A 132,292-nucleotide genomic window follows, 5' to 3' on the forward strand; every position below is an offset into this window, starting at 1 on the left:
CCCCACACTGCCTAAGACACTAAGGCATATCTTGATGCTATATTGCACTATATTGCAGTATATTTGTATATGTATATTCCATATCATCAAGCTGATCAATCCATAGACTGGTGGGTTGTGTCCATCTACCAGCAGGTGGAGATAGAGAGCAAACTTTTGCCTCCCTATATGTGGTCATGTGCTGCCGGAAACTCCCCAGTATGTTCTCTATCTCAGCAGGTGGTGGTCACACACAGCAGCAGCTCTGGCTAGGCCTCCAAGCCTAATCCTTAGGTTTTGTTGAGGCCTGGGGTTGAGGGCTCTTTTGAGCAAGTGCAAACCTGGTGGTGCCAGGTCCCTCCTTTTCTCCCCCCTCCCGCTGGCTCCGTTTAAAAAAAAAAAAAAAAAAAAAATTTTGAACGTCTTTAAAGGCGTTTATTTCGACGTTTATTTAAGCGTCTATTGCAGCTACTCACTGGGACACCAGGTCGTTACAACTCGGAGCGGACAGCAGGTAATTTTTACCTTTTTATTGCGGGCAGGGGGTTCCCCGATTCTTCTCCTCGTGGCAATGGCGTCGGAGGGCGAGGGCGCAAAGGGTCGCTCCCCGGGTCGCTCGAGCGCTTCTAGAGGGGATGCGGGGGTTTTTAAGTCTGATTCGCCCTGCTTGGGTGACAGTTTCGTGACCGATGAATGTCCCGGTCCTTCCTCCGGCGTGGCGGTTTTTCCCGCCATAAACGCCCATCCCCCGCTCCTCGCCTCCGCCATCTTGGCCGGCCACGCGGCTCGGACGGCTTCTTCTTGGGCCGCCCTTGAGGTTGGAGACATTAATGCCATGAACGCCCTTAATTTGGGCGACGGCTCAGAAGCGGCTAATATCAAGAGCCGTTCTTCCCGCGCGGCTCCTTCGCGGAGTTTCGCGCCGGACGCCATCTTGGATGCGCAGCATGTCTCTCCCCCGCTATTGCGGGCGCCGGTTGAGAGTGCGCCTAGGGCTGTTGCCCAGGCTGCGGAAGTGCACAGTATGGGGGGTTTCTCCCCCGAGTTTGTTTTGCTGTTGCATCAGGCCTTCCTCATGCACAACGCTGCCCCTGCTCCCTCGTCTGGTAAAGAGGTTGAGGTTCCCAGAGGTAAACGCCCTCGGGTTGATTCCCAGGCCTTGGAGGAATTTGTCTCCTCCGATGTAGATGAGGGCAGCGTGTCTGAGGTCTCCCAACGGTCCTTTGCGGATTCCTTGGAGGAGACGGATCCCCGCTCGGATGGAGCGGATGACCCCTCTGCGGCGCGGCTTTTTCGCCCAGAGGATTTGCCCAACCTGTTGTTACAGGCCATGGACACTTTGAAGATTTCCTCTCCGGAGGACGTCTCTCCCTCAGCCCCTGTTGGCTCTGCCATTATGCTGGGGACGAAGCGCCCGCCTAGAACCTTCCACGTGCATGATGCCATGCACACCTTAATTTCGGCTCAATGGGATGTCCCAGAAGCGAGCCTTAAAGTGGCTAGGGCTATGTCCCGCCTCTATCCTTTGGCTGTGAATGAACGTGAGGCCTATCTGTGGCCTACCGTGGATTCTTTAATCACTGCGGTGACTAAGAAAACGGCTTTGCCGGTGGAAGGTGGCACGGCCCTAAAGGACGCCCAAGACAGGAGATTGGAGGCGGCCTTAAGGTCGTCCTTTGAGGCGGCTGCTTTATGTTTGCAGGCCTCAGTTTGTGGCTCCTATGTGGCCAGGGCGTGCCTGACTATGGTGCAGCGGGCTTTCCCCTCGGATCATTCCTTGAGGGCTGATTGGCCGGCCCTGGAATCGGGCTTAGCCTATTTGGCAGACTTGCTGTATGATGTCTTGAGAGCCTCAGCTAAAGGCATGGCTCAGACAGTCTCTGCGCGGCGGTGGCTTTGGCTGAAACATTGGTCTGCTGACCACGCCTCTAAATCCCGCCTGGCTAGATTGCCTTTTCAAGGCAAGCTGCTTTTTGGGGTCGAGCTGGACAAAATCGTGACCGATCTCGGCACGTCTAAGGGCAAGAAGTTACCAGAGGTCAGGGCTCGGGCTAGTGCTCGTCCCGGTTCCTCCAGAGGACGGTTTCAGGAAGCCCGTCGGTACCGCCCGGGCAAGTCGGGTTCCTCTGCCCCCTCTTACTTCAAGAGAAATTTCTCCCCCAAGCAGCGTTCCTTTCGCAGAGACCGCCGTCCCGGAGGTGCTCCCTCCGGTCCTCCCCCAGGGGCTCGTACCCAATGACGGGGTATTGGTCCACGCCCCAGTGCAGATTGGAGGACGGCTGTCCTCGTTTCTGGGCGAGTGGACCACAATAACTTCAGACGCTTGGGTGCTGGAAGTCATCAGAGACGGCTACAAGCTAGAGTTCTGCCGACCCTTAAGAGACGGGTTTGTACTCTCTCCCTGCAAGTCTCCGGTCAAAGCTGTGGCAGTGCAGCAGACTTTGGACAATCTGATCCGCCTGGGTGCGGTCGTTCCGGTGCCAGAAAGTCAGCTTGGCAAGGGGCGTTACTCCATTTACTTTGTGGTACCAAAGAAAGGAGGTTCTGTCCGGCCTATCCTCGACCTCAAAGGGGTCAATCGGGCCTTGAAAGTGAGGCACTTTCGCATGGAGACTCTCCGCTCTGTTCTAGCGGCAGTGAAGGCAGGGGAGTACCTGGCATCCTTGGACATCAAGGAAGCATATTTGCACATTCCCATCTGGCCTCCTCATCAACGCTTTCTGCGTTTCGCAGTCCTGGGACGACACTTCCAGTTCAGAGCCCTCCCGTTCGGGTTGGCTACTGCTCCGCGGACCTTTTCCAAAGTAATGGTGGTCATAGCGGCTTTCCTGCGGAAGGAAGGAGTACAAGTCCATCCTTATCTGGACGACTGGTTGATCCGAGCCCCCTCTTATGCAGAGTGCGGCAAAGCTGTGGACCGGGTAGTTGCTCTTTTGAGCTCCCTGGGATGGATCATCAACTGGGAGAAGAGCCAGCTGCGCCCGACTCAGTCCCTGGAGTATCTGGGAGTTCGATTCGACACCCAAGTGGGCAGAGTGTTCCTGCCAGACAATCGGATTGTCAAACTTCAGGCTCAAGTGAACCAGTTCCTAGTAGCCTCTCCTCTTCGGGCTTGGGACTATGTGCAGCTGTTGGGCTCTATGACGGCCACGATGGAAGTAGTGCCCTGGGCCAGGGCTCATATGAGACCACTTCAACACTCCCTGCTGCAGCGCTGGACTCCGATCTCGGAGGATTATGCTGTGCGCCTTCCCTTGGATCCAGCAGTGCGCAAGGCGCTGAGCTGGTGGATGCAGACAGACAAGTTGTCTGCGGGAATGCCTCTGGTGACCCCAGAGTGGATTGTCGTCACGACGGACGCCTCGTTGTTGGGCTGGGGAGCCCACTGCTTGGGAAGGACAGCGCAGGGTCTTTGGTCTCCGGCAGAAGCAAAGTGGTCTATCAACCTCCTGGAACTCAGAGCCATTCGGTTGGCGCTTTTGGAGTTCATCCCGGTACTGGTGTGGAAGCCGGTACGGGTCCTGTCGGACAATGCCACGGCTGTGGCCTATGTCAACCGCCAGGGAGGTCCCAAGAGCGCCCCTCTAGCCAAGGAGGCCATGGCTCTATGCCAGTGGGCGGAAGCGAACCTGGAACAGCTGTCAGCGGCCCACATTGCTGGAGTCATGAATGTCAAGGCGGACTTTCTCAGTCGCCATACCTTGGAGCCCGGAGAGTGGCAACTATCGGCTCAGGCGTTCTTGGACATCACGAAGCGCTGGGGCCAGCCGAGCCTAGATCTGATGGCGTCATCGGCCAATTGCCAAGTGCCGCGCTTTTTCAGCAGAGGACGGGACCCTCGATCTCTGGGAGTAGATGCTCTTCTCCAACAGTGGCCGACTCAAGAGCTCCTCTATGTGTTCCCGCCCTGGCCCATGTTGGGCAGGGTGCTAGACCGGGTGGCAAAGCATCCCGGCAGGATCATCCTGGTGGGTCCGGATTGGCCCAGACGTCCCTGGTATGCGGACTTGATAAGGCTCTCAGTCGACGATCCTCTGCGGCTGTCAGTGGAGCAGGGCCTGTTACATCAGGGTCCCGTGGTGATGGAGGATCCCTCCCCCTTTGGTCTTACGGCCTGGCTATTGAGCGGCAGCGTCTGAGGAAGAAGGGCTTCTCAGACAAAGTCATCGCCACTATGCTGAGAGCGAGCAAGCGCTCTACTTCTACGGCTTACGCCAGGGTTTGGCGTACCTTTGCAGCGTGGTGTGAAGCAGGCTCACTTTCTCCCTTCACTGCTCCAATTTCTTCAGTGTTGGCGTTCCTGCAAGAAGGTCTGGAGAAAGGCCTGTCGCTCAGTTCCCTTAAAGTCCAGGTAGCGGCTCTGGCTTGCTTCAGGGGCCGCCTGAAGGGTGCTTCCCTGGCTTCACAGCCAGATGTGGTGCGCTTTCTCAAGGGAGTTAATCACCTGCGCCCTCCTCTGCACTCAGTGGTGCCTGCGTGGAATCTCAACCTGGTGCTGAGAGCATTGCAGAAGCCGCCGTTTGAACCCTTGTCGAGGGCATCTCTGAAAGACCTGACGTTGAAAGCAGTCTTTTTGGTGGCTATCACTTCAGCCAGAAGAGTTTCCGAGCTCCAGGCGCTCTAGTGTCGAGAGTCTTTTCTGCAGTTCACTGAGGCAGGAGTGACTATTCGCACAGTGCCTTCCTTTCTGCCCAAGATTGTTTCTCGCTTCCATGTGAATCAGCAGCTCTGTCTCCCTTCCTTTCGTAGGGAGGACTACCCAGAGGAGTACTCTGCTCTTAAATATCTAGATGTGAGACGAGTCATCATCAGATACTTGGAAGTGACCAATGATTTCCGGAAATCGGATCATCTGTTTGTCCTGTTTACAGGTCCTCGTAAGGGTCTGCAGGCTGCTAAGCCTACAGTGGCAAGATGGGTCAAGGAAGCCATTGCAGCGGCTTATGTGGCCGCGGGGAAGGTGCCGCCTGTCCAGCTGAAGGCTCACTCCACAAGAGCTCAGGCGGCCTCGATGGCAGAGGCCGGTTCCGTCTCCTTGGAAGAGATATGCAAGGCGGCAACTTGGGCTTCGGCCCATACATTCTCCAAGCATTACCGCTTGACTGTGGCTGCTCGGGCGGAGGCCCGGTTTGGAGCTTCAGTGTTGCGGTCAGGGATTTCTATGTCCCGCCCTGGGTGAGTACTGCTTCGGTACATCCCACCAGTCTATGGATTGATCAGCTTGATGATATGGAAGGTAAAATTATGTATAATCATACCTGATAATTTTCTTTCCATTAATCATAGCTGATCAATCCATAGCCCCTCCCAGATATCTGTATTGTTTTTATTCTGGTTGCATTTCAGGTTCAAGTTTAGTCTTCAGTTACTTCAGAGGACTTCGTGTTCAAGTTTTTTCACTTGGATTCTTCAAGAGTTAAGACGAGTTTGTGTTACAGTGAGCTGCTGCATTCCTCTCCCCTCCGTTTTACGGGGCTGGATTGAGACTTAAAATTCTGCCGGCACTCCCTCCCGCTTCGTGCGGCTGTAGGGCAGTTTTGTACCCTTCCCGCTTCGGCGGTGTTAGGGTCAGTCAGCTCCTCCCGCGGTTGCGGTTGCAGGATAAGCCAGATCCCCCCGCATCGGCGGGTGTGGTGTCCCTCCCCCGCTCCGCGGGGATGAGCTGGACGGATTCCCTCCCCCACTTGTGTGGGGATGAGCTGGGTTAATTCCCCTCCCCCGTTTCGGCGGTGGTGAGCTGGGCAGAGTGTCCCTTCGTGGGTGTAATTCTCTAAGTGCTGAGTCCTGCGGATGGTGCTTTGATATCGACATACTGAGGAGTTTCCGGCAGCACATGACCACATATAGGGAGGCAAAAGTTTGCTCTCTATCTCCACCTGCTGGTAGATGGACACAACCCACCAGTCTATGGATTGATCAGCTATGATTAATGGAAAGAAAATTATCAGGTATGATTATACATAATTTTACCTTCTGATGCTATATTGCACGGCTAAATGTTTCTATATATGCTGTAATGTGTATATTTTGATACTATACTGCACTGCTGAATGGTCATTTACTCTATACTTGCTGCTCAATGTTTATATCTTGACACGGTCCCTAGCTCTAAATCCCAATTCTGACAAATGTGTATATTTGATGCTACATACTGTACTACATCTTGACACGGTTTCTAGTTCTGTTTCCCAATTATATAACTCCGCCACTTAATCTACTGCCCTCCTGTCTCCCTCTAACTCACATATCCCCCAAACAACCAGTACATCTCAACCAACATGTTCTTCCTAAAAATACTTATCATCCACTCATTCACGATCACCCACGCAACATTCACCGCCCCCCCCCCTCGGAATTCAATGTTATACCAGTTCTCCATCACCACAAAAGAACAACCAAGCTAACCACATCCTCATGTACTGACAACAACCAAAGAAACCAATCTCCCCGCAATCATTGCTTAAAACAGAAACAATCTCACCTAAACCTAAAACATATATAACAAGACAACTCACCAATATCCACCCATCAACCCTGATTGATGAGTCATACCTAACCATCCGCGTGGGATACATAAATGCAAGATCAGCAGTTAATAAAACTGAAATTCTTACAGACTGGATTAAGTCAGACAATCTTAACCTTTTATTCATCACAGAAACCTGGGTCCGTGACCAAAAGACCCCATCATACTCGATCTATGCCCCCCTGGCTATAAAATCTCACACTGGGCCAGAAAAAAGGAGGCGGCATAGCGCTCATCTACAAATCAAGTTTCTCTGCTGAGACCATTTCTGAAACCATTATACCACAACTTGAAATTGCTTCAATCAAACTTTATAGTTCCGCACTATATGACCATCTAACTTGTATCCTATTTTACGGACCTTCCACTAACTGGAACAACCACCAATCCACCTTCATGGACTTTATATCAAACGCCTGCATCAATAATTCCAATGTACTATTAATTGGGGACTTAAACACACATTTAGAGAATTCCAACTCTACCTATACCCGCGAACTTAAGGATCTCCTTCACCTCTGTCACCTCGACCTCCCTCCTATACAGCCTACCCACTGCAAAGGTCACTCGCTCGACACCATCTCTTACAAATTCTCTACGGACCAAAACATCTACATATCCAATATCAACTGGTCTGCCCCCCCCCGTGGTCGGGTCATCATAAATCAACACTATCCCTACACTGGCGAAAAAAAGGCCAGTCTAAAGCACAAGACCCTACAAAAATCATCACTAGGGGACAGATTGACAAGGAAAGGTTCTGGCTACAAATTTACAACAACACCTGGTCTGCACAACCAGAATCAAATCACTTCCTCACAAAATGGGACAACAGGTGCAAAATTATATTGGATGAAATAGCCCCACTACGCACTAAAATTCTGCGTAGACGCAACCCATCACCATGGTTTAACAACCTATTAAAAAACCTAAAATCACAAACCAGGAAACTAGAAAAAACATGGAGTAGAAAAAAAAAATAACCTCACCTACAATGCATGGAAGCAGTCACACAGGAATTACAAAAATACATTAAGCGAGCCAAAAGATCCTACTATACACAAACAATTACAACCAGCGGCACAGACATAAAAAAACAATACCAACTTATAAAGAATCTTCTTAACACCAACCCTATCACATCCTCACCCTCAAACTACCCATCTGCTTACCAGCTGGCCAAACGCTTCAGTGACAAAAGTACCAATCTTTGCAGCACGATTCCCCAGGACTGTGCAAATATAGACACCTTTCTTGACGAACTGGACCCCTACATAGACGAGATTCCAGCTGACCGCTCATGGACAAATTTCACCCTCCTCACCACTAATGAAGTTTTTATGGCGATTACCAAGATCTCCAAATCTCACTGCTATCTTGACCCATGTCCAAACTACCTAATGAAAGATGCCCCAGAACGCTTTATTACATATCTCACCTCCCACCCAAACTTCCTGCTACAGCAAGGTTTATTCCCTACTGAACATGGCAATATACTACTTACACCAATACCTAAAAACCCCAAGAAACCTGTGAGTGATGTGACCCTGTCGCCTCCATCCCTTTGCTAATTAAAGTGATGGAAAACAGTGTGACCTCTCAACTCAACGAATTTATACAAAAATTCTTCATTCTACATGAATTGCAATCGGGTTTCCGTTCAGCCCACCGTACAGAAACTGTCCTACTCTCTCTAATATCCAAATTCAAACAGGAAATCTCATTTGGAAACAATATCCTCCTTCTACAATTTGATTTATCCAGTGCATTTGACATGATAAATCATAATATTCTAACCAAACTACTGGATAAACTTGGGATCGGCAGAAATATCATTAAAAGGCTTCATCACCTGAAGATCTTACCAAGTTAAATCAACCTCAACTATTTCATCTCTTTGGTCACCAAACTGCGGTGTACCTCAAGGATCCCCTTTATCCCCGATCCTCTTCATTCTTATGATGATACCCCTAGCCAAAGCTCTATTCAGGCATGGTCTCAACCCTTTCATATACGCCGATGACGTCACCATATTCATTCCCTTCAAATCTAATCTAACAGAAATCTCCGACAAAATATCCTTCAGCATGAATATTTTAACTTCTTGGGCCAACGCCTTTATGATGAAAATGAACAAAGAGAAAACGCAATGCCTAATCCTCTCTTTCCAACACTCCGCGCTCCTCCCTACTAATCTTAACATCTCTGGCATCACAATCCCCAATCTGACAATCTAAAAATCCTTGGAGTGATATTAGACATCCATCTCTCGCTCGAAAGTCATTAAAAATCCACTACAAAGAAAATGTTCAACATGATGTGGATACTGAAACGCGTAAAACCATATCTCCCCCTGAAAACATTCCGGAACTTGGTGCAATCCACAGTACTTACCCATGCTGACTACTGTAATAGTATTTTCTTAGGCTGCAAGACCAATAGCCTAAAAAAACTTCAGACTGCCCAAAATACAGCAGCAAGACTCATTTTTGGCAAATCAAGATTTGAATGTGTAACACCTCTTCGTAAAAAACTTCACCGGCTCCATATCAGAGAACGAATCAACTTCAAGGTTCACACATTAATCTACAAGATTATCCATGGTGAATCTCCGGACTATATGCTCAATCTGATTGACCTTCCCTCCAGAAACATGTCTGTAATTTCGCGAACTTACCTCAACCTACATTACCCTAATTGCAAAGGACTTAGGTACAAAACCTACTATGGATCCAACTTCTCCTTCTTAGGTAGCCAACTCTGGAATGCACTCCCCAGACCTATCCGATCAATCAGTAACTATCTACCCTTCCAGAAATCACTAAAAACCCATCTGTCCAAACAAGCCTACCCAAATGACCCAGACTAATCCTATGTACCCATCTACCCAACATATATCCAGGAAACAACGACAATGACCTAGACTACATATCCCACTAAATTTCCATTTGCTTATCCCGTGTCCCATCCCCCTCCCACCTCCTCTACCCCTCTTCCAATGCTCACCTACCCTTGCTCATACCTCTCCTACTCCCTTCACCCTTGCCCATTTCTACCTAACTCTTATTATTCTGCTATACTTACTTATATTTTTTCTATCAATACTTTGTAATCCCTATTACTATGAAAGCCGCATTGAACCTGCTTTAAGTGGGAAAGCATGGGGTACAAATGTAATAATAAATAGTCTCCACAGACTTATTATCCAAATCTTGAAGAACTGTAGCTGACGGGACAAGGATTATAATTTCATAGGAGGGACTGGTCCAGCCGAAACACTGTATCTCACTAAGGGGCATGTTTACTAAAGTGGGGAGATAAGAACATAAAGTTAACCTGCTACATTGTTAATTTTCTTGGTTGAGCTGGGTTCTCATTTCTTGATGAATAACTGATCTATTTTATTGGCAATGGTGCTAGAAATGATCCTTGTTTGTCCACAATTTTAATATTTCATGGGGTGAAACTTAATGTTAGACCATTTATTTGTAGTCTTGGAGTCTGGATGAATGAAAGCTTAACCATGCAAAAGTAAATGGATCAAGTCATCTCTACAGCTTTTTTCCAACTTTGGTTGCTGAGCAAATTAAAAGGGGTAGTGTCACCGTCAGATTTCAGGGCGATTGTGCAGAGCCTGGTTATTACAAAAATTGATTATTTTTAATTCTTTATATTTAGGCACGTCACCTTTTAGATTCCAGGCTCTGCAGGTCGTCCAGAATGCAGAGGAACAGCTTATTACTGGAACTTCAAGATTAGCACATACTACTCCTGTATTAAAAAAGCTCCATTGGCTTCCTGTTCATGTATCGAGTTACATGAACAGGAAGCCAATGAAACTTTAATGTTTAAAGTTCTTGTCCTGATACATCAACATGTCTATGGTAAAATACCTGTATACTGATATTTAAAAAATCTATTGTCCAGGGTGTTCTCCGAGGTCTGAAAGATCGATGCAATTGTGTTAACGCAGGCACTCGGCACATGCTCAGTCAGTCATACTTCTTGTAGTAGCCATTAAAACACTGGAGTCTACTTTGGATATAATTTGGAGTTTATTTGGCTGCAGCCAGGTACAACTATATTTAAATTTCTAATCTTTACACACAAATATTCCAATACTTGACATCATAGCTATTAACCTTCCGTCTGTATGTATGGGTACACAGCTTCTTTTGTTCCACAGGCTATGCCGTTGAAGCAGCCTGTTCTCCCGCTGTGCTGCCTCTTGCAGCGCCCTTTGTCTCGCTGATGTATCCCGTTAAAGGATACACCTCCGCTTGTCTTTCTCCGGTGTTTCCCGTTGAAGGATGCACCCCGCTCTTTCCTGCTCTGATGATCTGGGCTTCCTGGCTGTCAAAGCCAGGAGACAAGCTGTGAGTCGGCTATTATGAAAGGCATGACTCTTACTTACATTTCCATTTCAGAATCGGCTGTTTCACCCAACGCTTTTCCACATCCCTTATCAGTTTCTCTGTCCGTCTGCTGTGTACCCGTCGCTGTTACTATATACCTGCTGTAACCTGACGCCTAGCTGTGACAGCTGCTTGTTAAGATGGGTGGGTGGGTTGGGTCAGCACTGCTTCCCGTGCTGGCTAGCTCAAAAGGACTGTCCTTTTTCTCACCTGTACCTTTTATGTCCACCCTGCCCCTTCTTCCCTCCTCTGTCCTTCCATTTTAACTCTTTCCTTACCTTCTCTCAGCAACTATCCTCTGTCCTTAGCTCCTACTTGACCCCCGTCCCCTCCTCCCTCCCTTCCCTTTTGCCCTAGCTGGCCTTCCGCCCATTTGTGGGCGGCATCCCCCTAGTGGGGTCTGCCTCTTTCTTTACATTCACCTTTGACTTATTATGCAGAAACTAGAGCGCATGCCTTTTCTGTTGCAGGTGAGTTGGTTGATGTAGTGTATCTATATTTTCAGAAAGCTTTTGACAAAGTTCCTCATGAGAGACTCCTGAAAAAATTTAGAGAGTCCTGGGATAGGAGGCAATATTCTGTTGTAGATTAGGAATTGGTTATTGGATAGAAAACAGAAGGAAGGGTTAAATGGCCATTTCTCTCAATGGAGGAGGGTGAATCGTGGAGTGCTGCAGGGATCTGTACTGGGATCGGTGCTATTTAACAATTATAAATTATCTGGAAATCGGAACCAGTGAGGTGCTTCACCATCTTCTTTAATCCACACCCATCTTCCTTTTCCTTGACTTCCATGCTTAATTAGTAGAGGAGGAGGCTGATCCAATTCAACAGAAATAAGCAACTGCTCTGTCTCTGGTCCATAAATATTCATCTTCGATTTCATCAGGGTGACCTTGCTCCAACCACCTGTACTGGACATAGGGTCAAACAGTGATTTGTCATATTTTTCTGGACTTAAAAGATAAATGCCAACAAATATTGTTGTTTTTTTTAATGCTGACTTCATGAAGTAGCAGAGCCTCATGTAGGTAACCATGTTTGGTTTCTGTGGCCCTGTTCCAAAGATGATATGTTTGGACCAATATTATGGTTTGTATTTCACTGACCAGCATATTCTGCAGCAAGGCAGAATATTTGTTTAGGTGTGGCTGCATATTCCTTGATAACTGCTGCCAGTTTATTTTCCTGATTAACTGCTAGCATGTTCTTGCAACCTGTAACAAAATGCTTCAACTTTAGTTATGTTCGGTACAAAGTTTATGTATTTTAAGTGTATGTTATATAATGAATGAAAATAAATAATTTAAAAAATATATAATCGTATAAATGACTTATCTGAATGAGTTAACATAAATGAAGCAAACTAATATAGTGGATCTCCATTTCCTCATAACCCATTAATGCATGAACTTGCTTAATGCATGGTCAGACCTTGGCCTTCAACATCCAAATCTTAACACGTGTTCATTAATACACTTGGAGGCATATTTTCAAAGCACTTAGCCTTCCAAAGTTCCATAGGCCTGATGGAGAAGCAGATTTATGTGAAGAGACTGCCTAATTTTTGAAGCTTCTTCCAACTTCCAAACACCTGCTATGAGAAATAAGGAACAAAAAACAAGCTTAAAGTCCATTACCTTTCTGTGCTAATAACAATGGCAGCCATAAACTTCCTCTGCTTCTGATTCGTTGATTCAACAACCCTCACTGTTTATGTAACATCAACAAAGCTAACCTCCTGGCTGTACACATCAACACAAGACGTTCCTGGATGACCAAGATCGACATCAAAGCCATTCTTTAATTACGATATTGCCCTGCTTATCCACCTGCTGAGTCATGTATATGATGAATACCACATCAAAAGCCAACCCTTTGATCAGGGAATTTGGAATTTTAAAGCGAAATTACCACTGGGAGTGAATCACTGCATTAATTTTGCGTGAACTTGCGGTAATATGGTAAAATTATGTATAATCATACCTGATAATTTTCTTTCCATTAATCATAGCTGATCAATCCATAGACTGGTGGGTTGTGTCCATCTACCAGCAGGTGGAGATAGAGAGCAAACTTTTGCCTCCCTATATGTGGTCATGTGCTGCCGGAAACTCCTCAGTATGTCGATATCAAAGCTCCATCCGCAGGACTCAGCACTTAGAGAATTACACCCACGAAGGGACACTCTGCCCAGCTCACCACCGCCGAAACGGGGGAGGGGAATTAACCCAGCTCATCCCCACACAAGTGGGGGAGGGGAATCCGTCCAGCTCATCCCCGCGGAGCGGGGGAGGGACACCACACCCGCCGATGCGGGGGGATCTGGCTTATCCTGCAACCGCAACCGCGGGAGGAGCTGACTGACCCTAACACCGCCGAAGCGGGAGGGGTACAAAACTGCCCTACAGCCGCACGAAGCGGGAGGGAGTGCCGGCAGAATTTTAAGTCTCAATCCAGCCCCGTAAAACGGAGGGGAGAGGAATGCAGCAGCTCACTGTAACACAAACTCGTCTTAACTCTTGAAGAATCCAAGTGAAAAAACTTGAACACGAAGTCTTTCTGAAGTAACTGAAGACTAAACTTGAACCTGAAATGCAACCAGAATAAAAACAATACAGATATCTGGGAGGGGCTATGGATTGATCAGCTATGATTAATGGAAAGAAAATTATCAGGTATGATTATACATAATTTTACCTTCCATATCATCAAGCTGATCAATCCATAGACTGGTGGGATGTACCGAAGCAGTACTCACCCAGGGCGGGACATAGAAATCCCTGACCGCAACACTGAAGCTCCAAACCGGGCCTCCGCCCGAGCAGCCACAGTCAAGCGGTAATGCTTGGAGAATGTATGGGCCGAAGCCCAAGTTGCCGCCTTGCATATCTCTTCCAAGGAGACGGAACCGGCCTCTGCCATCGAGGCCGCCTGAGCTCTTGTAGAGTGAGCCTTCAGCTGGATAGGCGGCACCTTCCCCGCGGCCACATAAGCCGCTGCAATGGCTTCCTTGACCCATCTTGCCACTGTAGGCTTAGCAGCCTGCAGACCCCTACGAGGACCTGAATACAGGACAAACAGATGATCCGATTTCCGGAAATCATTGGTCACTTCCAAGTATCTGATGATGACTCGTCTCACATCCAGATATTTAAGAGCAGAGTACTCCTCTGGGTAGTCCTCCCTACGAAAGGAAGGGAGACATAGCTGCTGATTCACATGGAAGCGAGAAACAATCTTGGGCAGGAAGGAAGGCACTGTGCGAATAGTCACTCCTGCCTCAGTGAACTGTAGAAAAGGCTCTCGACATGAGAGCGCCTGGAGCTCGGAAACTCTTCTGGCTGAAGTGATAGCCACCAAAAAGACTGCTTTCAACGTCAGGTCTTTCAGAGATGCCCTTGACAAGGGTTCAAACGGCGGCTTCTGCAATGCTCTCAGCACCAGGTTGAGATTCCACGCAGGCACCACTGAGTGCAGAGGAGGGCGCAGGTGATTAACTCCCTTGAGAAAGCGCACCACAGCTGGCTGAGAAGCCAGGGAAACACCCTTCAGGCGGCCCCTGAAGCAAGCCAGAGCCGCTACCTGGACCTTAAGGGAACTGAGCGACAGGCCTTTGTCCAGACCTTCTTGCAGGAACGCCAACACTGAAGAAATTGGAGCAGTGAAAGGAGAAAGAGAGCCTGCTTCACACCACGCTGCAAAGATACGCCAAACCCTGGCGTAAGCAGTAGAAGTAGAGCGTTTCCTCGCTCTCAGCATAGTGGCGATGACCTTGTCTGAGAAGCCCTTCTTCCTCAGACGCTGCCGCTCAATAGCCAGGCCGTAAGACCAAAGGGGGAGGGATCCTCCATCACCACGGGACCCTGATGTAACAGGCCCTGCTCCACTGGCAGCCGCAGAGGATCGTCGACTGAGAGCCTGATTAAGTCCGCATACCAGGGACGCCTGGGCCAATCCGGACCCACCAGGATTATCCTGCCGGGATGCTTTGCCACCCGGTCTAGTACCCTGCCCAACATGGGCCAGGGCGGGAACACATAGAGAAGCTCTTGTGTCGGCCATTGTTGGAGAAGAGCATCTACTCCCAGGGATCGAGGGTCCCGTCCTCTGCTGAAGAAGCGCGGCACTTGGCAATTGGCCGATGACGCCATCAGATCTAGGCTCGGCTGGCCCCAGCGCTTCGTGATGTCCAAGAACGCCTGAGCAGATAGCTGCCACTCTCCGGGCTCCAAGGTATGGCGACTGAGAAAGTCCGCCTTGACATTCATGACTCCGGCAATGTGGGCCGCTGACAGCTGTTCCAGGTTCGCTTCCGCCCACTGGCATAGACTCATAGCTTCCTTGGCTAGAGGGGCGCTCTTGGTACCTCCCTGGCGGTTGACATAGGCCACAGCCGTGGCATTGTCCGACAGGACCCGTACAGGCTTCAACACCAGTACCGGGATGAACTCCAAAAGCGCCAACCGAATGGCCCTGAGTTCCAGGAGGTTGATAGACCACTTTGCCTCTGCAGGAGACCAGAGCCCCTGCGCTGTCCTTCCCAAGCAGTGGGCTCCCCAGCCCGACAACGAGGCGTCCGTCGTGACGACAATCCACTCTGGGGACACCAGAGGCATTCCCGCAGACAACTTGTCTGTCTGCATCCACCAGCTCAGCGCCTTGCGCACTGCTGGATCCAAGGGAAGACGCACCGCATAATCCTCCGACATCGGAGTCCAGCGCTGCAGCAGAGAGTGTTGTAGTGGTCTCATATGAGCCCTGGCCCAGGGCACTACTTCCATCGTGGCCGTCATAGAGCCCAACAGCTGCACATAGTCCCAAGCCCGAAGAGGAGAGGCTACTAGGAACTGGTCCACCTGAGCCTGAAGCTTGACAATCCGATTGTCTGGCAGGAACACTCTGCCCACTTGGGTGTCGAATCGAACTCCCAGATACTCCAGGGACTGAGTCGGGCGCAGCTGGCTCTTCTCCCAGTTGATGATCCATCCCAGGGAGCTCAAAAGAGCAACTACCCGGTCCACAGCTCTGCCGCACTCTGCATAAGAGGGGGCTCGGATCAACCAGTCGTCCAGATAAGGATGGACTTGTACTCCTTCCTTTCGCAGGAAGGCCGCTATGACCACCATTACCTTGGAAAAGGTCCGCGGAGCAGTAGCCAACCCGAACGGGAGGGCTCTGAACTGGAAGTGTCGGCCCAGGACTGCAAAACGCAGAAAGCGTTGATGAGGAGGCCAGATGGGAATATGCAGGTACGCTTCCTTGATGTCCAAGGATGCCAGGTACTCCCCTGCCTTCACTGCCGCTATAACAGAGCGGAGAGTCTCCATTCGAAAGTGCCGCACTTTCAAGGCCCGATTGACCCCTTTGAGGTCGAGGATAGGCCGGACAGAACCTCCTTTCTTTGGTACCACAAAGTAAATGGAGTAACGCCCCTTGCCAAGCTGACTTTCTGGCACCGGAACGACCGCACCCAGGCGGATCAGATTGTCCAAAGTCTGCTGCACTGCCACAGCTTTGACCGGAGACTTGCAGGGAGAGAGTACAAACCCGTCTCTTAAGGGTCGGCAGAACTCTAGCTTGTAGCCGTCTCTGATGACTTCCAGCACCCAAGCGTCTGAAGTTATTGTGGTCCACTCGCCCAGAAACGAGGACAGCCGTCCTCCAATCTGCACTGGGGCGTGGACCAATACCCCGTCATTGGGTACGAGACCCTGGGGGAGGACCGGAGGGAGCACCTCCGGGACGGCGGTCTCTGCGAAAGGAATGCTGCTTGGGGGAGAACTTCCTCTTAAAGGAAGAGGGGGCAGAAGCACCCGACCTGCCCGGGCGGTACCGACGGGCTTCCTGAAACCGTCCTCTGGAGGTACCGGGACGAGCACTAGCCCGAGCCCTGACCTCCGGTAACTTCTTGCCCTTAGACGTGCCGAGATCAGTCACGATTTTGTCCAGCTCGACCCCAAAGAGCAGCTTGCCTTTAAAAGGCAATCTAGCCAGGCGGGATTTTGAGGCGTGGTCAGCAGACCAATGTTTCAGCCAAAGCCACCGCCGCGCAGAGACAGTCTGAGCCATGCCTTTAGCTGAGGCTCTCAAGACATCATACAGCAAGTCTGCCAAATAGGCCAGGCCCGATTCCAGGGCTGGCCAATCATCCCTCAAGGAATGATCCGAGGGGAAAGCCCGCTGTACCATAGTCAGGCACGCCCTGGCCACATAGGAGCCGCAAACTGAGGCCTGCAAACTTAAAGCAGCCGCCTCAAAGGACGACCTTAAGGCCGCCTCCAATCTCCTGTCTTGGGCGTCCTTTAGGGCCGTGCCACCTTCCACCGGCAATGCCGTTTTCTTAGTCACCGCAGTGATTAAAGAATCCACGGTAGGCCACAGATAGGCCTCACGTTCACTCACAGCCAAAGGATAGAGGCGGGACATAGCCCTAGCCACTTTAAGGCTCGCTTCTGGGACATCCCATTGAGCCGAAATTAAGGTGTGCATGGCATCATGCACGTGGAAGGTTCTAGGCGGGCGCTTCGTCCCCAGCATAATGGCAGAGCCAACAGGGGCTGAGGGAGAGACGTCCTCCGGAGAGGAAATCTTCAAAGTGTCCATGGCCTGTAACAACAGGTTGGGCAAATCCTCCGGGTGAAAAAGCCGCGCTGCAGAGGGGTCATCCGCTCCATCCGAGCGGGGATCCGTCTCCTCCAAGGAATCCGCAAAGGACCGTTGGGAGACCCCAGACACGCTGCCCTCATCTACATCGGAGGAGACAAATTCCTCCAAGGCCTGGGAATCAACCCGAGGGCGTTTACCTCTGGGAACCTCAACCTCTTTACCAGACGAGGGAGCGGGGGCAGCGTTGTGCATGAGGAAGGCCCGATGCAGCAGCAAAACAAACTCGGGGGAGAAACCCCCCAGACTGTGCACTTCCGCAGCCTGGGCAACAGCCCTAGGCGCTCTCTCAACCGGCGCTCGCAACAGCGGGGGAGAGACATGCTGCGCATCCAAAATGGCGTCCGGCGCGAAACTCCGCGAAGGAGCCGCGCGGGAAGAACGGCTCTTAACTTTAGCCGCTTCTGTGCCGTCGCCCAAATTAAGGGCGTTCATGGCATTAATGTCTCCAACCTCAAGGGCGGCCCAAGAAGAAGCTGTCCGAGCCGCGTGGCCGGCCAAGATGGCGGAGGCGAGGAGCGGGGGATGGGCGTTTATGGCGGGAAAAACCGCCACGCCGGAGGAAGGACCGGGACATGCATCGGTCGCGAAACTGTCACCCACCAAGGGCGAATCCGGCTTGAAGACCCCCGCATCCCCTCTAGAAGCGCTCGGGCGACCCGGGGAGCGACCCTTTGCGCCCTCGCCCTCCGACGCCATGTGCCACGAGGAGAAGAATCGGGGAACCCCCGCCCGCTATAAAAAGGTAAAAATTACCTGCTGTCCGCTCCGAGTCGTAACGACCTGGTGTCTCAGTGAGTAGCTGCAATAGACGCTTAAATAAACGTCGAAATAAACGCCTTTAAGGCCGTTCAAAATTTTTTTTTTTTTTTTTAACGGAGCCAGCGGGAGGGGGGAGAAAAGGAGGGACCTGGCACCACCAGGTTTGCACTTGCTCAAAAGAGCCCTCAACCCCAGGCACTCAACAAAACCTAAAAATTAGGCTTGGAGGCCTAGCCAGAGCTGCTGCTGTGTGTGACCACCACCTGCTGAGATAGAGAACATACTGAGGAGTTTCCGGCAGCACATGACCACATATAGGGAGGCAAAAGTTTGCTCTCTATCTCCACCTGCTGGTAGATGGACACAACCCACCAGTCTATGGATTGATCAGCTTGATGATATGGAAAAATTATTCAGTTTCTTTAAGAAATTTTATCAAGAGAAAAGCATGGGATACCAAAACTGAATAATTTATATAATGAGAAAAGCACAGGATACCATAAGAAGCACATCATCAAAACCTGCTGGATGAGAGGATTTACTAGACAGCCTAACTAGAAACTTCACCTGATCTTTTGCCAAGATGGCTAGAATTTGAAAAGTCATGCCCATGCTTTCTTCTTCATTTTGATAAATTTTAAACAAGTTTGGAAATATATGTTTTTTTAGGTCAGATTTTCATGTGCTACTGTAGGTCTGTGGATGTATGCATAAGTGAACTACTTTCTTTCTGCAAAAAAGTGGTAGCTATGTCCCGTTGTGGTACAGCGTTAACCTAAAAACCTGAAAAAATAGTTTTAGTAGTGACAAAAATTCTCAATGTTTTCCTTCTGCAAGCTAGTAACTTGTAGTGAAAATAAAGAGAACAAAGATAAAATTCAGGTTTCCCGCCTTTGTTTCTTTTTAATATTTTGCCAGCCACCAGTTTTTCCATGGCTCACCCTCAGCCCAGAAATAGAAGCAAAGTCTGCTGGTCACAGAGAATGTGGAGCCATATTTAGTTCTTGAGTGGACTCCTGCATCTGTATCCTCCCTGGTAATGATATGCCTGGAAGCTTGGGTAGACCACCTGACTGAGCACTGGCCATTTGGGTGAGAGGTTAGACAATCTCCTTTAGGTGCAAAGGGGTTGTGCATAGACCAGCTGCACTGATAATGGAGTCTCTTTGGGATTCAGTGTAGTCATAGGCCTTTAGCATTCAACCTAAGGACCAAGGTAAGCAGCACTTTTTAATAGCTGAAAATGGTTTGCATATTTTCTTCTTTTAAATAGTTTGAACAGATAAACTTATGAAAGGGTTATTCTGTGGATGCTTTACATGACCAGACCAATAACAAGCAAGGCTCTGGCAAATACATTTTAACACATTAGTAAATTCAGTTTTATTGCTGTATTAACCCAGGTTTTTTAAAGCCTTTATTTATAAGCTTATTAGTTAAAAGAGCATCAACATGCTTCATAAGGTGGTTTACTGTATACTTGTATCTGATATACCGCCATTCCTGACAGCAAAACAGTTCACCATCAAATTTTATAGAAAAGAATACAATTTTCATTGTAGGATTGGTACAGTGGTGTTTATAAGCCCTGCATCACTTGCTGACCAAAATCTCTTCCATTTGAAACTAGATTTTTAGTGAAGACCCATGCTGTAACTAGCTACTTTACTAGTAAAAAGAGGAAAATGAAGAACAGATGTACAGGAACTGCAAAATGCAACACACTAATCACAACGTACATTTTTGTCACATTTTATATCTGGCCCAAAGTCTTTCTTTGCAACTGATCAACCATCTTTTGTACCAACCATGTGGCATAAATGAAATAAAACAAAGCTTTTCTTTTATTTGGGAGAGCAGTCTGGTAACAGCAGAAACAGCTAAAGAAAAAGTCCTGACATGTAATCTTAACCAGACGAGAACGTGATTTAGGGGATTCCTCCTCCTCCCCCCACCCAATCTCCTTCCTACAGCTTTGGAAGTTAATTTTCAGATCCACTCATTTGTTTCCCAAATTTTTCATCCGATTTCTTTTTTTCTACTTAAAATCAGATAGCGATGTGCTTGCTTACATAAAGGAATCTGTAGTCTGGAATTTTTTATTTATTGCATTTGTATCCCACATTTTCCCACCTTAAAGATCTGGATATCACTACGAGCCGTTTACAAAGCGGTAGCATGTCCTGTACCAATTTTAAATGTGCACAGCTGTTGGGCTTAATGTTTAAGCAATTTGAATAACTACTTTTCGTGACAAGTACTTCACTCACAATTGACTGGAACATTTCTCCTGTCCCATTTCGTTATAAATAATACGAAAGGCACTAATTTAGAACGATATACTGCATTTTATCATGTCCATAAACACTAAACCGCATTCAATTTTGGACGCATGAACACTGCTCCCACTTAGTTGCGACACTGAAATCTAGCAAGCCTCGGCACCGCACCACCATTTGGCGTCCTACAACACTGGAGCCGCGAGTAGAGGAGGCCGTAGCGTACCCTTCTCTCCCTGTGTATAAAGAAAAATATTTATCCTTTTTACCTGAAGGCAGGACCACCTTTCCAAATATCTCTAGTCTAGTTTAATACATTTATTGAACAAATAAAACCACCAGAATAAAACCAACTATTCCACACCTTTTCTATACTCGTCCACACCAGGCCGGCCGGCTTTCACGACGTAGCAATGTCACTACGCATGCGCTGTTATCTCCTTCTTCCTCATAGCAAAATAGCAAATCCGGGAATCGAAGAATGCCGAAGCTAACGCTTGATACCCCGGATGAGCGAAGAAGCGACGCCAGGAAACCAGCTGACTGCGCAGTTAGGCGGTGCGAGAGCGTGGTGGGGGGAGAGAGACAGTGAGCGCGCTTCGGGGGCGCGCTCTACGCAGTTGGCACGCAAGCGTCGTGCTGGCTCCCGTTCGCTCGCCTGGCTCCGTCGGCCGCTGTTGTGCAGTTGGCTGTGTGTGCGGGTGGGAGATGGACTGTGAGCGCTCGTCTCACTAGTCAGCCTCAGACTCAGTACCGAAACTCCTCTCTCTCAAATCTTGCTAAAAGGCCAGTGCCTCGCCCCTCGCCTCTCTCCCTCCCTCACGTCCACCCCACACACACACGGCATTGATGGTAATGTATGCAAGGAAACAACCGAGACTCAGTGATGGGTAAAAGTCAAGATTATATTTATTCTTTTTCTTCCTCTTGGTTCGTTCCGTCTCTGACAAATCCGCCATTTTTGTTGGAAACCAAAATAAGTGGCAAGTGTTTTGAGGGGCGTTTCACTGAGGTTCGCGAGGTGTCTTAACCTCTCTTTTTTCTGCTTTTGTTTTCCAGCTGTCACGACCGCAGGGACTCCCAGCCTTACCAGGTAGAGTAACGGCGGGGCGGAGCGGGCCGGGGCCGGGCGCAGGCCTCGGGGGCAGCTGTAGGCCTCAGTACCGCAGTCTCCGCTGGAGCCGGCCTGGCTGAGGCCTGCTCTCCGCCCGATCTAAGACGACTTTTGTATTGCTTCTGAACTCCCAGTTATCACCAATAATAATAGTTTTGCATCTTGTAGCACAATTTATGGCACTGTGCCTTGCAAGACCTAATTTCACGTCCAGGTTTATTTTCTTCTAATTTTCTTGAAAATTTGCTTTCACCGTAATCGAATTCACATACCTTTTTTCTAAATTTAATTTTAAAGAGCTTAATGTAATATTTTATCTCAGTTCAATTAACCCAGAATCCAGTGGTCCAGTTCAGAGTTCCAGTAAGCCTTGCTTACGTTTAAAAATTCTTGCCCATATTATATATATATATTTTATTTTTGCTGTGGCATGAATGATCTTTTCATGCACTTTAAGGTGTTTATGAGAGGTATTTCAAATTGTTAAAAAACTTGATTGAAAATTGAGTTGCAGTGCCATAAAATAAGCTTATTTTCTAAACGTAGACATTGCAAATACTACAGTAGAACTATCACACAAGTAAAAACAGAGCTATGAGAGAACCTGAGGATAGTACTTTTGAAATATGAACACTTCAAATAACAGAGCATAATTCATATATGATTTTTAGAAAAATGTTAAACCAAATCTAGAGGTTCCTAGATTGTCTCTAGTAATGAAGGTATTCAAATATATACATATTTATTTGTAGTGTTTTGTTTTCTGCAGAATGTAGTTCATTGCTGCACACAATCTGTTGCATGGGAATTCAATGTTTTATGCACAGACCAGTGTTTGTATTCTTTTGTTTAACTTGTTTAAACAGTTCTGAACCAAAACTGGGGGAATGCTTGAAGTATAAAACTGGTCAACTTTGCCACAATGTGATGAGTTAAGGCCATCAAATATGAACATGGAATAAGGCCATCAAATATGAACATGGAATATGTAACAAGTTCATGTTTTAAAAGTTGGACTTGCAGAATATCAAATCAGTTCACTTCTGTAGGGACAGTAGGTTTATGCATAGTATTCATGAATTGGTTTATTACACTTGATTATTGATACACAGTAGGGGTTGTGAATTAGTCCTGACAGTGTCTAGGTAAGCTGCAGAAGAAAAGCTTTTTTTTTAATAGGTGTAGTTATTGATTTAAATGGTAATCTCTCTCATTTGCAGGCTCTTAAGTACTCATCAAAGAGTCATCCTAGTGGTGTTGACCACCGTCATGACAAGATGCGGGATGCTACAGACCCTTCACCACCAAATAAAATGCGCCGATCTGATAGTCCAGAAAACAAATATGGTGATAGCACAGGACACAGTAAGACGAAGAGTATGCATGCTCACAGAGTTAGAGAGAGGGATGGAGGTAAGTTGTATTTTATTTAAGATTGTATCAAGGTCTCTTCAGTGCTGCCGCCTTATACTAAGAAATGAAACATTCACTGACCACTTGTGATGAGCAGTCAAAATTGATAGATCCTTGGTTGCACGCTTTTACCAGCAGACTGAATAGTAGAGAAACTGTACAAAACAATTCTGCTTGTTCTGTATGTATATGTGTGTGTGTGTATATATGTTCTTTTTTTTATATATATATTACATATGAGCCATTTATTCTAACCTTTAATTTTCAAATTTTTTCGAGTTCTCTCCACAGGTATAATCTCCACCTTTCAGGGACTCTCAGCACATTTAATCTCAGAATAAGCTATGTGATGTTTCATGTTTAGCTAGATAGCTCAAAATATGATCTTGCCTGTTTCATTTTTAGCTTCCTCTTTTGGTTGTATTTTTTTTTAATAGTGTTGAGAGAGTCTGTACTGTATGTTACGGGATAAATCAAGTAATACCAAAGTGAGATTAAGTGTTAACACTTAGAGTAGCCAGAGAGGGAAACATATGAAAAAGGAGGATTGTAGTAAGGGAGGAAATGTCATGATGTGGAGAAACATTTTATTAATTTTCCTGAAACCTACATCTTTTTTTTGCTCTAAGTGCATTTTTAGGTGGAGAGAAGGAAACCCAAGTTTATAGACAGGGGAAGAATATTGAGTTGTTAAGCTGAAGATAGAGCTAAGAGAAAACAGTTTTGTTTGGTGAAAAGGTAGCGACAAGATGAGTATAAAATTTAGGGAGGGCAGGAACTCTAAAGAGAGTTGCTTTAATTTGTTAAATTTCTGTTCTGCCTAAGAACTAAGCGGAGTACAAAATTACATACAGAAATACATTAAAAATAGAGCAAGCGCTCATCAACATACTGTAGTATCATTGTCCCAGGTTTCTAATGGTAATATCGCTCCTCAGTAGAATGCCTTCACAAAAGTCAGTTTTCAAAAGCTTCTTCAACAGTTGCACAGAATGACAGTCTCAATGTTTCCAGTAGTGTATTCCTAAAACGTGGGCCAGATAACTGAGAAAGCAGTCATGCCAGTTTCTGCATATCTTGTAACCATCAGACTCTCGGTCGTTAATCTCGTTGCTGTCTTGGACCTTAACTGCTCACTGGTAGGTAGACTATCAGTGTTTGCGAGAAGTACCATGGTACTTTGGCATACAAACCTTTGTGAATTATTGACAAGATTTTATACTGCACTTTCAATACATTATTGGTAGCCAATGCAGTTGTTTTAATAGGGATGTCACATTTTCAAATCCAAAAGCTCCCAGTATCCTGGCTGCCACATTCTGGACTACTTGTAGTGCATGTACTCTAGAATTAGCTATTTCCAAGATATCGAGGCTTGATTATTTTGATGCTTTATAACACCAAACTTTGTAGCACAGTTCTAAAGTCAATCACAGATAACATTGGTCTCAATTTAGAAAGCAAAAGCAACTGAGAAAATGAGGACTTCACCACCTGTAAAATGTGATACTTCATTATCAACTGTGAATCTAATATTACTCCCACTAGCCATATCTGTGATTTAATTGGCAGCCTTGTTTCCCCTACCAGCACGCTCTAAAACTGCAATAATTCCTGTTTTTTTTTTGTACTAAGCCTGAGCTCTGTCTTACATAGGTTCAAAGCCCGTCACTACCGTCTGAACCTACTTCTTTCATATAAAACGTCAGCTTGCCAGGTAACCATTCCAACCCAACTTTTACCAGAAAAAATAACTGCACATCATCAGTATACATATGATAATGTACTCCCAATCACTCAAAGATCTGCCCGAAGGATACCATATAGATGTTAAACAGCAATGCTGAAAGGGAAGATCCTTTTTGGACTCCCATTTTCACCGTAACAATAGGTGATGGTATTTCCCCCACTCTGCACTTGCAAACTGCGACTTTTTAATAATGATGCAAACCAGTGCCATACAGTGCCACTCATACCATACTCGTGCAACTTATGTATCAACACATCTCCATCCCTGAACAGGCTCTCCATCCTTATATTGAAGGGGCCAAAATATTGTTTTTTGGGGGGGAAGGAAAATAATTATTGTATGTTGTATAGTTTAAGGTAATTGCCAAAGATTGTAAGGTAAAAGAGAAAATAGTTGATAAGATGAAAGATAAATTTTGTTGTAGAGGGGGAGTAGAAGGTCATATATTTTTCTTCCTCCTGAAGCTCTTGTACAATGGGTGACCTTGCCATTGGCACTTAGCTCCTAAATACATTGTCATGATCTGGAGAGAGAGTGACAAGATGGGGTGGGGGTGGGGGGTTAAAGTACAAAGGAAGTGTATATGAATCCTATTGCAACAGGCTTGGCATGGTAGTCTGTCTATGAGAAGGGCTGAGGGAGGTATGCAGGAGATGTTGTTTAAGATGGTAAGTGGACAACTCATCTTGCCCCATCTGTGTAGGGACAGCAGAGACTGTACAGGGTATTTAGTCAACTTTTCTTAAGGCATCTCTTTCCAGTAGGATAACCACAGTGATAATGTATGTGAGAGATTTACTGAACTAGAAATGTGCATACATTTATTTTGAAATTGTTATACTGCCTTTGCTGATGAGCAGTTTAAAGCGGTGTACAATAATCATTAAAAAAAACAACGAAGAAAAAAGGAACTACAATGGTGGTTAGGAAAGTACTGTAAGGCCATACACACAAACAGTAGAGAAGGACTAAAACATTGACAAAGGGGAGGGAAGAGAGAGGGGGAAAAGGGCGGGGGGGGGGGGGGGGGGAGAGGATAGGGCTAATCAAACATGAAAGACCAACTGCAGTTAATCTGAAGAAGAGGGGAAGGCTTGTTGAAAGAGCCAAGTTTTAACCATTAAAAATTATTTTTTTCAATATAATTGAGATTGAATACATATTGAGGACCCTGTTTACTAAGGTGTGCTAGCACGCTAAATGCTAGAGACACCCATATATTCCTGTGGGTGTCTTTAGTGTTTAGCATATACTACAAATGCTAGCACGCCTTGGGAAAGTGCGGGATACAAATTTAATATATAATAATAATTCACCAAAGGCAGTGCACAGCAAGTACAGTTTAATATAAAGCTTACAATTTGTTTTCAGGTTAACAATAGTGAAATGACCAAATATAAACATAAATACAATAAACATAAGTAAAATAAATGATGTAAACTTGAGAACAGCAAATTAAAACGTAATAAAGGGCTACCATGACACAGTATCAAAAATTTACACATTTAGCAGCACTAAAATTCAAATACATATGTATGTGTAAGCTTTTTTACCGAGGTTTAAGCAACGTGAATAAAAGAGGAGGGGGAGGACAGAGCAGGGAGCCAAAATTAACATCTCATGCATAGACGAGAAAAAGTCAAGAGTAAGGAAACATTAAAAACCTTTGAAAGTGTATCTTCTTAGATTGCTATGTGTATATGTACATATGTATATGTGTGTGATATATATGTAGATATAGATATATATGTAGGTATAGATTTTTATTTTTAATAATACTAGCTTTGTGGTTGCATTTCAAAGCAGCAACTAACATATTTAGATGTACAACTACTGTATTTCACCAGTTATTTGTACTCAATGTGGTACTTTCTTTTTAACGAACATGGCATGATAGAAAATAGTATCTGGCAGTTTTTGCTGGCTAGGACTTAAAATATCTGTAGAGAGTGGATTTTAAGATAATAATTTTGAAGTTCAAGCATCGTTCAAAAGTAATATCTTTAATACAGTCTTATGTAGATTTATCTCATTCATGTTGATTGTGGCCTTCCTGAAAACCAGACATGTTTTAGATGATTTAGATCACACTTTTTTTTTTCATTGGTAAATGAGGTGAGTTACATAAGAACATAAGCATTGTCATTCTGGGACAGACTGAAGGTCCATTGAGCCCAGCATCCAGTTTCCAACAGTGGCCAGTCCAGGTTACAAGTACCTGACACGATCCCAAAACAGCACGATGCATTTTAGGCTGCTTATCCTAGAAATAGGAGGGTGGTTGTCAATGATTAAATTTGTCACCATTTAAAAAGAATACACACTGATTGGTGTTATTATGGTGACTGTATGAGACTCTCCCTTGAACAACCAAGAGTATCTTATGGCACATTAAGACACTATATATATACTTCGGAGATCCTCTCTACTGGTTGTAGTATTGAATATTGTATAGTTACAGTAGAGCATTGCCAGAACTAATTGACAGTATCCTAGAAATAAGCAGTGGATTTTCCCCAAGTCCATCTTAGTAATGGCTTATGTGCTTATTGGAAGTTACTCCTTTAAAACTCGTTGAACTCTACCACTTATCAAATACAATATTAATTCAAATCCAAGGTGGTAATCTAGCTAGTACTGTGCAACGTATCCTGAAGGGAAGAGTAACATAGTAACATAGCAACATAGTAGATGACCACAGAAAAAGACCTGCACGGTCCATCCAGTCTGCCCAACAAGATAACTCATATGTGCTACTTTTTGTGTATACCCTACTTTGATTTGTACCTGTGCTCTTCAGGGCACAGACTGTATATGTCTGCCCAGCACTATCCCCACCTCCCAACCACCGGCTCTGGCACAGACTGTATAAGTCTGCCCAGCACTATCCCCGCCTCCCAACCACCAGCCCCGCCTCCCGCCACTGGCTCTGGCACAGACCGTATAAGTCTGCCCAGCACTATCCATGCCTCCCACCACCGGCTGTGGCACAGACCGTATAAGTCTGCCCAGCACTATCCCTGCCTCCCAACCACCAGCCCCGCCTCCCACCACCGGCTCTGCCACCCGATCTCGACTAAGCTCCTGAGGATCCATGCCTTCTGCACAGGATTCCTTTATGCTTATCCCACGCATGTTTGAATTCCGTTACCGTTTTCATTTCCACCACCTCCCGCGGGAGGGCATTCCAAGCATCCACTACTCTCTCCGTGAAAAAATACTTCCTGACATTTTTCTAGAGTCTGCCCCCCTTCAATCTCATTTCATGTCCTCTCGTTCTACCGCCTTCGCATCTCCGGAAAAAAAGGTTCGTTTGCGGATTAATACCTTTCAAGAGAGGGAGAGTGATTTCCGAGAGATGAGATCACTTGCCGTGGGAAAATGCCTCTGTATGTCAGCGGTCTGAGTGTTTTTTTACTTTACAGACTCGCTGAGCTGACTCTTCATAGGCATAAAAACTCACGTATTTATGGTAACTCCCTTCTCATTACCCTTTCTCCACTCAATTTTTCTGTTTTAAATTTTTGTTTTCTATTAATTTTAAACTTATTTAATTTTTTGAGATGCTTTTGTACTACTGAAAGCAACAGTGATCTTGTCTCTTCGAAATTACTCTTTCTCCCTCTCTTCCCTTATTGGAAGTTATGCAAAATGCTTTTACCACATTCTCTGGCAGAGTTTACGTGTTGAATGAAGAAATATTTTCTCTGATTTTAAATTTACTACTTTGTATCTTCATTGCGTGCCCACCTAGTCCTAATATTTTTGGAAAGCCAGAACAAGCGATTCACGTCTACCCGTTCCACTCCACTTATTATTTTATAGATCTCTATCATATCTCCCCTCAGCTGTCTTTTCTCCAAGCTAAAGAGCCCTAGCCGCTTTAGCTTTTCCTCATAGGGAAGTCGTCCCATCCCCTTTATCATTTTTGTCGCCCTTCTCTGTACCTTTTACTAATTCCTTTGTATCTTTTTTGAGATGCACCAGAACTGCACACAGTATTCGAGATGTGGTCGCACCGTGAAGTGATACAAAGGCATAACGTCCTTGTTTTTGTTTTCCATTCCTTTCATAATTCCTAGCATTCTGTTTGCATCCCCTTCCTGGTCGGTGACTTAATGTGGAACCTTGCATCACGTAGCTGTATTTCGGGTTCCTCTTTCCCACATGCATCAATTTACACTTGCTCAGATTAAACGTCATCTGCCATTTGGATGCCCATTCTGGTATGATCCTCTTATTTTTATAACCCTCTTGTGATTTAATAACTTTGTGTCATCAGCATATTTAATTACCTCACTAGTTACTCCCATCTCTAGATCATTTATAAATGTTAAAAACAAGGAGTCTCAGCACGAACCCCTGGGGCACCCCACTATCTACCCTTCATTGAGAATATTGAACATTTAATCCTACTCTCTGTTTTCTATCTTTTAACCAGTTTTTAATCCACAATAGAATACTACCTACTATCCCATGACTCTCCAATCTCCTCTGGAGTCTTTCATAAAGTGCTTTGTCAAATGTCTTTTGAAAATCCAGGTATACAATATCGACATGTTTGTTCATCTCTTCCAAGGCAATATAGTAGATTGGTGAGGCAAGATTTCCCTTGGCTAAATCCATGTTGGCTTTGTTTCATTAATACACGCTTTTGAATATGTGCTGTAATTTTGTTCTTTTTAATAGTCTCTACCATTGTGCCTGGCACTGAAGTCAGGCTCACCGGTCTATAATTTTCCGGATCACCTCTTGAACCTTTTGTAAAAATCGGCGTTACATTTGCCACCCTCTAATCTTTTGATACAATGCTTGATTTTAAAGATAAATTACTTATTACTAACAATAGTTCTACAAGTTAATTTTTCAATTTCATCAGTACTCTGGGATAATACCATCCGGTCCAAGCGATTTGCTACTCTTCAATTTGTCAAATTGCACCATTACATCTTCCAGGTTTACAGAGATTTTATTCAGTTTCTTTGACTCGTCAGCTTTGAATACCATTTCTGGCACCTGTATCTCTCCCAAATTTTCCTCCACTATGGCTTTGTCTTCCCTGAGTGCCTCTTTCTTCCTCTCTGTCATCTAGCAGTTCAACTGATTCTTTTGCTGGCTTTTTGCTTCTAATATACCTAGAAAAAAAGGTTTCACTGTGTTTTCCAATTCAATCTTCTTTTTTTTTTTTTTTTCAAAATCTCCCTTTGCCTTCCTTATCAGCGTGTTGCATTTGACTTGCCATTCCTTATGCTGTTTTCAGTCGGATCCTTCTTCCATTTTCTGAAGGTTTTTGTTGTAGTTCTAATAGCTTCCTTTACCTCACTTTTTAACCATGCCGGCTGTCGTTTGCCCTTTCTTCCTCCCTTTTTAATACATGGAATGTAACTTACCTGGGCTTCTAGGATGATGTTTTTGAACAGCATGCCTGATGTAAATTTTTGACCTTCGCAGCTGCTCTTCTGTTTCTTTTTTTGTTCTATCCCCCCCCCCCCCCCCACCATTCTCATTTCATTTTATTTATTTATTTTATTTTTGTTACATTTGTACCCCGCGCTTTCCCACTCATGGCAGGCTCAATGAGGCTTACATATTATATACAGGTACTTATTTGTACCTGGGGCAATGGAGGGTTAAGTGACTTGCCCAGAGTCACAAGGAGCTGCCTGTGCTTGAAGTGGGAATGGAGGGTTAAGTGACTTGCCCAGAGTCACAAGGAGCTGCCTGTGCTTGAAGTGGGAATCGAACTCAGTTCCCCAGGACCAGAGTCCACCACCCTAACCACTAGGCCACTCCTCCACTCCATTATAGTCTCCTTTTTGAAAGTTAAATGCGTATTGGATTTCCTGTTTGTACTTACCCTGAGCTGATATCAAATCTGATTATGTTATGATCACTGTTTTCAAGTGGCCTCCAGCACCATCATCTCCTGCACCAGATCATGAGCTCCACTATGGACTAGGTCTGTAGTTTTTCCTCCTCTTGTTGGCTGTTGTACCATCTGCTCCATAAAGCATTCCTTCATTTCGTCAAGGGATTTTACCGAAGTAGCATCCCCTGTTATGTTTACACAGTCAATATCAGGGTAATTGAAATTGCCCATTATTATTGGTTGCCCAGTTTGTTAGCCTCCCTAATTTGTGGTAACATTTCTACATCTGTCTGTTCATCCTGGCCAGGTGGACAGTAGTACACTTCTGTCACTATCCTTTCCCCCTTTAGACATGGAATTTCAATCCATAGGGATTCCAAGATGTTTGATTCAAAGCCCTTCTTAACATACAATGCTACCCCTCCACCAATTTGATTCACTCTATCACTGCGATTATAATTTGTACCCTTTTATAACAGTGTCCCACTGGTTATCCTCCTTCCACCAGGCCTATTATATCTAATTTTTTGTTTAGTGCAATATATTCTTAGGCTTCTAGCATTTGCATATAGACATTTCAAACTGTTTCTTGTTTCTATTTACATTTTGTTCAGCAGTTGACAGTGATAATTTGCAGTCTTGAAAATCTGTCTGCTTTTTATTTAAAGACACCTGGTCTACTGTGGTCTCTTTTTTTTTTTTTTTTTTTTGCAACCTCATTATTGGGATACCCTATCTTCCGTGTTTTGGTGATATCTTTGAAAGATACCTTGTTCAAAATCATGCGCTTTTGAATGACTGCCTTCACCCAGTTTCTAGTTTAAAAGCTGCTCTATCTCCTTTTTAAATGCTGATGTCAGCAGCTTAGTCCCACCCTGGTTAAGGTGGTGCCCATCATTCCAGAATAGGCTCCCCCTTTCCCATAATGTTGCCCAGTTCCTTACAAATGTAAAACTTCCTCCTTGCACCTTCGCTTCATCCACATGTTGTGACTCCAGAGCTCTGCCTGTCTCTTGGATTGGGGGGGAGGGGGGGGGAGAGGAGCCCTTGTGCAGTTATTTCCCTGTTTCCAGAGGGCTTACAATCTAAGGGCTAGATTTGTGACTGTGCATTACTGTGTTTTTGGTAAATGCAGTGCTTGTTAGAGTTAAATAGGTCCTATTTAATAATTTGGGACATTTTAGTAAATAACATATGCTAGTTCATGTTTAAGGCTACACTTAATAAAGTGATTACCATGTGGAGAGTGACATGTCTTGCCCATGCTCACAAGGGACTGTCCTTGGTATTTGATCACTGGTTCTCTGCCTGCTGCTCTAACTTCAGGCTATTTCTCCACTTCTAGTTGTGACTCCAGAACTAGGTTGGTAAATATCGTCCTCTGGGGAGAAAGCTGAGTTTTGTCTAGTGAGACATTTGAAACTCGAAAACTAGATGAAATCACACCAGATTCTGCAGAGTAAAACGGAAGTGTTCCTGAATAAAACTGGGGGTAATGCTGTTTATGGTGGTTGGATGAGGAGGACACAACAAGGGAAATACTAAAGGAACATCTGGAAATGTACCCAGTCAGATTAAAGCAGCTGAGAAATTCAAAGGGCTGATAGTGAAGCTCTGTTGGTTTATTAATTTCTTTTTTGGTTTCTTTTAACTAATATTGTTTAATTTTATATGTAACCTCTGAGTGAGTTCTTAAAAAAAAAAAGTTCTTTAATTTTAGTTTTAAAGAACATTTCCCTTCTAAAGAGATTCTGACTTGCATAAGTTTGGACAGCTCCATGACCATCAGTATAAACTGACAGTGTGCTCTGCTAACATATCAGAACATCAGGCCAAGAAACATGCCAAGTATGAATTGAAAACAAACTGCTACTCTGTGGACTTGTATTTGTTTTAATATTTTAAAAGGGGTTGTAATGCTAATGAAAGAAGCATTTCTTTCACTCCCTAGAGGTTACATGCTCTGGAATTTGACTAATCCTTGTGGATGAACTGAATATGGAGAAAGATTGATAATTTCATTGCAGAATGCATTTCACATTTTAATAGCAGCAAACAATTTATTTTGGTAAGTTAATGGAGATAGAACTCAGGTTTCTGTGATTTTTATACATCTTTGGTTTCCATCTGTTAAATAAATTACTACACTTTACAAATGTGCTCTTTCCCTAAGGATCATTCAGTTTGAATTCTCAGATGCTTAAATGAGGACTAGATTTTCCAGTGAAAGGAAATTACTTAGATGTTTTGATCAAATTTTTACTATTATGTAGAGCTCGCTAACACAGAAGAGAGTGAACATTGATCCTTGTGAAGTATTGAACATTTTTAAAATATCTTAATAAATATTGCTTCCCACTATTTTCTCATCTCAACATTTCAAGGTTGAACTTCTACAGGTGTTAAAATTTAGCAAAATATGTATTCTGAGACTAATAAAGATAACTGCTGTATTGCTGATCTGGTCTCGCAGATTAAGCTTCAGAAGTCTCTCTCAAAGAGTTCTGTAATAGTGGTGGCTTGCATTTGAGTCAGTCAAATTTATCCACTCTCTTCTAAGAGTGTGCATAACCATGTGCATAGCTTAAGAAAGGAAAGGTGATACCACAACTTAAAATCCTGATCAATTTTTATGTCATTGCTGTCATGTTCTGCATCACTCATCCTCAAGTTGATGTAGTTTATACCTTCTAGTTTATTCTTGAACCTACAACTGTATGGATATAAAACATTTATAGTATTATCAACTGTAAGAAACAAATTGATTGGTTTTCACTGAGTTGCTATTAAAGGTTTTGTTTGAAAACCTTTGGATTCATGTTTGAGATTTCACAGGTGTTTTTGATGCTCTTATGGTTTGCAGTTAGTTTGACATTACATCTTAGGTGATTTCTGAAGCAAACTTACTAATGGAATTTATACAAGTGGATTAATTGACCAACAGCAGTGGAAAAAGCAGGTTGTGCTAGTTGCCCAATTTGTTCTAACCTGCAGAAGGCATTCTTTACAGTAGAGATTTTGTGTGGGGTGCAATCCTAGATTATGCAGTTAAGGAAACTATTTGAATGTCTCAAGTTAGAGCATTTCAGAGCCATAAATGATGATTGTGCAAGACAGCCAGTATTATAAGATACTAGTAAAAAAGGCCCGTTTCTGACACAAATGAAACGGGCGCTAGCAAGGTTTTCCTCGGAGTGTGTATGTTTTAGAGTGTGTGTGTGAGAGTGACTGTGTGAGAGAGAGAGTGACTGTGCGAGTGTGTGTGTGTGACAGAGAGAGAGAGTGAGACTGGGTGAGAGTGTGTGCGAGAATGACAGTGTGTGCGAGTGCGTATGTGAGACACAGTGAGAGAGAGTGTTTCGCACAGATACAGTGTGTGTGAGAGAGAGAGCAAGTGTGAGAGTGTGTGCGATACACAGACTCTTTGTGAAACCGAGAGTGTATGAGACAGAGTTTGCAGAACCCCCTCTCCGAGTTCCAGGACCCGCCCCTCCCCTTCCAGTGGCTTTCCAGTAATCCCCTCCCCCCCTTTGTAGTTTCAGGACCTCCCCCCCCGTGTCGTTCTTGACCCCCCCCCTTTCGTAGAGCTGTCTGCTTAAAAGTTTTTATCTCCTGCAAGCAGGGATGCCGCTTCCGACAGCTTTTTTTTTTTTTGCTTGTGTTTCAGCTGTTCCTGTGGTCCCGCCCTCAAGGGCAGGACCACAGGAACAGCTGAAACACAAGCGAAAGAAAAGGCTGACGGAAGTGGCGTGCAGGAGGTAAAAACTTTTAAGCAGCCAGCTCTTACGAAGGGGTGGAGTGGGAGGGGGTCCTGAAACGACAGAAGGGGGGGGTGTTTGCGGCGCCATTATCGTCGACGGAGCTCCTTCAGCAGCACTACCAGTAATTCTCACCTCCAGCGTGCTTTCTTGCCTTGGACCGTAACTCCCTCGGAGTTGGTCTGCTAGGGTCACGTCATAATGCGGCCAGTGACGTCAGTCTGATCTACGGAGCCTACCTGACCAACTCCGAGGGAGCCACGGTCCCAGGCAGGTCAGAACGTTGGAGGTGAAAATTATTATATAGGATTTAAGTAGCTTTGGCCATTTATGTTTAAATGAACCTTCTGTGAACAGATGCTGACTCAACTGCCTGGTACAAAGTCACACATCTTTCTGAAAATTGTAATGCATAATGTTTATTTGCTAGTTTTAACAGATTGAATATGGCAGCTAAGTTTAGATACTCTTCCAGTTGGTTCATAATTTTTTTTTAATGTTAATAAAGCCCCCAGAGTTGATTTTGAGAGGCCTTTGGTTAGGTTCAAGTAAACTAAGACCTTTTAACATTCTGACCTTTTAGCTTGCAATTGTTCTATCTATTTTAACAACCATGGAATGCTCTATGAATTTGAAAATGAAGATAATTTAAAAAGTAGGGAAAGAGATAGGAAAGTGCACCGTCTTTCTGTGGTTACAGTCAAAATAGTTTACATTTTATGTACAGATACTTAATTAATTTGTACCTTGGGCAGTGGAGGGTTAAGTGACTTGTCCAAAGTCAAAAAAAGTTGCAGTGGGAATTCAGTCTGGTTCCCAGATTATTGCACAAACCATTAGGCTACTCCTCCACTCTTAAATGCTTCCAACAGTTTCAGGTATCTAAAACATTGTTTTGAAAAGGAAGCTAAATGAAACTGAGGTCAAAGTAAGATCTGGAAGAGCAAGAAAATCTGATAGAACTGCCTGAAAAATGGTCGTATTTGCAACACTGAACCTACAGATCTTTGTAAATGACCTGCTGAAAAGTTTAGCAGACACAGGAGTAATTGTCCACAGTACAGTGATCTATGTATTAGAGTTAACAAAAGTAAACCTCCCCTGTGACTACCTCATAAAGTTTTGTCAAAAGCGGTGCTTCTCAATCCAGTACTTGGGGACACATTTAGCCAGTAATGTTTTCAGGCTATCTACAAAGAACATGGATTTGCATTGAGTGTCCCTGATCTTTGTACTTTTTGAAAGATTGAAAAAATCTCACTTTTACCTGTACTACACTAGTCAGGATTTTAAAAACCTCTATCATATGTCCCCTCAGCCTTCTCTTTTCAGAGCTGAAGAGCCCTAACATCTTTAGCCTTTCCTCATATGGGAGGAGTTCATCGCCTTTATCATTTTGATTGCTCTGCTTTGAAATTTTAATTCTGCTAAATCTTTTTTTTTTTTTTTTTGAGATACAGCGACCAGAATTGAGTGCAATACTCAAGGTGAGGTTGCACTATGGAGTGATACAGAGGCATTATAATATTCTTGATCTTATGTTGCATCCCTTTCCTAATAATTCCTAGCATCCTGTTTGCTTTTCTGGCTGCTGCCGCACACTGGGCAAAAGATTTCAGCATATTATCTAAATTGACACCTAGGTCTTTTTCTTGAGTGCTGACTTCTAAGGTGGACCCTAGCATCAGGTAACTATGATTTGGATTATTCTTCCCAAACTTTGCATTTGTCCACATGAAACTTCATCTGCCATTTGGATGTTCAGCCTTTCAGTTTCCTAAGGTCTTTCTTCAATTTTTCAAAATTCACACAAGTTTTGACAACTTTGAATAGTTGTCATCTGTAAATTTAATCACCTCACCTATCGTTATGTTTTCTAGATCATTTATAAGTATGTTAAATAGCACTGGTCCCAATACAGATCTCTGTGGCACTCCACTGTTCACCCTCCTCCATTGAGAAAAATGGCCATTTCACCCTACTCTCTGTTTTCTGTCCTATAACCAGTTCCCAATTCACAGAAAGACAATGCCTCCTATTCCATGACTTTTTAAAATTTTCTCAGGAGTCTTTCACGAGGAACTTGGTCAAAAGATTTTTCTAAATCTAGTTAAACTACATCAACCGGGTCATCTCTATCTACAAGTTTATTCACTCCTTCAAAGAAATGAAGCACACTGGTGAGGCAAGACTTCCCTTGGCTGAACCCATGACAACTCTGTCCTACTAAACCATGTTTGTCTATATGTTCTGCAATTTTATTCTTTATAATAGTTTCCACTGTTTTGCCGGCACTGATGTCAGACTTACTAGTGTGTAATTTCCCTGATCACCCCTGGAACCCTTTTTAAAAATCGTCGTTACGCTGGCCACCCTCCAATCTTCAGGCATTACTGACAATTTTAACGACATATTACAGATCACTAATAGCAGATCAGCAGTTTCATGTTTGAATTTTTTCAGTACCCTGGGGTATATACCATCCGGTCCAGGTGATTTATCACTCTTTAACTTGCCTATTTGCTCGTTATGTCTTCCAGGTTTACATTTTTATAGAACCTTATTTGGTGCCATGTTTTGAATATACTGGAGCCTCAGGAACTCAGGATCTAATACCATTGTAAACAACATTGGTACCTTTTCTTGTTCATTTGTCATGTAAATCTGAAATTTTCAGGCGATCAGGAGGATATGCCATTACCTGTGTTGACAGGGCGTGAATGGCCTATTTGTGCTACAGAGCGATTCTACGTTTCTGTACTGAAAGGATTTTTAACTCTGTGACCAATTTTTAGTTCACCTTTCACTTTTCCCTCACTTATCCTCTTAGCTACTCTTACTGTTTTTCGTGTCCTCTGCATAGATTTTCCCGCCTAGTTCTCTTGTAACTTTGTTAATGAAAATATACTGAAAAGTACTGACCCAAGCCTTGAAACACTCCATTTCAGTAGAATGGCTCCAGTGACTTCCACTCGTTGCTGCCAGAGTTGTTGCTTTGTCTTGTTCCATATTTGGTTAGTTTACATATTCTTTATGAAGCAGATTGTCATTCACCATAATAAAGTTGAGAGAGGCAGCATCTGCACTCAAGTGATCCACTGTTCTGATTTCCTTATCAAAGAACTGTTATATGTAGGGTTTTTTTTTTGTTTTTGTTTTTTTTTTGTAATGTAACCTCAGTTTTATGTTAGTACTGTTGCCCCCGAGACATTTGGATTGCAGGCCTATAATTAAGCGGAAGTTTGTTTGTTTTTTTCAAATCTTTATATGTAGTGTTGAGGGTCAGTCCCAGTGATAGTAGTCAGTGTTTTTTCTAAAATGATTGTAAGTCCTACACTCAACACAGATTACTTTTTTTGGATGGAGTGCAGGCGTTAGCTAAAGATTAAGAGAGCTCAAACACCCACAAAACTAGCTCCTGTTCGTGTATTTTGTTCTTTCCTTTATTCTTTTTTACAGTCTATTCTTTCATTTTGTTTTTCTCTTCTACAATACCACCTCTCATTAAACACTCTTTCTTCTCCCCCCTCCTCCACTTGCCTCTGATCTCATTTCTGCTTTATTCCTTCTGCTATTTTTCTTCCCTCTTATGCCTTCTTCCCTTATTTTCTTAACAGTGCAGTATAGCTCCTTTTGCTGTTCTTTGCCTTGACAGCAGCTTGTCAGTTTTAAGCATAGAACTTCTTCCAGATAGCAGCAAACTACAGGGGGTTGATGAACTGGAAGATATGTGGTAGGGTGATTCCAAAATATAACTTGTGTTTTACAGGGTTGTCAGCAGTTATCTTATGTACATGATTTCCAACATTTTAATCTGAATAAATCCTGATGAGTTTCTCTGTACTAGATTAATTCCATTGCCTGAAAATTATAGGTGTATTTTTATATTCAGAATTGTTTTTGAGCTTGCATATAAAAAAAAAAAAAAAGACCCCAGCTATCATCCAAAATAGGTACATGTTACTACTTGAAAATGGGTGTCTCCCAGCAGCATTACATCCATAATGCAAACATGCATGTTGCTTAGGCCAGTTTGGTTCAGATTTGCCCCAGCACAATAAAATGTTAGCATACTGATATAAGGAGTGGATAGTAGATGCAACCAATCATATTAGGTTTTTCAGTATATAAATTGGCAAATCCCACATTCCTTTTTCCATCTTTCAAAACAGCTATATAGTTTAGAGTATTCATATAACGGCTTATGAAGAACTGTTTGTTGTGCCTTCCCCTTTATTTATATATATATATATATATATTTTTTTTTTTGTTTTGTTTTTTTTTGTTTGTTTCATTTGTATCCCACATATTCACACCTATTTGCAGGCTCAATGTGGCTTACATATTATCGGAAAGGCGATTGCCGATTCCGGTAAGAAAAAAAATACAAAGTAGTGTCCGGTAAGAAGACAAATCTGGTGAGAAAAACAAATAACAAGGTAATGTTGGATAGTATAGATTGGAGTGGAACAAACACAGTTATGGCATCTTTGAGCGGAAGAGTTATGTTATGTCCATTTCATGCTTTGGGTTCATTGTGTTGCAGAGTCTGGGCAGTTAGGTTGGGTCGGTAGGGTAGGCCTTTTTGAACAGGTTGGTTTTTAGTGATTTCCGGAAATTTATAATATAAAATTAGTGCAACAAATGAAAGGAATGCGTAGCATATATGCTGCCTTTCAGTCTTTCTCTTCATATATATGTAAAGTCATATGTTTGTATTTGTCTTGAAGGAGTTGCTAGGCATTCCATTCATTGGTTTAGAAATAATAAAGTGAAACCAAATGTTACGATACATATAAGTATTAGATGCTATGTCAAGATGTCAGAAGGATGGGTTTTTTACCATTCAATGACATGGTGCAACTGACCCATACAAACAAGTAATATACTGTACTATGCTTTTCAGCCATTAGTACATATAACAATTAGTAATAAACATAACAGCCATACTGATTCAGACCAAAGGTCCATTCATGCTAGTATCCTGCAAGTCTTCATTTGCTTCCCATCTATTACAGGGCCAAATACAAGATTTTATGCTTCAACATTTAAAGCTTTGCTTGATTATTTATGGCATTTGTGCCTCACATTATCCCAAACAAGTTCGGGTTTAGTGTGGCTTACATCAAACTTTTTAAGCAAATTATAATGAGAGCTATAATGAAAATAGAAAACAATAATAGGTGGTAACATGCAAAGCAGTAAGATAACTCATTTTGAAATTAACTAAAAGAAACACCAGCAGTGGCGAGGAATTCACTAAATAAGAATGCTTTCAACAGTTTATAAATTTAAAGTAGTAACATATCTGAGTGCCTTTGGTAGGGAAATCAAAAGATTTTTACAACACATAAAATGGAGGAGAAGATAGTCTCATGACTTCTGATGAGCATTACATAAAGGTAATTCTAAGAAGTACTACATATAGTCAGGTAAAAGACCAAATACAATTTGCTAAACTATACGTAGTTTTTTTTATATTTCAACAGTTTTTATTGATGACAGAACAAAATATACAACTCTTTTCCTTTACAATAATACTGTGTAGCATTACAACATGTACAATGGCAATACAACCAATTACAACCGTTTTCCCAGTCATCAAACTTTTATAACATTCCCCCTCCCTCCCCCTCCCCAAAAAAAGGAAAAACTATGCTGTTCATAATTGTAACCCCTCCCCCTCCCCCCCTTCTCCCAATCTCCCACCACAAGGATCAATACCTTTATTGAAAGGGATTAAATGCCATCCATGTAGAATAAGGTCAAGCTCCTATTTATGTAAGGGGGCCCTCTAATTGATTAAGAACAGTACTACGGGCCCTTGGAGAAAGGACATGTATATAGCATTTCCAAATTAAATAGAATTCTCTTTGTCTCTTAGATTTTTTACGCACATCTCCCAATTCCATCAAGAGTAACACATGTAGTCTATTACGCCACTGCCAATATGAAGGAGCTTCTGTTTGGACCCAGTTGACTAAAATGCATTTTTTCCCCATAAGGAATGCTCTATATAGTAGCAAGTTATGATGAACAACACCTGTTCCTCTCAGAGTCTCCACACCCAGTAAGGCATTGTCGGGACCTACCCGAATGTGCTTGTTCAATATACTTACCATGAAATTACTCACTTTTGTCCAAAAGTTCTTTATCTCTGGACACTCCCACAAGGCATGAAAGTAGGAGCATTCTGAACCTCCACATTTCCCACACTTCGGCAAATCTATTCTCCCCATTTTATATAGCCGCAGTGTCGAAGTGTATGCTCTAAACAGCATTCTGCCCTGACATTCTCTAAGATCAGCATTGTAGATTTTCTTTGGAATTTGTCTCATGCTCTGTAATATCAATTGTGTTGTAACTTCTTTATGCAGATCTAGTGACCACTTTTCCGTAATGTGTGTCAGTACTCTCTGTTTGCTATTCTGCATTATTCTTTTATGAAGTAATATCGATATTGCTTCCTCAGTGGGTGTATCAAAAAGTTGATCTAATACACTAGATACATCAACAGCAAGTGAGTGATCGGGAATACTCTCAACATAATGGGAGATCTGTTGATATGCAAATTGGTCCCCCCACGTTATGTCTCCAAAACCCAGAGAATCTATTTTCTTAATATGCCCTTCACCATCTACTATATCCTGTAGGTGTGTAAGCCCCATTTGTTGCCATGTGTGGGCTTTCTATACCTGGAAGAAACTCCCCATTCCCTATAATGGGTAATAATCTGCTATGGTGTGCGTCAAAATGCCAAATCCTGCTCAAATCTTTCCATGCCAGTCGAAGGGGTCGAATTACTATGTTGTTTCTTAAATGTGCTGGCAGTGTAGTGTGCTGTGCCTGTAACACATAATGCAAACTCAAAGGACACACCCAATCCTCTTCCACCACCCTCGGGGTATAATGTGAAGTGCCTCTCAGCCAGTCCCCTATATGTCTCATCAGGCAAGCTTTATTATATTGATAGAGGTCTAAGACCCCAACCCCCCCCCCCCCCCCCCAAGGATCTAGCATGTGTCGCCAGCTTATCTGTGGTCGCTTCTTATTCCAAAAGAATTTAGAGAGTAGGCTCATCAATCTTTTCCAGTCCACTTTAGTTAAGTAAAGTGGCAAGGTTTGAAAGCAGTAGAGCCACTTTGGGAAAATTATCATATTAAATAGAGACCCTCCCTAATAGTGAGACCGGCAAACTGGACCACCTGCTCAACATATGTTTTGTATATTCAAATAGGCTGGTTATATTCAGTTTATATGTGTGCGGGATCGCCCGGTAACTGGATGCCTAGATATGTAAAGGTATTATCAGTTTTCCTGAAAGGACAGGTTGAACTCGCCCATTCCTCTTCCTGCATATACAATGGTTGTATCTCAGATTTCTCTAAATTAAGACAAAACCCCGAGAAGTCACCAAATTCTTTAAAAATTTCCAGAGTAGCTGCTAATGACTCCTTTGGGTTTTGAAGAACAACCAAAAGATCATCCGCAAACGCAGAAATCTTAAATTGCTCCACTCCCAAGGAAACTCCCTTTATGTCTGTTGAATTTATAAGGTCTCGAATTAAAGGGTCCAACACCATTACAAATAGGAGTGGAGAGAGTGGACATCCCTGGCAATTTCAATTGGCCTTGAAGTCATCCCATTTACCAATACTTCTGCCCTCAGGTTGGTATATAACGTTTTTATAGCTTCCTTGAAGAATCCCTGGACTCCATAAGCATCTAAGACAGCAAACATAAAATCCCACTGCCTTATGCATCAAATGCCTTATGGGCATAAAAGCTGACGAGAATTGAGGGGGTTTGTTCATGTTTAAGCTGTTCCAGTGCCAGCAATATCTTTCTCAAGTTCTTAGCCACAGACCGTGTTCGAACGAACCCATCTTGTGGGTCCAGTACCAAAGAAGGGAGAAACCTGGCCAGCCTATTGGCCAATATCTTAGCTAGTAATTTGGCTTCAAAAGATAACGATATGGGCCTATATGATTCTGCCTTGCTTGGATCTTTCCCAGGCTTTAGCAGCACAATTATCTGCGCTGTTCTCAATAAATTTGGTAGTTCTCCCTTACAGATATGTTAATTAAACACTGTGGCCAGACAAGGTGCAATATCCTGTACTAAGAGTTTATACAACTCCGAGGAAAATCAGTCCGCTCTCGGCGCCTTATAGAGGGAGCTGATGCGGATATTCCAGCTAACTTCTTCCTCCACTATCTCCGCCTCAAGAACATCTCGCTGTCTTTCCGTAAGCTGTGGGAGTTCTTGCCCCTCTAGATATGATGCCGCCTCCAACCCCTCATCTTCCGGCGAGGAATACAATTGGGTATAAAAAGTCTCAAAAACCCGACAGATATCTTCATTTTTATGGTGACTTATTCCTTGTGTGTCCTTAACCTGTGTCACCCATCTCCTACCCCCCACTTGATGGACCAATCTCGCTAATAGTTTCCCTTGTTAATTAGCATGTTTATACAACTGGTATTTGTAATAAACTAAAGAGTGTTGTGTGCGCAAGTGAATCAGTTGATTTAACTCTATTTGCGCTTCCATGTATAACTTTTTGTGAGTATCAGATCGTATCTGTCCATATATCTGTCTAAGCCTCTGTACTCAGGCTTCTAACCTTAACATCTCAGCCTCCCTTGCTTTCTTCTTATGGGCAGAATAGGAAATATGTCCCCGCAACATTGCCTTGGCTGCCTCCCAAAAGAGTACGGGGTTCGACTGATAACTATCTTGGTTTAGTTCTGCATAATCTTTCCATTTATCTCGTATAAATGTGTGAAATACTGGGTCAGTGTATAAAGCTCTCGGGAATTTCCATTGATATGGACCCTTCGGTGTACAATCCCAGTCTATCTTCATCCAAATCAATGCATGATCAGACACTTGTGTGGGACCTACCTCTGCTTGTGTCAGTAGGGTTGCTATATTCTGAGATATTAACAGATAATCTATTCGGGACTGTGTCCCATGGGCCCTGGAAAGATGGGTATAGTCCCGCTCTCCCAGGTGCAGCAAACGCCAAGAGTCCAGCACTTCTAAGGTGGAGCCAAACCCATTGCACACCCCTAGAGTAATTCTCCGGTCCAAACTGCGAAGGGCCAGTGCTGTCCCACCAGTGTGTCAAAAACCATGTTAAAATCTCCTCCTATTATTATTGGGATCTACTCAAACTTTTGCACCTGCCTAATAATATTCTGGAAAAACTGTTTGTCATATTGATTTGGAGCGTAGATGTTAACCAATAAAAGCGGTTTGTTATTAAGTGTAATGTGTTGTATTATATAACGGCCTTGTGAGTCTATGATCTTACTGTGTAGGATATATTGCACCCCCTTACGAATCAGGATTATCACCCCTGCCTTTTTGTTGACTGCTGGGCTGTCCACCATCTCTCCAACCCACCAGCGACACAATTTCCTATGTTCTGCACCATCTAGGTGCGTCTCCTGAAGCATAGCTATGCGTGCCTTATGTCTGTTCAGTGTCTGCATGATCTTAGAGCGCTTAATTGGAGAATTAACCCCCCCCCCCCACATTCCGTGATATAATTTTTACCATATCTCTCCCTTATTCTTTCCCTTGTTAAATCTCTCGCTCTGTGTATTCATTTGAACTGGGGAGAGGTATCCCAGCTTACCCCTCACCACAATCCTCTGCAGCCAAACAATCCCTCTATTTATAACCAAAAGCTTCTTCCTCTGGTCCTTGTTGTGTCCCAATCCCTCCCCTTTCCCCCCTACTCCCTCCCAGTTCCTTCATAATCCCTTCCCCCCCTCCTCCGCCCAACCCCCCCCCCCCCCCCCCCATTCTCTTAAGTTCTCTATGAGAACTCATCACGTATAGGAGCTCTCCAGTTCCCATAGCAACATACCCAAACTTATAACATGGTCCTACAAGAGCCTCAACTGGTCTTTCTCCCCCTTTCTCCCCTCCACGTAAACACTTCCATGCATCCCAATTCCCAAACAGTTCTTATTACACCATTTACCTCTATAGCCCCCCCCCCCCCCCCATCATCAAACATACTTAGATACCACTTTTACTTCTAACTTCCAGGTGCTGGGACTGAACCAAACTCCTACAGAAAGGACAGGTTTATTCTGACCCCTAAATCCCATACTTCTCAAATTGACTGGCGTTAGGTGAGAAACCTACCTGATATTGTCTTAAATTAAGGCTTGTTGCTTAATCAATTTAATTAGCACTGGGAAACCTCTCTTTCTGTCTTTCTTTCTGTTCTTGCCAAACTCTGATAGAGGGGAGGGGCATTTTTACATAGCTGCTACACTGCTATAATTATTGGCAATATCTAGATTTATTTAAAAGGAAAGTTATTAATATCTAGGGCAGTTTTAAAAAGTAAAATAAAGTGTAAAGTCCTGGATCAGACACTACCATGTTGGTCCATTCAGCTAAAGAATTCCCTTGATAGCAGCACTTAGCTGACCCATTGGGACTTAAGCACCCTCACAGCTGGGGGCAAGCAGGGTTGGACTCAAACTAAAGGACATACCACTTTTACTTCTAACTTCCAGGTGCTGGGACTGAACCAAGCTCCTACAAAAAGGACAGGTTTATTCTGACCCCTAAGTCCCATACTTCTCAAATTGACTGGTGTTAGGTGAGAAACCTACCTGATATTTTTGCGGATGACACCAAGATTTGCAACAGAGTGGATACCCCGGAGGGAGTGGAAAACATGAAAAAAGATCTGAAGAAGCTGGAAGAATGGTCTAACATTTGGCAATTAAAATTCAATGCGAAGAAATGCAAAGTGATGCACTTAGGGAGTAGAAATCCAAGAGAGGCGTATGTGTTAGGTGGGGAGAGCCTGATAGACACGGACGGGGAGAGGGATCTTGGGGTAATAGTATCTGAGGACCTGAAGGCGATGAAACAGTGCGACAAGGCGGTGGCCGTAGCGAGAAGGTTGCTAGGCTGTATAGAGAGAGGTGTGACCAGCAGAAGAAAGGAGGTTTTAATGCCCCTGTATAAGACGTTGGTGAGGCCCCACCTGGAGTATTGTGTTCAGTTTTGGAGGCCGTACCTTGCGAAGGATGTTAAAAAAATGGAAGCGGTACAAAGAAAAGCTACGAGGATGGTATGGGAGTTGCGTTCCAAGACGTATGAAGAGAGACTTGCTGACCTGAACATGTATACTCTGGAGGAACAGGGGTGATATGATACAGACGTTCAAATATTTGAAAGGTATTAATCCGCAAACTAATCTTTTCCGGAGATGGGAAGGCGGTAGAACGAGAGGACATGAAATGAGATTGAAGGGGGGCAGACTCAGGAAAGATGTCAGGAAGTATTTCTTCACGGAGAGGGTGGTGAACGCTTGGAATGCCCTCCCGCGGGAGGTGGTGGACATGAAAACGGTAACGGAATTCAATCATGCGTGGGATAGGCATAAAGGAATCCTGTGCAGAAGGAATGGATCCACAGAAGCTTAGCTGAAATTGGGTGGCGGGGGGAATGAGGGGTTGGTGGTTGAGAGGCTAGGATAGGGGAGGGCAGACTTATACGGGGTCTGTGCCAGAGCCGGTGATGGGAGGCGGGACTGGTGGTTGGGAGGCGGGAATACTGCTGGACAGACTTATACGGTCTGTGCCCTGAAAAAGACAGGTACAAATCAAGGTAAGGTATACACATGTGAGTTTATCGTGGGCAGACTAGATGGACCGTGCAGGTCTTTTTCTGCCATCATCTACTATGTTACTATGTATAGACACTGAGGTAGCTAAAATTGAGATGGGCTTTTCCTTTTTAGCAGATGCTGTGTATGATTTGCTTAGGGCTTTTTCGAAATCCATAGTCCTAGATGTGGCTGTCCGGTCTCTTTGGATGAGGGGTTAGTCCGTAGATGCGGTGTCTGAGTTGAGTAAATTTCCTTTTGGGGGTGCCTTTTTGTTTGGGGACGAATTGGACAAGCTGGCCTGTAGTTTGGGAGATACTAAGGTTCCTCGCCTCCCAGACGATTGCCCTAGTGCCCTACTGCAGGTTTCTGTTTTTGGCTGTGGACGAATCTTCCGCCATTTTCGTTCGCGTAGAGGTGTTCAGACACAAGTCTCATTATTTCCAGAGGAACCAGTCCTTTCAAGTGTCCTGTCGAGCGGTTACAGACAACTCCTCTTCTTTCCAGTCTCCAGCCTGTCCAGCCCAATGAAGGTGTGAGCTCGTTTAGCACAATTTTATCACAGACCAGTGGGTGTTGGAGACAGGTATGCCTTAGAATTTGCTCGGCCCATCTCCGTCTTTCTAGAGTCTCCCTGCCGGTTTCGTCTCAAGGCGGGAGAGGTCTGGGACACTATATTAAGACTTCAGCTTCAGGCTATTTGTTCGGGTCCTCTGTCAGTAATCAGACAAGGCCGTTACTCCATTGACTTTGTAGTTCCAAAGAAGGAAAGTTCTTTTCGCTCAATTTTGGATCTCAAGGTGGTCAAGCACTTGCTCAAGGTCTTCAGTTTTTGGATGGACACCCTTCGCTCAGTGATTGTGTTAGTCCGGCCGGGAGAATTTTTTTAATGGCACTGGATTTGACGGAGGCATACCTGCACATTCTTGGTTCACCCTTATTTGGATAACTGGTTGATACGAGCAAAGTCGTACCAAGAGAGAGTTCAGGTCATGGAGCGAGTGGTTCAGTTCCTGCTGTCCTTGGTTGGGTGGTCAACTCAGCCAAGAGTCGTCTAGTGCCTTTCCAAACCCTGGAGTACTTGGGGGTGTTGTTTGACACTACCCAAGGTCAGATTTTTCTTCCTTGAAACAGAATCCACAAGCTACAGACTCAGATTCAAACCTTATTGCGAAGTCATATTTCCTGCGCCAGAGATTATCTGCAGGTTTTGGGCTCCATTTCAGCGGCAATAGAGGCGGTCCCTTGGGCCAGGGCACACATGAGGTGTTTTCAGTCGTCTCTTCTGTTCCGGTGGTCTCCTCAGACAGACTCGTTGCAGGTGAGGTTGCCTCTGCAGATGCCAGAGCGCAGCAGCTTGTTTTGGTGGCTGACATTCAATTTGACCAAGGGCTTGCTGCTGGATCCGCCCCAGCGGATCATAATATGGATGCCAACCTCAAGGGCTGGGGTGCTCACTACCTGGGACGGTTTGCACAGGGCCTTTGGTCTCCTCTGGAGGCGTCCTTATCGATCAATCTCTTACAGACCAGGACGATTCGTCTAGCACTGGAGGCATTTTCTTCCATGATGCAAGGCAAGTCGATACGCATTCTTTCGGACAGTGCAACAGCTGTGGTGTTTGTCAATCAGCAGGGAGGAACAAGGAGTCAACTGTTATATCTAGAGGTGTTGAGACTCATGACTTGGGTGGATGCTCATCTGGTTGCTCTCTCGGCGTCACATGTGGCAGGGACGGAGAACGTCCAGGAAGATTTTCTCAGTCACACCCTAGATTCGGGAGAATGGGCTCTTGGACCGAAGGCCTTTCAAGCGATAGTGGGTTGGTGGGGGTTGCCAGTCATGGACCTCCTTTGCCACTCATCTCAACGCCAAGGTACCTCGCTTCTTCAGTCGCAGGAAGAACCCACAAGTGGAAGGAGTGGATGCTGTTCCTCAGCCTTGGCTGGCGTGACTTCTCACTGCGTTTCCTCGATGTCCTCTTCTAGGAAGGCTTATCCAGCGAATCGAGGCACTCGGAGGCCTAATGATACTGGTAGCTCCTGATTGGTCTTGCAGACCGTGGTAAGCGGATCTCATGCATCTTCAGGCTGCCCCTCCCCTCCGGCTGCTGGTGAATTCTGGCCTTCTCATTCAGGGGCTGATTCTCCATCCAGATCCGGCTTTTGTCTTACTGCCTGGCTCTTGAGCGGGCGCAGTTGACAAAGAGGGGTTACTCTTCAAAAGTCGTTTCCACCATGCTTCGTTCTTATCATCATTCAAAGTCTCTGAATTATATTTGTATTTGACAAATTTTTGAGGCATGGTTCGCTGATCGGGACATTTCTCCTTTGCGGGCCTCAGTACCGGATTTGTTAGACTTTTTGCAGTATGGCTATGATAAGGGTTTGGCTCTTGCTTCCCTTAAGGTTCAAGTCACGGCTTTGTCTTGCTTTCGGGGCGAATTCAGGGCAGGTCCTTGGCTAGCCTTCCAGATGTTTCTTGGTTTTTGAAGGGAGTAGGTCTCCTGCAGCCTCCTTCTAGAGCTGTATTTCTGGCTTGGGACATTAATATGGTTTTGTCAGTCCTTACTAGGTCTCCCTTTGAGCCTTTATGATCTTGCTGTCTTTAGGACTTGATGCTCAAGACTGTGTTTTTGCTAGCTGTTCTGTCGGCTAGATGCGTGTCAGAGTTGCAGGCCTTTTCCTTTAGGTCACTGTTTTTGGAGTTTTTTAAGGAGCTTGTGGTGTTGCGTCCCGTTTCTTCCTTCCTTCCTAAGGTTGTCTCCCATTTTCATGTGTCTGTCTGTGGTTTTGCTGGTCTTAGGTTGTTCCTCGGGTTCTGAAGACCAACGCAGGCTCCGGACTCTTGATGTCAGGAGAGTCCTTAAGCACTCTCTAAAGGTCATGGAAGAATTCAGGCATTCAGACTGTCTTTTTTTTTTTTTTTTTTTTTCTCTCCTTATTGGAGGATCCCGTAAAGGGTTAGCAGCTTCTAAACCAAACTTATCTAGGTGGCTGAAGGAGATGATAGTGTCTGCTTACCTTTTATCTAACAAGCAAGTTCCGAATGGAACCAAGGCCCATTCTACTAGGGGACAGGCAGCCTCTTGAGCAGAACGCTTTTTGGTTCCGCCTTTGGACATTTGTAAGGCAGCTAGATGGCCTTCTTTGCATTTGTTCTCGAAGCATTACAGATTGGATGTACAGTGTTGTCAGGATGTAATTTTTGGGCCGAGGGTTCTTGTGGCAGTATTGTTGTGGTTCCTTCCTTAAGATCACTGCTTTGTTACTTTCCATCAGTCAGTTCCTGGACCGGATGCTAAGGAAGGAGAAATTAGATCTTACCTGCTAATTTGTTTTCCTTTAGTCCCTCCGGACTGGTCCGGTTTCTACCTGTTTCATTGTATATAGTATGGAAGAATGTGTTCTCATTGTCTAAGTTTAGTTGCTTACGGTTTTGGTTTGCGCGTGGAGCTGCTTTGCGCGTTGTGGTATTGCAAGAACAAAATAACGAATTAAATAAACGACAAAGTAAAAGAAATGAGAAAGAGGCGTACTTGGTTGAATGTATCTTTGGCTGAACGACACGGTGGTGTCAATGTCTCGCCTTGCACATTATGATTCTCATTGAATGGCTGCTCAGATACCCGGTGTCACAGAGGGGGTTTCTTTCTTTCTTCTTCTTTTCCTGCTTTGTTACTTATATACTGAATCTAGGGCTAGATGGCCAGGGCTCTTATTGGCTCTCTGGAATCAGAGTTCTCTGTCTCCACCTGCTGGAAGGAGTGCATAACCCATGTCAGTTCCTGGAGTGGTCCGGAGGGACTAAAGGAAAGCAGATTAGCAGGTAAGATCTAATTTCTCCTTTTGCACCAATTGAGAAATGGACCAGGGCCATTTTTGCCAATTTAAACTGGATTTATTTAGTTTGATAGAAGGGTTTTTCCATAGCAATATATCTATGGCATGTTTGTCTTTCAGTTTGATTTTGTTTGTATCATCTGCTGTTGATTTTATAATGAGTGCCATTTCGAAAATGAACATTTCCCATGGAAGGGGTGAGATGTATTGGCTATGGTTTCAATTTATTTGCTTTAAATGTGACTCACCTTGGAAGGTCAGATGAATGTGTGGGTGCGAACCATTTGATAGCTTGTGACATTTGAAAAACCTGATGGCACAATTTAATATCTGGAAAGTTGATACCGCCTGTTTCGGTAGTTTGGCGAGAGCTATCTTTGGGCTCTTGTTTTTCCATATAAATTTATTTATTTTTGCATGGAGGCAGGCAATTTATTGCTTTTATATAAGTCAAGCATTGTTTGTACATATTCTGTGCCTGTATCTTTAAGAAAGACTGAAGGTTGCCCTTGGACTACAATCCCTTTAATCCTGTAGTTCCATGGCTGTTACAGATTACATGTCCCAGATCCCTGTGTCTTATGGGACACTTCCTATTGGTTTGCTTGGATCTCTGTGCATGTTGGGCTAGTTGTTCTCCCTTCCATAGGGTCAGAGAGGGTCTTTCTGCATTGTTCACTTTCTGTCTGAACTGTAATCTGCCTACTACTAATCACTTCTATGATGTACCTTGCTGCATGACCCCCTTCAAAATTACTGTGATGCCATCAAGATTTTTACCAGTCTAAAAGTATATACATCTCTTATCATGTGTTACTGAATTACTCCCAGCTTCTCTTCTGTATGTAGAGAGAGCTGGTTGAGAACAGACTCGCAGTTGCAAGGCAAAACTCTTGTCCAGCTCATCTGAACTGTAAGTCATTTCTTCCTTTATTCGATCACTGCATTAAAGATTATTTTGTTTCAAGAGTTCTGGGTCTCTTCATGGTGATCTATAATATTCTGGTTTAAGTTTAATCCAATCACAGCCAGGGAGAGGGCTTTATAGTTTTGCTTTCTAATGTTTTGTAAAAGCTTGCTGGGAATTTAATTGGAATCATACTAAATATATAATTAAGTTTTGGAGCAAATATCATTTTTATAGCTTCTGTCTTCCCTACCAGTTTAGAAATAAAGGAGACCATTTATCTAAAGTATTGATGATCAGTTGGTTAATAACATATATTTTTTTGTTCGGGGGAGTTGCTGTATCATATCCCCAGGTATTTAATTTTGTTGGGCTTCCACTTAAAAGGAAATTTGTCTAGATGGTGTTTTCTTTTCTTTTTTTTTTTGTCTGAATTTTTTTTATTTTAAATTTTGGTTACAAGTGAAGTACATAGGAAGTATAAAATAAAAATAACACCACACAACTAGGCTTGAAGAAGAACAGATTTTTGTTCTTCAAGTAAAGCTAGTAAAGCTAGAAGTGAACTGATATTGGTGTATAATAGGTCATCAGCATATATAGATTATTTGAATGAGTCATCTTGGAGTTTTAACACCTTGTATTTTGGGATTGGCTCTTATAGCTAGGGTGAGGAGTTCCAGGGTTAAATTGAAAAATAATGGTGAAAGTGGGCATCCTTGATTTTTATATGTTTAAGTTCAGATGTTTTTGAAGGTGAACCATTTATCATTATAGAGTCAACCGTTGATTCATATAGAACTTTTATCATGTTAAAAAAAATCACCAAATTTTATACTATTTTAAAATATGGAAAACAAAAGTATTCCTACTCAATCCTGTCGAATGCCTTTTTTGCGTCTAAGGATAGTGCTAAATATGATTCATTTGAGGGTTGAATGTGAGACTGGATATCTCAGAAATGTCTTGAATTGTGAGTGGGTAATCTACCAGGTGTGAAACCGGTTTGGTCTCTGTGAATAAGGAAGGGAAGTATATCGCCTAGGTGCATGACTATAATCTTAGCATATATTTTATTATCTAGCTTGATTAATGATATGGGCCTATGATCTCTGTTGGATTTTTGGAGAACTATGATGCTGAACTCTTTAAAAAATAAACAAACAAAAACACAGTTATTAGTTTTGTTAGTCTTTTCCCAAACTCTTACTATTTAAAAACGTACTATCTGAAAAGGAATGCTGAGTAAAATTCAGTACTGAAACCATCATTGCCAGATGCTTTTCCTTTTGGCAACAATTTTATTGCTTTTAGGATTTCTTCTTTGAAAATATCTTTATCAAGAGGACTTTGCTGGGTTGGAATTAATAGTTGGATGTGGGGAATTAGCTATGAAATCTTTTTGTTTAGAGAATGAAATTTCAGTATCGTATCATTTCTGGTAGTACTTAAGAATTGTTGAGCTATATTATCTTTATATTTATCATTATATGAGTCGGTTATAAGGGATATTCTGGATTTATTTTTTTCTAGATTTTAGATATTGTGCCAAGAGGTAACTTGATTTATTGTTTTCTGTGTAGAATTTAGATTTTTGCATAAACATAGAGGTTAGTGCTTCAGATGATTGGGATGAATTATATTTATATTTTAAATATAGTCATTTTAGGAAAGTCATATGGTCATTATTTACGTATTTGTTTTCTAAATTTCTGATGCTTGATTCTAATTGTATTTTTTTTTTCTTTATTTGTGTAGTTTTATAGTTACACCCCTAAATGTGGCTTTATACATATCCCATTATATGTGTAGAGGATAGTATTGCATGAGATTATTATTAAAATTCTCCTCTGAGCTTGTTTGGATAATATTGACAAATTCTTTATCCTGAAGTAGTAATGAATTACATTTCCATGGGCATTTATTCTGCGGAGTCAAAATGTCTGAAATGGTTATTGATATACCTGAATGATCCAAAATGGTTTTGCTATGAATTTCAGCTTGAGTAACTTGCAGCATAAGGGTACACAAGCAAGCATGATATTCTCACATGTGGGTGACGTCATTCACGGAGTCCAGTACGGACAGTACCATACATCACTGTCACTTTAAAACTTTGGAGGCAGTGTCCCCACTGTGTATGCACGGATACATTCTCCCTTGATGCCTGAGTGTGGGACCAGAAGTCTAGCGTCTTCCACAGAGCAGAGAGGTTGGATTTCTACTCTCTCCTCAGTGTGTCAAACTTTTCCTTTTTGGTGTCTTCACTTTTTCGGGATATTTTTTTTCCCATATTATTTATTTATTTTTTTAAATCTGGTTACATTAATTGGTTTTTGAAATGTTTTCATTTTTTGGCCTTTGGGACCTTGGAGCCACTTTCTGGTCGAGAGTTGAGAAGCATCAACCATTATCGGGTATGAAACTACTCGAGCACCCCAGCCATTGAGCCTTTTGACTTTGGGGTGGCTTTTTTTCCCTCCATGTCAGCGAGGGTGCTGAGTGGCTTTTAGAAGTGTATTTGATGCAGTAGGACAATTTCAGGCACAGACCCCCATAATTGTTGTGTTCATTGTTTGGTTCTGAAGCACCAGGTCATACAGTGTGGCCTCTGAGTGTGCAAGTGAGGACCCTCTTAGAGTCCAGTGTGAAAATGTTTTTGGGTTCGGCATCAAGCATGGCAAGAGATTCGGTGCTGGACATAGAACCTGCATTGGCATCGGCATCAACATTGGATACACTGATGCAACATAGAGAGCGTCCAGCATCGGACTCGGTACTTTGGCCGCGTAAGGACTTTGTCGTCCTTATTGGTACTGCATATGTCGAGGGACCTGCAGCATAAAAAAAAAACAAGAAGCATTGGCATCGTTCCCTCTCCAGACATTCTACCAGCACCTCCCCAAGAACCCAATAACTTTTACCACAAACCTAATAGTTGAAACTGACCTCCTCCTTCCTGCAGACAGCAAAGGATGTAACAAGGATATAAATAAATGGTTTCATTGTTGCAGACTTGACAATTCTGTCTCCATTGTCCCCTAGTGTAAATAATACTGTCTGGCCTTCCCCTGCATTGTGCCTCTTTGCCCCACAGTCTGCTAGAGCGCTACATAACAACACTATCCATAACTTGCCAGGTTGTGGCTTCTGGTCTAAGGCACGCTGGCTGTGCCTCCTTGCCAGGGTCCACCTTTCATCAGTATTAGAATAACGTCCCAGGGTCAGCAATCCGCTAGCGCTTAGATGCTCCAGTGTTGTCCTCCCCTCCGTCCTGTCCTTCGAGTCCGTCGATGGCTGTCTCCACTTACAATGCCACTCTCTCAACTGCTCTGGATACCCTTGCACCATCCATCTCCCGTCCCACAAGGCGAATTAATCCCTAGCCCTGGCTGACCCCCTGCATCCGATACCTTCACTCCTGCGCCCGATCTGCTGAACGCCTGTGGAGGAAATCTCGCACCCAGACTGACTTCATTCATTACAAATTCATGCTATCCTCCTTCCAGTCCTCCCTATTCCTCGCCAAACAGGACTATTACACCCAATTAACTAACTCTCTCGGCTCCAACCCTCGTTGTCTCTTCGCCACCCTTAACTCCCTCCTTAAAGTGCCCTCCGCCCCCACTCCCGCCTCAGTCTCTCCTCAATCACTGGCTGACTAGTTCCGCGATAAGGTGCAAAAGATCAACCTCGAATTCACTACCAAACCACCTCCTCCTTACCCTTTAACCCACTCCCTCAACCAACCAACCCAGGCCTCCTTCTCCTCTTTTCCTATTATCACTGAAGAGGAAACCGCCCACCTTCTTTCCTCCTCGAAATGCACCACCTGTTCCTCTGACCCCATCCCCACCAACTTACTTAACACCATCTCTCCTACTGTCACCCCCTCCATCTGTCATATCCTCAACCTCTCTCTCTCTCCATTGCAACTGTCCCTGACACCTTCAAGCATGCTGTAGTCGCACCTCTCCTCAAAAAACCATCACTAGACCCAACCTGTCCCTCCAACTACCGCCCCATCTCCCTCCTACCCTTCCTCTCCAAGATACTTGAACACCGTTCACAGCCGCTGCCTTGATTTTCTCTCCTCTCATACCATCCTCGATCCGCTGCAATCCGGCTTTCGCCCTCTACACTCAACTGAAACGGCACTCACTAAAGTCTGTAATGACCTGTTCCTTGCCAAATCCAAAGGTTACTACTCCATCCTCATCCTCCTCTATCCGCCGCCTTTGACACTGTCAATCACAATTTACTGCTCGCCACACTGTCCTCTTTTGGGTTCCAGGGCTCTGTCCTCTCCTGGTTCTCCTCTTCTCTCCCACCGTAACTTCAGAGTACATTCTGATGGATCTTCCTCCACCCCCATCCCGCTCTCTATTGGAGTTCCTCAAGGATCTGTCCTTGGACCCCTTCTATTTTCAATTTGCACCTCTTCCCTGGGCTCGTTGATCTCATCTCATGGCTTCCAATATCATCTCTATGCTGACGACACCCAGCTTTATCTCTCCACACCAGACATCACTGCGGAAACCCAGGCCAAAGTATCGGCTTGCTTATCTGACATTGCTGCCTGGATGTCCAACCGCCACCTGAAACTGAACATGTCCAAGACTGAGCTCATTGTCTTTTGACCCAAACCCACTTCCCCTCTCCCTCCACTCTCTATCTCTGTAGATGGCACCCTCATCCTCCCCGTCTCATCTGCCCGCAACCTCGGAGTCATCTTTGACTCCTTTCTCTCCTTCTCCACGCATATCCAGCAGATAGCCAAGACCTGTCGCTTCTTTCTCTATAACATCAGCAAAATTCGCCCTTTCCTCTCTGAGCACACCACCTGAACTCTCGTCCATTCTCTCATTACCTCTCGCCTTGACTACTGCAACCTCACCGGCCTCCCACTCGGCCATCTATCCCCCCTTCAATCCGTTCAGAACTCTGCTGCAGATCTTATCTTCCGCCTGGACCGATATGCTCATATCATCCCTCTCCTCAAGTCACTTCACTGGCTTCCGATCAGATACCGCATACAATTAAAGCTTCTCCTACTAACCTACAAATGCACTCAATCTGCAGCCCCTCATTACCTCTCTACCTTTATGCTCCTACCCGCAGCCTCCACTCACAGGACAAATCCCTCCTCTCTGTACCCTTCTCCACCACCGCCAACTCCAGGCTCCGCCCTTTCTGCCTCGCCTCTCCCTATGCTTGGAATAAACTTCCCGAGCCCATACGCCAAGCCCCCTCCCTGCCCATCTTCAAATCCCTGCTCAAAGCCCACCTTTTCAATATCACCTTCGGCACCTAAGCATTATATCTCTCTTCAGGAAATCTAGACTGCCCAATTTGATTGTCTGTACATTTTGTCCTTAGATTGTAAGCTCTTTTGAGCAGGGACTGTCCTTTATTAAACTGTACAGCGCTGCGTAACCCTAGTAGCGCTTTAGAAATGTTTAGTAGTAGTAGTTGACACGAGGGTGGAGCTACAGTTCCCTCTAATAGGTAACTGTTAGTGTTCCGCCCTCGACGTCACGTTGTGACGCGAGGGCGGGGCATTCAGACATGGTGAGTTGGATGGGCTTCACCACCACGATCCCTTCCCTTCAGAAGTGACGTCAGAGGGCTTCAGAACGTTGAGGGTGCGTTTTATATAGAGAGATGATAAATGAATCAAATTATTTAAAAACTCATATATCTAAAACACAATTATAAACAAGTGATTTTTATTTATTTGTTACATTTGTATCCTACATTTTCCCACCTATTTGTAAGCTCAATGTGGCTTACATAGTACCGGAGAGGCATTTGCAGACTCCGGTGTTGACAAATACAAAGTGATGATGTGGTAAGATAAAGTTCATGTGGCATAGCCACATTAGGGAATCGAACAGTGGAAGAGTTGTGTTATGTCCATTACATACTTTAGTTTTGTTATGTTGCCGAGATTAGGCATTTAAGTTGGATCGGAAAGGTATGCCTTTTTAAACAGGTTTGTTTTTAGTGTTTTCTGGAAGTTTAGGTGGTCGTATGTCGTTTTCAAGGCTTTTGGTAATGCGTTCCACAGTTGTGTGCTTATGTAGGAGAAAATGGATGCGTAGATTGATTTGTACAAGTCCTTTGCAGCTTGGGTAGTGAAGATTTAGATATGATTATGTTGATTCGGATGTGTTTCTAGTTGGTAAGTCGATTAAGTCTGTCATGTATCCAGGTGCTTCACCGTTGATAATTTTGTGAACCATGGTGTAGATTTTGAAAGTAATGCGTTCTTTGATGGAGGGGTTTTGCACTTTCGAATCGCATTTTTCCAAATATAAGCCTAGCTGCCATGTTTTGAGCGGTTTGGAGTTTCTTTAAGGTTTGTTCTTTGCATCCCGCATAAATTCCATTGCAGTAGTCTACATGGCTTAATACCATTGATTGTATCAGTTTGCGAAATGTTTCCCTCGGGAAGAATTGTTTCACACGTTTGAGTTTCCACATTGAGTGGAACATTTTCTTTGTTGTGGATTTAGCTTGGCTCTCCAGTGTTAAGTTGTGGTCCATTGTAACGCTGAGGATTTTCAGGCTGTCTGAGATAGGGAGGGTGTGATCTAGGGTGTCGATGCTTGTGGGGTTGTCTGCGTTGTGTTGGGATGAGAGAGTGTTTTGTTTTCTTTATTGAGTTTTAGTTTAAATGCATTTGCCCATGAGTCCATGATGTTCAAGCTGAGTTTGATTTTGTTGGTAATTTCTGTCAGTTTAGTTTTGTAAGGAATGTATATTGTGACATCATCCTCATAGATGAAAGGGTTAAGGACTTGGCTTGTGGGGTCATCATTAGGTTGAAGATGATCGGTGATAGTGGTGATCCTTGTGGTACTCCACAGTCTTGCTTTCCACAGTGATGATATGTTTGAGTTTGATTTTACTTGATATATTCTTGTGGTTAGGAAACCTTTGATCCAGCTAAGTATGTTTCCACCAATCCCGAATTTATCCAGTAGTCTTATGAGTATATTATGGTTTACCATGTCGAATGCGCTGGACGTGTCGAATTGGAGGAGAAGGACGTTTTTACCTGTTGCTATTTCCAGCTTGAATTTGGCTAGGAGAGTGAGTAGTACTGTTTCGGTGCTGTGGAGGGGGCGAAATCCTGACTGTGATTCGTGTAATATTGAGAATTTGTCTATATAATCTGTAAGTTATTTGGTTACCATGCTTTCCATCAGTTTGACTACCAACGGGATAGATGCTACTGGGCGGTAGTTAGTGATTTCATTTGTTTTTTTTTTCTTGGTATCGGGGTGAGTAGGGTATTTCCATTTTCCTTAGGGAAGAGACCTTGCTGGAGCTTGTAGTTTAGGTGCGATGTGAGGTCTTCTATGAAGCGATCAGGGACGGTTTTCATTAGGTAGCTGGGACAGGTATCTAGTTTACAGTGAGTGTTGGAGAACCTGCTGATCACCTGGGCAACTGTTTCGATGGTCAGGAGAGCGAAGTTTGACCAGGTTCGGTCAGCTGGGTATTCTCCAAAGGTTGGGTCCAACTCATTAAGGAAGTTTTCGATGTCAGTGTTGTCCTGAGGTAGCATGTTGCGTAGGTTTACAATTTTTTCATTGGAATACTTGGCAAGTTTGTCTGCAGATGGGATGTCTGTATTCATTGTGGTGACCAAGTTGGTGTCTAGGAGTTTGTTCACGAGTTGGTATAATTTCTTCATGTCTTTGTAGTCAGTCCCTATTTTAGTTTTATAGTATGATCTTTTGGTCCGTCTTATTGCATATTTGTATTGGCTTTGTAATTGTTTCCATGTGTTATGTGTATGTTCATCTTTTGCTTTTCCCCATGTTCGAGCCTCCTGGATTGTGTTTTTAGCTTTTTCAGTTCATCATTGAACCATGGTCTCGAGTTATGCTTGCGTGTGGTTCTTTGTAAGGGTGCTATTTCATCTAGTATATTTTTGCATCTATTATCCCATTCTATGAGGTAGTATATAGAGTCCGTTTGTGCTGGCCATTCGTCATTGTATATCAGTTGCCAGGATGTTTTCGCATCTACTTGACCTCTTGTATTCGGTGCAAACCCTTCTTCCGCCAGTGTACGGATAAGTTTAGTTTGTAATGATCGGTCCAGGGTGTTTGTCCATTTAATATCGGTTATTGTTCAGTTCTAGTCTTTTGAAAGTTTGTGAGAGATGAGATCGAGTGTGTTCCCTTTGACGTGGGTGGGTTGGTTGCATTTGTGGCCAGTTGAGATCCCATAAGTGGAGGAATTCTTTACATTCTCGTGCGTCGATGGAGTTTGAGTCTTCTAAGTGAAGGTTGATGTCTCCTAGTACTAGTATATTGGAGTTGGTTACACATGTGTTTGAGATGAAGTCCATGAAGTTATTCTGGCCTTTGTTCCAGTTACCTGGAGGTTTGTAAAACAAGATACAGTTCAGATGGTCGTGTAGGGTTTTGTTGTGGATTCTAATTGAGGCAATTTCAAGTTGAGGTGTTATGAACTCGGCAATGGTTTCAGTGGTGAAGTGGGATCGATAGATTAGTGCTGTGCCACCGCCTTTCTTTTCCTTTCTGGTCCAGTGTGAGATTTTGTAACCTGGTGGGTACAGGTGTAGGATAATGAGTAACATTATATTTAAAACATATATATTAGAACAAATATATAAAAGCAAAACCAAAGTTTAAGGAGACTTAAATGAGGGCACCAAACCCATAATACTTACCCAGATGGGGTTTAAGCTGTTCTTAGTGAAAACTGAAGATAGAGTGTAAAGTCGGCATAATAATCATGGCAGAGAAATCAGCACTTTGAAAGATGCAGAAAAAAGTTCACACTGTGTACTTAGTATTTCTCTCTCTCTTAAGTGTGACTCTATTTGCTGATCAAGCCAGCCCTTGTGTTTTCATTAGGAATTTAAGGCTTGTAGGTGGTCACATGACTATATGATCAAGCATGTGCCGAGACAGTTAAATATTATAAAATCTTCCAGTGGTTTTGTTCTTATTTGGTGTAAAAACAATAGAAAAAAAAAACATTGGGTGCTATAAACATATGGGACAGTTAAATCAGATTGAAAATCACAAATTCTGCTTAGAAATGCTGAAAACTATTCTCCCTCACAAAATTGCTATAATTCATTAAAATTACATAGAGTAAATGAGCGAAGATGCATTGATTTTTACAATTTTTCATCTAATAGAATGCTGTAGATCATTAAGAAAAAAAGTTAAAATTCTACGAGTTCTAGTGATGTTGTCATGATGCGTATGATGCATCTATGCTGTTTCTGCCATTGAAATAACATTGGGAGCTGCAGGGGGAGACTTGAAACATAATTTTAACAACTCCCCCCTCAAAAAAATTCCTTTGATTTTAAAAAACAGTGGAGTATTGGTGCTCTAGTGTACAGAAGTGTATAGCGCCATAAAATTAGATGTCATAAAAAATAATTTAGTAATATATAAAGACATGATTACATAAGATTACATATGTGAAGCTGTGCCATGAATAAATATACATTTGTAAAGCTGGATTAGATATAGGAAGAAAAAAATATAAGTATACTGAGAGTCTAATTCTTGATTTATTCCACAAAAAAGTGAAGTGTGGATTGCAGGATCTGAGGCAGCATGGTTTCACTGCAGGCAGGTCTTACCAGACAAATCTGATTAGTTTCTTTGACGTGGGTGACCAGAGAGTTGGATCAAGGGAGAGCAGTAGATGGTGGTATATTTAGATTGTAGCAAAGCCTTGGATGCATTTCTGCATAGATGACTAATAGATAAACTGAGTGCTCTTGGTATGAGCCCTAAACTGACTGACTAGGGCAGTGGTTCCCAAACTTGATCTGGAGGCACCCCAGCCAATCATATTTTCAGGATACCCACAATGAATATTCATGAGAGAGATTTGCATGCACTACCTCCACTGCATGCAAATCTCTCTCATGAATATTCATTGTGGGTATCCTGGAAACCTGACTGGCTCCAGGACCAGGTTTGGGAACCGCTGCACTAGGGGCTTCTTTTACAAAGTTGCACTAGCGATTCCTGTGTGCCAAATGAGGAGACCCATTCATTTCCTATGGGCTTCCTCACTTGGCTTCGTAAAAGAAGCCCCAGGTTAGGAACTGGTTGAGTGGAAGGCAACAGAGGGTATTGGTAAATGGAGCTCACTTTGAAGAAAAGGGATGTTACCAGTGTGTGCTGCAAGGTTCAGTTTTTGGGCTGGTTCTTAATATTTTTGTAAGTGATACTGCTAAAGGACTATCTGGTAAGATTTTCCTGCAAATCTCTAATAGGGTAGACACCCCTGAGGGCGTGGATAACATGAGGATGGACCTAGCAAAGCTTAAAGAATGGTCCAAAATTTTGCATTTAAGATTTAATGCTAAAAAATGCAGAGTCATGCATTTGGGCTGTAAAAACCCGAGGGAACAGTACAGTTTAAAGGTGAAGCACAATTGTGAATTAAAGAGGAGTGGGTCTTGAGTGCGATCATATGTGATTTTAAGGTGGCCAAATAGATAGAAAAGGCGATGGCAAAGGCTAGAAGGATGCTTGGGTGCATAGTAATGATGCCTATGTATAAGACTCTGGTGAGACCTTATTTAGAATATTGTGTTCAATTCTGGAGATCACACCATTTAAAAAGATATAAACAAAATGGAGTCAGTCCAGAGGGCGGCTACTAAAATGGTCAGTGTTCTTCTTCCTAAAACATATTGGGACAGGCTTAAAGATCTCTATGTATACTTTCAAAGAAAGTGGGAGAAGGGAGATAATTTATTTATTGCATTTGTATCCCACATTTTCCCACCTATTTGCAGACTCAATGTGGCTTAGAATATTATATCCTTGGCAGGCACCAATCAAGAGTAGATAAACAATTGGATTACATACAAAAAACTGTGTATAACATAATGAATATAATCACTTCAGTAGATCAGAAAACAGTCAAACTATCAAGTAAGCAGTGGAGTATTGGAGTTCTTATTATTGATTACTAGGAAAAAAGGCCCGTTTCTCAGCACAATGAAACGGGCGCTAGCAAGGTTCTATAATGGTAGGGGCCCCTTCCCTCCGTCCCTCCGAGCTGCTTGCCTGCCTCCGTGTGACCGTCGGACGTTGTTCGTGGTTCGCTCTGTGTGGGGAGGGTTTTTTTTTCCTGCGCCTCCGTGCCTGTGCCGTTTCCGTTTCGGCCCTCGAGTGTCATTGCTCCGCCCTCGACGTCATCACGTTTTTACGCGAGGGCGGTGCAGACACTCAGGGGCACACCGGATATCTCGGGCGCCTCAACTTCCGTGGAGGCTTCATTAGAACGTTGGGGTTGCCTTTTATATAGAGAGATTATGGTAGGCCTTGTTAAAGAGAGAAGTTTTCAATGTTTTTCGAAAGTTAATTAAGTCATGAATAATTTTCAGATTAAGTGGTAATGCATTCCACAGCTGAGTGCCAATGAAGGAAAAACAGGACGCATATACTAGTTTGTATTTTAGACCTTTACAACTAGGGAAATGAAGTCCCAGGAATGTGCGTGCTGAACTTTTAGCGTTCTTGGGTGGCAAATCAATAAGGTCTGACAGCCGGAGCATTTCCGTGAATGATGTGAATGATTTATGAATCAAAGTGCGAACTTTGAACATGGTACATTCCTTAATTGGAAGCCAATGAAGCTTTTCTCTATGATAGATATGCCACAGAGGTATTTGAATGTCTCTTTCATAAGTGCACAGGAGATGAGTCTCTTTCAATTAAAAGAACGTAGTGAATGAAGGGGCATATGATGAACGTGAAAGGGGACAGACTCAGAAGTAACCTGAGAAAATACTACTTTGTGAAAAGGGTGGTGAATTCATGGAACAGAGGTGATGTGGGTGAAAACTAACTGAATTCAAGAAAGCTTGGGACCGGTACATAGACTAAGTGAGAGGAAGGGATAGATGGCATGGATTAGTAGACTGGATAGGCCATATGGTCTTTATCTGGCTTCATGTTTTTCTATTTCAGTTTCACTATATATATTTTTTTTTGAGATATGGCTTCCAGAATTGCATATTAATACTTAGTTGCGGACACAGAGGCATTGTGATATTCTTTGATTTATTCTCTGTTCCTTTCCTAATAATTCCTAACATTCTGTTTGCTTTTTTGGCTGTCACTGCTTACTGAGCAGAAGATTTTAACATATTGCCCACAAAGTCCCCGAATCCTTTTCCTCTGTGTTGACTCCTAATGTGAAACCTAGTATATTGTATCACTTTGCACTTGTCAAATATCTTTATTAACCAAGCTCAAACAACTATACAAAGCAAGAATCAACTGCAGTATAACATAAAGATGGACAACAACAAAGCAGATCAGTTGGAAATCAAAAACATAAACTTTATTAATAAAATATCATCTAAAAAAACATGTTTTTAAAGATTTTTATTAATAGTTTGTTTTTTTATTTTCAACTGATCTGCTTTGTTGTCCATCTTGCTGTTTTCTTGGTATAACATAAAGATACAGCAAATTGTAGAAATATACAAAGTACTTTTGTTGTGACTTATAACCTCCCCTTTCTCCAAACTCCCCCCCAACCAGCCCTATACTGAAGAATAACCCCCTCCAGAGCAAACTCCAACTCCAGACCTGGTGTTTTCTTATCCAGATCTGGGGCTCAAGAGAAAATGTCAGCCAGAATGTAGAAAGTTCATAACATAACAATTCAGAATCCAATTGTGAGCTCGATGAGATGTCCCAGTCCACATAGGCTCCCAGATATGTTGAATTGTTTGCCATGTGTAGGATGAGTTCAGCTGGTCTTATAGTGTTCCATGATCATGGTGGCAAATACTGAATTCTGCCATTGCATAACATGAAGTGGTAAGACCTGTCTCCATTGTAACAGAATGGCTTTCTGTTCCAAAAGAAACAAATACAGGAAAGTACATTTGACGGCTTGATAGTGAAGATGAATAATCATCAAACAACATTATTTGAGGACTAAAAGACAGACGAAAGCCCAACAGTTGCGAGAATTTAGATGTCTCCTCAGTCCAACACTGTTGAATGAACGTGCAAGTCGAAGATGTGGCCAACCTTCGGTATCCAAGATGAGATAGATTAGCACGTAAAATTTTATAATAAAAGGAAACTCATGGAGTCCATTCACTGCAAAGTAAAACAGCTCCTCCATCTCTTCTGTCACATCAGCTGTAAGAGCCTCTTTAGGTAAGCAAGAAATATAGTGCTGAATAATCAGTGCAAGAAATTTGGTACTGATCCTGAAGCTGGGCAAAAGATAAAACCCTGCACTCATAATCAACACACTGTTTAAGCAGTGTTACCGCTTTCTGAGCCCAGCAGTGAAATGGTTTACTAGAGATAACCACTGGAAAATGCTGGTTGCCTCATATAGGCAAACACGCTGTTTCACTCTTATGTAGATGCTTTCTGCAACACAGCCATTGCCATACCCTGCGAAGAGGAGATATCAAACTACTGGTCTTAACATCTGGACAATTGCTTGGCAGTGGCATGCAAAACACATGCAGGAGATAAAGGAGCAAAAGAAGCCTGTTCATATTCCAGGGGAGTATAGTGGCCAGTACCCTTAAACCAATCTGCAATTTGACTGTAATGGAAAACTTTACTGTAAAAAATCTAGATCCAGTAAGCCTAATCCCCAATTTAATCATGAAGATCTTAAATAGATGCTGTGCTCATTCACAAAAGTCCATTAAACTGAAGCAAAGGATTCTTCAATCACAAAAATCTTTAATTTGTAAATGTGTTCGTCTAGAAAGATCCGTGGCACAGAAATAAAGGACTCGACACAGCCTGCGTCAGGAGTCAGAGAATTCTAAAACATGTGTCATTGATAAATATGATGAACATGGTACTCTAGCCATACCAGTATTTTTCTTTCCCTGCAGACATGGAACTTCTATCTATAAGGATTCCACATTACTCTGTTTCTTATTGAATTGTTATTCTGGTAGTCTCAATTACCTCTTTAATATATAGTGCCAGAGCCACCCCCATCCCCTTTCCAATTTGATCCACCCCATCACTGCGTTACAATTTATGCTCTTCTAAGTGTCTCAATAGTCATACTTCTTCCATCAGGTCTCTGAGATGCCTGTTATACTCTGTCAAGCAGGGACTGTCTCTTCATGTTGAAGTGTACAGCACTGCGTACGTCTAGTAGCGCTTTAGAAATAAGTAGTAGTAGTAGTTGTAACCTCTCTATCAGGATGCCCTAACTTCCCTGTTTTGATAGTATCCTTCAAAGATACCACTCTCCAAACCATGCACTTTTGAGTGACTGCTTTCTCTTAGGTTCTAGTTTAAAAGCTGCTCTCTCTTTTTTTTTTTTAATAACGTTGGCACCATCTTCTTGAAATAGACTCCCTCTTTCCAAGAATATTGCCCAGTTCTTAATAAATCTAAATCCCCTCTTCTCTGTTGTCTCATCCATTCATTAAGACTGCAAAACTCTGGCTGCCACAAGGTCTCTGCTTGTGGAATGGGGATCACTTCTGAAAATGCTGCCCTAGAGATTCTGGAGTTTAGCTTTCTGTATAAGAACTTCAATTTGGCTCTAGGCTTTCTTTGACTATTAGCTGTTCTCTACACTGATGTTATGGTAAACTCTAAAACAGTAACTTTAAAAACTAGCCTATTCTTTAAAACAGCTTTTATCTGAAACTCTGAGACTTTAAATGCTAAACTATTCCCTAAACTACCTTTGCTAAACAAGCAGAGTAACTTAAAATAAAGATACTGATTATCTATTTAACCCCAAGTCTACCTTTTCCCAAATTGAAATTAAATTTCCCAGTAGGTAAACCATTTGCTAATGAAGTTTTCTTCCCCTCAAAGTCCTTTCACAGCACTTTTTGTTGGGCATGGTCTTACAGATAAGATAATAACCACTGTAAAACCACAGAGCATATCCCAATTGATTGTAAGTTCCACTTCCTTGTCATCAAGCAGATGAAGCCATTACGTATGGGTTGTGTCCATCAACCAGCAGGGGGAGATAGAGAGCACTCAACTTTTCTCAGTGCCTCATAGCCAGCTAGCTCCACTGCCTCTTCAGTATTCTCTATCTCCCCAAGCAGGGTGGCTTCAGCTTCTTCGAGCTCCATCAAAAATCTGCCTGGGGGTGGCTCCTGGCTTGCCAGTTGTTAGCTGGGGTTTTAGAGGCTATAGCAGCTTCACTTTGAAGGCACATAGGTCAGCCCTTTCTCTGCCTTACCCATGCCCCCGTGGATGTGGACATATTAGCTTGCTTTTCCCTGTCCTTTCCCACTCAGTGGATGCAGGCACATTGGTTCGCCTTTCCCACTTATCTGAGCCTCCGGAGTGTTATTATTTACCTCTTTTTTTTTTACCTCTGCTTTCTTCACAGCGTTAAAAATAAAATAAATAATTCAAGTTGCGTTGCGCTTTAGTGCAGCGATCTTGGAAAAGAGGTTTTTTTTTTCTTGAGATTCTTCTGCAGGACCGGAGCTGTGATACTCTGTCTAGTGAGGTAAGAGTGTTTTCTGACTCCTCCGGGGTGGGCCCACGATTGGGACATTTTTGGCATGAACTGCCATTTTTTAATTTTACCGCCGTTTTCGGCGATTGCTGCGGAGACTGTAAAGTGCTGTTCTAAATGTGGCAAGTGCAAATCAGCAGCGGGGCTCTGTAATTCGTGCTGTACAGATGGTAGAGCCGGCCCGAGCATGGCGAGCGGCGATCTTTCGCGCTCTGAGCTGGCAGCGGACGCCATTTTGGATTTTCCACATGGCGCGACCTCCGTTGCGACGGAGAGCCCTGAATCCGGGGGGGGGGGGGGGTCCTCTGAGTGAGGCTAATAATAGAGCTGATAGCCCTGGGCAGGATCCAGGCGGTCAGGGAGCGGTTTTCTCCCCTGATTTTGTTTTAATGCTGCATAGGGCATACATGCTTAAAAGAGCTCTTCCACAGGGATCTTCGGACCCTCTGCCTGCCCCCCCCCCCCCCCCCCCCCCCCGGTGGATCCTGGCCTTTTGGAGTTGGCTTTGCCTGTTTCTTATCCTCCTGATAAACGCAGAAGGGCTAATTCCCCTTCTGAGTGTGGCGCACCCCCCTTTCCCCCCCATGATCGACCTATGAGGATTCTGAGGGGTCTGGCAGAACTTCTTGGGCTGAGGAGCCAGAGTCGGGTGTAGAATTGCCACAGGAGCTTGGATCCGTCTGCGGTGAGGATTTTCCACTGCGAGGAGCTGCCAGCGCTTATTTCAGATGCTTTACAAGCCCTCTCGATTGAAGATCCTGGGAGTGGCACAGCCTCCTCGGTTAATCCAAGGATGGCTAGTACCAGAAAGCCTGCTCGAGCCTTTCCTTTGCATGACTCCATCCAAGAGCTTATTTCGGCTCAATGGGCTGACCCCAAGAGACCTTTGAAGGTTGCCAGGGCTATGGGGCAATTATACCCTCTGAGTGAGGAACATTTGGCTCGCTTTGCAATGCCTAAAGTGGATGCCCTGGTCACGGCTGTGACAGAGAACTACCCTCCCTGTTGAAGGAGGTGTTGCCCTGAAGGATATTCAAGACCGCAGGCTTGATTCAGCTCTGAAGCGGTCCTTTGATTTGGCAGGTCTCACTGTTCGGGCGTCTGCATGCAGTTGTTATGCTGCTAGAGCCTGCCTGGCTTGGTTACAGCAGGCAGTGGAACAGCCCGGTGATGGAGCAGAGACCTTATCTGCAGTGGCTCCGCGGATGGAGTCGGCCTTGTCCTTTTTAGCTGACGCCCTTTATGATATGGTCAGAGCTTCGGCTAAGCAAATGGCTGTAGCAGTGGCGGCTCGCCGCACTCTTTGGCTACGACATTGGGCGGCGGACATGGCCTCTAAGAAAAGGTTGGGGAAGTTGCCTTTTCAAGGCCTTCTCCTGTTTGGTGAGGAGCTGGAAAACATTGTTAAAGGCCTGGGGGATTCCAAACCTCAGCGCTTGCCCAAAGATAGGCTGAAGCCTTCCTCTAAGGGTCAGGCGGTCCGCTCCTCTTACAGACCTCGCTTCCGTGAAGCTAGAAGGTACCGCCCGGGGCGTGCTGCTGGGTTCACTTCGTGTGCCCGCTTTCAGCAGAGAAACTCCTTTCGCTCGGACAAATGTTCCGCAGCTGCCGGTTCAAGGCCTGGAGTTCAGGGGCGACCCTCTCAATAATGGTGCGCCGGCCCCCTCCTCGTTTCCTGTCATCAGAGGAAGACTTTCCCTCTTTTTTGAGGAGTGGGCCAAAATCTCCGCAGATCAGTGGGTCTTGGACCTGATCAGAGACAGATACCGAATAGAATTCGATGCCCCGATGAGAGACGTGTTTGTGGAGTCCCAATGCGGTTCTGCCGCCAAACGGGTGGCGGTAGAGGAGACTCTGCATAGTCTGTGCCAGATAGGGGCTGTGACCCCGGTGCCTCCCACCGAACAAGGTCTAGGCCGCTACTCCATTTACTTTGTGGTGCCACGAAAAGGCGGGTCTTTTCGCCCGATCCTGGACTTAAAAGAGCTAACAAGTCCTTAAGAGTGTGGCATTTTCACATGGAAACCCTGCGCTCCGTCATTGCGGCGGTACAGCCAGGAGAGTTTCTCACGTCTCTGGACCTGAAAGAAGCTTACTTGCACATACCAATTTGGCCCCCGCACCAGAGGTTTCTGCGGTTTGCGGTGTTGGGAAAACATTTCCAGTTTCGGGCCTTGCCTTTTGGCCTCACCACAGCTCCCCGAACCTTCTCCAAGGTAATGGTGGTAGTAGCTGCCTTTCTCAGGTGAGAGGGTATCCGGGTTCAACCGTACCTAGACGACTGGCTCATCAGAGCAGACTCAGAAAAAGAGAGTCATCTAGCTACAGCCAGAGTGGTTTCAGTCCTTCAATCTCTGGGCTGGGTTGTCAATATGGCCAAAAGTTACCTGACCCCCTCGCAATCTCTAGAATATTTGGGGGCCAGGTTCGACACAGCCTCGGTCTATGTGTTTCTTCCCGAACAAAGGCGGTGCAAGCTTCAGAATCAGGTCCGTCTGCTCCTGAGGATGCCCCGCCCGTGAGCTTGGGACATTGTCCAGCTGTTGGGATCGATGACGGCCACCTTGGAAGTGGTGCCATGGGCGAGAGCGCACCTGAGACCTCTACAGTATTCTCTACTTCAACGATGGTCTCCAGTATCTCAGGATTATCAGTACAGACTTTCTTGGCTCCCTGCGGCCTGCCTCAGTATGGAGTGGTGGCTCTCGGACAGCATGTTGCGGCGGGGAATGCTGCTGGCGCTCCCCGATTGGTGCTTAGTGATGACAGATGCCAGCCTGAAGGGCTGGGGCGCGCATGCCCAGGGTCTGTGGACGCCCGACGAGTCGGAGTGGTCTATCAACCGCCTGGAGTTGAAAGCGGTGTTTCTGGCTCTTCTGGCCTTTCAAGTGACCCTGGAAGGATTGGCTGTTCAAGTGATGTCAGACAACACGACAGCAGTGGCCTACATAAATCGACAAGGCGGAAGTCAGTGCAGAGCTCTAGCCGCGCAGGCCGAACAAATTTGCCACTGGGCCGAGCTGCATCTACAGTCCCTGTCAGCAGCTCACATTGCAGGTCAGAGCAACGTGCAAGCCGACTATCTAAGCAGGCACCAGATCGATCCAGCAGAGTGGGAACTAGCAGACGATGTATTCCTGCAGATATGTGCCAAATGGGGCAAGCCAGTGATGGATCTTATGGCGACCAGTTCCAATGCCAAAGTCCCGTGCTTCTTCAGCAGACGGAGGGATCCTCGCTCTGCCAGGTTGGATGCCTTGGCTCAACCCTGGCCCCTGGGCTTGCTGTATGTCTTCCCTCCATGGCCCTTGATAGGGTGAGTGCTCCTGCGGATTCGGCTGCATCCAGGAGAAGTGGTGCTCATTGCCCCGGATTGGCCCAGGAGGCCTTGGTATGTGGACCTCCGACAGATGCTGCTGGAGGCTCCCTTTCCGTTACCTCTGGTTCCGCAACTGTTGTCACAGGGTCCGGTGGCCATGGAGGACGCCTGCCGCTTTGGTCTTATGGCATGGCGATTGAGAGGGCGCAATTGAGAGATAAAGGCTACTCAAGGTAATTTCCACTCTTCTGCAGGCCCGTAAGTGCTCCACTTCCGTGGCTTATGCCAGGATTTGGCGCCAGTTTGAAGTCTGGTGTGTTTCAAGAGCGCTTTCTCCGTTGCGGGCTCCTGTCTTGCCGATTCTGGACTTTTTGCAGGATGGTGGCCTATAATTCCCTGCGGGTGCAAGTGGCAGCATTGGCCTCCCTGTGTGGCAAGGTTGAAGGCGTGTCCTTAGCTGCTCATTCAGATGTGGCACGGTTTCTTAGAGGGGTGCTTCGGCTCCGTCCTCCCGTGCGGGCACCTTGTCCAGCTTGGAACCTGGAGTTAGTATTGAAGGCCCTTCAGGGGGCTCCCTTTGAACCGCTTCGGCGTGCTTCAGAGAAAGATGTGACACTGAAGGCCGTCTTTTTAGTGGCCATTACCTCGGCGAGACGGGTGTCAGAGCTCCAGGCACTGTCCTGTAGAGACCCTTTTCTGCAATTCTCAAAGTCAGGGGTCACGGTTCGGACCGTGCCTTCCTTCACGCCTAAGGTGGTTTCAGCGTTTCACCTAAACCAGCCTGTTTTTCTTCCCTCCTTTGTTGAGGAGTTTCCAGGTTCATTTGGGCAGTTGCACCTTTTGGATGTGCGCAGGACTCTGTTGCAGTATCTGCGAATTACAAATTCTTTCAGGACCTCTGATCATCTTTTTGTGCTGTTTGCAGGGTTCGCAGAGGGTCTTCAGCGTCTAAAGCCACTATTGCCCGTTGGCTCAAAGAAGCTATCTTTTCAGCATATCTGCTGTCTGGCCGGGCTCTGCCTGAAGCCTTTAAGGCACATTCCACAAGAGCGATTTCCTCTTCCTGGGCGGAAACTGGAGCACTATCTCTTCATGAGATTTGCAGTGCTGCAACATGGGTTTCTAAGCTCTCTTTCGCCTGACATTACAAGCTGGATGTGGCTGCCAGGAGGGATGCGCGTTTTGGAGCACAGGTGCTAGCGCGTGGTGTGGCTTGTTCCCACCCTATTTAGGGATTGCTTTGTTACATCCCATACGTAATGGCTTCATCTGCTTGATGATAATGAAGGGAAAATTAGGTTCTTACCATGATAATTTTCTTTCCTTTAGTCATAGCAGATGAAGCCATGAGCCCTCCCTGTATGATTGTCTGTATTGCAGTGATTCTGATTTTAGGTGCTGCTCTTGTTTCCTGAAGTTATATTCCTTCCTTGGGGAGTCGGAAAACAGTCTTCAGGATTCTTGTTACAGTTATAGGAGGATGATGAGTTCATTCCCTCCAGTTCATGTTTTGGGAGGATGAGTTTATTCTCTCCAGGAGGATGCAAGTATTCCCTCCGTTTATACAAAGTGGAGGACGAGTTTATTCCCTCCAGGAGGATGAGTTCATTCCCTCCTTTTTTGAGTTCATGCCCTTGTTAAGGGGCCATTGTTCGCTGTGAGGAAGTTCATGTTATTCCCATTGCGGTTTGCCATACTGCTTTGGAAGCTTCAAATACTGAAGAGGCAGTGGAGCTAGCTGGCCATGAGGCACTGAGAAAAATTGAGTGCTCTCTATCTCCCCCTGCTGGTTGATGGACTCAACCCATACGTAATGGCTTCATCTGCTATGACTAAAGGAAAGAAAATTATCATGGTAAGAACTTAATTTTCCCTTTTCACAGCCAAAGATCTAAAAAAAAAAATACTATTTGAACCACTCCTCGGATTGCAACACTTCATGTGTGATTTAATTGTCTTAAAGGTGCTCTCATTTGAGCTGCATTTTGAACCTGTGCAAAGTGTCTTAATCCAATCAATTTGGTTACACAGAATTTGGTGACTCTGGTGTCTGTCTGAAAGGTTTGTTTATTAGAATTGTGTTTTGAACCTTTAGTTCCAGAGTCTTCAATCAATTTGGTTACATAGCATCGGGTGACTCATACACTGCATGAGGAGGGGCAGTTTGTATACAGCTGTGTGGTAAAAAAAAATAGAACTTCCATATCATCAAGCTGATCAATCCATAGACTGGTGGGTTGTGTCCATCTACCAGCAGGTGGAGATAGAGAGCAAACTTTTGCCTCCCTATATGTGGTCATGTGCTGCCGGAAACTCCCCAGTATGTTCTCTATCTCAGCAGGTGGTGGTCACACACAGCAGCAGCTCTGGCTAGGCCTCCAAGCCTAATTTTTAGGTTTTGTTGAGTGCCTGGGGTTGAGGGCTCTTTTGAGCAAGTGCAAACCTGGTGGTGCCAGGTCCCTCCTTTTCTCCCCCCTCCCGCTGGCTCCGTTTAAAAAAAAAAAAAAAAAAAAAAAAAAAAAAAAAAAATTTTGAACGGCCTTAAAGGCGTTTATTTCGACGTTTATTTAAGCGTCTATTGCAGCTACTCACTGAGACACCAGGTCGTTACAACTCGGAGCGGACAGCAGGTAATTTTACCTTTTTATAGCGGGCGGGGGTTCCCCGATTCTTCTCCTCGTGGCTCATGGCGTCGGAGGGCGAGGGCGCAAAGGGTCGCTCCCCGGGTCGCTCGAGCGCTTCTAGAGGGGATGCGGGGGTCTTCAAGCCGGATTCGCCCTTGGTGGGTGACAGTTTCGCGACCGATGCATGTCCCGGTCCTTCCTCCGGCGTGGCGGTTTTTCCCGCCATAAACGCCCATCCCCCGCTCCTCGCCTCCGCCATTTTGGCCGGCCACGCGGCTCGGACGGCTTCTTCTTGGGCCGCCCTTGAGGTTGGAGACATTAATGCCATGAACGCCCTTAATTTGGGCGACGGCACAGAAGCGGCTAAAGTTAAGAGCCGTTCTTCCCGCGCGGCTCCTTCGCGGAGTTTCGCGCCGGACGCCATTTTGGATGCGCAGCATGTCTCTCCCCCGCTGCGAGCGCCGGTTGAGAGCGCGCCTAGGGCTGTTGCCCAGGCTGCGGAGGTGCACAGTCTGGGGGGTTTCTCCCCCGAGTTTGTTTTGCTGCTGCATCGGGCCTTCCTCATGCACAACGCTGCCCCCGCTCCCTCCTCTGGTAAAGAGGTTGAGGTTCCCAGAGGTAAACGCCCTCGGGTTGATTCCCAGGCCTTGGAGGAATTTGTCTCCTCCGATGTAGATGAGGGCAGCGTGTCTGAGGTCTCCCAACGGTCCTTTGCGGATTCCTTGGTGGAGACGGATCCCCGCTCGGATGGAGCGGATGACCCCTCTGCAGCGCGGCTTTTTCGCCCGGAGGATTTGCCCAACCTGTTGTTACAGGCCATGGACACTTTGAAGATATCCTCTCCGGAGGACGTCTCTCCCTCAGCCCCTGTTGGCTCTGCCATTATGCTGGGGACTAAGCGCCCGCCTAGAACCTTCCACGTGCATGATGCCATGCACACCTTAATTTCGGCTCAATGGGATGTCCCAGAAGCGAGCCTTAAAGTGGCTAGGGCTATGTCCCGCCTCTATCCTTTGGCTGTGAGTGAACGTGAGGCCTATCTGTGGCCTACCGTGGATTCTTTAATCACTGCGGTGACTAAGAAAACGGCATTGCCGGTGGAAGGTGGTACGGCCCTAAAGGACGCCCAAGACAGGAGATTGGAGGCGGCTTTAAGGTCGTCCTTTGAGGCGGCTGCTTTAAGTTTGCAGGCCTCAGTTTGCGGCTCCTATGTGGCCAGGGCGTGCCTGACTATGGTGCAGCGGGCTTCCCCCTCGGATCATTTCTTGAGGAATGATTGGCCAGCCCTGGAATCGGGCTTAGCCTATTTGGCAGACTTGCTGTATGATGTCTTGAGAGCCTCAGCTAAAGGCATGGCTCAGACTGTCTCTGCGCGGCGGTGGCTTTGGCTGAAACATTGGTCTGCTGACCACGCCTCAAAATCCCGCCTGGCTAGATTGCCTTTTAAAGGCAAGCTGCTCTTTGGGGTCGAGCTGGACAAAATCGTGACTGATCTCGGCACGTCTAAGGGCAAGAAGTTGCCGGAGGTCAGGGCTCGGGCGAGTGCTCGTCCCGGTACCTCCAGAGGACGGTTTCAGGAAGCCCGTCGGTACCGCCCGGGCAGGTCGGGTGCTTCTGCCCCCACTTCCTTTAAGAGGAATTTCTCCCCCAAGCAGCATTCCTTTCGCAGAGACCGCCGTCCCGGAGTTGTTCCCTCCGGTCCTCCCCCAGGGTCTCGTACCCAATGACGGGGTATTGGTCCACGCCCCAGTGCAGATTGGAGGACGGCTGTCCTCGTTTCTGGGCGAGTGGACCACAATAACTTCAGACGCTTGGGTGCTGGAAGTCATCAGAGACGGCTACAAGCTGGAGTTCTGCCGACCCTTAAGAGACGGGTTTGTACTCTCTCCCTGCAAGTCTCCGGTCAAAGCTGTGGCAGTGCAGCAGACTTTGGACAATCTGATCCGCCTGGGTGCGGTCGTTCCGGTGCCAGAAAGTCAGCTTGGCAAGGGGCGTTACTCCATTTACTTTGTGGTACCAAAGAAAGGAGGTTCGGTCCGGCCTATCCTCGACCTCAAAGGGGTCAATCGGGCCTTGAAAGTGCGGCACTTTCGCATGGAGACTCTCCGCTCTGTTATAGCGGCAGTGAAGGCAGGGGAGTACCTGGCATCCTTGGACATCAAGGAAGCGTACCTGCATATTCCCATCTGGCCTCCTCATCAACGCTTTCTGCGTTTTGCAGTCCTGGGCCGACACTTCCAGTTCAGAGCCCTCCCGTTCGGGTTGGCTACTGCTCCGCGGACCTTTTCCAAGGTAATGGTGGTCATAGCGGCCTTCCTGCGAAAGGAAGGAGTACAAGTCCATCCTTATCTGGACGACTGGTTGATCCGAGCCCCCTCTTATGCAGAGTGCGGCAAAGCTGTGGACCGGGTAGTTGCTCTTTTGAGCTCCCTGGGATGGATCATCAACTGGGAGAAGAGCCAGCTGCGCCCGACTCAGTCCCTGGAGTATCTGGGAGTTCGATTCGACACCCAAGTGGGCAGAGTGTTCCTGCCAGACAATCGGATTGTCAAGCTTCAGGCTCAGGTGGACCAGTTCCTAGTAGCCTCTCCTCTTCGGGCTTGGGACTATGTGCAGCTGTTGGGCTCTATGACGGCCACGATGGAAGTAGTGCCCTGGGCCAGGGCTCATATGAGACCACTACAACACTCTCTGCTGCAGCGCTGGACTCCGATGTCGGAGGATTATGCTGTGCGTCTTCCCTTGGATCCAGCAGTGCGCAAGGCGCTGAGCTGGTGGATGCAGACAGACAAGTTGTCTGCGGGAATGCCTCTGGTGTCCCCAGAGTGGATTGTCGTCACGACGGACGCCTCGTTATCGGGCTGGGGAGCCCACTGCTTGGGAAGGACAGCGCAGGGGCTCTGGTCTCCTGCAGAGGCAAAGTGGTCTATCAACCTCCTGGAACTCAGAGCCATTCGGTTGGCGCTTTTGGAGTTCATCCCGGTACTGGTGTTCAAGCCTGTACGGGTCCTGTCGGACAATGCCACGGCTGTGGCCTATGTCAACCGCCAGGGAGGTACCAAGAGCGCCCCTCTAGCCAGGGAAGCTATGAGTCTATGCCAGTGGGCGGAAGCGAACCTGGAACAGCTGTCAGCGGCCCACATTGCCGGAGTCATGAATGTCAAGGCGGACTTTCTCAGTCGCCATACCTTGGAGCCCGGAGAGTGGCAGCTATCTGCTCAGGCGTTCTTGGACATCACGAAGCGCTGGGGCCAGCCGAGCCTAGATCTGATGGCGTCATCGGCCAATTGCCAAGTGCCGCGCTTCTTCAGCAGAGGACGGGACCCTCGATCCCTGGGAGTAGATGCTCTTCTCCAACAATGGCCGACACAAGAGCTTCTCTATGTGTTCCCGCCCTGGCCCATGTTGGGCAGGGTACTAGACCGGGTGGCAAAGCATCCCGGCAGGATAATCCTGGTGGGTCCGGATTGGCCCAGGCGTCCCTGGTATGCGGTCTTGATCAGGCTCTCAGTCGACGATCCTCTGCGGTTGCCAGTGGAGCAGGGCCTGTTACATCAGGGTCCCGTGGTGATGGAGGATCCCTCCCCCTTTGGTCTTACGGCCTGGCTATTGAGCGGCAGCGTCTGAGGAAGAAGGGCTTTTCAGACAAGGTCATCGCCACTATGCTGAGAGCGAGGAAACGCTCTACTTCTACTGCTTACGCCAGGGTTTGGCGTATCTTTGCAGCGTGGTGTGAAGCAGGCTCTCTTTCTCCTTTCACTGCTCCAATTTCTTCAGTGTTGACGTTCCTGCAAGAAGGTCTGGACAAAGGCCTGTCGCTCAGTTCCCTTAAGGTCCAGGTAGCGGCTCTGGCTTGCTTCAGGGGCCGCCTGAAGGGTGCTTCCCTGGCTTCGCAGCCAGATGTGGTGCGCTTTCTCAAGGGGGTTAATCACCTGCGCCCTCCTCTGCACTCAGTGGTGCCTGCGTGGAATCTCAACCTGGTGCTAAGAGCATTGCAGAAGCCGCCGTTTGAACCCTTGTCAAGGGCATCTCTGAAAGACCTGACGTTGAAAGCAGTCTTTTTGGTGGCTATCACTTCAGCCAGAAGAGTTTCCGAGCTCCAGGCGCTCTCGTGTCGAGAGCCTTTTCTACAGTTCACTGAGGCAGGAGTGACTATTCGCACAGTGCCTTCCTTCCTGCCCAAGATTGTTTCTCGCTTCCATGTGAATCAGCAGCTATGTCTCCCTTCCTTTCGTAGGGAGGACTACCCAGAGGAGTACTCTGCTCTTAAATTTCTGGATGTGAGACGAGTCATCATCAGATACTTGGAAGTGACCAATGATTTCCGGAAATCGGATCATCTGTTTGTCCTGTATACAGGTCCTCGTAGGGGTCTGCAGGCTGCTAAGCCTACAGTGGCAAGATGGGTCAAGGAAGCCATTGCAGCGGCTTATGTGGCCGCGGGGAAGGTGCCGCCTATCCAGCTGAAGGCTCACTCTACAAGAGCTCAGGCGGCCTCGATGGCAGAGGCCGGTTCCGTCTCCTTGGAAGAGATATGCAAGGCGGCAACTTGGGCTTCGGCCCATACATTCTCCAAGCATTACCGCTTGACTGTGGCTGCTCGGGCGGAGGCCCGGTTTGGAGCTTCAGTGTTGCGGTCAGGGATTTCTATGTCCCGCCCTGGGTGAGTACTGCTTCGGTACATCCCACCAGTCTATGGATTGATCAGCTTGATGATATGGAAGGTAAAATTATGTATAATCATACCTGATAATTTTCTTTCCATTAATCATAGCTGATCAATCCATAGCCCCTCCCAGATATCTGTATTGTTTTTATTCTGGTTGCATTTCAGGTTCAAGTTTAGTCTTCAGTTACTTCAGAAAGACTTCGTGTTCAAGTTTTTTCACTTGGATTCTTCAAGAGTTAAGACGAGTTTGTGTTACAGTGAGCTGCTGCATTCCTCTCCCCTCCGTTTTACGGGGCTGGATTGAGACTTAAAATTCTGCCGGCACTCCCTCCCGCTTCGTGCGGCTGTAGGGCAGTTTTGTACCCCTCCCGCTTCGGCGGTGTTAGGGTCAGTCAGCTCCTCCCGCGGTTGCGGTTGCAGGATAAGCCAGATCCCCCCGCATCGGCGGGTGTGGTGTCCCTCCCCCGCTCCGCGGGGATGAGCTGGACGGATTCCCCTCCCCCGTTTCGGCGGTGGTGAGCTGGGCAGAGTGTCCCTTCGTGGGTGTAATTCTCTAAGTGCTGAGTCCTGCGGATGGAGCTTTGATATCGACATACTGAGGAGTTTCCGGCAGCACATGACCACATATAGGGAGGCAAAAGTTTGCTCTCTATCTCCACCTGCTGGTAGATGGACACAACCCACCAGTCTATGGATTGATCAGCTATGATTAATGGAAAGAAAATTATCAGGTATGATTATACATAATTTTACCTTAAGTTTACCTTGTGAGCTGTCTGAGCTATGCTGGGCATTTTCAGACTTGGCTTGATTGTAAACTGGTGTTAACTGTGTCTATCTTAATATCTTCCTGATAATCTGCTGGCTCTACCTGCTTCTATTCTTCTTATTTAAAAAAAAAAAACAGATCTGTCTTTTCACTTGCAGAAGGTCTGACTTTATAGTTTCCTCCCCCCTCCCAGGTGAAATCCCTTTATATAGGGCAATTAAGGGCCAAGTATCTTCATTACACCATAATTGGTCAATCCTACTCCATTATCCCCTATCATAGTTCACCTTTTCAGACTTGTGAATCACATCAATATGACCTTCATTCAGTGCAATACATGTTCTGTTTTAATTCTAAGGCAGACTATCTGGAGCCTTAGAGCTTGTCCTATCTGTCTCCAAATATCAGCTTTGAAAGAAGAGATCAACAAACTCAAGAAGGAATTAGCTACAACTAAAAGAGTATCCAGGATTACTCAATTCCCAGCCAATTTGCCACCACCACTGCCACAGAGAATGAAACAGTGGAATAGATGGGTCACAGTAGGCTCTGGTAGACTAAGATGTGTGATACAGAAGCACTCACCCTCCCAGCCTTTTCCCCTGTCAAATTCTTTTGCTGCGTTGCATCATTATGATGCTTAGAAAAGAAGTACTGTGGTGGAATGAGAGGCAATGAAAGTAGCACAACCCAAGAAACATCCCCCAGACAATGACAGATTAGTGAAAAGCAGAAAACTCTTACTGCTCGGAGACTCCATTATCAGAGGCATTAACTTAGGAATACGGTTCAAGGGTTCCAACCTAGTGAAATGCCTTCCAGGATATTCAGCTACCAGATGTACCGACCAAATACTGAAAGTGATCCGAGAAGACAGCAAGGCTTGAAATACTGATGTAATTGACCTGGGGACAAATGACTTGGCCAACAATAGCAAGTTTACAGCACAGAGAACGTTCCAGAAGCTTGGGGAGGGACTGAAATCTTTTTTGGACTGTGGGTTTTTCTGAAATAATTCCCACATGGGGAAGGGAGAGGAAAAACTACGCAAAACAGTGGATTTCAATAAGTGGCTCGAGTCTTGGTGTAAAGAAGAAAGTTTTAGATATATAAGAGCATGGGGTAGTATGTGGAAAAATAGCAGGCTGTACTGTAATGATGGGCTACATCTTTCTGTGATGGGAAAAAGGATCCGTAGGGAGAAATTCAGACAGTATGTTTCCAGACATTTAAACTAGAAGGCAGGGGTGACAAAAGGAAGCAAGGAAATTCAGAAAGTCACCCCTGGAGTAAACATGATGGCAGAGGGAAAGGTCATGTAAATATAGAAAACCACCTAAACTCACTAAGCACATGTAAAGCAATGCGTACAAATTCTCGTAGTCTAGGTAAAAAGGTTCAAGACTTGCAAGCCCTGATGTTTGAAGAAAACTTGGATATTGTTACTATTACAGAGATGTGATTCAATGATTCCCACGAATGGGATGCGACTATATTAGGCTATAATCTTTTTAGGAAGGATAGCGAGGGCCGAAGAGGTGGAGGAGTGGTGCTGTATGTGAGAGGCAGTGTCAGAGCGGCTGCAATGTGGGGAACCTGGGGAAAGGAAGAAGTTTTATGGATCATCCTGGAAAGAGAAGATGGAATCTGTTTCCACAAGAGGGTTATCTACAGACCTCCGGCATAAACAGAGAAGTTAGACAAGGATCTGATAGAAGATATTCAAAAGATTGTTATGAAAGGGGAGGTGCTACTGTTGGGAGATTTCAACTTGTCTGATGTGGATTGGAACGTCTCATCTGCAGAATCGGAAAGAGGTAGGGATATTGTGGACGTCTGTCAAAGTGCCTTGCTCAGACAAATCGTGGCGGAACTCACGAGGGAAGGGTTGATACTGGATCTAATGCTCATGAGTGGAGGAAGTGTTTCCAGTATCCAGGTGGGTGCCCACCTATGTAATAGTGATCACACGATATGGTTTGATATAAGGGTGAAGGCGGAGTGTGGACGCACAAAACTCAAAGTACTGGATTTCAACATATTGATTTTGATAAAATGGGGGAATACCTGAAGAAGGAGCTGTTGGCATGGGAAGGCATAGGAGAAGTAGAAAATCAGTGGTCAAAGCTAAAGGCTGCTATAAATATGGCAACTGATCTTTACGCAAGGAAAGTAAACAAAAACAAGAGAAACATGAAGCCTATATGATTCTCCAAACAAGTAGCTGAAAAAATAAGAGCAAAAGAGGCTTTGTTCAAGAAATACAAAAGAACGCAATGAAAGGATCACGGAAAAGATTCTCGGATTAAGCTCAAAGAAGTGAAGAGGGAAATACAGCTAGTGAAAGCGCAAGTGGAAGAAAAAATGGTTAAAGATGAAAAGAGAGGTGACAAGACCTTTTTCAAATATATTGGAGATAGGAGAAAAGTTAGGAATGGAATTGCAAGACTGAAAGATGATGATGGGTGGCTATGTGGAGAGTGAGGAGGATAAAGCGAATGTGCTAAACAATTACTTCTCTTAGATGTTTATGGAGGAAAATCCAGGTGAAGGACCGCAGTTGGCTGCCAAGGGAATATCTGGGAATGGAGTGGATACTGCGCCGTTTACGTAAGAAAGAGTTTATAAACAGCTGGAGAATCTGAAGGTGGACAAAGCTATGGGGCTGGATGGGATACTGGGATACCTGGGATACTGAGAGAGCTCAGAGAGGTCCTAATGGGACCTCTTAAAGATTTATTTAATAGATCTTTAGAGACTGAAGAGGTTCCGCGAGATTGGAGACGAGCGGATGTGGTCCCTCTTCGCAGTGGAGCTCCTCAGGGGTTGATGCTGAGATCTATTCTGTTCAATATATTTGTGAGAGATATTGCTGAAGTGTTGGAAGGAAAGGTTTGCCTTTTTGCGGATGACATGAAGATAGCCAATTGAGTGGATACCTTGGGGAGAGTAGAAACAATGAGAAGGAATCTCCAAAAGTTAGAAGAATGGTTGAGGGTCTGACTGTTATCCTCAAGGGAAGTAAACTTTATATGTAATTTCTGAATTATTTCAAAATAATTTGGTTATTTATTTATTTGTTGCATTTGTATCCCACATTTTCTCGCCTATTTGCAGGCTCAATGTGGCTTACATAGTACCGTAAAGACTTTCGCCTAGTCCGTTAGAGAAACAAATACAAGGTGATAGTGTGTAGTATTATATATGTGAAATTACATATTTAGGTAGGGCTGTTACATATCTGCTTTGCCGCTGTCTGAGCACATGGTTCTGTAAATCTCCTTATGGTTACAAAATAGTACAGCTGTATCTCCTGTTCCTTTAGCATTGTAGTATGCAGTGTGCTATGTATATCGAAGAGCTATTGTCATAAATGAGTATATGAAAAGTAATTTTCTATACACATTTAAGTATATATGTTGGCACCCAGGGCTTGGGGGTAAAACTAATTACAACCAATAACTATCAGCACAGCCATGGTAGGCATTGTTGTATGTACATACACTATTTAAGGAGGCGGAACATTTAATGTGCTATGATGGTTCCATCTGTGACACTGCCACATATTCCTTTTGGGGATATGGTTGGAATGGGTATGGACTGAGCACATTATCACTTTGTGTGGCTAATTATAGTAACTTTGTAATTGGGTACGGTCTGAGTTATAGTATTTGAATTAAAATTTAATGCCAAGAATTGCAGAGTGATGCACTTGGGGTGCAGAATCCCAAAAGAGAGATACCGAATAGGATGGGCGAGATTAGTAAACTCGACTCAGGAGAGAGACCTTGGGGTTTTGGTGTCAGAGGATATGAAAGTGAAGAAACAATGTGACAAGACGGCCATGGCCAGAAGGATGCTAGGCTGCAAAGAGGGGTATACCTAGCAGAAGAAAGGAGGTGTTGATGCCCCTCTACAAGTCGTTGGTGAGGCCCCACTTGGAGTATTGTGTTCAGTTTTGGAGGCCGCGTCTTGCTAAAGATGTAAAAAGACTGGAAGCGGTGAAAAGAAAAGCTACAAAAATGGTATCAGATTTGCTCTGCAAACCATATAAGGAGAGACAGGAAAGGAGAAACAGGGGTGACATGATACAGACGTTCAAATATTTGAAAGGTATTAATCTGCCATCAAACTTTTTCCAGAGATGAGAAGGTGGTAGAACTAGAGGACATGAATTGAGGTTGAAGGGGGGCAGACTCAGGAGTAATGTCAGGAAGTATTTTTTCACTGAAAGGGTGGTGGATACGTGGAATGCCCTTCTGCGGGAGGTGGTGGAGATGAAAACATTAATGGAATTCAAACGTGTGGGATAAATACAAAGGAATCCTGTTTAGAAGGAATGGATATACGGAATCTTAGCGGAGATTGGGTGGCAACGTCAGTAATTGGGAAGCAAAACCAGTGCTGGGCAGACTTCTATGGTCTACGCCTTGATCGTAACTGAGTATATATGGATGGGCTGGAGTGTAAATTTTATGGGGCTTTGATGTTAGCTTCAGAACTTTTTAAGGAAGAAGATGTAAGAGCTCTACCTGTACCAGAAATGGTTTTCAAGGGTGACTATGTGGTGGAACTGAAAGAAATCAGTAACCCTGGAAGAGGTACAGAGCTAAATTGACAAATTTAAGAGTAGTAAATCACTTGGACTAGATTATGCACCCTAGGATACTGAAAGAACTCAAACATGAAATTGCTGATCTGTTAGTGATATGTAACCTGCATTATATTGGCTACCTTCAAATCTTCAGGTACTACGGACAAATTTGAAGATTGGAAGGTGGCCAATGTAACGCCAATTTTTAAAAGGGGAAAGGGAAATGGATATGGGACTTGATACACCCCCTTTCTGTGGTTTTTGAAACTACATTCAGTGGTGATCCGGGCAACTACAGCCCAGTGAATCTTACTTCACTGGCAGGCAAAATAGTGGAAACTGTTATAAAAATAAATAAAACTGCGGAACACATGGACAAACATGGTTAATGGGGCAGAGTTGGTATGGATTCAACCAAGGGAAGTCTTGCCTCACCAATTTCCTTCATTTCTTTGAAGGCATGAAGAAACATGTAGATAAAGGTAAGCTGGGCGATATAGTGTATCTAGATTTTCAGAACGTTTTTGACAAAGTCCCTCATCAGAGACTCCTGAGAAGATTGAAGAGTCATGGGGTAGGAGGCAGTATTCTGTTAATGAACAGAAAACAGAGGGTAGAGTTAAATGGCCATTTTTCTTAATGGAGGAGGGTGAATAGTGGAGTGCCACAGGGATCTGTACTGGGACCGGTGCTTTTTAACATACTTATAAATAATCTGAAAATTGGAACGACAAGTGAGGTGATTAAATTTGTGGATGAGACAAAACTATTCAAAGTTCTTAAAACATATGCAGACTGAAAAATTGCAGGGAAACCTTAGGAGGCTGGAAGCCTGGGCATCCAAATGGCAGATGAAATTTAATGTGACAAATGCAAAGTGATGCACATTGGGAAGAATAATCCGAATCATAGTTATCTGATGCTAGCGTCCACCTTAGGAGTCAGCAACCAAGAAAAAGATCTTGGTGTCATTGTAGACAATATGCTGAAATCTTCTGTCTAGTGTGTGGTGGCGGCCAGAAAAGCAAACTGGATGCTAGGAATTATTAGGAAAGGAATGGTAAATATGACCAAGAATACTATAATGCATCTGTATCACTCCATGGTGTGACCTCACCTTTGAGTATTGTGTTCTATTCTGTTTGCCGTATGTCAAAAATATAGCGGAGTTAGAAAAGGTTCAAAGGAGAGCCACCAAAATGATAAAGGGGATGGAACTCCTTTCATGTAAGGAAAGGCTAAAGAGTTTAGGGCTGTTCAGCTTGGAAATGAGACAGCTGAGGGGAGGGAGATATGATTGAGGTCTACAAAATCATGAGTGGTTTAAAATGAGTAGAAATTAATCTGTTTTTTTCTCTTTCAAAAAGTACAAAGATTAGGGGACACTCGATCAAGTTACATGGAAATACTTTGAAAACAAATAAGAGGAAATATTTTTTCACTCAAGCAAATAGTTAAGCTCTGGAACTCATTGTCGGAGGATGTGATTATAGTGGTTAGCATATATGGGTTTAAAAAAAAAAAAAAGATTTGGAGAAGGAAGCCACTGGTTACCCTGGGATCAGTAGTATGAACTCTTGCTGCTATTTGGGTTTCTGCCAGGTATTCGTAACCTGGATTGCCCACTGTTGGAAGCAGGATAGTGGGCTAGATGAACTGTTGGTCTGACCCAGTACGGCTTCTTTTATGTTGAATTGACAAAAGAGAATGCATTTGGGAATGCTCACAACCTTGAGGATAACCCCCCTCTCCCCCCCCTAATGAAGTTTGAAGGTGGGCTCGTTTGAGATGGATGCCATTCGTATTTTCAAAGCACTTAGCCTTCCAAAGTTCCATAGACACCTATGGAACTTTGGAAGGCTAAGTGCTTTGAAAATATGCCTCATGGACACCCACACTGGTTTGCAGTGTTGTTGCCCTGCATGGGAAGATATTTGGCAACTCTCCACCTCATTAGAATCCAAAGTGACCCTAGCTTGAAAATAAAGGAAGATCACTGCCCTAGACTGTATTTCTCCCTCAGACTTTTGTAGCCCATATGAATGACCCTTTATTTTTTGGCATGAAATCTTAGTTGCTGAATTTGAGATCATTCTTCAAGCTCCACCAGATCCCTCTTCATGTTATCCAAATCATCAGGGGTGTCTTTCCTATTGCTGATTTTGATAGCAGAAGAAAAGAGGCATATGTCGCCAGATAGCCCTTCTGCTGTATTACTTACAAAAATGTTAAGAAGAGCTGGACCTAGAATTGATCCCTTTGGAACAGCACTGGTAATGCTCTTATCCTTAGAGTGAGCTCCGTTTACCACTACTCTCTATCACCTTCCATTCACCCAGTTTCTAATTCATTCGCTTTAGGGCCCATACTGACGGCATTCAGCTTATTGCTAAGTCTTCAGTGTGGAACTGTGCCAAAGGCTTTGCTAAGATCTAAGTACATCACATCTAGTGCCCTTTTCACTCAAAAAAAAAAAAAAAAAAAAAAAAAAGATTTGTCCAACATGAGCTACTTCTAGTAAAACTGTGCTGCCTTGGTTTCTGCTATCAGCTGAATTCCAGAAACCTCACTGTCCTCTAGAAGTATTTCTGTTAATAATTTCCTCACCAGACAGGTCAGACTAAATTCCCAATGTTGTTGTTACTTCCACTTTTGTGGAGAGGGACCCGCATCCACCCTTCAATCCTCTTGGACTATTCCCAATTCTAAAGAAGCATTGAAAAAGTCAGATAGCTACAGACATGATGCGCAAGAATGGACAAACTTAGAAAGAATATGGATCACTGCTAGTGGAACACTGGGGGGGGGGGGGGGGGCAGCCATGAACTGGAGGATAGTGGGAGGAGGAGGGGTGGGAGGGTCTGGTAGGGGGGAAAAATACAATGTTGATTATTACAGATGAGTTTGTGGAATTTTGGAGAGTTGGTAGCCTTGTGGCTGCAGTTAAGTGTATTGTATGATTTTCTTTATTGAAATGTTGAATAAAAACAATCTTAAAAAAAAAAAGAAAAAGTCAGATAGCAGAGCCGCCAGAACTTCATTACCCTCTGGTGTGTGTCTAATGCTCCTCATGAGTAGAGTCTTCTGAACATCGTTCAAGGTCTACCACACTTCCTTTCCTATTTGTACTTATGTTCTGCATTCTTACTCCTGTCTGTCCATCTGTGAGCACAGAATAGAAGTATTTGTAAAACGTTTCTACTTTATCCTGTATCAGCTAACACATATTCCATCCCTTCACTTTGAGCCTCATAATGCCACTTTTTTGCACTTTCTCTTATTACGAACATATCTAAAAAAAAAAGTTGTCTTCTCTCATTTTACTTTATTTGGCTATATTTTCTTCCGTAGGCAAGACAGGGAAAGACTTTTTATGTCTTTATCTGTTTGGTGCCAAGTTTGTCTTGAATCATGTATATTGGTGGTGAGCTACTATTTTCAGAGAATATTTGTTTATTATAGGTAAACAACTTTTGGTTTTCTTTGACTGAACAAAAAGGTATTAGAGATTATTTGCAGTGTTTTTGAATGTTAAAAATGTATCGGGATACATTTGTATTAAAATATGGACATGCACATGGAGCTCAGTAAGGTTTATATTGTTAGGAAAAGATTTATGCTTAGGGATCATTTTTTTTATTTTGACATAAAGTCAAAGGAAACTTTTACTTTCCAATGTTTAAACTTTTTTTATTTTATTTTATTTTAGGGACCAGTTATTCTCCACAAGAAAATTCACATAATCACAATGCTCTTCATAGCTCAAATTCACATTCTTCTAATCCTAACAGTAATCCAATCAAAACTTCAGATTCAGTAAGTATACTGTTGATAAATAATCCATGTTCAGAATTTGTTTATGCATATTTTTTTTTTAAATACTAATGAGCTTATATTAAAAAAAATACTGCAACATTCTGAAAAATGTTGTTTTACATCTCTTAACTTGATTCTTTTTTTTACCATTCTACTAAGAAATAGCTGAGAAAGCATGCCACCATGTGTGCTGTGCCTGTGATAAATGTTTATAAGGCAGTACAGCATTATAGCCTTGTGACAGTATAAAAGGTTACCGTATTTTTCGGACCATAAGACGCACCTAGGTTTTAGAGGAGGGAAATAGGAAAAAAAAAATTTTCCTTTTTCCCTCCTCTAAAACCTATGTGCTCCGGTGCGTCTTGTCCGAGTTTTGGACTGCCGTCCCGTACTTACACGATTCCATGTTCCCTGGTGGTCTAGTGACGTCGGGGCAGGAAAGAGCCCCCTCTTTCCTGCCCATCGCGCTGCTCTCCGTGCTCCTCACTGCTTTCTGACGGTCTCGGCGAGATTCAAAATGGCCGTCGAGAATCTCGGCGGCCATTTTGAATATCGCCGAGACCGTCAGAAAGCAGTGAGGAGCACGGAGAGCAGCGCGATGGGCAGGAAAGAGGGGGCTCTTTCCTGCCCCGACGTCACTAGACCACCAGGGAACATGGAATCGTGTAAGTACGGGACGGCGGTCCAAAAACGCTACCTTCGGACTATAAGACGCACCCCCCATTTTCCTCCCAAATTTTGGGGGAAAAAAGTGCGTCTTATAGTCCGAAAAATACGGTAATTGACATGTTTAATTTATCATTTTTGTGGTATTTATCATGGATTTGGAGTGATCTTGATGTCCAAGCATCAAAGAAAGCTGTTTAATCTCTTCACTGATATTGGTATATGCATTTTGGATTTAATGATGACCTTTTTCCTCACAACTTATAGCCTTTTTATTTTATTTTTCTTTAAATAAATGTTTCCTTAATTGTAAAGAATGTTCTCTGAGGACAAGCAGGCCATGTTCTCACATGTGGGTGACATCATCCACATCAGCCAGTGTGGAGCTTAAACAGCTTTAAGAGCATTGCAGCATCCTCATCGCACATATACGAGTGCCTTCTCGCCTGCTGCGAGAGTGTGGGACTGTTAATATCTTTTCATCTGCAATGAGGAAAGGATACGATTGTCCTGTGCTTCTCACAGCATCTGGTGCATGAGCAGTATTTTTTCGATTTTGTACCTTCCCTTTGGGTTTTTTTTTTTAAACCCTGCTTTTTTCATTTTCTTAGGAAAAGTTCCTTCCAATGCAGTTTTAGGCCTGAGCTCTGGTCAGGTGTTTGTCCCTCAGTTTTTTTTTTTCTGGTGTTTGTCCCTTTTTTAGTCCCCATTGAGCCATTTTATTTGGCCACGGCTGTTTTATCTTCCATGTCATCGATGATTCCCAGTGGCTTTATGCGCTGTAGCCGGTGCAATAGGACCATCTCTGGCAAAGACACTCATTCTTGGTGTCTTCAGTGTTTGGGGCCTGAACATACACTTTCCATCTGTGTTCTTTGCCTTCATATGAAGAAAAGAACCCAGCTGGCCAGAGAGGTTCAGAGATAAAAAATTTTCAGCTTGGTCCCAAACCTCAGCGTCTGTGTCTGCATCGAAGTTGGAAGTTGCATTGGGTGTATCGGTCTGCATGGCTGAGAGGCCTGTCTCAGACACTGGGAGTGGATGTGCATTGAGTGGATCTCAACCTGCCTCGACGCTGACTGCTGTGCAGGGCCCCTGGGACTGGTCACAATGGAACCCGACCCAAGTCTACTTGGGGATTTGACATTGTCCCTGTTGACACCGAGGAGTATCGATGACCGGCATTGGGCAAAGGCCAAGAAGAATCGGTATTGATCCCTCCCTCGACGCATGTGCTTGGAGCTCTGGGGCACCAAGAAATTCGGTCTCTGAGAAGTGTCGGTGCTGGGAGACTGCTCCCCCCCTCCATATAAGAGGTGCCAATGTGCGGGTCTCCATGCAGCCAGGACCAGGCACCTGTCGACCCCTGCAGGTCAGCTGTCTCTCTGAACCAGCACCCCAATCTTTCCCAATGGCTTCTCTCGATGACCACATCCAGGCCATGCTCCCTGAGCTCTTGGCAGGGTTTTTTTTATAACAGTGTGCATTAGCATCTGGGGTACTTGCACCAGCCATGCCTCTTGATGCTGACCTACAAGGCCTTCAGCCTGCGGTGGGGTCTCAGATGCACGGCACCAGTGTTGACAGACGCCCGGTGTGGGCACCCACTCAACGTTTGTGGAAGAAGCTTTGCTGCAGTTGAGGGTGGAGCAGACACCTCAGTGTCCCTCTCGAGTACACGGTTCCTCTGTATTGAGGCAGGCTTTGTCTCGGCCCTCCCATTTAGAGTTCTTCGCCGACACTGATGAGGAGCGCTTGTGGGAGTGAGTCTAATGAAGATCCATGGTATTTCTCAGAGGAGAAGACCTGTGTTATCCTTCCCAGGTTTTGGTAGGGAAATGGCAGCTGCTGTTCCCATCCGTTTGGAGATGGAGGCTGAGCCCAGGGCTGAGATGTTCGAGGTCCTGGACTACGAATCTCCTTCTAGAGAGGCTGTGACAGTCCCCATTCACTGGATCCTGAAAGATGTCTGTCCCGTCCAAGAAGATACACCTAGGGTTTGACAAGACTCAGTTGCCCCATCATTCCTTGGTGGTATCTGTGCTCAAAAGAGCCAAGAGTTCTTGGGATTATGTTTCTTTGCCCCCTGGCAGAGAAGCTAGAATCCTAACTCTTACCTTTCAGGAAATCCAGACTGCCCCAATTTGACAGCCCCTATCGGACTGACTGTTCACTTGTCCTTTAGATTGTAAGCTCTTTGAGCAGGGATTGTCTTTCTATGTTAAATTGTACAGCGCTGCGTAACCCTAGCAGCGCTTTAGAAATGTTAAGTAGTAGTAGTAAGTCACACTTGGTCTAACTGGTGTTAATTGACATAAAATTTAACCAGTGTGATATAATACTGCAGTGCTAGTGAGTCGTAGATGGAATAATGCTTGCAATAAGAGTTGGTTTTCATGAAAAGCAGGTAAATGTTGACTAGTTTTAAATGGCACTTATCACTCCTGGCTTCAGATGTAGTTAATAGCAGCTGATTTTTAGCAAACCATTGTTGGTTTGTGTTGGATGTTTTGTGTTGTATTTTTTAGTTAAATGGGATGTTAGTCTATCTCTTAACCACTCTTTGGGTAAATAATTGCATTTTGCTTTTGCCTTCAAGGCTTATGATCCACCAGATGACTGGTCTGAGCACATCAGCTCTTCTGGGAAAAAATACTATTACAACTGCCGAACAGAGGTTTCACAGTGGGAAAAACCGAAAGAATGGCTGGAAAGGTACTGGTTAGTATAAACCTGTCCTTTCATTTTAAATGACAGTTGGTTGGGTTTTCATATTGCTTTATGTATTTGTTTTCAGAGAGCAGAGACAAAAAGAATCAAGTAAACTGGCAATTAACAGCTTCCCAAAAGATAGGGATTACAGACGAGAAGCAATGCAAGCTACTGTTACCAGTGGGTTTACCAGTGGAAGTAAGTAGTATGTTCTTGGTGTACTAAATTTCTGGAGATGTACATTTCTGTTGTCTTGCCAAAATTTTACCATTGATACGGTCTCATGCATTCCCCTCAGTTTTCCTTCCTGTTTTAATGGTAGGGATCCTCCAGCATCTTGTTGTGACTTTTCTGCTCTTTTGTTTACAGCTTGGAGCCACTGACCTCTTTCAATTTAGCAACTGCACCATTTCTAATGTTTTACACAAGAATATGTTAATTGTATGTTTTCTAAAGAAGCTGCACCTTTTAAAATGTTGAGATATGACTTGTTAGACAGGTGCATGCCAAAAATGTTTAATGTGTATTAAGTTGGATTAGTGGGATCTGTAAAGCTTTACTTACACATTTTTGCCACTTTTCTCATTTAAAATTGATGGGTTCCTTTGAGATTATTTATCTTGAAGTCCTTGATATACCTTGACCCCCAAAAAGCCTTTTAAAATAGAACATGTTATAGAATGTCTAGTTTAAAATTATTTCTTGCACTTAACCCCTCATCAGATAGCATGGTTGAAGCATATTCCCTTTCTGGTTTAGTACTGAAGGGGATATCGCTTCCAAGACTGAGTCCTTCAGTGGCTTCAGCTTTCTTTTTTGTAATAATTTCAGTATTTGTGGAATTGATGTAGGGCCTTTTTTTGTGAACAAAGAAAATAACAAATCCTATGTTTGTGCAGCGCTGCGTATGCCTTGTAGCGCTATAGAAATGCTAAATAGTAGTAGTAGTAGTAGTAAATCCTCATAGATGAGTGACATCTGATGGAGCCTGTGTTTTGGGGAGGGGGGGGGGGGAACCTCCGTAGCTAGAAAAGTTCTGGAAACCTTTGAAAGGTTTTACTGTGGAGGTGTGCAAGTTGTCACTTGTTCTGTTCCGTGGGACCTCAGTCTCCTTTTTCTTCTCCCTCCCCCCCCCCCCCCTGCAATAGAGTTGTTGGGGATGTACTTTGTTTCTTCATTTTGAGGTACGAAAACTTTGTTGTGGTCTCACATAGGCCTTTTGTGTTTCCCTGTGATGTACCTAGCTAGGCTTCTAAGTTGTATTTTAAATGTTTTTGTTCATTCAGTTTTTGTGCATTTGCCTGCTTTCCATTTTTGACAGCCTAGTGATCTTGGCTGGACAATTTCAGGGGCTATATTTTTTGGTGATATTTTCCAGAAGAAGGCCTCTAAAGGCTTTAAAAAGTGTAGGTAATGCAGTAAGACCCTTTCTGGAGTGGATACTCGTAATTTGTGCTTTCAGGTCCTTGAGCCCAATCACAAACCTACCCAGTGTCATTTGTGCCTGTAAATGACAAAGCAAACGATTCAGAACCATGAAGAGCAGCATGAGAAGCTCTTTGCCACTCAAGTCCAGACCATTGTTATTGGTATCAGAGGCATTGGTCTCAAGGGAGGAGTAACCTTATGGTAAATGTAGTGAACTTTGATCCTGGCAACCTGGGTTTGATTCCCACCGCAACTCCTTGTGACCTTGGGCAAGTCACTTAACCCTCCATTGCCCCAGGCATTTAAAAAAAAACAAAAAACAAACTTAGATTGTGAATCCTCTAGGGACAGAGAAAGTACCTGCTTATAATGTGTACAGCTTCGTACGTCTAGTAGTGCTATAGAAATGATTATTGGTAGCAGTATCTTGGAGCTATACTAGATGCTGGGGATGTATCAGCATCAGGAATCCATTGATAACCCTCTGTTGAGAGTCGATAAAGACCATTGGGGAGGGGGAAATTGTCCTCATTTCTCAACTGTTCTCTTTGTGTGTATGTGTGAGTGAGACTATAACTAGGACCCCCTTCTCATTACTACTACTACTTAACACTTCTAAAGCGCTACTAGGGTTACGCAGCGCTGTACAGTTTAACAAAGAAGTACAGTCCCTGCTCAAAGGAGCTTAAAATCTAATGGACAAAATGTGCAGTCAATCAAATTGGGGCAGTCTAAATTTCCTGAATAGAGGTAAAATGGTTAGGTGCCGAAGGCGACATTGAAGAGGTGGGCTTTGAGCAAGGATTTGAAGATGGACAGGTAGGGGGCTTGGCGTGTGGGCTCAGGAAGTTTATTCCAAGCATAGGGAGAGGCGAGGCAGAAAGGGCAGAGCCTGGAGTTGGCGGTGGTGGAGAAGGGTACAGAGAGGAGGGATTTGGGATTTGTCCTGTGAGCAGAGGTTTCGGGTAGGAGCGTAAGGGGAGATAAGGGTAGAGAGGTAATGAGGGGCTGCAGATTGAGTGCATTTGTACAGAAAGCAAAGTAGTAATGGTGTTCTTTTAAGAAAGCAGGTGACCATTCTTGCACACACCCTCCCACCTCCATTTCTCGTCTTCAGATTTCTGTTATGAGAGATGAGAGGAGCAGTCCCTTTAGTATTTTTCAGGAAGTTTTGAAAGAGTAATAGTCAATGTTAAGTGGTGTCTTTGATCCATGTGTGAGAATGATGAATCGCTATCTTTAGAGAACAAGGTAATTGATGTTGCTTTTTTGGCTGTATATTGGGCAGGGTTTTAAGGATTATTTGCAAGCCCGACAGCAGTCCTTCTGTTAGCAGCGCTGACTTCTTACTGGTCTGTGTCTGTGATTGAATAAAAACTGATACCCCTAGCTGTTCTTTAAGAAATTCAGATCCTACTAGCAGTTTCTTAATGGATGATCATTCTGAAAGCTGTATGCTGAAATGTTCTGTCTGCTTGCTTTCTATGTAATTTGTTTTAATATCTGCCTATGTATTTTTTTCTCATTGCATTATTTTGTGAACTTGAATGCCAGTGGAAGACAAACATACGAGTGATACCAGCAGTATGCTTCCACAGAATATCTTGTCTCAGACAAGCAGACACAATGACAGAGATTACAGACTGCCCAGAGCAGAGACTCACAGTAATGTTGCCCCAGCACAGCATTCAGTCAAACCTATGGTTCATCCAACTGCTGCCTCAAGCACTGTCCCTTCTAGTCCTTTTACTGTACAGTCTGACCACCAGCCAAAGAAATCTTTTGATGCAAATGGAGCAGCTACCTTATCAAAACTGCCTACACCTACAACGTCTATTCCTGCTCAGAAAACAGAGAGAAAAGGTATATGTGATCTATTTCAGTGTATCTTCTATATTTGAGCAGGTTAAGCATTAGTTTTGTTTTTCTGAAATAGGCTGTGAAAACTGTAAGGCTGTTTATAGCTATTCTGTATGCTGTTTAAATACGTTTAATTTTTAATTTTTAAATTTGTGTTTCTTATCTTTTCATTACTTCTTATTCTTTAATTTTTTTAGGGCTGCATTTCGATTAAAATTTGTAATTGTGATTAATTGTGTGATTAAAAGTTTATTTATTATTTTCCCCCACTTCGGTTTCTTGTGGCTTTGGGCAGTGGAGGGTTAAATGACTTGCCCATAGTCAGAAGAAACTGTATTGTGTGGAAAAATAACAAACCTTCAATCGCGTGATTAATCGCGATAAAAATTTTGATTGCGATGTAGCCCTGTTAAGAATATTTTCCCTTTTCTTCGCATTCTATAAAATGATTTATTTTTGTTAGTCTCAGACCTGCAAGTGAAAACTTCAGACTTGGCAGAATTGAAATGTGGTCTTTTGGACAAGATTTTTGTGTTCTTCCTCATCAGTGGAATCCCTTCCTACTTGCCCTCGTTTTTCATGTAAGACCATGGGCAAGTCACTTAACTATCTTTTTGCCTGTGGCACAACCTTAGATTTTAAGACCTTGAGGGACAGGGAAATACTATAGTTGAATACAGCTTAACTTGAATAACTACTAAATTCAAAAACATAAACTGCTTTAAGGTACATTTCAGTCTATCTTAAAAATGCACTTAAAGTGGGCATTGCTATATGAATAGAGACTCAAAAGTTTTTCTGTAAATAGGACAAGAGAACAAGAAGATTGATGTAATCCAGATACATTTTCCTATCCTGGATAAATAAGTTTAGGGTTAAGGAATATTTTATAATTTATTTCCTGTAATTAGCAATTTTGTAGCAAATACTTAAGGCCTGTAAGAAAATGACAGGAGAAGATATTACATTTGTATTACTTTAGTTAAGGGTGCATTATAATAACAAGCAGATACATAACATAGTAGATGACGGCAGAAAAAGACCTGCATGGTCCATCCAGTCTGCCCAACAAGATAAACTCATATGTGTATACCTTACCTTGATTTGTACCTGCCTTTTTCAGGGCACAGACCGTACAAGTCTGCCCAGCAGTATTTCCCGCCTCCCAACCACCATTCCCGCCTCCCATCTCCGGCTCTGGCACAGACCGTATAAGTCTGCCCTCCACTATCCTCGCCTCCCAACTACCAACCTCTCTTCCCCCACCTGCTCTGCCACCCAATTTTGGCTAAGCTTCTGAGGATCCATTCCTACTGCACAGGATTCCTTTATGCACATCCCACGCATGTTTGAATTTCGTTACTGTTTTCATCTCCACCACCTCCCGCGGAGGGCATTCCAAGCATCCACCACCCTCTCCGTGAAAAAATACTTCCTGACATCTTTTTTGAGTCTGCCCCCCTTCAATCTCATTTCATGTCCTCTCATTCTACCGGCTTCCCATCTCCGGATAACTGTAATTTTTGGGGTATGCACTTATTTTTCAATGGACACCTGAAGAAACATGAAATAATGATTTATCCTTAAGTTAATAGATGGTCAGTGAGCCTAATTCTTGAGTTTTCTAGCATGTTACTTTAGTCATTAGGCCACTCCCTCTTTCCTAGTAGGCCATTTTACATAGAGCACATTAGCTTTACCTCGGTGCATTCTTGTTAGGTTTGATTGTGAGCCCTCGGACCTAGGCCGAGTACTAGGGCTGGCCTAGACCGAGTCCTAGCGCAGACTGAGCTCATGCTATATAGAGACAAAGGGCTGCGAAGCTCGGCACACTCGGAGACCAGAGAGCACCACCAGAAAGCGAAATAGAACACTTGTACAGGCTGCAATGCCGAACTGAAACCCAAACACACAAAAAGGAAGGGAAAAAGAAAAGAAGTCCCGGAAGGGACCGGCACTCAGGCTGTGCACACTGCGCCACATACAGTCACCAATGAAAGGGCACAAGACCAAACATTCAAATACTAAGAACAACCAGAATAAGGGAACCCATGCAGAGAGGCAGCTCAAGCTGTGCCACACAGTTTAAACGAACAAGTGGCCTTCACAGGATCCAAACAAGAGCTACGGCAAGTAAAGGGAAACCATACAGAGAGAAAGCACATGCTACACATCTAGGCAAGGAGCAGTCCACAGAAGATCCAAACAACAGATACAGCAGGTAAAGGGTGAAAGGCAAACCACACAGAGAGTCTGCTCAAGCTACACAGCTTAGACGAGGAGCAGCCCTCACAAGAACCAAACAGCAGATACATCAGGTAAAGGGTTAAAGGGAAACCCAAACGAAGGACGTAAGCTCCACGGACTCACCCAGCAAACACTGCAGGAAAGGATAAAGGCAGAGCACACAGGGAAGCAGCTCACAGCTGAACAAGAGCAAAGCAGCCAGAGGGAGCAGACTCTTACAGACTCAAAGAACAAACACAGAGAGTAATAGCAACCACACAAAAAAAGAATTCACACTGTCACACGCACAGACTATGCAGAAACATGGTAAACTCACAGCTGAAGGAAATAACACTAGAGTCCTTTGCAGGCAGAGGTAGGTTTAACTAGGGTCTGGCATCTGATGTCCGTCAACGAGGCTGTTTCTGCTTACAACTACTACTACTTAACATTTCTAAAGCGCTACTAGGGTTACGCAGCGCTGTACAATTTAACATGGAAAGACAGTCCCTGCTCGAAGAGCTTACAATCTAAAAGACAAATGTACAGTTAATCTGAAAGGTCAGACAGATTGGGGCAACCTATATGTTCGAAAGGTTAGGTTCCGAAAGCAGCATTGAAGAGGTGAGGTTTAAGCAAGGATTTGAAGATGGGTAGGGAGGGGGCTTGGCGTAGGGATTCAGGAAGACTGTTCCAGGCATAGGGTGAGGCAAGGCAAAATGAGCGGAGCCTGGAGTTGGCAGTGGTGGAGAAGGGTACTGAGAGGAGCGATTTGTCGTGTGAGCGGAGGTTACGGGCAGGAACGTAGGGGGAGATGAGGGTAGAGAGGTAGTGAGGAGCAGCAGACCGGGTGCATTTGTAAGTAAGGAGGAGAAGCTTGAATTGGATGCGGTATCTGATCGGAAGCCAGTGAAGTGACTTGAGGAGAGGGGTGATATGAGTATATCGGTTCTGGTGGAATATAAGACGTGCGGCAGAGTTCTGAATGGATTGAAGGGGGGATAGATGGCTGAGTGGGAGGCCAGTGAGGAGCAAGTTGCAGTAGTCGAGGCGAGAGGTAATGAGAGCGTGGATGAGAGTTTGGGTGGTGTGCTCAGTGAGGAAAGGGCGAATTTTGTTGATGTTGAAAAGGAAGAAGCGACAGGTTTTGGCAGTCTGCTGGATATGAGCAGAGAAGGAGAGGGAGGAGTCGAAGATGACCCCGAGGTTGCGGGCAGATGAGACGGGGAGGATGAGGGTGCCATCAACTAAGATAGAGAGTGGGGGAAGAGGAGAAGTGGGCTTAGGTGGAAAGATGAGGAGCTCGGTCTTGGACATGTTCAGCTTCAGGTGGCGGTTGGACATCCAGGCAGCAATGTCAGATAGGCAGGCAGATACCTTGGCCTTGGTCTCTGAGGTGATGTCTGGTGTGGAGAGATAGAGCTGGGTGTCATCAGCGTACAGATGATACTGGAAGCCATGAGATGAGATCAGTGAGCCTAGGGAAGAGGTGTAGATAGAGAAGAGAAGGGGTCCGAGGACAGATCCCTGGGGAACACCAACAGATAGCGGGATGGGAGTGGAGGAAGATCCATGAGAGTGCACCCTGAATGTGCGGTGGGAGAGATAGGAGGAGAATCAGGAGAGGACAGAGCCCTGGAACCCAAATGAGGCCAGAGTGGCGAGAAGTAGATCGTGATTGACAGTGTCAAAAGCGACAGAGAGATCGAGGAGGATGATGATGGAGTAGTGGCCTCTAGATTTGGCCAGGAGCAGGTCATTGCAGACTTTAGAGAGTGCTGTTTCTGTCGAGTGGAGAGGGCGGAAGCCGGATTGGAGTGGGTCGAGGATGGCATGAGAGGAGAGAAAATCAAGACAGCGGCTATGAACGGCGTGTTCAAGTATTTTGGAGAGGAAGGGTAGGAGAGAGATGGGGCGATAGTTGGAGGGGCAGGTAGGGTCAAGTGATGGTTTTTTGAGGAGAGGTGTGACTAGGGCGTGCTTGAAGGTATCAGGGACAGTTGCAGTGGAGAGAGAGAGGTTAAGGATGCGACAGATGGAGGGGTTGACAGTATGGGCGATGGTGTTAAGTAGGTTGGTGGGGATGGGATCAGAGGAACAGGTGGTGCATTTCGAGGAGGAAAGAAGGCAGGAGGTTTCATCCTCAGTGATCTCTGGAAAGGAGGAGAAGGAGGCCTGGGTTGGTTGGTTGAGGGAGAGGGTTAATGGGTGCCTTAGACACTCTTGCACCTTTGATGACCCGCCCTGTAAGGCGTACAAAACCCCAACCTTGGCTGACTTCTAATATCCGCTACCTACGTTCCTGTACCCGCTCCGCCGATCGCCTCTGGCGGAAATCTCAGGCCCTTGCTGATTTCTTACACTTTAAGTTCATGCTGATCTCCTTCCAATCTGCTCTTTTACGTGCCAAACAGGATTATTATATCCAACTGACCAACTCTCTTGGCTCTAATCCTCGACTTCTCTTCACCACATTGAACTCTCTCCTCAAGATGCCCCCTCCCCCAACTCCCCCTTCATTATCTCCTCAGACCCTTGCTGAATTCTTTCACAACAAGGTTCAAAAGATAAACCTTGCTTTCTCTACCTCGCCACCTCTCCCTCCACTAGTCCATTCCCTTCTCTCTCCTTCCCCTCATTCCCTTTCCTCCTTTCCTGAAGTTACTATTGAGGAAACTACACTTCTCCTTTCTTCCTCAAAATGTACCACCTGTTCCTCTGATCCCATTCCCACCCACCTTCTTAATGCCATCTCTCCTGCTCTTATTCCTTTTATCTGTCACATTCTCAACCTCTCACTTTCCACTGCGACTGTCCCTGCTGCCTTTAAACATGCTGTGTGACACCTCCCCTTAAGAAGCCTTCACTCGACCCTACTTGTCCCTCTAATTACCGACCCATCTCCCTCCTTCCTTTTCTCTCCAAATTACTTGAGCGTGCTGTTCACCGCCGCTGCCTTGATTTTCTGTCCTCACATGCTATTCTTGACCCACTACAATCTGGTTTTCCGCCCTCTCCACTCAACCGAAACTGCGCTTACTAAAGTCTCCAATGACCTATTACTGGCTAAATCCAGAGGTCAATATTCCATCCTCATTCTTCTTGATCTTTCCGCTGCTTTTGACAATGTCGATCACAGCATACTTCTCGATACCCTGTCCTCACTTGGATTCCAGGGCTCTGTCCTTTCCTGGTTCTCTTCTACCTCTCCCTCCGCACCTTTAGTGTTCACTCTGGTGGATCCTCTTCTATTTCTATCCCTCTGCCTGTCGGCGTACCTCAGGGTTCTGTTCTTGGTCCCCTCCTCTTTTCTATCTACACTTCTTCCTTGGTTCATTAATCTCATCCCATGGCTTTTCCTACCATCTCTATGCTGATGACTCCCAAATCTACCTTTCTACCCCTGATATCTCACCTTGCATCCAAACCAAAGTTTCAGCGTGCTTGTCTGACATTGCTGTCTGGATGTCTCAACGCCACCTGAAATTAAATATGACCAAAAGCGAGCTTCTCATTCCCCCCCCCCCCCCCCCCCAAACCCACCTCCCCGTTCCCCCCGTTTTCTATTTCTGTTGATGGCTCTCTCATTGTCCCTGTCTCCTCAGCTCGAAACCTTGGGGTCATCTTTGACTCTTCTCTCTCCTTCTCTGCTCATATCCAGCAGATTGCCAAGACCTGTCGTTTCTTTCTTTACAACATCCGTAAAATCCGCCCCTTTCTTTCCGAGCACTCTACCAAAACCCTCATCCACACCCTTGTCACCTCTCTTTTAGACTACATGCAATCTGCTTCTTGCTGGCCTCCCCACTTAGTCACCTCTCCCCTCTCCTATCGGTTCAAACTCTGCTGCCCGTCTCGTCTTCTGCCAGGGTCGCTTTACTCATACTACCCCTCTCCTCAAGACCCTTCACTGGCTCCCTATCCGTTTTCGCATCCTGTTCAAACTTCTTCTACTAACCTATAAATGTACTCACTGCTGCTCCCCAGTATCTCTCGACACTCGTCCTTCCCTACACCCCTTCCCGTGCACTCCGCTCCATGGATAAATCCTTCTTATCTGTTCCCTTCTCCACTACTGCCAACTCCAGACTTCGCGCCTTCTGTCTCGCTGCACCCTATGCCTGGAATAAACTTCCTGAGCCCCTACGTCTTGCCCCATCCTTGGCCACTTTTAAATCTAGACTGAAAGCCCACCTCTTTAACATTGCTTTTGACTCGTAACCACTTGTAACCACTCGCCTCCACCTACCCTCCTCTCTTCCTTCCCGTTCACATTAATTGATTTGATTTGCTTACTTTATTTATTTTTGTCTATTAGATTGAGCTCTTTGAGCAGGGACTGTCTTTCTTCTATGTTTGTGCAGCGCTGCGTAAGCCTTGTAGCGCTATAGAAATGCTAAATAGTAGTAGTAGCTGCCTCGGATGTCAGCCCAATCCCTGACATGACCAGTTAGGAGCGAGACCCAGTCACTACCCGCCCTGTCCCAGTAGGTTCATAACAGTTCTTGGAGATCTGATGAATTCATACCACTATTGTTTAGGATAGTAACCACCCACTCCTTACAAGTTACTTTAGTGCTACCTTGAAAGCTCAAAGCAATTATATAACTATTGTTAGGGGCCAATATGCCACTTTGTGCAAGCTATCCTAGAGCTTCATGAATGTTATCTCGTCTCTAGGGATCTTCTGTCCTCCGGTAAACAGGACAGTAGTTTTTTTTTTTCTCCCCCCACCCCCCCCAAAAAAAAAAAAAAAAGTTGGTGATGGTAGTAAAACACTGTAAATTGAAATCCAGAAGTATATGGAGAAAGTGCATTGAGTAATATTCTGTTGAATTTAATGCATCATGTTTTAGTAGAGTTGCCAGGTAGCATAATATTAACATTTTTTCTTTTTCTCTTTAGAAACTACATCAGTGGATAAACCTGTATCACATTCTTGTACAACTCCATCTACATCTTCTGCTTCTGGGTTGAATCCCACTGCTGTACCTCTTCCCTCTTCTTCCTCCTCCACTCCCTCATCAACTACAGTGCCCGTTTCACCTTATCCACAGACACCAGTTTACTCCATTACTACAGGACCCAAATCTGTTTCGACAGCTGCTTCCTGCATTGCAAGCTACACTGCAATTCAATAATTCTAGTGTGGGATATCTCTAAAATAAATGAAGGTAGGGTTTATCCAAGAAGTAAATACTATTGAAATCTAGTTTGCAAACTCATTTATAATGAAGAGACTTTGGGGCACTTGTACTAGCAGTAGTAAAAGTAAGCTAAAAATGTACTAATGCGGGACACGCTGAGGTGTCCCGCGGTAGTTTTCCACTTAGTACGTGCTAATTCTGCGCTGGAAAATATTTTTTATTTTTCAGCACAGGAGGCGTGTCTGGGGGTGAAGAGTAGGTGTGCTGCACTAATCAGGTAGTGAGGGCACATTACTGCACGCTACCCACGTGCATGGGAGCCCCTACTGCCTCCTAAATAGGTGGTGGTAAGGGCTTCTGGCGGTCATGGCCTTGTGCTAATGGGGAAATTAGCATGTGGCCTTAAAAAATAAATAAAAGAAAAGGTCATTTTAGAGCCATGGTAAAAAGTGGCCGGAGTGTGTGGGGAAACCAACCTTCTATTTGCAGCGCTGGCCACTTTTTTGTGCAGCTTTTAAAAGGACTCTTTATTTGTAACTAGTAAAAAAAAGGCCCGTTTCTGACACAAATGAAACTGGCGCTAGCAAGGTTTTCCTCAGAGTGTGTATGTTTGAGAGAGTGTATGTGAGAGTGACTGTGTGTGTGTGAGAGAGAGTGAATGTGCGAGTGTGTGAGAGAGAGAGTGAGTCTAGGTGTGAGTGTGTCTGGGAGAGGGTGCGAGTGTGAGAATGAGAGTGTGTGCAAGTGCGTATGTGAGAGAGTGTGAGAGAGAGAGAGTGTGTTTCACACACATACAGTGTGTGTGAGAGACACAGAGTCTCTGTGAGACTGAGTGTATGAGACCGAGAGAGTGTGTGTGTGAGAGAGTGTGTGTGTGTGTGTGAGAGAGATACCTACCCCCCCTCTCTGGTGTCAGGCCCCCCCCCCCTCCCTCTCTCTGTTGTCAGCCCCCCCCTCCCTCCCTCTCTCTGGTGTCAGCCCCCCCCCCCCTCTCTCTGGTGTCTGAGCGTTACTGTGCAGGACGCTGAGCTCTTGGCTGTGCTTCAAGGAACTGACCAATCCTATTTAATAGAATGCACCTCCAACATTCTGAAGCAGAGAAACCTCGTGTGGTTGGTCACTTCTGCTGTGATGAACCCGGAAGTACGTGATGTCAATTCAGGAGATGGATACAGAAAGCAGGAATGCCTCAGCCATGCAGTCAGCTTCAGAATGTTGGAGGTGTGTTTTATTATATAGGATAATATTGTCCAGTGTTATTAAATCTCTTAATTACAAACAGAAAAAAGCAAAATAGCTGATACATTTTCCTTTTGTATATTAGGCTAAAAATTTCACAAACATTTTTAAATAATTACTTTAGTTTCTCCATAACCCCCCTCCAACAACCCATTTCAGAAGACTTTTCACATGTTGTTATCTTTCCCTTCTGTGGCAACTATCCTGTCAACCCTCAAGAGTTGAAATAGTTCATTCTTCCACCATGTCGAAGTTGGGGGCTCCACCAAATACCAAGTAGTAAATATGCACTTTTTTGCAATCCTAAGTGCCTTCCTCAGAAGCTTCCCTTCTCCCTAGTAATGTCAGGTGCATACTGTCCCATTTTAAAAATGTGTTGCTTTTGAAGCCACTGGCCTTCAACTTAAAACTCATTCCAGTGTACATGATTTTGGTCTCTGTATATTAGTCAACTACATATTTTGTTTTCAGCTGTGTACTGTATATGGGACAATATTTTTTTTTTATTGAAATTTTTCATATGTTACAAATAAACATATTCAGAAATATGCTTAAGAAAAAAAATTACAAAAAGAAAAACACGTACAAGTCCATCACTGAGATAACCTGGAAACAGCAAATATACCAAAATTTAAAAAGAAGAAGAAAAACTATGCGAATAACAATCTGGAACGGAAAACAGTCATTATAAGCCAAGTAATACCTTCTCATTAAGATCAAAGTAGTAAGAAACTAAACTTTTTCCTTTTCCAAAAAAAAAAAAAAAAAGTTTCCAGGTGCATGGGGTCAAGAAAAACAAAAGAATTATTCTCATATGTTACCGGGCACTTGCAGGGAAATTTTAAAAGGAAAGATGCCCCTACTGCTAAAATCCTAGGTTTTAGTTGAAGAAAGGCTTGTTGCCTCTACTTTGTGGACCTTACAACATCTGGGAATATCATAATAGTGTGTCCAAAGAAAGGAACATTGGTTTTTGAAAAATAATCTTTCATAATTGAAAATTAGTGTTTCTCTTTCTGGAAAGATATCAAGAAAGCAGCTCTTCTAGTAATAGGTTCCTGAGAAGTCTCCAGAAATCTAGTCAAATCTAAACTAAGCAAGGGAGGAGCTTTTGACTGGCTCTAGCAGAGCTTAGCCACTGTCAAAAGTGTCAGTACCAGACGACTTGCTGGTTGGGGTGAAGCTGAAGTTTTCCCACAAAATGTGGCCCCTTGTAACCTCCGATCGGTGGGTTCTCCAAATATTCCGTGGCCATCAGCCTCTGGTGTGGTCTTTGATGCTGGCACCGCCCTTGTTGGCACCCCTTGACGTCGGTAGAGGAAGCTTTGCTGGATTTGAGGCTGAAACCAGACACCATGATGCCCCTCTCAGGGACATGGTTCCTCTTCAAGGCAGGCTCAGTGTCAGCCCTCCCATGAGGAGTTCCTGGCTGACACAGATGAGCTCTTATGGGAATAGGAGGATCATCTATGGTTCTTCTCAGAGAAAGAGTCTTAAGGCATCTCGTCTGATCCCTCCCTTCCACAGGAAAGGAGAACATCTCCACCATGAGAGCCTTTCCTTTCCATCTTTTGTTAAGGAAATGGCGAATGCCGTTCCACTTCCTTTGGAAGTGGAGGACAAGCCCAGGACTAAGATGTTTGAGGTTCTCGACTACGAGTCTTCTCTTAGTGACGGACCCGCTTCACAAGATCTTACGGGTCAAGTGAAGAACTGGGAGTCCTTTCTGTCGATCCCTGTCCTTCCCAAGAACATTCACACTATATAGTGGATTCAGTCTTTCCCTGAGTTTGATTGGACTCAGTTGCCTCATCATTCCCTAGTGGTGGAATCCGTGCTCAAAAGAACGAGTTCTTGGGGTTATGCTTTGACAAAAAGCTAGAATCCTGGGTTCTTTTGGGCAGAAGATGTATCAGGCCTCTGTGCATCTCCCGTATCCAATTGTACTAGTTCTATGTGAGCCTATACTTGCCATCCTTGTTGCATAGTATGTCTGATTTAGCAGACTGTCTCCTACCGGAGCAGGCTGAATCTTTGCCAGCTGGTCAAGCTGCAGAAGGTATGTCATAAGTCCATGACAAGGGTTGCCTACGACACTTTTGATGTAACTTCCAGGATTTCTGCTCAGAGTAAAGCGATGTGCAGAATTTCATGGCTGCATGTCTCTGATTTGGACCTGGCAGTCTAGCAGAGGTTGGCAGATGCTACAAGTTGGGGGAATAATCTTTTTGGAGAGAAGATGGAGGAGGTCACTGACCTCCATCAAGAAGCATATTGACACCATCAATACTTTCTCCTGCCCGGGTGCCTTCTGCAACTACATCTTTAGGAGGTTTTTCGGCAAGTCAAAGAGGATTACTTACTACTCACAGAGGCGTAGGTATACCACTTCTTGCCAGCTTCAGAAGGCTCAACCTCAGTGCATTTGTTCTCATCATCAGCATGTGCCTAAGACCCAAATAGCTCCTCAGTTGAAGCAGGGGCCGAGCTTTTGACTGACTCACATAGCATAGCCGTTGTAAAAGTGACCGTTCTGGACGACTTGCTGGTTGAGGGAGAGGCTGAATTTTTTTCAAGAAAGGTGGCCCCTTGTAATTTACGGCCAATGGGTCCTTCAAATTGTCTTGGATACGCCCTGCCAGATTGCCCACCGAGAGCAAATCACTTGAGCTTTCAGCACAAGCAGGTACTTGCAGAGGAACTCTCAGCCCTTCTAAAGGCACATGCAGCCGAGTCCGTTCCACCAGGGAAGAGGGGCTGGGATTCTGTTCTAGGTAATTGTGGAAATGATTGACTGGTGTCAAAGGACAATGTTCAGGAGACCATGTGGATGATTATTTGGGTGTTAGTGCTAATAGGGTTTATTTTAAACTATCCCCAATGATTATTTGGGTGTTAGTGCTAATAGGGTTTATTTTAAACTATCCCCAATGATTATTTGGGTGTTAGTGCTAATAGGGTTTGTTTTAAACTACCCCCAAATCCCATCTATTCCCTGTTCATTGATTGGAGTTCATTGAAGCCCTGCTAGACACTCAGTGGGCTCATGCTTTCCTCCCTGTTGTATGGGCGGACACTCATATCGCTCTTGCTGCTTGAGTCTGAGCAGTTCAGCAGGTCACAGCTCGGTAGATGTTGAGGTTGTTGGGCCACATGGCATCAACTGTTCTTGTGATTCCCATGACACGTCTTCACATGAGAACTGCCCAGTGGACCCTAGCTTTCCAGCGGCGTCAGGTCACAGGGAAAGCGGAAGATGTTATCCGAGTGTCACCAGAGCTGGTTCAGACTCTGTTTTGAAGGACAATTCGAACCAATTTGACTCTGAGACTTTCATTCCAAATTCCACAGCCCATGAAGGTGCTGAAGACAGGTGCATCTCATCTGGTGTGGGGAGCTCATGTAGACAGGCTTTGTACTCAAGGTGCTTGGTCAGCTGAGCAGACAGATCTTCACATCAACCTTCTGGAGCTCCGGGCGATTTGGAACACTCTAAAGGCTTTCAGAGATCGGCTGATCAACCAGATTGTTCTCATTCAAACCGACAATCAGGTTGCCATGTATTACACCAACAAGCAAGGAGGATACTAGATCATGCCCTCTGTATCAGGAGACCGTAGGGATGTGGCATTGAGCAATCCAGCAGGGAATGCTCCTCAAGGCCAGTTACCTGGAAGGCAAATCCAACTGCCTGGCTGACATTGAGCATGGTCATGCAACTGCTCGAGTGGTGACTCAACATAGGCATTGCCCGAGAGATCTGAGTGTGGGGCACCCCCTTGGTGGATCTCTTAGCCACTCAATCCAATCACAAAGTCCCTCTGTTCTGCTCCAGGCCCACGACAGACTAGCATCGGATGCCTTCCTCCTTCATTGAGGGACACATCTCCTGTATGCGTATCCTCTCATAAGGAAAACTTGCTGAAACTCAAACAAGACTGTAGGACCATGATTCTGATCGCTCCTTATTGGCCCCGACAGATCTGGTTCCCCCTTCTTCTGGAGCTATCCTCCGAAGAACTGTGGAGATTGGAGTGTTTTCCAACCCTCATCTCGTAGAACAAAGGATCTCTTCTACATCCTAACCTTCAATCTCTGGCCCTCACGGCCTGGATGTTGAGGGCTTGGATATTTGCTACCTTTATATTTTCCTGAGGGTGTGTCTCGTACCTTGTAAGGCTTCCGGGAAAGATTCCACCAAGGGATATTACTGTTTCGTTTGGAGGATGTTTCCGTCTGGTGTGAGGACAGGCCTCTAGGTCCCGTTTCCTGCCCTACACAGGCCCTGCTTGAGTGAGTACCTTCTATACCTCTCTGAGTCTGGTTTTAAAACCAACTCTGTAGGGGTTCACCTCGGTGCAGTTAGTTTTTAACATCACTGTGTAGAGGATAAGCCCATCTCTGGACATCCTTGAGTTCGCTTCATGAGAGGTTTGCTATTGACAGTGCCCCCCGGTGAAACCTCCACCTGTGTCATGGGACCTCAATGCCGTTCTCACCCAGCTGATGAAAACTCTCTGTGAATCACTTGCTGTCATCTGAAGTACTTGACCTGGAAGGTCATATTTTTGGTGGTTGTTACTTCAGCTCGCAGGGTCAGTGAGCTTCAGGCCCTAGTGTCGAATCTACCTGACACTAGAATTATTATAACGGAGTAGTTCTCCAGACACACCCTAAGTCTTTACCTAAGGTTGTGTCGGAGTTCCATATGAACCATTTGATCGTTCTTCCAACATTCTTTTCCAAACCTCAGCCCATCCTGACAATAGTGTGCTGCACACCTTGGAGTTCAAGAAAGCATTGGCCTTTTACTTGGAGCAGAATAGGCCCCACAGACAGTCTACCCAGCTTTTGGTTTCTTTTGGTCCCAACAGGTTGGGGGTCACCTTCGGGAACACACCATGTCCAATTGGCTGGCAGATTGCATTTCTTTCACTTATTCCCAGCCTGGGCTGGCTCTTGAGAGTCATGTCAAGGGTTACACTGTTAGAGCCATGACTGATGGTAACCCACTTGAGGTCAGCCTCCATTGAAGAAATTTGCAAGACTGGAACATGGTCTTCAGGCCACACATTCACATCTTACTACTGCCGTGAGCAGGATACCCAACACATTTGATTTGGACAGACAGTTCTGCAGAATTTGTTTGAGGGTCTAGTGTCCAACCTCAGCCTCCTAGGCCCATTTTGTTCTGTTCCAGGTTGCACTCTCTCTCAGATTGTATATAGTTTCAGGTTTATATTGTGTTTGACCTCGCTGTTGCACGGTCCAGTTGGTTATTGCTTTCAATGAGCCTGTTAATTCCCACATGTGAGAATCATAGGCCTGCTTGTCCTCGGAGAAAGCGGAGGTACTTACCTGTAGCAGTTATTCTCCGAGGACAGTGGGTCTTATGTTCTCACAAACTTTCCCACCTCCCCTTAAGAGTTGTCTTCTCTATTCTTTTATGCTGTAGTATTGTACTCATGGTCCTGTGCTTTCACAGTGGGCGGGAAGATACTCATACTCTGAAGAGCCATTATTAAGATGGACTTGGGAAAATCCACAGCATATTCTAGGATAAGCAACATAAAATCTGTTTTACTGTTCTGGGATCTTTACAGGCAGAAGTGTAGCTAGGTGGGTCCCCAGGGGAGCGGCTGATTCCCCAAGAGTACTTGCGACGGCACCTATTTTTGGCGCGATCTGTCACTTTTAAAATATGCACCAGTGCAGTCGGCAGTCCGCTCTCCTTCCCCCCACGCCTTCAACCTGGCTACGCTTCTGTTTCCAGGTACTTGTGACCTGGATTGTCCACTGTTGGAAATAGAATACTGAGCTTGATGGACCTTCGGTCTATCCCCGTGTGGCAGTGTTTGTTATCTGTAAAAGCCTTTCACTAGCTCCAGAATGGGCAGTGTGGATTGCATTACCCACATGTGAGAATATAAGGCCTGCTGTCCTGTGAGAATTCTTGCTACAGGTAATTATTTTCACTTTTTGAGAAGGTATATAGTACAAATAATAAACCTTCTACGGTCTGTGTCCTGAAAATGGGGCTAGTTCTGGGCAAGACTTCTATGGTCTGTGTCCTGAAAATGGCAGATACAAATCAAGGTAAGGTATACACAAGAAGTAGTACATATGAGTTTATCTTGTTGGGCAGACTAGATGGACCGTGCAGGTCTTTTTCTGCCGTCATCTACTATGTTACTAATAATTTGTGTTTTTGTTTTCATATTTTAGTTCTTACAGCTGCTGTGACACAAGCTTCTTTGCAGTCTATACTTCATAAGATTCTCACCGCTGGACCATCTTTCAATATCACTTCTCTAATTTCTCAAGCTGCACAGCTCTCTGCACAAGGTAATAAAATTTAACCTATATTCAATGAAGGATTAAGATACAGACCAGAATTTAACAGAAAGATAAAACATAGTAATATCGGTAGTAATGAATTTGTATCATTTCTGTATAGCTACTGGGCATACTCAGCACTATACAGAGTATACAAAATCTTTTCAAAGATGAAAGAGATAGTAACATAGTAGATGACGGCATAAAAAGACCTGCACGGTCCACGATGATCAAAACAATACTCATAAAACTGAAGTATTGGCTGAACAGTGGGAAGGTTAAACATTTTTGAGTTCTGAAGTTGGTTTTTGGCATAACGGGCCCTGTTTATTTGTTGCATTTGTATCCCACATTTACTGATCTGTACTAGTTAAGTCTAGGACAGATGTCATTCATCTGTATGCTTCAGTTGTCTGATAGACCCTCAGCTATGGCAGCAAATTATGAAAAGGCTTAAGACTTTACATATGTATAAAGAAATAAAACTGTGTTTCCCAGAGTGTTTTCAACCAGTTGATAGCATGTGGTGTGCTCTTTAGAGTCAGGAGAGAAGGACAGATTTGGTCCCTCTCTCTACAGAAGTGAAAGTAAAGAGAAGGCAGGGAGCCACAGACCAATTTGACCACTATGGAAAGCAAATTAATGGAAACTCTTCTTAAAATACAGAATAGTCAGGTTTCTGGAATTCACTGGATTGCAGGACCCAAGGCAGCATGGTTTCTTTAGAAGCAGGTCTTGCCAGACAAATCTGATTAATTTCTTTGACTGGATGACTAAAAAGTTACGTTAGGGGTGTGTGCTATATGTGGTGTACTTAAGTTTTTTCAAAGTCTTTTGAGACAGTTCCGTAGAGATGACATAAATAAACCAAGTGCCCTCGGTATGGGTCCTGAAGTGACTGACTAGGTTGGAACTGGTTTGTTTGGAAGGCGAAAAAGGGTAGTGGTAAATGGATCTCGCTCTGAGGAAAGAGATATTACCAGTGGTGTGCTGCAAGGTTCAATTCTTAGGCTGATTCTTTGTAACAAGCAGGACAGCCTATCGTGATATGCAGGTGATGTTATCTGATAGAGCCCCAGCACAGATATGCTGTCCAGTGTTCACTTACTTTGGATGCTTTTGGCAGTGTCCATCATGCATGCGCCCACCTTCTGATGCTCAATTCTTTCCATCTCAAGTATCTGACCTAGAAAGATTTTTGTTTTTGGTGGTCGTCGCTTCAGCTCACAGGATCATTGAGCTCTAGACCATAGTAAGCTGATCCACCTTGCACAAGTTTTAATCATAACAGAATAGCTCTTTTCACATGTCCTAAGTTCTTTCCTGAGGTGGTATGTTATGGTTCTTGGTGTTAGAGCTATAGCTCCGTTAGTAGCCCGTCTCAGATCAGCCTCCATAGAGGAGATTTGAAAAGCTGCAATGTGAACTTCCATCCACATGTTCACAAACCAGTATTGTTTGGTCAGACAGACTGTCAACATTTATTTGGGGTGTAGAATTCAATTCCTCCCTCCTAGGCCCATTTACTTCTGTTCCAGGTTATTTCAAAAACAAACTAATAATAATAAATAGGGTTAAAAAAAAAAGTTCATGGCTGTTGCTTTCACAGGCTATGTTATTTTTCTCTTTTTTAAAATTTGAACAGCCTGGTAGCTAGAGGTTCCTACATGTGAGAATAGGTTGTCCTGCTTGTCTTCAGAGAAAATAAAGTTACACAAATTCATCACCCTTTCCCTGAAGAACTATTTCCTTAAGTTACTCTTAAGTCTGTCCCCTTTCATGTTCATCTTATGCTGCCTCATTCTAGAGTTTCCTTTTCAGGTGAAAAAGATTCACTACCTGTGCATTCAAGCCATGGAGGTATTTAAACTAGGGCTGTACATTTAATGCGTTAATAACACAAATAACGCGTTAAATGTTTAACGTGCGTTTAAAGTTTTCACACACATTAACACCTTACTCCCTCGTTGCTCCCTTTGTGAGCTTACCTGGGCTGCAAAGACTGGCTGCTGGGTTCCGGTCTGGGTCAGCTCTGCTGCTGTGCTCCCAAGGCTGATATGGAAGGTTGGAGCCATGCACCCATGACCCAGAAGTAACCTCGGAGGTATGAGTCCGTGGCACTTCGGGTCCGTGGTAAGGCTGGAGAGGCTGTAGGCAGCAGGACTGGTTCTTTCTCTCTCCTTATACCTTTTCCCCTCGGCCCTCCGGTTTTGCCTTCAGCTCTGCTTCTTTCAGCCGCCCAAAACCTCTGTAGCGTCCTGCCTCGTCTGACATAACTTCCTGTTTCTGGGCAGGATGCTACAGAGAGAGGCTTCAGACAGCTGAAAGAGAGAATGTGGACCACGGGGGGTGGGGGGAGGGGAGTTTAGGAGTGCTGAAAGATTTGGGGGGAGAGAGATTGAGAATGGGGTCCGTTCTTCTGTGTGTGTGTGTGTGGGGGGGGGGGGGTTGTGTTCAGTAGCGCAGGAAGATTTGCTGGGAGAAAGAGCAGAGAGAGAGAGAAAGAAAGATGTATTTGAGAGGGATAGATGCTGGCAATAAGGGATGGAAAAAACAAGGGAGATGATGATCATGGAATGGATGGGATAAATGGTGATCATGGAGGGCAGGGGAGAGACAGTGCCCAAGGAGGGGAGGAGAGGGAAGGGGAGAGAAGAGAAACGGGGAGATGGTGATCAGGGGAGAAATGGAGATCATGGTGGGAGAGACAGTGCCCATGAAGGGGAAGGGAACAGGAGAGGAGGAGACGATGCCTATGGAAGGGAAGAGAAGACAGACATGAGGAGACTATGCCCAGGGAAGGGGAGAGAAGAGACAGGAGGAGAAAAGTGCCCATGAAGGGGAGGGAAGAGAAGAGACAGCAGGAGATGGTGCCCAGGAAGGGGAAGAGAGGAGAGAACAGAGGAGATGGTGCCCATGAACGGAGGGGAAAGGAAGAGATGGAAACTATACAGATTTGAAAAGGAGGACAAAATGGATGAAAGTTGAATGTGAAAGATGGAAATAGGGCAGGATGAGAAAGAGGAGAAAAAAAGAAAAAAAATAGTGAATAGACGGGAGGCCCTGGAAGCAGAGTTCAGGGCACAGAACTATGCTGGGAGCACAGAGAAGCAGAACCAGAGATAGGGAACGAGATGATTGAAAAGATAAAATCACCAGACAACAACGGTAAAGATAAATTAGTTTATTTTTAGTTTAGCAATTGAAAATATGTCAGTTTTGAGAATTTACATCTGCTATGTATATATTGCACTGTTCAAGAGGAAATTTGAGGGGAGCACTTTATACAGTCCACCCCATGATTAAAAATTTTAATCACAGTTAATAGCTGTAGAGCCCTAAATTAAATGTCTATCATAATCTCCTGTCTTTGTTCAAAAGTATGTATATTGAGATCCTTAAATCTGTCACCAAAAGGTTTATAATGAGGACAACTGACCACCGGGATCAACTCCATCCTGTTTATATCTTTTTGAAAGTATAGTCTTCAGAACTATACACAGCACTGTAAATGACGTCTCATCAGACACATATAGAGGCATTATCACCCCCTTTTTCCTGCTGGCCACTCCTCTCCCTATGTACCCAAGCATTTTTCTGGCTTTTCACCATCACATTTTCTAATTGTTTGGTCTAGAAGAAGACATCCTCTCTGAGGGGGATGAAGTTCCACCAGGAAATGTTCCTTTTGTGGTCTATATTTCTGGTAAGGAGGACATGCTACTTTACTCTTCCCTGGTTCTGTCCACTCTTAAGATTTCAGTGGATAAGTCCAGTTCTGGTACTGGTTTCCAGGGCCCCCTTTTGGTTGATGTCAGTCTTCCAAATTGTCCTCTATTCTTTGGGTAATAGATGATATTTCTGCGGAATGGAAAGTTCCAGATGCTACTTTTCATGTTGAGCAGTCTATGGCTAAACGTCACCCAATAGCGTCTCAGCAATCTAGAAGATTCTAGCTTCGTCACAGTTGTGATTTTGGCAGTGGCAAAGAAGACTATTGCCCCAGTTGAGGGGGGTGCTGCATTGAAAGATCTTCAAGAGCACAGGATGGAATCTCTTTTGTAGCAAGCGTTTTGAAGTCTTTGTGTTAGTCTTGTAGGCATCTCTCTTTGGAGGCTATGCAGCTCGGGCATATTTTAGGTGGTCAGCACTGTTTCCTCTAAGTTGCACAGCTTCTGGTGAGAGGCTGCATAGTTGTCCTGACCCACCATGCGACTAGAACATCGAGACCTGCTCCGTCTACTGCTGGTGCTTTTCCAAACCAGTAGCGGTAGCAAAACACGGTTACTGGACCTACCCTCCTCTGATGCCACTTTGTTCCAGGGCACAGCCGACAGTCGCAGGTATTGTACAGTTCAGCCCTGCGATGTTCATACTTTGTTTAGATCCTGCTGCTGCTGGTTTAGGGGTAGTGGCAGGAGTGTCGGGGAATGGTGCAGACACTGAATGGAAATGGGGAGGTGAGAGGGGTCATGATAGAAAGATGTGGGGAGGACAGAGGGGCACATGCTGGATGGAAGAGGAGAGGGAGGACAGAGGGGAGCACTGATGGAGGGGGGGGGGGGGCACATGCTGGATGGAAGTGGGGAGGGAGAGAGGATAGAGCTAGTGAGAGACTGGGCAATAAGAGGAAGTGAAATGGGAGAGCCAGGGTGAGTGAAAGTGGTAGCAAGGTGTAGGTAGACACAGGAAAAAGAGGGAAATTGAAGATTGGATAGTAAGAATTAGAGCTGGACAGAGGCAGAAAATAAAATGAAGATAGCTGATAGGAAAAGGAGGAGAGAAATTTGACAAATGGACAGGAAATCCTGGCAAGATGTGGACGGCAGAAACTAGATACTGGGACCAACACAATTGAAAAAAATGGCCAGACAACAAAGGTAGAAAAGAGAATTCTCCTACATGAGCACGCAGTTATGGAATGCATTACCCACAGACCTAAAAACAATTGACAAAGACATATCTGTTAAGGCCTACAATGAGAACCTACAGCCCCACTAACCCACTTCAACCCATTCAATTATGAAAGCCCACCTTCTATAAATACCCTAATAAATCCCTTCCTCCTTCTTCCTTCCCTTAACTAATCTCTACACAATACTAACTATACTTGATACACTGGAATAACTATATTATCAATACTATGTAAGCCACTTTGAGCCTGCAAATAGGTGGGATACAAATGCAATAAATAATAATAATTCTCTTTTTAGTTTAAAATAAAGTAGTATGGTAGCTGTATTAATAAATGTTAATAAAAGTAGGAAATGGAAATGAGATGTTATCCATTTTTGGATTAATTATAGTACTTTTTTGACTAGCTTTCAGAGACCAAAGCCTTCCTCAGATGAGGACAGGATACCATAACATCAGTATACTGTCCTGATCTGTGGAAGGAGGTTTTGGTCTCTGAAAGCTAACATTTTATTGAACTAAATATATTTTTTATCATATTTTCATCTATTGTTTTATTTGCAGTTGTTAATTTGCAATGTAGTGATTGGAATGTGTCAGTTTATCTTTATATTTGCACATTACAGGGGGACATGCATTGCTTTTTCTTTCTCTGGTATTGCACTGTACGAAAAGACTTCTTGGGAGTTCAGTTTAATTTTTATTTCTGTTTTTATTTTGTGGCTACTTATTCTAAACTGGGTGGAGGTCTGTGTTCGTGTGTGAAAGTGATGTTGTTTTCTGTTAGCATTGACTGCATGATAGATCTGTTCTAATATGGTTTAGTTTTCCAGTAGGTTTATTGATAATATAGTGCTCACTGCAATGGGTCAGGTGGGTCTCTGGAGGTTCAGGGGAGGCTGGTGGGGATCTCTGATTTGTTCCACCTGGAGTTGGCCCGTCTCCTCTGACAAGTGAGTTCTGGAGGCAGTTGATAGAGGCTTTGCTTTAGAACTAGTAGAGCCAGTTTTAGACACCTTTTGCTGGTCAGAGCTCAGGAAGCAAGTGGTGGCAGAGATGTGCAGTGTCTGATTAAGTTGAGTGTGTTTCAGCTCACGAGTGGGGGGACAGGACCATTACTTAGTTTACCACCTTGAAAGTTTTCTGATTTGACAGTATATCAAATGTAAAGTAAACTTGAAACTTTATAGTGCCCGAGGAAAGTTGGTATGTTTCACCCAGTTCTGGCATTTAAAAGGGATCAGTGCCTCCCTCAAAGTTCTGCACTTCTGGATGGAGATGTTGTGCCTTAAAGAAAATCTCCCCTACTCACACTTTTTACGTTTAAGAAGACTCTGTAGTGACTTCAACGAATTTGAGACACAGGCCAGACCAATGATGAAACGCTTCAAAGATAGAGAATATCCTACACACTGTATCAACAAAGGTCTCTAAAAAGCAAGGGCAGCTGAAAGAGAGACGCTGTTGGAATCACACACAGATAGGAGTTCATCTGACATTGTCTGTAGTCTGAGATTCTCAAACCTATCCAGAGACATTAAAAAGATATTGACTGATAATTTGCATAGCCTTGAAGGTCATCGCTGCTTTCAAAACAAAAAAAGTGACCTTTGCATACACCCGTGGGAGAAACATTAAAGAAATCATTGACCCATCGGCACTGCTGCATCCAAATCCTCAATCGCAATGTAGGCCACCGTCCATGTGGGACTGTTCTTTTTGTGCCTCATCTTTGGATAGTAGAGTTCAGATATCCACGTACTGATAAAATGTATTATTTAAAACAACATAGAAGTTGTCTATATTATTATTTGTCCTGATTCCTTACTTTATGTGGGAAAAGCCATGAGGAAAATCAAAACATAGAAGTAACATATGAAGAAATGTCTTAACTGCACCTCTGGTTCAACATTGCGCAGAATTCTCACATTCCTTTACCGTCCTGAGATATTTTGTTTATCAAGTAGCCAAAACACCATGGCGGGTAGGTTATGTGAACTCCCTTTTATTACAGAAGGAACAGCGATGTATCTTCGAAATGGATACAGTCTCATCAGTGGGTCTGAACAATGAACTGGACCTTTTATGCATTAACAGTACTGTATTTTAGTATTGATACCCTGTTTCATCACAGTGTCATCTCCGGGATGGACATGAGCCTTTGTTTATTTTTAACCATAATGTCAATTTGGACATTCAAATTAGATATTTTAATGTGGTTCACATTTGTTGCTATGAATATTGCTTTTCATCTCTCTGCGTACCTAAGATCTGTTTTTATATGATCTTTCTCAATTTACATTGTCTCCCTCGTTATTAACTGAATGTGTGTTTTGTTTATTTATGAGGATTTATTTACTGCCTTTTTGAAGGAATTCACTCAAGGCGGTGTACAGTAATTGTGTGGTTTCTTTTAAATATACACTAAAGGATATTATTTAACACTTGCGTAGTAACATAGTAGATGACGGCAGAAAAAGACCTGCACGGTCCATCTAGTCTGCCCAACAATTTAAACTCATATGTGCTACTTTGTGTTTACCTGACCTTGATTTGTTTCTGCCATTTTCAGACCGTAGAAGTCTGTCCAGAACCAGGCCCACCTCCCAACCACCAGCCCCGCCTCCCCCCACCGGCTCTGCCACCCAATCTCGGCTAAGCTTCTGAGGATCCATTCCTTCCGAACAGGATTCTGTTTATCCGACACATTTTTGAATTCTGCTACCGTTTTCATCTCCACCACCTCCCGCGGGAGGGCATTCCAAGCATCCACCCACTGTCCGTGAAAAAATATTTCCTGACATTTTTCTTGAGTCTGCCCCCTTCAAGCTCATTTCATGTCCTGTAGTTATACCGCCTTCCCATCTACGGAAAAGGTTCGTTTGCGGATTTATACCTTTCAAATATTTGAACATCTGTATCATATCACCCCTGTTTCTTCTCTCCTCCAGGGTATACATGTTCAGGTGCGCAAGTCTCTCCTCATCTTGTAACGCAAATCCCATACCATTTTCGTAGCTTTTCTTTGCACTGCTTCAATTCTTTTTTACATCCTTAGCAAGATATATGGCCTCCAAAACCTGAACACAATACTCCAGGTGGGGCCTCACCAACGACTTGTACAGGGGCATCAACACCTCTTTTCTTCTGCTGGTCACACCTCTCTCTCTATACATCCTAGCAACCTTCTCGCTACGGCCACCGCCTTGTCACACTGTTTCGTCGCCTTCAGATCCTCAAATACTATCACCCCCAAGATCCTATCACCCAATAATGTTTATATGTGTTTAACCATCAGTTGATTATGAAATCGATAGCGGTATGTTTAAATTTTTTTTAAAATATATGTCTTTATTTTATCGTTGTTATATTCAATAATGTTTTCACAGGATTTTTTTTTTTTTTTTTACTTTATGCAAATGTGTGCGGTTACAATAATAGGTAATCAATAGTTTTGAGATTTATCATTTTGGCATAACACCCATATTACACTTGCTTTTAACCCCCCCCCCCCCCCTGAAAACTAAAGTAAATCGACCCCCTCCCCCCCCCTCAAGTTCCTCTCCCACTCCCTTAGAGGGCATCAACATCAACCATTCAAAATTGTACTCCGAGCAGTCGGCGTTAGCGTGTCCCAGAAGGGAGACCAGCATTGCAAGAGACGCTGGGAGGCCAGATTCCGAACATCCCTATGCTCCACTGTACTCAAGGAGATCATAAGGGACCGCCACTGCAGAACCGAGGGGCAATCGGGAAGCAGCCAGACACTCAATATTTAGGGTTTTTTTTTTTTCCCCCATCAGACCCGCCCACCTTAGGAAAGTTGTTAGACCCGCTCTGCGGGATTCCCCTGTATGATACACATTGAACAGCAGTGCAGGGGAGGGTCGCCACCTATCCTCCAAATCCCGACACATGGCACAAAGGGTCATCCAGAAATGCCAGAACTGGAGGACATAGCCAGAACATATGGCCCAAATGAGCTCCAGTTCCCCCACATTTCAGGCAATCATCACAGGGGTGCAGAGTAGCCCTAAAGGCCCTATGTCGCGAGATATATAGGTGCATAATAAATTATACTGCACTCCCGACTATCAGCACTCCCAAAAGCCCCGTAACAGGTTCGTAAGCTGGCTGTAATGTTTTATTTTGTATCTGGTATCTCAACTCTCCAGACCAACTCTGCGCCAGGTCCCCATAGCACGCCTTAAATAGTGCCTCAATTGGTTATGAAATATTTCATGGGAACTGCTAATTGTGCTTCTAGGTCATATATCGCAACTAGTTTCCCATTTTGTCATAGACATGTAGGCCTGTGGTAACGAGGCAATATAATGATGCAGTTGCAGATAGGGGAGAAAGGCCTGAGGGGGTCAAGTGCTTGCTAGTACATAAGTCCTGGAAAGCTTACATGTGCCATCCTTATTTAAAACTTGGAAGAGAAAAAGTCCCCTCCTCCCTCCACCTGCAGAAAACTGCCGAGGACCTACCCACAGGGAAGTCTGCATTCCCCCAAATTGGCAACAATGGGGATACATGAGGGTCAGATTGTAAAGCCTACAGACCCAACATCATGCCCTCTGCAGGGGAAGAAAGAGGGGGGCAAAACTCAATCTCGCAGCCGCTCGACCAGGGGCCACATGTAGCCAATACTAAAGTGGTGCGGGCTCAGCACCATACCCTCAGTAGCCGGGAAGGAAAAGAAAGTCGTACCCCTAAAACCAGTCGCTCAGATGTCTCATACAGCCAGCCATTGAGATTGCTTTAATATTGAGCGCTCCAAGGCCACCCTTGGCCATAGGAAGATACATCTGCAAAAAAGGGACCCGAGCTCACCGTCCATTTCAAAACAATTTCACCAGCAATCGATGCAACAGCCGTTCATCGTGTTGCAGGAAAAAGAGGGACAATACTTGTATAACATAGAGCTACTTAGGGACTATTATCATATTGTATAACGCAATCCTTCCCCACAGAGATGCAGGAAGAGGTTGCCACATCCTCAGAGAAGTTTGAGTAGATGCCCACAGTGGAGCCAGATTAATAGCGTAGAGTTGTTTCAAATCTGCTGAGACCCTAATGCCTAGATATTTGATATGGCCAGTTGCCCATTTTAATAGGAAGAATTCCTCCCATTCCTTCCTCACTGAAACAGGGATCAGTAAGGCCTCCGATTTCTGTAAGTTGTTTGAAGCCCGAATAATATCCATGTTCTGCTATAACATCCAGCACAGCGGCCAAGGAGCTCTGGGGGTTCGTAATGGTAAGCAATATGTCATCTGCGAAGGCCAACACCTTATAAGAGATGGGGTAAGCAGAACTCCCGTGAATTGCCGGATCTCTTAGTATGGTGCGGAGTAGAGGTTTCTAAATATAACAAAACAAAAGAGGAGATAACGGCACCCCTGTCGGGTTCCTCTACCCACCCTAAAGCTAGAGAGCATAAGCCATTCACCAGCACATGGGCCACCGTTTCCATGTATAAGGTGCCCACTGCCTGCAGAAACAGGCCCCTTTCAGTCGCCTACATATCGCAACACCTCAAAGAGGTATTCCCAGGGTACACGATCGAAGGCTTTCTCCGCATCTGGGCCGCCGCCAACAGCGCTCTACGAACATTTAGACCTTGGTGCCGCCCTCTGACAAATCCACCTGTGGGTCTCCCACCAGATCGGAATATGCTTAGCTAGCCTAGCTGCCAGCACCCTTGCCAAGATTTTTACGTCCACATTGCGCAGCGAATTGGCGATAAGCCTCAGGGGAATCAGGAGCTTTACCAGGTTTGGGAATGAGTACTAAAAGTGCTTTGTTAGCTCATGCAGGGAAGGTTCCCCCTGAAATCACCTCCTCATAGAATAGTGTAACTGATGCCTCACTTGTTGAACCAGCATCTTATAGTATTCTGGGGAGAATCCGTCGGCTCCTGGGGCAGTACCCAGTGTCAGAGACTTATCTGTTGGACCTCACTTGCACACAATGGGGCGCTTAAGGAGTTGCTAGCCTCAGGAGAAAGAGTAGGAAGACCCGAGTCCACGAGGTAGTCTACCAGAGAGGGGTCCCCCCTGTTCCAGATCCGCTTGGTACATTTGTGAAAAATAGTCATGAAAGATTTGCATAATGTCATGGGGTTAGATTTTCCTAGACCCATCCGGTGCCACCAGCGTAGGAATGAATGTTCTAGCTGACCACGCTTTCACCACCTGGGCAGGTAGTTTACCTGGCCATTGACAACGTTGAGAGAATAATTGCTTTTTCATTCACTCATGAAGCAAAGAGTTCAGAGCAGCCAGAGCAGCTTTCACATTCTCAAAGGTGGCCCCGGACGGATGCTTCAATAGGCCTGTTTAGCTTGTTGATACAGGTGTTCCATCAGAGAATCCCCTGGGTGATTCTCCTGTTTTGTGCACTCACATAACTAATTATTTCACCCTGTATCACTGCCTTCGATGTTTCCAGAACAAATCTGGGGTCTCCCAATGGCCTACATTGGTTTCTGCGAAAAGATTCCATTTCTGAGCCAGGAGTTGTGAAAATCAGGGTTATCTGAGAGGTAGATGGAAATCTCCAAATACCAGCTGTACCTACGTTTAGACCCAGTGATAGTCCACCCAGATTGGAGTGTGATCTGATATCGCCATAGGGCCCAAATCTGCTGATACCACCCTTGGAAAAATTGTGGCTGCTAGCAGAATATATCAATACGAGACCAGGACTGGTGGGCCCAGGATAAGTGTGTGTAATCACGCTGTGTCGGGTGTAGCAAACGCCACGGGTCCCACCAAATCCAGCAGCCTGCAAACCCCTACCTTTAGCCAGCGCACTCCATGCCCCAGGCGAGGGAGCAATCCAAACTTGGATCAAAGACCTGGTTAAAGTCACCCACCATAATCCACGGGGCCGTGTCGTATTTAAGACCTAAATTAACAAGTGCATGAAAGAACTCAGCTTCATAGACTTTGGCCCATATACAGCGCATAAGTAATACTCTTGACCTATATAATTAAGGTGCACCAATACATATCTGCCTCAGAGTCTTTCTCCACCAGTCGTGACACCAGGGCAGACCCCGCTTAGCAAAACGCCACATGCCACACCACACCCCCCCCCCTGTCGACCAGCAGAGGAGTAGAAGTAGCATTCCCCCACCCACTGCTGGCACAGCTTCTGATGTTCTGTGTTTGAGAGTTTTCGTCTCCTGTAGTCATGCTATGGAGGCCCCATGGTGCTTAAGAGTCAACAAGATTTTGGAGCGCTTAATAGGGACGTGGTCCCTGCCACATTCCAAGAAATTGAACGCGTTGGTGTGGTCCTAGCCATCCCATTCATCAGAGCCCACACTAATACTTTCAATTCCCTCTTAGACCCCCTGCTGCCCAGCCTCAGCCAGGGCCATCCAAACAGCTGGTCAGGTAGGGTATAGCTCCCCTTGTGTTGCACAAAGATCCATACACCCAGCACGCACGACTCCCACCACTCGATACAACAACCAACATTCACATCACCCTTCAGTCGGTTCTCCAACCTCTGCCCCGCAAACCAAATCCCACCCCCAGCCGTCCCTTCCCCGCCCAACCACTCCTCCCCCACCCCCCTTCCCCCCCACCAAATATAACAATCCACTAGACCCTGCCCTTTTCCTAGATAACTATGACTGCCCCCTCCTATGAAAGGACAGTCAAAGGAGATCTAGAACGCTGTGGGGTCCCCATCCCAGTCCGCCATTGTAGACTTAAACCCGTAACACATGTCTCCCAGAGTTACAAACAGAGAATCTGTGCAGATTAACCAGTTATGTGTTCTCTCTGCAAACTGGTCACTCACTGCAGCGGGTCCCAGGGTTGCTGGTCCCCAGTAATCCTAACCCTCCTGTGTGTAGGTCTTCCATCTGCAGTCGAGTCTGACCGGCACATAAGTGACCCTTATACGGCTTCAGATAGTTCCATCCCAATTCTAAACTCGCAAAACTGCCAACATGGCAACTCTCAAACATGCTCTCCCAAGCACAAGGGAACGTGTAATCCAAGGCAGCAACCTTGTGTCTGACTCTGTTCAAGTATCTGGTCGGTTAGAGCCACTCCAAACGCTTCTTCAGGCGGTAGAAAGGTTTCATGTGCCATTTATAAGAACTTTCAGGGTGGCTGGGTACTGCAGAATAAAGAGGAGTTGTTTTGCACAGGTTATAGAGAAAGCACAGCACTTAACCATCAAGGCCGGCAGAATAGTCCTGAAAATTTTTACCAGTTCGCCATCAAATTTTGTGTATCCTCGTCTGCACTTTTTATAGAGCCGCAGCAGTGCTGATTTCTGAGAGTAGCTGTGAAATTTAGCATCACAACCCGAGGCCTTGGATCTCTGTGGTCTTTTGGCCAATACGATGGGGGCCCGTTCAAGGCGGATCGCCCTTCCCTCCCCAACTTCCAGGAAAGTTGCTAGAAGCCATGTTTCCAGTGTTTGTTTAAGTTTCGTTTCAGCAATAGATTCTGGAAATCCAACAAACCTCAATTATCGTGGCAGGAGCGTTCTCCAGATCCTTCAGTTTCTGATGGTATTCTTGGGTCAGTGCTCCGTTTTTCTAGTTCTCCTGCATGGGCCTTGTGTACCATCCTGCACCTCGAACACTCACGCTTCCAGCTCCCCAGTCCTGCGTGTTAGCTCGAAGGTTAGAGCTGTTAATCCTGTAAGTTCCGACAGTTGTGTGAATCTAGGGTCCAGGGCGCATACCACCGATCTCTAAGTTCTAAGACCATGTTGTCCGGGGGCGAGCGGGGCGGCGAGGCAGCTGGGGAGGCAGCCAGCCATTCTGGAATACAAAGGTTTCTGCCGCTGCCTTTTCCGTGTCAAGCTTTAGGTGCTTGCGCCATTGCGGCTCGCGTTAAGTATTTGTCCATATGTTGTTACCAGCTCATAAATCCAAAATCTAGGTTTTAAAGTCCAGGAGAGGGGTGGAATAGCCAAACTGCGGATGGGGCCCCGAGCAGCCGATGTGACTCACGTCTTTCGCCACTCACAGCATCACGTGACCTCCAATATATAAGTGTTGTTTAATGTCAATACACATTTCTTCTGGCCACCAGGTGAATCCTCTGGTGTGAGTTCAGCTCAGCTCGTCCAATGGCTGCACTCTGAAAATCGTTATAATCCCCACTGGTTACAGAGATACTTGGAGAATGGAAGAGGACTGTGGGTCACATCTCCAGTCTTCAGATGGAAAAAAAACCTTTACAGGATTTATTTATTCAAAAACTTTTTTTTATTTCAAACCTAATGTGATGATCAGCGACTTTATTTTTCTTGATTACTATTTATTACTTTTTATCATTATCAGTTTTATACATACAACTGAAATATTTGACACAAACAAATGTTTAATGTAGCATTGTTTATTATCAAGATCATTTAAATTTACACTTCAGTATTTGCGATTTCAACATGTGAACATAAATAGAGTGTCTCTAAGAGATCTCCTTAGAGATACTAATACAGTGAGTATTAACTTTATTTTTGGCCCATTTTCACATTCAGATCTACATTAGATTATCACAACACTGACTGATTGTGACACCTTTAGACTTGATTTAAAAGACAACACACACATTGTTATTTGCAGTACACTTCAATTTCATTTGGTCTGCATTGTGATACTGCAGTACAATCTGTTCATTATGATCAGTCTAAGGTTAATCACCCTTCACTAATTTTCAGTCTGAGGTGAATCATCTGCCATTGATTTATAGATATATTTTGCGGTCTAGCCAGCATACATACACATTTTTTAAGAACTTATTGATGACATCTGTTAGCAGTGCAGGGCACCACCACTTCTAACTTACAATGTTAAATGTCATGATGATATCAGCTAGTTCATTATTTAAACTGAAGAATGGAATGCCATTTTTTTGTTAGACTATTCTCAGAGAAAGAGAGACTCAGTGTTTCAGTGTTGAACAAGCAGGAACGTCTAGTATACATTGTGTGTGGTAAGTGTGTTATCTTTGCCTATCTTTTACTGAGTATAGAACAGTGGATCTCGCTTCTAGTATATGTAAAGCTTTTTTTAAGTTGGAGTCGAATTTAGGTGATCCTATCAATGTAAGCGCTATGAAGGTTGCGCCGTTCTTAGTAAAGGATTTGGCGCATACTTATCAATAACAACATACATATCAATGACAGTTCTGAAACACTGGACAATGGATTCCGCTTTCTTTAATGTTGAAGGCTTGGTTTTAGTTCATACATTCTCCATAGTTTAACATGGTATGAAAAATGTTGCTCGGTGTAAAGTTTCGGTGCCGTTTTTCTGTTATATTTCTAGCAGCTTGATTTTAGTTTACACTGTTTTCATAGGAAAAGTACTGCTTAGAGCAAGGTTTTGGCAACATTTTTTTTTTATTACATATTTTCACCAGCTTGTTATAGCATCTTTTAGTTTTTTGTTATTTACCAATACTTAGAAATTAAAAAACAGAGTTTCTTGATAATAGACATAAACCTGTACTTGAAGTTATTAGTTTAGAATGGCATTTTATGCAATATGGTTTTCATCTGATGACATTGGGACCAAAACTGCAAACTTTCTGGTTAATGATGACTAAACTTCATATTTCTTATGAATAATTGCTTTTTAAATATTTTATACCGTTTTTTTCAAAGGACATTAGTTACGTTTGTGCATCCCCAATAATACTAATCCAACAGTGAGTTTCTTTGCTGTCCAACTTTTACTTTTGGCACCCTTTAACACAAGGATTAAAATAGGCTCCATTTGTATTACGGTAGGCAAAATACAATGCCTGTTTCATTTTATCACAGCACCAATTCACTAGGATATACACTTTCACTTGTTCATATTTATCATATACACTGTCACTTACTGTATGACCTATGACCTTCACTGCATGATATATGTAGGAACAACTTAGTTTAGCACTATGAACATTACTTTTCCACCATTTCATATTTAAGTACCTGTTGTCTCACCAGTGACACGATGGTTCACGTGTACCTTAGAGTATCCAACATGCATGTTCACATAATATATGTATGTGATGTCAGTTTTTTCATTTGGTTTATAATATTTAATTTCTAGTTGTATTCGTGTTTAATATAGACCCATGACACACAGGTGATTCATGCTGAAACATGTCGGGTCAATGATACAAGATTGATATACAAGACATATGTTTTGCGATTAAAGGATTCATCTTGCTTGTGAAGGCTCCTAGTACTTTTTTTTTTTTTCTTTTGTTTGGTGTGTGTGTTTTGTGCTCTCAGTCTCTGGGAGTTTCTTACCTCTGTGGACCTGGCAGAAGCTTGCTTTCACATTGTAATCTGAGACAGCCCCAAGTGTTACCTAAGTTTCTGGATGCTGGAGCAGAAGTAACAGTCCTGAGTCTGATATTTTGGGTAACAGCAACCCCCCCCCCCCCCCCCACCTCCGAATCTTGTTTGCTGCTTTCCAAGCCAGTTGTTTTGTGGCTTCTTGAGTGGTTGTGGCCAGAGTGATTCAGCTGTTGGAGTGTCCAGGCTGGGTGGTGAATTCTGCCAGGAGTTAGCTGGTTCCAGCCCAAGGTTTTGTATACTTTAGTGTCAGTTTGGACACTGCAGGGAGGGAAGGGGCAGTCTTCTTTGCTTCGAAATGTGTGGCAAAACTGCTCAGAAAAATAGTTCTGCTTTCATCGGACACCAAGAGCTTGGGATTATCTCCATCTTATTGGCTCCATTGCAGCACACATGAAACCAGTCAAGTGGGCCCTGTTGTTGTGTTGTCGTACAACTCACAGCAGTTTGAGCTGCAGCTTCTGGTTCCTTGCTGTGGAAAAATCCAGCCCGTTTCCTGAAGGGAGATCCTCTGGATACCCTGGATTGGTTGGTATTGACCATTGATATGATCCTAGAGGGCTGGAGGCATGTTTGTCTGGGATGAGTCACCCAGGGGCATTGGTCAGCCCTGGAAGCATTTTGGTCCATCAGTTGGTTGAAAATGAGGGCCATACGTTTGGGCATGCAGCACTTTTGTTAATTCAGGGAAAGGCAATATAAGGGATGTTGGACAGTGCCATTGCTGTGGTGTCAGCAAACAAGGTGGCACCAGAAATGCTGCTGTAGCAAAGGAGATCAGTTGGCTATGCAGTAGGATGAAACTAAATCTCATATCGATTTCCCTGTCTCCACAACATGACAGACTATCTCAGCAGACAGCTCACTAGTCATTCATTTCTCATCATTCTGGTGGCTCTAGATTGGCTGCACCATCTTTGGTACACAAACCCAGCATGGCTGCTAGACACAGCCATTTGCCATTTCTTAAAATTTCCAGGTTTCCATGTCAGGGCCTATTGTTGACAGAAAATATGGATCCCTGTTTGTTCATGGCCTGACCCTCGAGAGGTTGTGTTTGAGCTACAAGAGATACTTGGCATCTGTTGTAGCCATGATGCTGAAAGCTTGATGTCTATATCCTTAGCTTATGTCCAAGTATGGAGATTATGTGAGCACTGATGTTCAGGTTGCACCATGTCCTTGGCAGATGACTTGGGGACCATTTTAGCCTTTCTTCAAGAGGGGGCTAAAACATAGCCTGGCTCTCAATTCTCAAAGTGCAAGTGGCAACCTTGTGTGAGGGAGTCTATAGGAAATTATCACTTCCCCTTAACAGCACTTCCTCACAGTCACAGAACCATCTTAAACAGTGGGCCACAAAACAAGGAAGAGATGACTTTACAGGAGCACAGCAAGGAGGGTATGGTAAAGACAGGACAAAAACTCTCAGCATAGATCAGTCACGGAGGCCCAGAATAGAGAAGTCCTTAGCTTGGAATCCTGCTAAAACTAACTTTTAAACTGAGGGCCAAGCCTGGCTAATTGTGCTGCATTTTGCAAAGACAAAGCTGTAACTCTGGTATTCCAGGCCAGAAGCAAGCTGTTTGTGCTGTCTTTTGCAAGACAGATGAGTGAACGTCGTGACCCTCCAGGAGCTGGCCACTATGAGTTTATTTCCTACTGTTACCAGTTTTTCTGTTCTCAAATAAATTGATTTATTTCACTTTTAACCCTCTCTGTGGCTATATTATTCAAGGTTCCAGGCCCAGGGTAAGGTAAAAGAAATCAGGTTGATATTGTGCATTTAAGATGAGTTAAATAGATCTGTCCTCCTCTCTTTCATAGAGATACCTTCATCTGGTGTTACATGTGCTCACTAATTCCCTCTTTGAGCCCTTGAAACAGGCTTCTCTGGGGTCTTGCCTTGAAGTTGGTTCTCCTGGTGGGTGGCTGTTCACCAAGACAGGTCTATCATGTAGGGATCATTTTTTTGTCCTTCATCTCAAACTGTCATGATTTGGACTATTCCTTCCATCCTTCCATGTGAATCAATTTCTCTTTCAACATTTTCAAAGTCATTCAGATTATTGTCTGATTGCTAATGTCCAGTTATGCTGGGTTTTTTTTTTATATTTAAGTTATGTATAAGTTTCTGTGTTCTTGCTTTGGCATAGGCATATTGACAGCTTTCAGGTTGAATTACTCCTATGTTGGTGATGTCACTGAAAGTGTTGAACTTCTCTGCCTTCAACTGCTGGTAGGAAAACATGACCTGTTGGCTGGTCTGGTCTAGCAGGAATCAAGGAATGGGTACTATCAGGTAAGACCAAACTTCACCAATTGCCATTGAATGAACACACAGGATCCCTGGCAGTGAAGAAGGAAAGGGTGGGGTAGTGGTTGAGTTTCAGCGGGATTGGAGAAGAGTGGATGTGGTCCCTCTTCACAAAAGCGGGGATAGGGAAGAAGTGGGAAGCTACAGGCCGGTAAGCCTCACCTTGGTGTTAGAAAAAATAATGGAGTCACCGGTGAAGTAAAAGATAGCTAACTTTCTAGAATCCAACGGGTTGTAGGAACTGAGGCAACATGGTTTTACCAAAGGAATATCCTGCCAAAAAGAATCCAATTGATTTCTTTGACTGGGTGACCAAAAAACTGGATAAAGAACATATGCTGGATTTCAGCAAAGCCTTTGATATGATTCCTCACAGAAGACTTCATGAATAAGCTGAAAGGGCTGAATTTAGGACCCAAAGTGGTGAACTGGATTGGAAACTGGTTAACCAACAGGCGACAGAGGGTGGTGGTAAATGGAATTTGCTGGGAGGAAAAGGAAGGTGAGTAGTGGAGTGCCTCGGGGGTTGGTACTGGGGCCAGTTCTGTAATATATTTGAGAGACATTGCTGAAGAGTTAGAAGGAAAAGTTTGCTTTTTCTGGATGACATGAAGATCGCCAACACAATGGATACCCCAGAGATTGTAGAAATCATGAGAAGAGATCTCCAAAATTTGATAAAATGGTCAAAGGTCTGGTAGTTAAAATTTAATTCGAAGAAGAGCAGAGTGATGCACTTGGGGTGCAGAAATCCAAAGGAGATGTATGAGCTAGCAGGCGAGAGATTGATAAGCGTAGAGGGATCTTTCTGCGAATCTTGGGGTGACGAAGCAATGTGACAAGGAGATGGCCACATCCTGAAGGATGCTGGGCTGCATAGAGAGGGGTGTGACCAGAAGAAAGGAGGTGTTGATGCCCTTGTACAAGTTTTGGCGAAGCCCTACTTGGAGTATTGTGTTCAGTTTTGGAGGCCGTATCTTGCTAAGGATGTAAAAAGACTCGAAGCAATTCAGATAAAAGGATTGAAAATAGTATTGGGTTTGCGCATCAAGACACAAGAGGAGAGATTTGAGGACCTAAAGGAAAGGAGAGACAGGGGTGATATGATACAGACATTCAATTATTTGAAAGGTGTTAATATACAAACAAACCTTTTCCAGAGGTGGGAAAGGCATGAATTGAGGTTGCAGGCCGACTCAGGAATAACATCAGGAAGTATTTTTTTCATGGAGAGAGTGGTAGGTAGCTGGAATGCTCTCCCATTGGGAGATGGTGGAGATGAAAATGGTAGGTCTGCGGTTCAGTTAAAATTGTTAATCACGATTAAAGAAGGCAGTCCATTGGGGGGGGGGACAACGACACAAATTTCTTCTCCTCCCCCCCCCCCCATATTAGATATCATACCTTTGCTGCTGAAGATGTCGAAGAACCTCCAAAGTGACCCCCCCCCCCCCCCTTCCTCCTTGTGTTGCCTCAGGAGCGAGGAAGTCAGCAGGGTGCTTCCAGCCACCAATGCTTGTATTTCAAAACATTCTCAGTTCATGAACTGAGCATGCTTGAGAAGTGCAAGCTTTGGTGACTGGAGGCACCCCGCTGACTTCCTCGCTCCTGAAGCAGTACAAGGAGGACTGGGGTGACTTGGACAGCGAATTTCTTCGGCTGTTGGGGCTTCAGCTACTCCACCAACCATTGAACAGGTACTGCAGCTTTGGAAGGGGACTGAGCCTATTCTCTCCCTCTCTCATATGTGCACCCCTCCCCTGTGTTTTCACCCATTTCTTTCTCGCTCATATATGTACCCCCTCCCCTGTGCCTTTACCCATTCTCTTTCTCTCATATGTGCTCCCCCGTGCCATCACCCATTCTCTCAAAATATACCCCCATGCTTTCACCCATTTTCTCTCTCAAATGTGCTCCCTTCCCTTCACCCATTCTCATTCTCTCTCTCTTTTTCTCAAATGTGCCTTCATCCATTCTCTCCCTCTCTCTCAAATGTGCTGGGTCAGAGGGAAAGGCCCAATACAAACCAGGGTAGCTTTTGAATACTGCTGCAGAGTGAAGAATTTCTGGGGTGGGGGGGGGTGGGGGGGAGAGCCTGACCGTGCATGCATGTGGGTGGGCAGAAAGGGGGAAGGGAATGCAGCAGCATTAATGTGCAGCCCTATAAAATGGTAATAGATTAAAAAATGTGTGGGATAAACACAAAGGAATCCTGCTTGGCAAGAATGGAACCAAACAAACTTAGCAGTGCTTAGATGGCAACTGCAATAACTGGGGCAAAGCCAGTGCTCGGGTTTCTACGGTCTGTGCCTTGATCATGGCTGGACAGATTTGGATGTGCTCAAGTGGGGCTTTGATGACAGCTTCAGTAGTTGGAGACAAAGGCCAGTGTCAGGCAGACTTGTAGTCTGTGCCCTGAAAATGGCAAGGACAAATCTAGATCAAATATGCATATGTAGTATCACATTATACCTTGCACAATTAGGCTTTTTATTTATCTATCCGAACTTGCTATACCACCTTAACTAAGTAGCAGACCAAGGCAGTTTACAATTTAAAAAAATTGCAATGTGTAAGAAAGGGAAAAGAACTACAATAACAATAGGAAAGGCTATCCATGTATTCACTTACAGTTGCACCAAGAAATAGACTGGGGACAGGAAAAGTGTGTAAGATGAGGGAAAGAAAACTAAGCAAAGAAAGTCAAATAGGAAGGGGAAGGGCGAGAGAAACAAAATGTCAAGAGGCTAAAGGGAAGGAACGGAACGGTGGAGTGTGCCATAAGACAGGCCTAATTTAAATTTTAAGCTTTGCGAAAGATCCGAGACTATGGCAGGTTTGAAGTTTTTGAAGACAATTTGGCACAAATCTCCAAAGGGGGAGAGTTCCAGAAAAAAGGGGCTGCAAAGTAGAAAGTATGACACCTAGTAAGTTCAAGTAAAGCTTGTTTGGGGCCAGGGAGGACTAGTCTTTAATAGAAAAAATAAGGGCAGGAGAATAAAGTAGCAGACTGGATGGACCATATATGTCTTTTTTCGCTGTCATCTGCTATATTACTGGGGTTTATGGTGTTGCACCAGGGGTGTTATTGGACACACTGAGATTTGGTTATTTATATCCTCATGTTGAATAGTGGCAAGAACAAGGTTGGCAGCTTGCAGTATTACTAACATACCACTCTTCAGTCTCTGAATAGTAGAGGTAAGTGATGAGGTGATCAGGACAAAACAAATAGTGGTGAAAAGACATACATTCTAATGTTAATACAAGCCATTGAATAACAAGCTCATTACCAGCATATTACAACTCTTTACAGTGTTTCTTAAACTACTGCTTGATTTAACCGCCTTCATGAAGACGGTGGTGTACAGCAAGCAGGTACAGCTTGACATAAAACTTACAATTTTGCTAACTGTATAAATAGTAAAATGAGCAAATATAAGTATGAATAAAATTGTGTATATGTTTGTTTTATGATGAATGTTTTTTTATGGAAATAACTTAGTTTTTAAAATATAAATGAGATAAACTTGGAGATGACTGATTGAATCCTAGTAATAAGACTAACAAGAAACTGAATATCCCTTATTTGTCCTGTTTGTCCTAATTAGATTGTAAGCTCTGTTGAGCAGGGACTGTCTCTTCATGTCCAGTGTACAGCGCTGCGTACGTCTAGTAGCGCTATAGAAATGAGAAGTAGTAACAAGAAACTGAATCAGGGACTGTCTTTCTTCTGTGTTTGTACAGCGCTGCGTACACTTTGTAGCGCTCTAGAAATGTTAAATAGTAGTAGTAGAAATAAAAATTTGAAAGCACTGTAATACAATCGTATAACAGAAATACAATAAATGTAATAAGATGAATGATAACAGCATAGAGGAACATTTCATGATGCTGATGTCACTACAGTTCAAATGAAACATCTTAGTAGGCATAAACCAACCATGTAGTGGCTAAACACAGGAATCCCATGGAAGGAATAAAAAAACAAAAAGCGGATATCAGAAGAAGTCTTAAGCAGTGGGACATGAATAAAACAGTACTTTAATTCATATAAACACAAGACCAGTTTCTTAATGTCTTGTCGCTGTTACATAGAAGACTTGACACTGAACCATGTTTAGGCACATGGTGCCTGCCTCAGTAGTCTACAAAGGAGAGCAAACTCAAAGTGTGAGTATCAATCAATATAAATGGGTAAATAATCCTATATAATAAAAGCACCCCCAACGTTCTGAAGCTGACTCCGTGGCACTGAAACCTTGAAGCATTCGTGCTCTCTGTATCCATCTCCTGAATTGACGTCACGTACTTCCGGGTTCGTCACAAGCAGCAGTGACCAACCACACGAGGGTTCGTAATCGCCCGCCCTCAAGGGAACTCTGTAGAGTTGCTAGCCCCCACGCCTACCTCCCTCTTTCAGCCCTCCAAGCACGACCTGTACTCTGGCAGCCCCTCGCCTTCCTAGCGCAGGAAAACATCGGCTCCGTGATGGAGGAAGGCCCCTCTGCCTCAGACACATTAGCACACTCAGCACTACAAACTCCTGCCGCTGAACGCCGCTTCCCTCAATGAGAACAGCATTTAACAGTTTGCACCGCCATGCCGCTACAAAAAAAGAAAATCAAAGCCGGCACTTACCAGCTGATCCCCCCTGCAGCACAGCACTGACAGCCGGAGCCAAGGGAAATGCTCTGGCTCTGAGAACAGCAGCAGTCAGTCAGACAGGAACTAACTCCCTAACTCTCCGCAAATTTGTTTAAAATAAATTTTATGGTTCTCGGATTTTTTTTTTTAAAGTGAGGAGAGAATGAGAGAGCCAAGCAGAGAGCACAGAATCCTGTCAGATGAGAATACAGGGTGAGGCAGGGACCTTGCAGTAAGGTATGCCCCCAAAGGTGACGGGGGGAGGGCGACCCTGGAACTGGGAGGGAGGGAGGGGGGGGGAGAACTCCTGGAATGGGAGCGGTAGGGACGACACTGGAACTGGGAGGGAGGGGGGGGGCCCTGGCGCACACACTCATTCTCTCACACACACACTCTCACAGACACACTCGCACCCAGTCTCACTCTCTGTCACACACACCACACAGTCACTCTCACACACACACTCTCTCACACACACTCAAACATACACACTCCGAGGAAAACCTTGCTATTGCCCGTTTCATTGTCAAACATGTATAAAATCATAAATTTAATGGTTATGAAAACATAAGTTAAAACCACTGAGAACATATTGCACACATGACCAAAGATAGTAAAACTGTTATAAAAACAAATTGAGAGCAAAATCACATCAATGTAAATATGTAAATGACCACAGATGACCATTCCTAAATGTAAAGCATGAAACTCGTAATCTGATGTGTTACATGGTTAAAACAATCATAAATGTAGAACATAAAACCCACAACGCAACAATGATTTTGCTACTGAGAGAAAACCATGTGATTTATACTAAATTGAACCTGCCGATTCCAAATATGAACTCGAATTTGCCTGACACATCTAGATTTTAAGTTATACATGCAAAGCCTATTCACATATAATATTAATGCTTGGGATGCATTTGTGCTAGTAGTGCAGAACTTCCTTGGGAACAGGCGAGCTGAAAATTATGCTGAACTAGTAGACAACATGCTTAAAGCATATGAACAACTTGGCTGCCGAATGTCATTGAAAATGCATTTCTTACATTCCCATCTTGATTTTTTCCCACCCAATTTGGGACACGTAAGTGGCGAACATGGAGAGAGGTTCCATAAAGACATTTCTACAATGGAGAACAGATATCAAGGCCGCTGGAATCCCAACGTGATGGGGGACTACTGCTGGTTTTTGCAACGGGAAAATATGACCGGTCA

At 44.5% G+C, this 132,292-nt stretch overlaps 1 protein-coding gene across 1 annotated transcript; it reads left to right on the forward strand.

Moving 5' to 3' along the window:
• Nucleotides 1-21,210: 21,210 nt before the first annotated feature.
• On the forward strand, nucleotides 21,211-121,448 carry LOC115458750 (WW domain-containing adapter protein with coiled-coil-like; the record flags this gene model as incomplete). The annotated part of the gene is given in 12 exon segments (XM_030188563.1): nucleotides 21,211-21,517; nucleotides 21,687-21,720; nucleotides 22,962-23,154; nucleotides 86,137-86,243; nucleotides 89,509-89,624; nucleotides 89,707-89,819; nucleotides 92,604-92,912; nucleotides 100,041-100,201; nucleotides 100,203-100,286; nucleotides 100,288-100,309; nucleotides 107,747-107,866; nucleotides 121,403-121,448. Coding segments are annotated over 12 exon segments (1,346 nt in total), but the record flags the coding sequence as incomplete, so codon positions are not given.
• Between the last annotated feature and the right edge of the window lie 10,844 nt (nucleotides 121,449-132,292).

This window comes from Microcaecilia unicolor, unplaced genomic scaffold (assembly GCF_901765095.1).
Source record: "Microcaecilia unicolor unplaced genomic scaffold, aMicUni1.1, whole genome shotgun sequence".
NCBI classification, from domain to species: domain Eukaryota; kingdom Metazoa; phylum Chordata; class Amphibia; order Gymnophiona; family Siphonopidae; genus Microcaecilia; species Microcaecilia unicolor.